Source organism: Apteryx mantelli, chromosome 8, assembly GCF_036417845.1.
Source record: "Apteryx mantelli isolate bAptMan1 chromosome 8, bAptMan1.hap1, whole genome shotgun sequence".
Lineage (NCBI taxonomy): Eukaryota > Metazoa > Chordata > Aves > Apterygiformes > Apterygidae > Apteryx > Apteryx mantelli.
The window spans coordinates 14,205,301-14,345,097 of NC_089985.1; the positions used below are offsets into that span (position 1 = coordinate 14,205,301).

At 49.3% G+C, this 139,797-nt stretch overlaps 3 protein-coding genes across 5 annotated transcripts; all 3 read left to right on the forward strand.

The window, feature by feature from the left end:
* The first annotated feature begins 3,527 nt into the window (after window positions 1-3,527).
* On the forward strand, window positions 3,528-98,408 carry MTA1 (metastasis associated 1). 3 transcript variants are annotated; one of them, XM_067300727.1, is made up of 20 exons: window positions 3,528-3,662; window positions 23,255-23,322; window positions 26,028-26,121; window positions 34,118-34,244; window positions 34,427-34,490; window positions 40,290-40,407; window positions 42,008-42,110; window positions 45,485-45,584; window positions 47,044-47,232; window positions 48,328-48,402; window positions 57,359-57,417; window positions 67,282-67,397; window positions 68,228-68,379; window positions 70,053-70,242; window positions 70,656-70,745; window positions 73,786-73,938; window positions 75,171-75,206; window positions 88,484-88,515; window positions 91,234-91,385; window positions 96,756-98,408. In XM_067300727.1, the coding sequence occupies exons 1-20, from the start codon at window positions 3,635-3,637 to the stop codon at window positions 96,892-96,894; spliced, it is 2,085 nt and encodes a 694-aa protein (XP_067156828.1). In that variant the 5' UTR covers window positions 3,528-3,634; the 3' UTR covers window positions 96,895-98,408. The 3 variants fall into 3 exon arrangements, with proteins under 3 accessions (XP_067156828.1, XP_067156829.1, XP_067156830.1); XM_067300728.1 differs by lacking the exon at window positions 88,484-88,515 and having other exon boundaries at window positions 96,756-96,832; XM_067300729.1 differs by lacking the exons at window positions 75,171-75,206; window positions 88,484-88,515 and having other exon boundaries at window positions 96,756-96,832.
* A 9,735-nt stretch (window positions 98,409-108,143) lies between these two features.
* CRIP2 (cysteine rich protein 2) lies at window positions 108,144-122,599 on the forward strand. Its single transcript, XM_067300730.1, has 8 exons — window positions 108,144-108,253; window positions 117,625-117,719; window positions 120,221-120,278; window positions 120,416-120,556; window positions 120,674-120,742; window positions 120,994-121,088; window positions 121,539-121,596; window positions 121,762-122,599. The coding sequence occupies exons 1-8, from the start codon at window positions 108,211-108,213 to the stop codon at window positions 121,827-121,829; spliced, it is 627 nt and encodes a 208-aa protein (XP_067156831.1). The 5' UTR covers window positions 108,144-108,210; the 3' UTR covers window positions 121,830-122,599.
* Window positions 122,600-131,500: 8,901 nt separating this feature from the next.
* On the forward strand, window positions 131,501-135,683 carry CRIP1 (cysteine rich protein 1). Its single transcript, XM_067300731.1, has 5 exons — window positions 131,501-131,611; window positions 134,263-134,357; window positions 134,482-134,539; window positions 134,971-135,018; window positions 135,343-135,683. The coding sequence occupies exons 1-4, from the start codon at window positions 131,572-131,574 to the stop codon at window positions 135,009-135,011; spliced, it is 234 nt and encodes a 77-aa protein (XP_067156832.1). The 5' UTR covers window positions 131,501-131,571; the 3' UTR covers window positions 135,012-135,018; window positions 135,343-135,683.
* The last annotated feature ends 4,114 nt before the right edge of the window (window positions 135,684-139,797 follow it).

Genomic DNA, 139,797 nt, shown 5'->3' on the forward strand with positions numbered 1-139,797 from the left:
TTTAACATATAAAAAAGAATTTAAGCAAAAAAATCATTCTTTTTTAATACATGTATTTTGGCAGGTGTCAAAACTTTGGGCAATCTTCTGTGACTGTTTGAGGCCCTCACAAAAACCAGGGTTGAGAGTGCAGGTGGTTGCCATGCTCAGCCCTGCTAACGTGTGACCGTGTGCTTGGTTAACTGCTTGTTCCGGGGCTGCAGAGAGTTTTATTGCACATATGTTTTGGCTGACGCAAAACTTCCCCAGCAGCAGGCCCCGGTGCTGCCGCGGGCAGTGCGGGACACGCAGTGCCCCCAGTCAGGCAGTTGGGGTACCAGTTGTGGGGTATTCCCAAACGCGTGGTGTGCCGAGGCGAGTGGCCACTCTCCCTGCAGGCACGCAGGGGGTACATGGCTACAGGCGGGTGGACGCAGTGTGCGTGCTGGGCTTGCGGGTGTGAGTGCCCCGCAGGTGCACGGCGTGTGTGAGGAGGGGGGTGTGCGGTGACGCCCGCCCAGGAGGAGGGCAGCTGTGTGCGTGTGCGTGTGTGTGAGGAGGGCTGTGTGTGTGAGGAGGGCTGTGTGTGCAAGCACAGGCGGTGTGTGTGGAGAAGGGTGCATGTGTGGGGTGTGTGCGAGGAGGAAAGGCGGTGTGCGTGTGTGAGGAGGGCCATGAGGACAGATGTGTGTGAGAACAGGTGAGGCGTGTGTGTGAGGACATCTATGGGAGGATGTGTGTATGTGTGAGGACAGGTGGTATGTGTGTGAGGGCAGGCAGAGTGTGTGTGAGGAGGGCTGTGAGGACAGGTGGCGTGTGTGTGAGGAGGGCTGTGAGGACAGGTGGTGTGTGTGTGAATACAAGTGGTGTGTGTGTGTCAGGAGAACTGAGAGGACAGGCAGTGTGTGTGTGAGGACAGGTGGTGTGTGTGTAGGGCTGTGAGGACAGGCGGGGTGTGTGTGTGTGTGCAGGGCCATGAGGACAGGCGGTATGTGTGAGGAGGGCTGTGAGGACAGGTGGTGTGTGTGCATGTGCAGGCCGTGAGGACAGGCGGTGTGTGTGAGGACAAGCACTGTGTGTGGGTGTGAGGAGGGCCATGAGGACAGGTGGTGTGTGTGTGTGTGCAGGGCCGTGAGGACAGGTGGTGTGTGTGAGGACAAGCAGTGTGTGTGTGCATGTGCAGGGCCATGAGGACAGGCAGTGTGTGTGAGGAGGGCTGTGAGGACAGGCGGTGTGTGTGAGGAGGGCTGTGAGGACAGGTGGTGTGTGTGTGTGTGTGCGTGCAGGGCCATGAGGACAGGCGGTGTGTGTGTGTGCAGGCCGTGAGGACAGGCGGTGTGTGTGAGGAGGGCTGTGAGGACAGGTGGTGTGTGTGTGTGTGTGCGTGCAGGGCCATGAGGACAGGCGGTGTGTGTGTGTGCAGGCCGTGAGGACAGGCGGTGTGTGTGAGGAGGGCCGTGAGGACAGGCGGTGTGTGTGAGGAGGGCTGTGAGGACAGGTGGTGTGTGTGTGTGTGTGCGTGCAGGGCCATGAGGACAGGCGGTGTGTGTGTGTGCAGGCCATGAGGACAGGCGGTGTGTGTGTGTGCAGGCCGTGAGGACAGGCGGTGTGTGTGAGGAGGGCTGTGAGGACAGGCGGTGTGTGTGAGGAGGGCTGTGAGGACAGGTGGGGTGTGTGTGCGTGTGCAGGCCGTGAGGACAGGCGGTGTGTGTGAGGAGGGCCGTGAGGACAGGCGGTGTGTGTGAGGAGGGCTGTGAGGACAGGTGGTGTGTGTGAGGAGGGCTGTGAGGACAGGTGGTGTGTGTGTGTGTGTGCGTGCAGGGCCATGAGGACAGGCGGTGTGTGTGTGTGCAGGCCGTGAGGACAGGCGGTGTGTGTGAGGAGGGCTGTGAGGACAGGCGGTGTGTGTGAGGAGGGCTGTGAGGACAGGTGGGGTGTGTGTGCGTGTGCAGGCCGTGAGGACAGGCGGTGTGTGTGAGGAGGGCCGTGAGGACAGGCGGTGTGTGTGAGGAGGGCTGTGAGGACAGGTGGTGTGTGTGTGTGTGTGCGTGCAGGGCCATGAGGACAGGCGGTGTGTGTGTGTGCAGGCCATGAGGACAGGCGGTGTGTGTGAGGAGGGCTGTGAGGACAGGTGGGGTGTGTGTGCGTGTGCAGGCCGTGAGGACAGGCGGTGTATGTGAGGAGGGCTGTGAGGACAGGTGGGGTGCGTGTGCATGTGCAGGGCCATGAGGACAGGCGGTGTGTGTGAGGAGGGCTGTGAGGACAGGTGGTGTGTGTGTGTGTGTGCAGGCTGTGAGGACAGGCGGTGTGTGTGAGGAGGGCTGTGAGGACAGGTGGTGTGTGTGTGCGTGTGCAGGCCGTGAGGACAGGCGGTGTGTGTGAGGAGGGCCGTGAGGACAGGCGGTGTGTGTGAGGAGGGCTGTGAGGACAGGTGGGGTGCGTGTGCATGTGCAGGGCCATGAGGACAGGCGGTGTGTGTGAGGACAGGCGGTGTGTGTGAGGAGGGCTGTGAGGACAGGCGGTGTGTGTGAGGAGGGCCGTGAGGACAGGTGGTGTGTGTGTGTGTGTGCAGGGCCATGAGGACAGGCGGTGTGTGTGTGTGCAGGCCATGAGGACAGGCGGTGTGTGTGTGTGCAGGCCGTGAGGACAGGTGGTGTGTGTGAGGAGGGCTGTGAGGACAGGCGGTGTGTGTGAGGAGGGCTGTGAGGACAGGTGGTGTGTGTGTGTGTGTGTGTGCAGGGCCATGAGGACAGGCGGTGTGTGTGTGTGCAGGCCGTGAGGACAGGTGGTGTGTGTGAGGAGGGCTGTGAGGACAGGTGGTGTGTGTGTGTGTGTGTGCGTGCAGGGCCATGAGGACAGGCGGTGTGTGTGTGTGCAGGCCGTGAGGACAGGCGGTGTGTGTGAGGAGGGCTGTGAGGACAGGCGGTGTGTGTGAGGAGGGCTGTGAGGACAGGTGGTGTGTGTGTGTGTGTGCGTGCAGGGCCATGAGGACAGGCGGTGTGTGTGTGTGCAGGCCGTGAGGACAGGCGGTGTGTGTGAGGAGGGCTGTGAGGACAGGCGGTGTGTGTGAGGAGGGCTGCGAGGACAGGTGGGGTGTGTGTGCGTGTGCAGGCCGTGAGGACAGCCGCGGGCACGTGTGACTGAGTGTGCGCTCCAGCGGCCGCCTGGGGGCCGGGGCCGGGGGCCGCGTGCAGGCGCGGGCCCCGCCACAGGCCCGGCGCTGCCACCGCCCGGAGGAGGCCGGCCCGGAGGAGGCTGGTGCCGCCGCCGCCCGGAGGAGGCCGGCCCGGCGCTGCCGCTGCCGCTGTCGCCGCCGCCGGCGGGCGGGCGCGGCGCTCGCCGCCGTCACATGGTGCGGGCTGGGCGGCGGGGCCCGCTGCTTCCCCCCCGCCGCCGCCGGGCCCCTCGGCGGGCCGCGCCGGGCCCGCCGCCCCCGGGCCTCGCCGTGCCCGCGCCGCCGGCCGCCGCCCCGCCCTCCGCTGCCGCCCTCCCTTCGGCGGCCGGGCGGCAGCCGGCGCGGCCCCTTTAATTCCCTCGCTCCCCTCCCCCGCCCGGCCGCTCCAGCCTCCATTTTCCAGCGGATCCGGCACCTGGAGGCGGCGGCGGCGGCGGGAGCGGCCCGCGCCCTGCACCGGCAGCGGTCCCCGTCCCGGGCATGGCCGCCAACATGTACCGGGTCGGAGGTAAGCGCCCCGCCGGGACCCCGGCCCCGCGCGGCCCGGGCGCCGCGGCGCCTCCCCTCCCTCCGCTCCGCTCCCTCCCTCCTCCCCGCGTGCGAGCGGCGCGTCAGGGGCCGCGGCGGGCCGCGGCGGCGGGGCAGGCCCGGCCCGGCCCGGCCCGGCCCGGGCGGGGCGGCGCGGCGGCGCGGGCGGGCTTCGGGGCGCCGGGAGGTGCGGGGCGCCGTGGGGTGGGTGCGGGGGTGGGTCTGGGGTGCGCTGGGCTGTGGGGGTGGGCAGGGCTGTGGGGCGGGTTTGGGCTGGGCTGTGGGGCTGGGCTGTGGGGCGAGTTTGGGATGCACTGTGGGGCAGCGAGGGGCTGGGTTCTGGGGCCCGTTGGGGGGGGGCCGGGTTGTGGGGTGGGTTCGGGATGGGGTGTTGGGCAGCGTGGGGTGGGTTTGGGATGGGATGTGGGGTGCGCCGGGGTGTGGGGCTGGGCTGTGGGGCTCGCTGGGGTGGCAGGAGTGTGGAGTGGGTTTGGGATGGGGTGTGGGGTGTGCTGGGCTGGGGTGCGGGGCAGTGCGGGGGTGGGCTCTGGGGGAAGTTTGGGGTGGGGTGTGTGGGGCGGGCTGAGGGGCAGCTTTGGGAGGAGCTGCTTGGGGAGGAAGGCTGTTGAGGCATGAGGCCGGGGGGTTTCTCGGTGGGGTGGAGACATAAGGCGGCTTTGGGGTGTGGGCTTTGGGGCTGGGGCAGTTTGGGGAGGCATTAGGTGGATGGGAAGGCTGATGTGGGGAGTGTGGGTGGCTCCGGGGTGGGGACAGGCTGAGGAGGAGGCAGGTGGGCACAGGGGTGTTGGAAGTGGGTGAGTGGGGTGAGGGTGGATTTGGGATGGAGGTGTGGGGAAGGGGATGGGATGGGGCACAGGGAGGTGGGGATGGGGTACGTGGGGTATGGGTGCATGGGACACATGCAATGGGTTGTGTGGACTGCAGTGTTGTGGGGGAGGATGTTATGGAGAGCAAGGGGGATTTAGGTGCGAAGCACTGTTGTGGGGGCGGTTTGGGGAAGCTTTGTGGGGGCAGTGGGGCTCGGAGACCACCTGTGAGGTGGGGGCAGGCACGAGATGGTGTGTTTGGTGTTGTGCAACATACAGGGTGTGGGGCAGAGGTGGGGACACGTGGGAGGGCTGGGGATGGAGAAAAGCCCTGCTGGGCTGTATGGGGCTGAGGATAACAGGGGCCTGCTTGGTGTGTGAGATGTGTGTGGGGAGTCAGGGTCTTGGACAGAGATGAGTAGAGGGCAGATCTGGGATGGCGGCATGGGCAGGAGGGGTGGCTTGGTGGGGCTGGAGCAACCTGTGAGAGCAAGACTGGAGACCATGGGGAAGCAGAGTTGGGATTGGGTTTGGGGCGGAACGAAGGGCTGAATGGCTGTTTCGACCAGGGTTATGTGAGGTTGTAAGGGTGGGGACGTACAGGGAGTTGCTGGGATAAGAGTGAGTGTAACGATAGGCAGAGACTGCTGGTAGACCAGGGCAGTCGCATGAAGCAAGTCCTGCTGATCTTGGCCTTCCCTTCCATTCGTGCTGTTTTATTGTACGCTTTCACATTAGTCTTCTGTTCAGAGCCTTGCACTCCTGTCTGATTGTCCTTTGTTTAAACTCACGTGAAGAGAAAGGAGAGGCAACAGGGTTTGGGATTGAATTTTATGGAATATAAACACTGAGGGTGGTCTGGCATGAATTTGTGCTCAGCCATTTTCCTTCATAAAAGCTGTTCTGTGGAACTTCCTTGTTCCTTGAACCATAGGATGTAAGGGAAGATATTTTTGTGGGGTTCCCTCCTTCTCAAAGTACCCTATTCTTCTGGAGTTCTGCAAAAGTGGAGTAAAGTAAACAAGGGGGAAATATAGTGAAGGTGGCCAAGCCATCCTGTCTGGCTGCTCTCCATCAACAACTACTTTTGGTTCTTTCCACTTTTCTGGTCTACCCTTACTTTGCACTGTGAAAAAATGTCACGTCTGTTGTCACATTTACACTTTTTTTTTTTTCCTCTGGTTGTGCTTGGTTTCATAAAGGGATAAGATATTCATCTTGGCTGTCCCAGCTTTGTTTCTTGGGTTGCTACAAGCTAGTTGTGTGTGTGTACCATTATCTTGGGTTAGAAATGCTGAGAGCAGAAAAATGAAAAGGAAAACAGGCTGTTGGAGTTTACAACTCAGTTCCTGGTGTGACTTGTAAAGGGAATTGTTTCCTGGGAATTGTTGTTTAATATTTAAGGTTACAGGTGCTAGTCTTGCGTTGAATGTCATCTCTAGTGTTTTGCATGACAAAACCTGGATTGTGCTCCCCATAAAGTCATGTAGGTGGGAAGGGACCTCTGGAAATCTCTAGTCCAACCACCTGCTAAAAGCCATCCAGTTAGAGCAGGGTGCTCGGGGCTGTGTCCAGTTGAGTTCTGAAGATCTCCAAGGATAGCAATGCCCCCTGTTCTCTGGGCCCTCTTCCAGTGTTAGACCACCCTCCTGGCAAGTTGTTTTCTTTTTATGTCTGGTTGAAATTTCTGGTTGGAACATATGTTTGTTGCCCCTCATCCCTGTGAACCTCTGAGAAGAGCCTGGCCCTGTCTGCTCTACATTGTAGATAGCAGTAACATCCATCCCTGCCTCCAAGCCTTTTCTTCCCCAGGCTGAACAAACCTGTCTCTCTCAGCCTCTATTTGTACATCCTGTGCTTCAGCCCCAACCACCTTGGTGGCCTCCACTGGAACTTGCTCCAGTATGTCACTGTCCTTATGCTGGGGAGCCCAAACTGGACCCAGCACTCCAGATGATCTCATAAGTGCTGAGCAGAGGGGCAGGATCTCTCTCCTTGCCCTGCTGACTGCACTCTCGCTAACGCAGCCCAAGATGCCACCAGCTTTGCTGCAAGGCTTCAATGCTGTCTCCTGGGCAACTTGTTTTTCTGGGTATTTTTCTACAAAGATGCTTTGTAGATGGCCTGTACCATTGCAAGGAGGTTTTCTATCTCAGATGCAGGGCTTTGCATTTGCCTTTGTAGAACTTTCTGAGGTTTCTGTTAACCCATTTTCTGGCTCGTTGAAACCTTCTTGAATAGCAGCCCTGCCCTCCAGTGTATGGACTGCTCCTCCCAAATCCACAAAATTTCTCAGAGTGCAGTCCAGCCCCTACACAGGTCGTTAATAAAAATACTAAACAAGATTTGCCCCTGTATTGATCTCTGAGGGATGCCGCTGACAAGCAGGTGAATGCTGTACTACTACTGATCATAAACCTTTGAGCCTGGGTGATCCAGCCAATTTTCCACCCACCTTACTGTCCAGTGATCCAGTCCATATCTCAGCAATTTGGTTTTAAGGATACTGTGGGGGACAAGCAAGGGCCTTGTCACAGTGTGTACCACATGCACTGCTCTGCCCTTATCCTCAGAGCCAGTCTTTTCATCATAGAGGGGAATCAGATTAGTTGGGCACAATTTGCTTTTGGTAAATCCCTTTTGGCTGTTCTCAGTCACTTTCTTGTCCTTCAAGAGCTTGGAAACGGTGACCAGGATTTGCTCCGTAACCTTTCCAGGTGGAGGGCAAGGCAGTTGGCTGATAGCCAGTTACTGTCCTCCATTATTGCCCATATGGGTAAAGTCTTGATTTGACATATCACCAAGATCAACATATGGACAGATACAGCCATTTCTGTATGACTGCTCTGTTCAGTGTGAGCCAAAGGAGCTGGGAGTACTGTGTTGTTTCTGACCCCTGATGTTGGTGGCTCTCGTCAGTGACTGTGCACATTGAAATTCTCTGTGTACTCCAGGGCAGGATTAAAACCTGAATGGGATTTGTGCATAGTCATTTCATATACTTCTCACTGGAAGACAAACGTTCAACAGACAGTCTGTTATCGTCCTTGTGGTTACTGAATTGTGTATATGGACTCCAGACCTAACAGCTGCCAAAAGCGTATTGTTCACTGTAGATCGATAATAATCCTCGAAGTGTGCTTTGATTTGGAATGGATAGTGATTACTTATAGCCTAGTCATGAAACTGTGTGAATTTTTGTTTTCAGAAACGAATAGCTGGATTACACTTTTCTAATAAAGGCTTCTTTTAAGCACATAGTTATCAATTTTGTTCTGTAGGACATGAAGTATCTTATTCCCTCTTAATGTTGATATACCATTGTTCATTTCTAGAGGAGCTTAGCAGCCTGCAGCATGGGGCCAAAAGTGGCGTGCAAGTCTTAACTCTGTGTTGTGTAGTAGAGCAGATATTGAGGAAGTTGGGAGCTGCTGCTTGAATGGTTGTAAGAGTCTGTGCCTAAGTTGAGGGGTGGCATCTAGTTGCTTACAGAAGGAGGTTCTCCTGTTTCCTGGTGAACTCCTACTGGTACACTTCTAATGGGGGGAGGAGGGGGGTTCAGTTGGCAATACAGGTTGGACCCTCTTCTTGTAGATTTGTGTGGTTCATGGGTGATCTGAAACATTTTAAATGTATAGGGAAGAGGCCAGGGTATCGCCCTCCAAAATGAAGTATGGAATCTTATTTGTTATCTGGAAGGAAATTATGTGCCTCTAATGTAGTAAAGTGAAGCTTTTCTTAACAGCTGCCCTGCAGCTCTGAAATGACAGGTAGCATGATGTAGGTGGGCTACTTTGCCTGGAAAGAGTCATGGTGGTTTGGCCTGCTGCTTTGTGGAGAGGCCTGGCTGTCTGCACAATCAAAGACTGTATGGGAATGTTGGATAAACACCAGATCTAAGAAACTTGGGATGTCTGAGCTGGGACTGAGGGCCTCCGATGAAAAAATGCATGTGGGAGAGAGATGTTCATTGTTTAGTGAGTGCCAGCTTCCCCTTTCAGGAGAGCGCTGTGTCAGCTTCCTGGAAGGGAACAGGTCATCTCGGTATCAAGAGACTTTCCAACAGCTATTCTGCCTCTGCCTTCTCGGGGAGGGTTTAACTGTAGTATGACAAGTATTTCTTTCTGTGGCTGTAACTGCTTGAGCCCCACTGCAGGTCTGAAACAAAGATTTTGGGGGGGGGAATTTCCCTGTGGTACTGATTTGAGGAACTCCAGAATTCTTCCATCTTTCCTCCTCCTTACCTTTTGTTTTTCCTGGCTTAGTTTTAATCTGTACCAGCTACCTGATCTGGTTCACTATGGGGACTGTGTGAACAACTGAATGGGCTCAGTGGGAGGGCTGGGAACAAGGGGATGAAGGAAAGAAAGGAAAGGAAGGATGGAGCCAACACTTTTTGCTGAGACAAATGTCAACTTATGCTTTTAGTTGAAAAGCTCTTTATACGTTTTTGAATTTTAAAAGTTATCCTCTTGTGTAGGAGTGTATTAGGCTACAAAATTAGCACTGCCTTTGAGTCTGTAGTAGATTTAAGGTGTGTTTAAATTGCACTGGAAGTTGTGATCACAGGACTGTCAGGTACATCTGTGCTAGCTTTATCTAACGTGTTAAAAGCAAGTGAAATCATGACCACACAGTAGCTCTATTCCAGTGTGCTGGAGACTGTAGCTGCACAACTTAATTGGTATTGTTATTCAGACTAGCTAGATTAGAACTGGTATTGGTGCCTGCCTGTGCCCAGTCATACTTCTGATTGCAATGCAGCCGTCCCCAAAGTTTTTAACAATGGCAGCGTGACATCATTTCTCTGTTATTATAAGGTGTTATTAATGCATCACTGAGGACCATGATTTGACCCGCCCCCATCCAATTACATACCACAGTGTGGAATCTAAACTCCTCTTGTGGCTTGTGACTCCTTACATCTATGTTACTGTCTGAGTGCTGCTAAGAGAGGAGTGAATTTGTTCTCTTGACATCACAGTGATGTCAATGAGAATTTTCTGTGCTTCTCCTGGTGAAGGACTGAAATACAGAGCTATTAAGAAAGCTTACACAGGAGCATGTTGATGAATCCAGATCTGGAGTATATTATTCAGATACTTTAACTACAAGAGCATGTGTTAACCCTCTATCATCTTTCTTTATTATCGGTGTGTATGCATATCAAGCTGCTGGAGAGGGTAATGGGAGTGCAGCTCCATCAGTATACTGTTTGGTTCTGTATTCTCTGTCAGAAGGTGAGTTGTGTGGGGTTTTTAAAAATTTTTTTTTATTAATTAACCTTTAGCTGAAGTTGAGTGTTTGAAAGTAACTTGAGCTGTGAGTGGATTTACTGGAGAAAGGGATTAAATAACTAGTAGAGATAACAGAAATGAGGGAGTTTATTCTTGCTACTTACTAATAGATTTCTACAGTCATTGGTTCTAGTAAATACATGCCAGCTTCTTGCTTATCACATTTCAGCAACAGCCAGCCATTGGCTTTCTTCATCTTTTCCTTTCATTGTTTCCCTTTACACAAGGATTTATATTCTTTTGTTTTACAGTTTTCCCCTCCCTACCCTGTATCGGACTGCTTCAGTGTCCATTAGCTTTTGTTTGTTGAGGAAATGTTGCATGGTCTGGAGCGTGGTGTCAGCCTGCTTAGGGGTGTTTGGGTGCTAGATTCTTAATGACTGTGTCAATACACTCTCCATGGGTTTGTAATAACTGTGGAGCTATATGCAGATCACACAACTGTGTAAAAGCCCTAAGTCTGCTTTTGCCAAAAGATGGAAACCTGGTTTCTCCTCTCCTTGCGCCCAGCAAGGTGTCTCACCTCCTACCTAGTCCAATTTCTCTTGCCCCCTCTTGACCAGACAGGTGTCACCAGCCTGTTAGGAAATTAGCACAGCAACACAGATAGTTTCCTGCTGTGTTGCTGAGTTTAAGCTGGTCCACGCTGGTGTGCGGGAGGCTGGAGGGGATGGCATGCAGGGAGGGATGGGGACCCTTTCTCCCTGCAGGGGCTGTAGGCAGGTGGGCAGCAGCAGCCTTGCGGGCGGCCTTGCCTGCTGGTTGCCTCTTTGGCACCCTTGGAGTCCGGGTGTTTTTGTTTCACTCTTTTGCCATTCAGTGATGATGAATAAAAGGCAACTTGATAAGAAAGTGTAGAGCAAGGGACTTGTTTAGTAATTGGGAGACTCTTAAGCCTCCCTGTTTAAGTTGGTGAAATTTTGAGTTGTGTGTGAATGTTAAAGAATTTTTGTTCCTTTCACTTGCATAGAGTGGTTTTCTCAAATAAAAACTTTATGTTTAAACATCCTAGTTTTAAATAAATAGAGTACTTAATCTCTCCTAGGACAGGAAGAGCGTAAGGTGGTTATTATTTCTAATTCAATTTCTAAACTACTTCTGAGTAGTTTAGGGTAGCTTGAAAGTGTGGGTATGAACTGCTGGAGGTACCTTGCTTTTGTTTCTGCACATCTTTTGACAACAAATAATCTATTAAGTAAATTTCACTTCTGCACCAATTGACAAGTTGTTATGTTGTATCTTACTGCTTTGCAAAAAAAAATATGTGTTTTTAATCACCAAATAGTTAACTTCAGCGATCTTGCCTGAGTTTCCTCTGAAGTCTAGATAATGGGAATAGTCAGGAAAGATGCTTTTGTAAGAAGATATTACAGTTCTAGGTTTTCAGTATCTCAGAGTTCACCATTGTATGTGTAATACACAAAGAAGCCTTGCTTCAAGCATTTTTTTAAAGTCCTATTTGATTCCTCCTCTCTTCTTTAACCTGTAAAGCCAAATTTGGTTTGTTAGGCTGTATGTTGTTAGCAAGAACTGATGAGTTTCTGCTGTAATTATTTAATACATAAGAAAGCATTTCAGTAGGAGAAAAACATCAAGGAATTTGTCACATAAAAGAAGAGTGTTTGGAGCGCTTTTCTAAAGGAACTTTGTTACACCACAGTTCAAAGGGGATTGGACCCTTGTACTTAGATGAATAATTTAATTTATTCCTAATTGCAGATGGCAAGTTTCTCATGTTGTCTAGTAGGATGTGTGATACAGCCTTTTCTGGAGGTTAATACCTTGCGAGGTCCTTCAGAATTGGTGTCGGATGTTCAAATGTGACAAAGTTTAAGCTTTGGAAAGAAAAAGATTGCCAGAAACATTTGTGTGTTTCACCAGTTTTCTTTAAATATGCAGTAAAGCTGAGGATGAATTTAAGGAAGAAAGCGTTCTTTTTAGAAGCTTCAGGAAATGCCATATCTCCTCCTTTGTGCCCCTCTTGTACTTCACATAAGCCAGTATTTTTCAGGAAGATTCATAGTCAATTGAATGCAATTTGATGCCTTGAGATGCACCAAAACCACTCATATATCAGTGTGAAATTTAGCCTGTAAAGAGAATAGCCTACATGCTTCTGATCTACTCATAGTTTGCTTCACAAAAGAGCCTAAAATTGCAGCTTGTCTTCCATGATAAAGTTTGCTGTTTGCTCATAAACACCGAAGATTAGATTCAACCTAATCCTCTCCAAAGAGAGGAGGCTCCTAAAGTGAGCTTTCTGATTGGTATCTTGGGTGGTCTACTGCCAGCGTGGGGACTTCTTCCCATGGATCTCCATTGCTTGTGGGATGTGAGAGTGAGTAGTAACCTGTGAGGTGTGAAGACTTCTTTGATTTGTTCTTTCCACAGTACTGAAAGGGAAAACTTAAGTCTTGAAGAATGAAGGTTTTTTTGTGCTCTTGTGCAAAACTGAACATCTCTTTGTCTGGTACATCATTCCTAACTAAACCTGTACTTCTGTTTGCTGAAATAAGTGATGGGCTTTTATAGGCAAAATGGATCACCTTTAAGGGCAGTAGCTATGAAGTTTTTAGGCTGTATAGTCTAGCCCAGAAACAAGCATGCAAACGTCTTGATTCTGCAGCTCCTTTGCTGTCTTGCTTTTCAGAAAGGGGGAGTGGTTTTGAGATAATTTTTACTTGACATTGATCAATGAAGTTAACTTGCTTTAAAGTGAGTTTGCAAGCTGAAAAGAAATTTAGGCTTCTCCACCCTTTTACACGTGTGTTATTGACAAGGTGGGTAGTTTTCCTAGTACCTGTGACTTCCCAATTCAGGTTCTGTCTGTTGCCAGATCACCAAATGTGATCTATATTGGCTGTGGCCCATGGTAACGTTTCTGTTGAATTAACTAGAGTACATCGTGTGCAACTTGGGGACTTCATGCTTTTATGCGAGACGTAGGAGGACAGACGATACTTGACCAAGCATAAAGTTAGTGTGGTGTGAACAGATGATTCTCAATTTAGCATCGAGTTTGTCATTACAGAGTTGAGTTGTCAACATCTTCTGAGCAAATTTGAACCAGCCAAGTGAGACAGTTTCTGTGGATGTTTCTTTTGGTTAGTGGTGTCAATTTAGGCAGCGCCTGCTCTCAGACACTTGTTACTGTCCTCACGTTGCTTCCTTAGTTGGGCTTACACAACTCGGCATGGCTGCACAGTGAAGCAGATCGGGGAACTGGTTTGGTTCTGAGACTTTTTTTTTTTTTGACCTGGATCGCTTCCTAATCAGGTTTACCATGTGCGTGCCTCCCTCCTTCCATCCAAGGAGAAGCTGTCACAGCTTGAGGGGGTGTTATGAGAAGGCGGGGGATGAATCAGCTTCTGGCACTGCTAAACTACGGCAAGGGCTTATACTGGATCTGTGCTTGACATGGTGAAGCCATGATGTTTTTGATCTGGCACTAATCCCCCAACTCCTGGACTCAGTATAGTCATACTGTGGCCTAGGCAGTTAATTCATGGTAGCTAACTGAAGTTGAACATACTTTTCAAAATAATATGTCTTCTTTTTTTCTCCTTTTCCTCATGGCTTAAGGTTGATACTAAACTTGGTAACTGAATACTTCAAAAGTTCTTGTTTTGCAACCTGTGGGAAACTTGCAGGGAACATCAGGTTGATTTCTTGTGATCTTCTGCAATACCTAAAAATCCATTAGTAAAGAGTGTTTTTCCTCTGTCCTTAGCAATGAGGCTCACAGTGGAATAGGTTTTCTTTACTACCAGAAAAGAAGATTGTTAGGGTGCAGTTTGAAGATACTGCCCCCCCCCCCCAAGGAAAAAAAAAGTTTAAAGAGTTTTTCCTCTGAGTTTTTCCATCTATTCAAATTACTGTGTGGCTCTTCTGTAAATTAGACTTTCCTGATCTTGCCTCCCAGCCCACCTGGTTTATGGTATCGCTCCACAAAGAGTTGTACTGGCACAACTGAAATTATGTGGGAATACAATTTTGCCACTGGAGAAAATGTTTGCATAGCTACATCCTTGGGAACTGAAGTGACAGGAAAAACTAAAACAGAACAGGCTTTGTGTCCAAAGGACTTTAAATCATGCTTAAATATCTGATGTAAAGCAGAGAAGAAAAGGATTGGTTCTCCAGGAATATTTAGCGTACTCTCGTCCTGCAGGAACCTGGAGGAGTTGACTCCTGTGAGCCTAAAGGGTCAGTGCCGCATGCAAATGTGTCTCGGTTATCGCTAGGATATTGGGAGTGGATTAATTGAAATGGGTTTCCTTGTACTGCCATATAATTGATTTTTAGGAGCAGAATTGCTTCTTAATCCTCAGGGTAGTACTCTGGAAGCTTAACTTTGTTTCCAGTGTTCTCGCAAATTCACTTTTCAAGCCTTGTTTGTACACATTCTTGCGATTTCACCTTTCAGCTGGCATCCCTAGCAGCAGTTATTTCAATGTGGCAGAGTCCTCTGCTGAGAACAGTGACCTGCAAGGTTCCTCCAACACCCTTAACTGCTGTTCTTCACTAGTACCGGCGGATTGCCGTCCTTCATTTTTTCCATGAGTCTTCTGCATGCTGAAGACAGCAAATTCTTCTGTGAGGAACAGAAATAACAGTGAATTTCTCTAAGATTTGCTTTCTTTGTTCCCTGAGGTGGTGGTTATTCAGCCCTCCCCCCCCTTCATAATCCTGTCCTTTTCCTGGGGCAGATGCAGCACCTGCCCTGTGCCTGGTCTGGGGCTGAGATCTCGGCTCCATTGCTACTGGGCAGAGTATCTGCCTTCTTCCCTGGTGGAGACGGTAAACTTCTGGGAACGTACTCGGTCACGCTGAATCAAATCACAAGTTATCTAGCTCAGTACCTGTCTCGAACAGCACTGACAGCAGAGCTGGTGGGAAGTGCGTCAGGAAGCACGCGTTTGTGATAATTCCCCCAAATCCTGTGGAGCCTCCAGTGATTTGTTTTAAAACTTAGTCTATTAATTGTTCCTGAAGTGGGAACTATTTCTTATCTTTGTCTGTCTTACCTTTCTCCATTTCTTTTGTAGTTTTAGTATCTCCCTTTTTAAGATAGGGAACAGTCATCAGAACTTAATTATCTTTGAGACTTCTGTCCCTGTGTGAAATGTTGGAAACTGAACAAAAGGTTCAGGTGTTAATAGGGAAGAACCAATGCATGGATAATGAAGTTGCATAAACCTTGTTTCATTAAGATTCAGGCAAAAAAAAAAAAAGTCATGAAGTAGCTGAAAAGGATTCCCCCCCCCCCCTTTGACAGGACAGAAAACAAAGAACCGAAAGCCTTTGCGAAGTCCCCAATCCCTTTATGTTTCAGAGTCAAAATTGGATCAGGCAACTGTCAGTTTGTGTAAGCAAGTTGTATGTCACTGGCTCAGTTGGCTTTTGCTCCAAAAATGTAGAGAATATCTTTTAGCTTGAGTAGAGATCTCTGTGGTGGATATTTGAGTTTTTGTTTGTAACTTTTACAGGTACTTCAGAGTGGTGTGTTTTTTTGTTTGATCTTTTTTTCTTTCTTTCTTTCCTTTTTTTTTGGTAATTTCTTTTACCAGGTGAGAAGGGCTTGCACTGATAAATGTTTATACCAGCTTTTCTTATAGGTCTGTGTATAATCCATAGTCCTGTTAAATGGATCTTGCCATGAATTGCCTCCACTTTAAGGTTATAGTTTAGGGAATATTGAACTTGGCTTCTTTTCTTTTTTGGAGGCAAGTCAGCAAAACTGATGTATGCTTTTCATCTCAAGACAACCAAGTTATTTTGGCTGTCCCTTTCTATATATAAGTTCTGTACATTTGGAAAAAAATGTAGTGTGAAACATTTTGTTCCCCAACTTGAATGTGTAGATAATCCTTGTTTCTTGAGCATTTTACAGTCTGGGAAAGAGATAGAAGCTTATTACTGCTTCTTGATGTTCATGGCTCTGATCACATTCTGCAGGGAAACCCACCTTTAGAAATAAGAGTTAAAACATTAGAAAAAGAATTGAGTTAACAAACTTTAGGAAATCGACCACCTGTTTGTTATAAGCATTCTGACTCTGTGACAAAGTGTGGATGAAGTGTTGATATTTGCACTGCTTATTAGCTTCTACTCATTTTCATACATATGCATGTTTCAGGGGACTTGGCCACAAGTACAAGGTTTTCTTACTTGTGCATGTATGAATTTGCCACTTTTGTTTTCCTTCCGACTGCTGGACTTTGCATTGCTTGGGGCTGGAATGGTATCTTGCTCTATGTTTTATTATTGAAAAACAGAATAGAAGTTAGTGTGAAATTCAGACCATGGACTCCTGTTGTGCTTTTTGTACATGTGAAACTGTACGTACTTTTGTATGCAATAATTTTGAGCAGTGCTTCTGCATGTGTATGTATGTAGATGTACGCTTGGAATTCGACTGTGGTAATAGAGGCTTTGGTTTGTTAAATGATACTCAGAGTTGTCCTTTTCTTACACGTATCATGACTCTGTTTTACAACATCAGCATTCTTTTAAGCCATGTTGCTTTTCCTGGGGAAGGGGAAAAAAAGTGAAGTTGAGCTGAACGTACGCCATGTCGTTGACTGCATATTTCTATAAATTCCTTTTTGTCCGAGAGGTGTTACAGTATGTTCCTTATACCTGAAATATTACAAGAACTAATAAAATCTAGAGAGCCTGTATGCATGTTCACCACTGAAGTCCTTGGCACACAGATGATATGATAATTTGTTTTTAATGTCTGCATTGTTGTCCTCCTTATGCATCCTTAAAGGCTCAAGATCACACAGGCACCCTTGTTAAACCACTTGAGGGTATGGAGACAGTGGGAAAGCAACTCTTCATTGATTGGAAGGGTTGGTCTTGTAGCAGAAACAAGCATTTTGCATAGTTAAAAGCCAGCATTGCAAATAAGATCAGCCCATACGCATAGTTTCTGTGTGCAGTTAACTAGACATAAATGCCGTTTTGGAAGGAGCGTGCTCACTAACTCCTTGTGAGGGCCACAGACGCCGAACCTGGAGTGCTGTGGGAGTTCACTGAGGAACCATGCTCTAGAAACTCCAAGCCAGAGACTATAACTACTGGAGTGAAGTAAACGATAGTAAAGGGAAGGGTAGAGATGCAACAGTTCCTTTAGAAGTGCTGGCTGGCTTCTCTTTGCAGAGCTGCAAGTACTTAAGGATAATTTGGCTGTGAATCACTCTGCTTGTTCATGGAGTCACCTGGCCCTCACTGAAGGTGAGGTGCCCTGAGATGTTTGCCTGACTGCCAGAGCCGGCTGCATCCTGTGGCCTTGCTGCTCCTTGTTGAGGGAAACCTTGTCCGTTGTTACCTGACTTTGAGCTATTTTGCTGCGTGATTAGAGACAAGGCAATCCATGTTGTGGATGGACGTTCACTCACTGAGTTGGGCTGTCATTGCTAATTCATATCTAGGAAGTTTATTGCAGGCTTAAGGCCGAAGGAAGTTTGCAGTGATTGGTTACTCTTGACCCCTGGTTGAAAACTAGACTCTCTGCTTTAGTGGTGAGACCTTGTCGCTTAATGTTTTGCTGTTTTGTTCAGTTTAAGCCTTTTGATTGAGACCAGGCAGCTAATCTCAGGAATGTTGTGTGAGCAGCAGATCCTTCTAACAAGCGTGCTCCCCTTTGGGACATGCGTCTCTCGGTTAAAGATTTCAGTCAAGGGTTGTGTGTCTTGAGCTCTGTTTATCCTCATCAGCCTTTTGACTTGGTCACTTAGGTCAGAAGAGCAAAACTAGCAGTTTACCTGGGACACCTCAACCTGTGCTTATTGAATTTAGTGATGATTTGCCCTCTGTATGGAATAGAGACTTCTGCAGGTGATACTGATGGCTTTTGCTATGCCCCTTCCAAATGACAATAGGTATTTAAGATAGTTGTATGCTTGGATTGTTGTTCCATTTCCACTATTTTCAGTGTAAGGATTTGAGTGGTACTAGTGGTGTGTTGCCAACAGCATGGCAAGCCGAGGAAGAAGCCAAGCCATGTGCATTCTGTGCATGCCGCAGCCACAAATACTGCTGTCTGGGAAATATGATTGAACTTGTGCTGACTGTATACCTTTGATACCTTTGTGGATCTGTGAGACAAATTAACTGTGAGTATCTGGTTCATGTATACTGCTGCCTGTATTGGACCTCATACTTCTCTTAGTAACAGAAACAACTGTTTCAGTTTTACATTCTGTGTAATGAAAATATTGTGCTCCTAAGGCTTTCTCTTTTGAAACTGAATCTATTCTGTAACTGAACATTTCATCAGATGACAGCTAATGTGAGTGATGGTGGTTTTTTTTTAAAAGCTAAAAGGCAATGGGACTTGGGCTCTGCCAAGTGGGACTGCTTGACTTCCAGACTAAAAGCAGCATAGTCTCTCTGGCCTCCTCTTCCAGGAAAACATAGACAAGGAGGGATTGTATGACCACAAATGTAAAGAGATGGACAGTTTCAGGACCAAACTGCTGAATAATTTGAAAATCGGCGCTTACCTAAAAATCTTTTTTTCAAAATTTAATTGGAAATCTAGACTACGAGGAGGCATATCTTTCCTGGTAAGATAAGTTGTAAAGTAAGCAGTTCATCATAAGTTTATGAGCTCTCTTGACGCTCATCTATAATTCAGGGCAGCAGCTTTGTGGATTGGGAAGAGGAGATAGTTGCAACCGTGAAGTCACTTCTATATCACACGTTTGGAAACACGCGCTGTACTGCGCAGCATGGCGAGTGTGCGAAGAGGAGGCGTCAGCCTCCTTAGTTTCCTGAGTACATGTGAAACAAGTGCAGTACGTATTCTGTGAGTGTTTCTGGAGGTAACGTAGGGAATATTCAGTGGGGTTGGTGCTCAAAAGATAGCTTGTAGTCTCAAAGGCAAATGTGAATTGGGAGGGATAAAAATACCTTTGGGCATTTTTGCAACTTGTTCACCTAATAATCTTATGGGCTTTTAGGTAGCTCAGACATGGCTAATCTTGTAAATATATGACTTAGACGGTGTTAGTTCTTTCTTTTGCTGAACCTCCCTCCTGATTTTCTTTTCCCTGGACTGATGGAGACTTAATCAACAGCTGACATGAAGACGGCAGAGGGGAAAGCAGTTTTGCAATAATGTCTTAAAAGCATGTGAGAGGAAAAAGAAAGTCTGTTTATTGCTAATTGAGAACAATTATTTTACTGCATTTGTGGAAAATTTCCACCTTTTGTGGTCCCTGGATTGTCATTCTAGTTTTTGGCTTCTGTACTGTTGTCTGACTGTCTATGTATGTTCTAGCAGTTCAGTACATGCATAATAGCATCTCTTGCCAGCAATCTTAGGGAAAAAAAAAATGGAGTGGAAAGGCTCTTCGGGTAGACTTATGTATGTGGGTACTTCTGCTGCTCTACAACAGCATGGGCAAGAGAAAGAAATACATCTTTTTTGTGGCAGAAGGTGGTGGCCTGCATGTTAGTCCTTACTGTCTTATCATATTGCCACACTCCTCAGTCCTTACTTCAGCCTGACCGTAGAAAATTCCGTGATGTGTAAGAGCGATACTGTTAACTATGATTTTCATGCAGAGCTATATGACCCATGGCTGATCAAGCAAGGGTTTGTGGGTGGGTGTAAGACACAAGCTGTTGTGAAGGTATGGGATTGAGACTCCAACGTTTGGGTGGTAAGGGGTGGGCTTCATGTGCTTATGGTGGTGGTAAGGAGGTGTGCCATGCTTGTGGAATGTAGAGGGAATTGGCTGGACCTGTTCTTCAGTCGCTAAGTAGGAAAGCCAATAAATAGGCAAGGACAGTCAGTTGGGTGTGTCTGAAGGGTCTGACTTAATTTTACTTGCTATCAGGCAAGTCTCTAGATCTTTTTTGTTTTTAGTGTACTCCTTCCTTCCTGTCCTGTGGTAGGAGTTGAACTGCATATATCTTCCTGTTATTTAGAGGCTTGTTAATTCTGTCTCTTTCCCCATTCTTCCTTTCAGACCAATGCACAGAGATTTTGGGCAGTTATGGGCATATAGGATGTCTCCCATTAATAGTAGGGATGTTGGGAGCCTATAGAGGATTCCTGTTATTGGATGTGCGTGTGTAGCAGTAGCTACTGTCTCACAAGCAGACTGTTTGGGAACAGTATTTGTTGGGTAGGCAGTATGAGAAGGATGCCTTTACCTGACATGGGAAGAAGCTGAGAGGAAGGGGAAGTATTGCTCAAGGAGAGAGGAGGTGTTTTGGGGTGCAAGAAGCAATGGAGAAGGTGTCTTACCTCCCTCAAACTCCGGTTTGTAGGAAGCCAGTCTTGATTGGCTTTGCTTATGGAACAACATAAGAGGAGTGCTGTTACCTGCTAAAGTATCAGTTTGAAGAGCGGTTTGTTGAACTTTAAATTTCCTTGTTGTATGTGTGGAGCAGTGAGTAACTTGAGTATTTTTCTGTGCAGGATAGCTTTTTAATTTTAGTTAGAAGTGTTTAAAGTCTATGAATGAATGTATGTAGGTTATTCCTCTCTGTTCTTCTCTCACATTCTATTTTGTGTGGTTTGCAGTGGACTCTGCATTTCATGTAGAGAGGAAAAGACCTGTTTCCTGGTAATTTGAGTAAGGAGAAATGGGTCTCTGTTGGTTGCATAGCTACTGGTGAAATGCTGAGCATGCCTGTGGGGCTTGTCTAAAACACAGATGAGATGTATGAATATATGCACACGTGTACACACAAAGGCTGTTAAAAATGATGTGAACTATAAAGACTTGCAATGGTTATCTCAAACCTATGGATTTAAGGTTGTATTTTCAAGTAGAAATTTGACATTCCTTTAGTCTTCACTTTTGAATTTTCAATCGTAGTGTTCACAAATGTAACTTTTTTTGCATTTGGCCTCAACCTGAAGTAAATGGTAGCGAGTTGTAATGTGTGTGTGTGTGGGGGGGGGAAGAACTCGTCCTTTCTTCAAGTCATGGAGCCTTGAAATTAAAGGCGAGCAGTCTCTCCATCTTCAGATATACTGATGCGCTTCAAGGTATCTTAAAGCAGATGAAGCCTCCATTTCCTCCTTTGCTGTGCTCGGTGTATGCACCCTTGTAGGACATACGTGCTTTTTCTACTATGAGAGCAAGGATTTCTTATTCTGGTTATTGATCAGTAAATGCTTTAATGTCTGTAATACCTATTCTGGAATTGCCAAAAACTTCTGTTTCCTTTTGTGTTTTCTAGTAGAGTTAGTCAAAGCAATATTGAAGTCATGGTTCCTGTTTAGCATGTTACACAAAGCTGGTGCTTTTGGATGGAGATCTAGGTTCTGATAACTTGGGTGTTTTAACCATTTCTGAAAACATTTTTTTTTTTCTTTCTCCAAACCAAATGTCAAATCTGAATTCCTTAGATGAGCTCATTATTAAGTTTAAAGCCTGAAGGGAAGTGATGTTTAAGAACCGACTTGCAGAGTTGGGAAGAAAGTTCTGGAGTTACTTGGAGCTGTGATTATGTATGTGAAGATAGTTGGTGTTCAGTCAGAAAGGTCTGGATGTCTACTCTTCACACAGAATGCAAAAAAAAAAAAAGTGTAGTATTTCTGTGCTTTGTTAGCCCGAGTTACACTGTGTATAGTTACGTAACCCAAGATGCGCATGCTTTGTACTGTTTGTATATTCACACTGCAGCCTCATCACTCATCGCTTCAACCATGTCCATGCTGAAACTTTTTTTTTTTAAAATGTCTTCACAACTTGGTGCTTTGACACTTTTTTGAAAGACAAAAGAAGAGTTTGGGAACCAGTTCTTAAAATTTCCACTTTTGGGATTGTACCCCTGGGATTTCTTGATTTGTGATCCCTCTCTTAAACCAGTGCGACCTTGTTGAACTGACACAAGAACAAGTCAGGTGTTGGTCGCTAGTGAGGGCTACAGTTCATGCTGCTTCATTGGCTCAGTGCTCACTACTCTGCTCTTGTGTCTGTCACTTAGCAAATAATTTGGTCTGTTAACTCCATGGAGACCTATGGATAACCTGGGCTGCAGGCAGCATCCTGAAAAAAATCCGTGCCTGGAGCTGGAGTATTGTTCCATGGGGAACTGGAAGGGTTGCAGTGAGCCTTGGGCTAAGAAGGAAGAAAGGTTAAGAGATGGGAGGGAATACCGCTCTCGTGTCTCTCCCCTCTCCACCCCTAAGTTAAGAGGGTACTCTTTAACCCGCATCATGCAGCTTTCCAGTAGCAGAGGCCCTCGGGGTGTCTCCACTCCCCTGGGCTGAGGAAGAGCGTAACAGTATCCCTGGTGCTGGCTGACCTTTTAACAACCATTCTAGAAAGATTAAAGCTAACGGCTAAAGTTGTTATCTTTATTTACTAAAGGCTAACACCACTAAACAGCCATTTAGCAGTGGAGCATCATGCTAATGTGTTCATTTAAAAAGATTTCCTGAGTTATGCCCTGGGGGCTATGGGTTTTGCACTCCAAATACCAATGAACTGGGAAATCTAAAGGGAAGTCGTCTTAAATTTACTGGCATGTCTTGGAAAGATTCATTTTTGCATCTGAGTGTAAGAGAAATCTAATGGTGAAGGACTGTGCAAGATCAGCATCCCAGGGGAGGAGCTGGAGTTGGCCCTCTTTTTGCCTCAGATAAGATTTAAAATTATTTGGGTTCCAGCGTATTTACTGGATGATAAAAGCCAAGTCCAGTCAAGACTCTGAGCTTCCGGTTCCTCATCTGTAAAAAGGAGTGTTTAAGCTTGGAGCTTAGTAATACCAAACTATCGTATAGTACTTCTTGGTGCATTTCTGGTGATTTTTTTCCAAAGGAGTTACTTTGGGTAAAGAACTACTTTTCTTCCTGTAATTTGAAGTGGTTATACTGCTTGAAAATAAAAACTTTATTGACCTGTGTTTGGCTTACCATAGAGTTTTGTTGAGGGTATTCTGGGATAATACAGGGATTTAAGGCACAGAAGACCAGGAAGCAGTGGAAAAGACAGAGAAAGAAAGAATGAGATTATTCATAGTCTAAGTAAATGGGCGTAGATTGGAGCTGAACTGGAGGGAGAAGGATAAGCATGTTACTGGTGAGGGGAAGCAGCTAAATTTTGTTATGAAAGAAAGGGAAGCAAGTAAGGAAAACAGTGTGATCGAAGTGAAATAATGTGATCAGAGGGAGGAGGAAGATCATCATATTGCCAGCCTGTATACTGAGAAAGCAAAGCAATAGAGCTCCATTTCTGAAAGTGAGTTTATGGCTTTCAGATTGCACTAATGCATGTTCCTTGTATCTTCGGCTAGCAAATAGTAGCCTAGAGTTTGTATTTCCTCACTTACAATCCTGAATTTAGTGGGGGCATTGGAAATACTGCTTGTGGCAAGAAATGAATTTGATATGGTGTCATTAATGGGTATACATGTGACATTATTTGATTTTTAGCAGTTCATATTTTAAAGTTTTTTTTTTTTTTTGTCAGATTATGTCTACTTCGAAAATTCTTCAAGTAACCCATATTTGATACGAAGAATAGAAGAACTCAATAAGGTAAACTACTATTTTTTCACCTCAAGTCTTTGGAGGCAATTGAATGTATGATCTGTTTGATTTGATTAAAATCAAAATGGTTCTTTAGCAGTTGTCTGGTAATTAGCAGCTTAAAAATACTTTTGTTGTGATAATGTTCTGGAACACTTTGAGAATTGCTAGATTGTTCTCACTTGGCATGAAAGGACAGTGTGTCAACTACAGGTCATTTGCAAGGTGATTATGGCCACCTGTAGGGCAAGATGTTTCTGCAGTTCTTCGATTTTGTGCCATGGTCATGTGATATGAAGATAAATATCAGTTTGACAAGAGGATGAAGTGCTTTGTAATTCGAACTTTCTTGGGGGAGACTCTCACTCAACAGAAAGATTTGGAACTATTATCTGCTTCTTCAGATTTTGTCTTTCCTAGTTGTCCTTTGGGCCAGTGTATTTTGGCTGCCAAATTTCCTTTTCATTGGCTCTGAAAAGGAAGCATGATATGTTACATGTGGGAATCCAGCTGAAGTCCTTGATGCAGAAATTTTATCTAAATGTGGAGGGAAGACTATTTTGAAGCCATTAACTGTGCCCTAAACATGCTATTTTCTGAAGTTGTATAGCAGCTTGTCTATTGCAGCCCCTAAAGAAGGAATGTAACACTGCTGTTTTGCATTTGAATTTAAATCAAGTGGCTAAAGGAGGGCTTTTTCCTTTGGCCAGCAGTCCTGGAAAAACACGATAAATTGATAGGTTTTTTATATTATTATTATTGATAAATTTTACTCTTCTGAATGATGACAGATAAACAATATGAAGACTACGGCACTCTTGTAACCCCCTCCTCTTAGTGCAGGTTTTCTGCAGAAATACTCTGTGCCTCTTCCATTGCGGAAATAGTAATGATCTCCTAAAATGGTTAGCTAGTGGCGAACTTGTCTACCTTGTCTCAGCATTAGAAGTTCAGAACTTGTCCTATGTATTAGGAAGCTGAGGATAAATGTGTATATTTTTTTCCCAGTGAAGGAGAACTGCCTTTCTTTTATTCCTTTGGATATCCTGTGCCTGAAGAGGGTTAAGGGGATCCATATCCAGGTGATATTAATAGCTGTAATTCATCAGTTAAAGGGTGCAGACTTGCTGGTTGCCTTCTAGGAAAGTTTCTTCTGCTCCTCCCCACCCAAGTTTGTAAAAAGAATGGTGCTTTCAGCCTGGGTGTCTCATCTTGCCTTTCCAGACTTCAGAGGTACATAGTGTAGATGTCTGTAGCCAAGCTAGTCATCCTAAACTCACTCTATCATCGATGGAGGAAGATAGGCTTGCTTGGGCTGTGATTTCTCTGACCATACTGTTTGAAATGGGTATTTCTGGTTGAGATAAATCATATCTTGAGTTGCTTTTTTTTTTTTCCCCCTCTTCTTTCATTGAGTGTAAATGGAGTCTAGACGATTAACTGAAATGGATAATTCTGCATTGTAGCTGTCTGCATTTAACAAGCTGACTTTTATATTTTGAGGAACCATAATACAAAGGTAAAAGTTCTGCATGATTTATCTGAGAAGGTTAGAAGACTTTTGTTAGAAATTCTACAGGCGCTGCACCAAAAACTGGTAGGCTACCAGTAAAAATATTTGTGTGTGTATATATTTATTATTTGTGTTAGGAAAACTCTCATTAAAATATGACATTAAGTTTTTCCTCCATATTTTATCAGCTAGAGTATATATCAGTGCTTTTTTTTATTTTTTCCTCTTCTCTCTCCTTGTGGACAGATTGCTGGTCCATCAATTTTTTGGAGGCTTCCTGGAAGGGCATTTATGTATCAGTGTTCTAGTTTATTAAACTGTGTGTCTTCATTCTGGTTTTCGAAGACTCTTCAATGGCAGGGTCCACTTTAAGTTACATTTCCATTATTTATTTTAGGGACAATTCACTGGCTGGGTCTGTTAAAAGCCAGTAGATGTACTTCCTCTAGGAATGGCATAAAGCCAGGTACAATTTGTCAGGTACTGTCTTACAAGAAACTCATCACCTATCTCATCTTAAGAGTTTTAAGGGGAAAAAAATACCCAAAATTCAGACCTCTTTGTACGTTGTCACTGGTGTAGAGTTGATTGCCTGCTGTAGCTTCATTATTTCTTCTTTTAGAATGATTCTCAAGTTGCTTATTGTTTATCTGGAAGAATATTGTCAGTGCTGTCAGAAAAGGGAAATGTTATCTATTTCTTTTGTAGAGATAGTAGTGACTAGGTTCTTTCTTGCTTTTTCTATTGTCCTTCTGAGTTTGGCAAACAAAGCTGAACCTAAGCCTGTATTTTGTTGTTATATTTCATGGTTATTTTTACTGGGATTTTAAAGATGCTTTTTGCATTCTGGTAAATGCAGGCATCCCCTGAAAAGTAGCAAAGTGGCCTGTTGATATGTTGTAACTGCAGGTAAGTGTTTTTTCTCACCCCTTGAAATATCTGTAACTGCTTAAAGTGATTATCCTGCAGAAAGAATTAGGAGCAAAGGACCAAGCTCAGTTTCCCTACCCTCGAAACCCTAGAGTGGATCACATTGGAGTTGGCATGTTAGCAAACGTCTGTGCAGTTGGAAGATGCTAGAAGATGATCCTGTATAGCCCGTGTGGCAAAATTGCTCATTATTTATGAAGCTTTCTAGTTCAGTATATACAGTTTAGGTTTTGATTTGTGCTCAATTCAATTTTTCTTTTTCCTGTTTCAGACTGCCAATGGAAATGTGGAAGCAAAGGTGGTTTGTTTCTACAGAAGAAGAGACATATCAAGTACACTTATTGTATTGGCAGACAAACATGCAAGTAAGCTTGTTTGTGTTCAAGTCACTTCTACACAAAATTTCCAAACTTGGGTAGAAATTTGATACTGCAATTGCAAGTACCAATATTATAAACTTAAAATGTCCTTTCCCTGTATCCATCTCCAATGAATTGCATTATTTGTTTGGCTGACCTTCCCCCCCCCCCCCCCCAATAAAAGCTATGTGAAAATGTGAAAAGTTAGATGGTTTGTGGTTTAGTTATCATGGTGGAGGGAACAGAAGTTTTCATTTAGGGCTGAATAAAGGTGTCGTCTTTTTTTTTCTTTTTAAAAAGTGAATTTTGTAGTTTTTGGGAGGAGCGTAAATAGCTTATTAGAAGTAATGTAAGAAAGGGGGGAATGCTCTTTTTGATTGGTAGAGAAAAATAAAAACCGTAAACTTTCCTTCCAAGTAAATCAAATAGCCTGAACATAGGAAGCCAACTTTAAACATCCAGTTCGGTTAACAGGAATTTTCTTTGAAAAACATTACTAATATTGAAATTTAAAGAGACATAGTTTTCCTCTGAACATGTTCAGTAAATAGATTTTAAAAACTAGTAAACTTTAGGACATCTTGGGGGTGTGTGTGTGTGTGTGTGTGTTCAGCTCGTTCTGTTAGAAGAAGAAGAATCTCTAGGCTTCAAACCAAATGGAGGTTTGAAAACCCTGACTGTCTTGAGTACTATTGTTACTTTATGTTTAAAAAAAGAGGAAAAAAGAAGGTCTTGAAACTGATCATAAAATTCAAAAGATTGTGCAATCTTACTTGGAGACTAAAGCCTACTCCTTCGCATGTATTCATTGTGTAACTAATTTCTCAGTTTTATTATTTTATAGAATGCTCTGTTACCTTTTGCTGTCACACTCCTCTGTCAAGCATATTGGAGACGTGTGAGATACCTAGTTGAGTGGAGATGGCTGTTTATTTTAAAACAAATGTGTTACAGTTCTCTTCAATTAGAGAACAGATTAAAAATACTAGAAAGGGTGTGCAAAAAAGTAGAAGTGTGCAAGTATAGATTAGATATTTGCCTGTGTAAATCTGTAAGGCAAGAATTTACAGAAACACTGAGGTAGTTCAAAAAAAGCACGTGAAACAGCTGAGAAGCTGCTGTAGATACGTGCATTCTAAATTCAATTAAAATGGTGTGAGCCTGGTGCATTAATTACCTCTCTAGAGGAATATCCATCTCCAGGAGGATAATTAGTGCAACTTTAACGTGATGTTGGGCACTTTATCTGGGATGCTTCCAGCCTGTTTGACTCTATTCTAATTGCTAGTGAGGATTAGATTGAGCTTCATTACACCTTCCTCTGCCAGCTTAGTGTCCCTCTCATCCCATCCTTGCGAGGTCATAGACATAGCACTAACAACAGTTACCAAAGCAGGTATGTTACAAAGGGAAAAAAATAAGCAGGTAGAGTTACTAAACTGACTTTGCTTGTTAATAATGAAGCATGGGAGACTTAAGAGTTTAGGTTGCTAAAATTTGGCAAAAAGCATGGATAGATAGTCATATCTATCCTTGTAATTAAAGGCTTTCCTGTAGGCACACAGATAAATGAAAGAGAAGCAATCAGATCTGCGTATATCAACATTTCAGTTTAGGTAAAAAAGCATCATTGTCTTTTAATATACTTCTCAGTATATGCATGCATAGGCTGTGATGCATATGTAATACCAATCTGCATAGTTGTGCTGCACAGAGATTAAATCAGATAGCTAGTTTTAACAATGAATGTAATGTCTTGCTGTGTTTTCAGCACTGTAATGCCACTGGGAAAAAATGCAGCAAAACTAGCTCCTTATTGATAATTTTGAATATTTTCTCTTGTAGTTTTTATGTCCAAGTCTCTCTATTGCATTAGTAAAAACTGTTCATTGGAAAGCAGTCATGTGGCACTGAGATGAGATTTGACTGTGCTGCAGGACTGTGGTAGCAGGTAAAGCTTTTTTGATATCTTGGTGCAGTAGTACTCATTTTATCCAAGAATACTGAAGCTTAATAGAAGCTTGACCATAAACAACGTGACTATTGATTACTTCATCTGTGTCTCACTTCAGTAGATTTATTAAATGAAGCAGGTAGGAATGACTCAAAGAAATGCAATGTTCAAGGCTGAAAAAATCTCTCTTTGAACCCAAGTAAATGTTCTCTGAACCTGAAAGGACTGATCTTTTTTTTTGTGATAGGATTTTTTTTTTTTCCTCCATGCAAACAAATAATTGTTCATTTTCATATCTGTTTGAAAGACAGGAAGATTCCTCTGTAGAACAATCCTATTAATAAAGCCACCAGAAAAAACTAGGGCTCTCTTTTAGTGTAAATTTCACTAGTAACTAATTTTTTTTTCCTTTATGTTTCCTTTTGGTGCAGAATAAAATTGCCACTAAATGACTTCCATTTGTTTAGATGGATGTGTGGTTGTGTGGCTTCTGTTCTCAAGGAGCGAGAAGAGAGCAAAAGTATGCTCATGGGTAGCAGTTAGTTCTTTACTTTGGAAAAAATCTACATCCTGCATGATATCCACAAAATTTAATTTCATCATATTAAGATTCTAGTAAAGATGCTCAACACTGTCACTGACTTTGAGTTCATTTCCATAAAGTCTCCTGTTGCCTCATTTCAATGCATTTGCAGTAGATGTACATATCTGCATCGCTGATCTTTTAACTGCCTTTGTTCAGCTGATTAATGGAGCTTTCTGACTGCAGACATTTCTGGATTCACACAGTCTTATGTCTAAGATGCCTTTATTTTAGACCTACTGTTGGGATCAGTGCAGTGAGATAAACAAATATTGGGCAAATACAGAAGAACATGAACATTATATATATATAAAATATATATATAAAAATAAAATCTATTTTACAATAAATGTTTCTCTCAAGGGAAGTGAAGAGATGTGATTATGAAATTTAATAAAAATAATAATTAAAAAAAGTTTTACTCTTTATATTGATATAACCCATCAGACATTAGAAACAGGAAAAACTTAGATATGGTGTGTTTTCTCATAACTCTTTATAAAGAAGAAAAATGAGCTGGAAGCTACCTATTCTGTAGTTGGAGACTGTAAATTAGTACCTGATGTATGCAACCTGATTCCTGGATTCGATCTGTGATCTTACTATTTTTATCACATGATATAAAGCTTGTCTGGGCCGTCTTATAAATCTTACGGCTGTATAATAGCTTCCATACACTGCTTGCACTTCTTATTCATAAGCCTATTGAATCACCTTGCAAATTATTCTAGGGAGTTTCTCCACCTGTTTCTGAAATGAACCTGCTTCACCAGGAGAAAACTCCTATTTAATGTGCTTACTCAAAGACTTTGTAATAGGTTAAGATAGAATATTCTATGCAAATGAAAGTGCAGGTAGAACTTGATGAAAGAGAAGAGCATTTTGACTTCTCTAGTTGACTCCTTAAACTGCTAATGGGTGCTGTGACTGTGTGTGTGTATATGTATGTATATATGCATATACCTACACGTATATATGCATATATACACACATACACTTTATATATATATATTTATATAGTCCCACTTTGGAAATCAGTGAGCAAGTAGTTGGTGGTAGCTGGAGTACCAAGTAGTTAGTGCCAGCTGGGCAGCAGGAGTAGCTTTTGACAGGTTTATGGTTAGCTTTCAGCAGCTGGTGTTTGGGTGCCAGGCGTATATGGCAACATGTCTATGTAAGTGCCAGAGCTTCTAAAAATAAATGTCTTGCAGCAGTAAGGTGTCATTACTCAATCAGTCCATGAGTTGCATGAGGCCTGTGTGTCTAAGCACTTTCAGGTCTATGAAGCTTGTTTTTTAAATAACACTAGTTGGTCGAATGCAGTTTGCCTGTAGCCTCATGAATGAGTTCTTAGCTGCTTTATTCCCACTTCCGTTTTCTCCCCGCACCACACGTGCTGATTTAAGAGGAGCTGTATTCACTAATCCATTAATGACCTTTTTGACTCTGTTACTGAGAGGATGAAACTGTGAGTTCCTCTTCTGGGGGTAGGGTGGCAAGGAAAGAACAGGTGAAGTGCCAGGAGTAGGGCCTGTTTGCTCTGTGTCCTGCCTGCAATAGTGGCCATGACTGGCTGCTCAGGAGGCTCACAGAAACTCTTGGAAGGGATTGTTACGAGATGTCTTGATCATGTGGCAAACTCCTTCTAAACTGTCCAAGTATAAGGATTTCAGTTTGTTAAAACTTCCACCCTATTTCTCGTACCTATGAATCAATGTCTAGCTTTTGGTAGAAAGACAATAAATGAGGCTAGGAGGCTTAATATAGACCATTAGAAATTAGGCATGGGAGAGGGAATCTGTTTTTATACTGTTAATTTTTTCAAATGCGTCATTTCTACAACGTCCTTCAGAGCTGTTGAATTGAACTGTTGAATTACCAAGAGTTTAAGCTTCCTTCACTACTGAAGGAACTGTTTTGCAGGTCAGTAGCACTGACTTTTGTGTTCCCCTGCTATTTTGACCTCATTTTTTTCACTTTTTAAGTGGTGGTGTTAGTGATACCATGCTAACGAAGTCTTCTGTTACTATAGACTTTGCTGTCTCTTAGGCTGTAGCTCTGGGTGAGCTCTCGAAACCTAACTCCTGTATCTTGTTTGCCTTGGCTCTTCTGAATTCTGCCCTGCAGTAGCTCGTGGGACCCAACACAGAGGCTGCAGGGAAAGGGCTGGTGCTCTCTACCTCTGAGGTTGTGGAGAGCCCAATCTGATCTGTATCAAATTGCTATTCTTTCTGGAGTCTAGCAAATATTGATGTTTAATTTGGCATCTCATATGCCCGGTCTTTCTGAATTACGACTTCTGCCCCCTGGGTTTCTCCTGCCAGTTCCATGTTTACTCTTTCTGATAATTTTTCCCCCTATATATTAGTTTTCATATGAGTCTCCCTGTTTGTGACCAACCTGCCTGTCTTTGTTTCCAACAGAACATCATCTCTGAGCTTTTTTTAAAGTGCTATTAAAAATAGTGCCATCAAATAATACTTAATCTAACACACTCCTTGCAGCAGTCCATTGGCTACTTCAGCACAGCTGATGTATTACTGTTTGTATTAAGACTAAATGTTTAGTCTTAAATCTGCATGAGCGCATCTATCAAGCAGAGAGATTAATTTTGAAGTAAGACTTTATGAGTGTATTAAATGATTTGTTTAAGTCCCAGTATACTGCATCTACTGCATTCCCTCGGCATGTATTCTGTAGTATGGTCATGAACGCAGGCAAACTTGTTTGAAAAGATATATATAAATATACGTGTGTGTGTGTGTGTGTGTGTGTGTGTATATATATATATATATATACACATATATATATATTTTTTTGGGGGGGGGGGAAGGCTATGGCCATTTATTTCTTGGGAACCACTGTTCTCTAGGATAAAGTCCACTTCATTGAGAAAGCTTGAATAATTGAGGTACGTGAGGGTGAGGCCGGGCGCGAGGGCCCGGCTGGCCTCAGGCGCCGCGCCAGGGCAGCGCCGGCGGGCAGAGCTCTGGGTGCCCCTGCTGCTGGTGCTGGCAGAGCTGGTCTGGCCGCACTGCAGCGAGGCGCGCAGGACCCTGTGCTGGATTCAATCCTCTGTTCTTGCTGTGTGCATTTGCTTTAGAAGGGGTTTGTCAGGTTCATTCTTTTGGTACTAAATCATGTCTGTGAAAAAAGAGGGAAGATACTTGTTTAGAGCTGCTTTGTTTTTTGTTTTTTTTTTTTCTCTTTTCTTCCTGCCGCTGGCTTTGGGAACTGTGGCAATATTATGTGTATGGAGCAAGGGGGTGTTCCTTGCTACCTGTAGAAACAGCTGTCTTTTGAAGTGGATTGTGCCTTTTTATTTTGAAAGGCTGCGCATAGCAGAGCTGGCATGAGAAGAAAATGTGTGCTTCCCACCTTCCTTGTTTTGTTACAAAAGCTAGATGTGTAAATAAAATACCGGTTGGAAGATGATCCTAGCTGATGGTGATGCAGTCCCTGAGACCACCTCAGTTTTGCTAGTTGGTTTCATTTTGTTTGTAGGTTTTATTGGCAAATAGTTGTTGATATGTTTAAAAAGAGGGTAATTTTTAAAAGCTTGAGGCTGTTAAATGTCCCAAAGGTATTAAGTATTTTAAGCTGCTGCTTACAGTCTCTCTCCTGCGTTACACAGTGCCCTGGCCTCGTTCTGTGAAAACCCGAAGTGCAGACGCAAACGCCTTTGCGTTTTTGTGTCCGTAGCTTTTCAAACAAGCTAGCTGGAAACTTGCTGACTTGTTTGTGGATTACTGCTGGTGTATTTATAGTGTAGGTCAGCAGCCGCAATATTAATTTTCAGCTAAAACAGAATTCACTTCAGTACGTAAACTGCAGAACCATGAAACTGGCACAAATGTAAATTCTGTGTCCTAGGAAAATATTAAAGTGTAAATGCATGCTGCTGTATGCTCAACAGCTTCTGTGGTATAATAGCTATTGTATGTTGCAGTCTGCTTTAATTACGCTCCTTTTTCTTTTGCTTTTGCTTTCTTGCTGGAGCTGCTTACCTGAGGCGCATATAAACCACAGGTCTACTTGCAGGACAGTAAAACAAAGTGATAAATAGTGTGGAACCTGAGGGCTGCGGGGTGGCTTTTTTGGTTGGTTGGTTGTTTTTCAGTCACCCCTTTTGGCATAATGGTGGCCTATTTAAAACTGAATGCATTTTAGCATTTTATAAAATGCAGATATATTTTTTGTTTACTTTCTTTTGGGATAACTTTTAGGATTATGGGTAACTAATCTTTAAGGGTACATTAATCACAGCTGTGCCTGTATCTAGAGAAAGGTTTCTTGGCAGCAACTGTTGAATTAAGCTGCAAGCATAAGCCTGGTCTTTGAGAGTATTGCTGAAATAAAATTAGAGTTTTACTATTCTTATACAGGACTCTATAGCTCACTCTGCTACAATCTGGGAAACTTTTCCATGGTTTTGGAAAATATAGTAACTGCCTTTACTTCTTAGGGAAGGGAAAAGTCAGGTGTTTTCTCTTGCAGTCCTTCATCATGGAGAAGCTTTGCTGCTTCCTTGGAGTATTTTGCCTACAACTGCTTTATCTGGTGTAATTGAGAGGATACTTGCTAATGAAAACAAAACATAAGGATAATTATTTCTTTCTAGAAGATGCCTAGAGATGTTTTGGATCAGTTGTGTATCAGTGTGGATGTGATTTCATATATTTACTTTGGCGTTTATTTAAAAAATGGTTGAATGGGGATAGCGTAGCTCAGTCGGAGATCACAGATCCTGCCCGCAGAACAGGGGAGGCTTTTGAAACGCAGCAGCCCTGCAGACACTCCTGCAGACGGTCAGATGCTTGTGGTCTGGTTGGTAGGGTTGGTTGCAAGGCAAGTTGGTTGCATTCCAGTTAATCTTGTGACTGGGATCTATGGGCTGTGGTTGCGATGGACAGAAGAAAATACACTAAATGAAAGAACTAACCTTTTCAGTCAGCGTTTCCTTCAAAAGCTGTTGAAGTCAGGATGGGACAGTCTGTGGCTGTGATTCTTTTCTGAAAGAAGAATAGGGTATAAGGTTGCTGATACCTGGCAAAGAGAAAAGACTTCACTTTTACTGCCTCATTTGTTGTGTGTCAGCTTCTCCCTGATGAAGCTGACAGTGCAGTGATGGTCTCTAAGAGCAGCTCTTTTTAGAGGAGTTTTGTTGGCAGCAAATTTTGGTGCAACTTGCAGCTTGGTTAGCTAGTGTGAGTTGTGTGTACATGGAAAGCTTTGATTCTGGTGGTGACCAATTAGAATTATTCACAGACATAATTTAAAGGCTATATACTAATTATCTAATTGTTCAGCTGACTGAAATATGAGGATTCAGATGAAGTTAGATTTCATCTGTGTATTGTGCCCATTTCTTATTTATCAATGGTTATGGAGCAGTGCATTCTGTTTGGCCAAGGATCAATACTTGCCCTGTGTTCTTGATGTTCAATTTGTCTCTTTATGACTAGGAGAAATGGAAGAAGAGATGGAAAATCCAGAAATGGTTGATTTACCAGAGAAGCAGAAGCATCAGCTGCGACATCGTGAATTGTTTCTCTCACGGCAGCTGGAATCTCTGCCAGCCACACACATTAGGTAATGGCTATTTTCCTCCAATGCTTTTTATTCAAAACCCAAATGCCATTATGGTTATTCAAGTATGCTTCAATGTAAGAATAAATTTTGTGCAAAACTTCTGTAGTACCATTTTGTGCATCACACAAACATTTAAGATGCATGTTTTTTTCCTAAAATGTGATTTCTTTCTTTTTTTTTAGAGGCAAATGCAGCGTTACTCTGTTAAATGAGACAGAATCCCTTAAATCATATCTGGAACGGGAGGTATGAACCCATTTTGTGAATTGTCAAGCTTGAACAGTTTATTTTGGCACAACTTAAGATTGGTGGGTTTTTGCAAGTCTTATAATTCAAAGGCTGCTCTTTTTTCATTTCTTAAGGGTAATGGGCATTGATAATGGGAAGCTTTAGGCTCAATACCATTTTCCTTCTGATGCATCTCTAGCAGGCAAGACTTGTTGTCTCCATCCTTGTGATAGTAAGCAGTCCCTTATGCTGTAGAGAGAACCCTACTTGCTCATGAGCCTGGCAGTCAAAGTTCAAGCAGAGGCTCATGCCCCCTGACAGGATAGGGTACGAGAGGGGGTAACCGTGGAAAAGGAAGCAAGCCAGTGTATTGCAATTCTGTATGTCTGTGTTCTCCTGAAATCTTAGAGGTTTATGCTAATATGGTTTAAGCTTGATCTCTCCTCAGATTTATGAGGAACTTCGTTACCCATTTTTGAGTTCACTGATTCATAAATAAAAACTGTTTAAAAAAAAAAAACAACAAAAAACCCACCAACTGTTCAGGCTTCAAAATCTGAAACAAGGAGTAGCATATGTATAGGTTTTTAAAGGACTCCAGAGTGTTTGCCGGTAGTTCTTCATATGCCACCACAGACATTTGGATCCTTGAAAAACTTCTTGTCAGCTAATTTCTGACATCTGCTGAAATTTTAGCAATCTGGCTCCTTAAAAGTACCTCAGGCTGAACAGTTGAAACTGAAATGACTTGAACTGTTAATCACTATTCAGACTTTAAATCTTGTTTTACTTTTTCAGGTGGTATTGTGATTTTAAACATTTTCAGCTGTAATCCTTTATTAATACATTTATGTACCTTTAATTGTGGTTAGGCCTCTGTGGGCTACTGCTGCTGGATTAGACAGTCTTGGAATTTGATTTAACAATCTGAGGGTTTTACTTTTGGAGATTAGTAGCAATATTTTTTCAAACTTTATGTTGAAGAATAATAACCAATTTTGGTATATTATTATTTGAATACATCTGCAAGCATTACATTTGTATCTGAAAATATTTAATTGTTATACAAGAGAGAAAATCTTGTAATTGAAAACAGTAGGGTAACGGTCATTAACTGGCCTTTAAGAAACAAGGAAAAAACAGGTCATTTTTGCAAAGTGCATACTGTAGTCTGCCTCATAGTTAGGCTTTTTAAATGCATTTTTAAACTTTCTTTAGTAGTTATTTAAACATAAGATTAAAATTAATCTGATGCTCTAGTTGAGGAGAACTTTAAACAAAGCATAGGGATTAAGTGGTCAGGCTTCTTTTTGGAATGTTAAACCAAAAACATGTCGAATCTGCTCAGGGCTGCCAAATGGTAGTGCGTCAAGCGGGGACTGTTGTATTCAGAAATGCTCATTACCAGCACAGGATACATCAGTTTGAAAGCAAAAGCTAATCACACTGAAATTAGTTTAGATTTTGCTAGTATGTAACTCTTGAGCAGTGTTCCTTCTCAGTAGCTCCCAAAACACTTTCATTATCACCAGTTTTACAGGTAGGTACATAGAGAAGGGAGCTGTCTTTCCTATGGTCATGCAACTGCTCAGTTGCAGATGTAGGGATGGAAAGATATCTCTCTTTTTCATCCTTTTGAACTCTCAGTATGCAAGCTGAGCGATGTGGGTTATTTTTAAACTGAGCAGGCACTTAGAGATTTCACAGAATGAGAGAGTTTCCTGAATGTCTCCTGTCACTTAACACAGTACTTCACTGTGGTGCAAACTAGCTTGGGACAGATGGTAAAGAAATTAAAAGCTCAAGAGCACAAATGTGCTTGGGTGGAGGGTAAAGAGACTAAGAAAAGGAGGTAGCTGTTGCCCAGTGAATTCATAGCGGTGGATGGTATTGTTCTGAACCCGTTATTAACTCTCCCTTGGCTTTTAAAGTGTGTTTTAACATGGCTTCTGTCGATAAAGTATAAGCAGTTCTAGGGAATCTATCGTTTGTTTTCTTGTACATCATGACCATTAAAAGTGGGTTTTCATCCCAAGGCTGTCTACCTTGAAGGACGTGAAATACTCAGGGGGGAGGAAGGGTTTGAAGAGGGGTGCAGCACTGACTGCTGTGCCTGGCAAAACTGGGGTTGTAGTAGGAAAAGTGAGGAATAGGAGGAAGAGAGGGGGGGAAAAAAAGGCAACTGGAAAACCTGAATTTCCAGTAGATACTAAATTCTCAGGGAGATCAAGAGAAGGGCAGGAGCATTAGATTTCCCTATTCTGCAGGAAGCTATTTATATGTCCCCATTTATTTTACTGCCCCGCTATGATATATGCAGGGGCTTGTGTGAAACTTGCCTGCTGGGTAGATGTCTGGCATTTCTGTTCCTTTTGGTACCCCCTAAAAATAAAATGCTACATAGTTAAAACATATTCCCCCTTCACCCCAAGTGACTTCATGAAAGTAAGGTTGCAAACTGTAATGAACTAACCACTAATTTTGTACTGTACTTTCACTTTGAGCCAATTTTTCTGCAGTTTCTTATTGGCTTTGGCTCTTGGCTATAGCTACTGGTAGTTAGGGGCTTGGGTAGGGAAGCTCTGAGCATATGTGTCTGTATAACACTTTGGAGAAGCAGAAAGTCATGGTTTAATTTTAACTTTTGGCAGGTCGTTTTGATTTTTTCCAAACATGTAGCATGTTTTCTGGGATCTGAAGTTAAAACAGAAAACTCTTCTTTTTCTTCACTGTTGCAATAGCAACATATACAATTTTGACAGCTAAAATGAGTTTGGAGGTTTTTGAAGAACCTTGCTATTTGTGAATATTGTTGCTCTTGTGAAACTCCTGAAAAATGTCATGTAGGATTCTCTTCACTTAGTGGTGATCAAAAGCTCCCTTGCCCTTTGGAGTATACCAGGAACTGCTCCGTTCCTTAGACTATAGTTTGCATTGACACTAAACTGACGTTTATTAATGTCTTCAGAAATCCAAGTCTGTCTCCATCAGCTGAATTTCATGTTGCTATGGAGGCAGATGGAAGTGCTCTTGTGTTCTAACTGGGGACCACAGTCTTTCTTTTACCCACATTTGGACCACAGTCTTTCTTTTACCCACACTTGAACCAAGACTAAACTGGACGAGATATAAAGAGATCATCTGAGACCAGTAGAGAAGGATGGGTTTTATTTTGTAGAAGACTATTCCCTTCCTTCCCCTGCGTTCCCTTGTTCCTGCCCCCAAAAAGGGGTGGGGAAGAACAGCAATCAGAAACATGTAGTCTGTTCGGATGTTTCATCACATGATTCTCATTGGCCTACTAAATACACAGTAATAATGTGTAAAGGAGATATAATAAGGCATCCGTCAGTCAGATATCATAGGAGGAAACCCCTGCACAATCAATAGTTTTCCCTGTCCAACAAAGACAGTGTTAAGAAACTGCCTGCAGAATCTGGCCTTCCTTGGAGCCCACAGTGTGAGTATACTACAGTGTTTGGTTTGTACGTTTGCTCGGCAATGTGCCTGAAAAGCATTACTGTTGCACTGCATATACTTTGTCCTACAGTTAGGTATTTTGGAGCTGGAACAAATAAAACACTCACTATATTTATAATGTGGAAGCGTGCAAGACAGACCCTCTTTCTACATTTTATTTATGCAACAATACATCCTCAAAATATTATAGTATCTTGAACTTTGTGTGTGTCAGGGAGCAAGAGACCCAGATTTCCTTACACAGCTATAATATAAATGAGCTTTCATCTACTCTGAAGCTCCCTTCTGTTGGTAGGTTGATGTAAATTGACCCTGGTGCCTGTGGGAGTTGGATCCAGTGCTGTCAAGAATGTCATTCATTTAGGATGAAACCCAGTGGTCCACCACCCCCCTCTAAGCCCTCAAGCTGATGTGACTGGGTGTTAGAACAGTATGTTGCCAAGCCTTAGTTATGACTTTTATCCTGTTATCATGATATAACGTGAGATTGTTCCTACCTTTAAAGTTACTGCTTTCACTCTGGGGAAATGAGATATGTTTTCTGCTGGAGGAGATCAGGGTAGATTTCTCTTTTGCCTCGTACTGTGCTCTATAGGTGACATCTTTTTACGCGGTACATTCTCAAGTAGCAAAGCAGGTTTGGCTGGCTTGCTGTTTTTTCCTTTCGTAGATGTTGATCTCCTCTGAAAAATGGTGACTTTATTAAATTGCAGCAGAAAGTATAGAGCTACTGTGTTTCAATTCTTCAGTTCTGTGATTGGATGCAAGATGTGTTAGACATTTCGGGAAAACCTGGGAGACTTTACCATTCTGGCATCAGCCTTAGATGAGTGTGTGCAATGAGCAGGGCTATGGAAGCAGAAGTAATATGTAGCTTTGAATGTCTAGCCCACAGAACTTTTGCCACATTATTGGAGAAACTAGCAGTGGTTCTTCCTTTTTCAGGCTTTGTGCGAGTGATTGGGAGACTTCCCCGCCTCCTCTTCGTGAAGATAAACAGGGCTTGAAATGATGCTGTTTTTATCTTAATTCTTGTTTCTTGCTGTTGACATGCAAATACAGGGGAAGGGAAAATGAGGCGAGCATGGAATGAGAGATACTAAGCAGGCCGCCTAGAGCCAGAAGCTTGAGATGTGAAAAACGGCACATCCTGCGTTTCTGCCCAGAAACGTTTCTTCTTCCCAGTGGTGGTGTTACTGTGAACAGAGGTTATGATAAGATGTGAAACAACAAACCTTGCAGAGTTCTCTTCCTGCCCCAGATCCCACACTGTTCTTTCATAGACTGCACATGGGCTCTGATGTGCCACTTAGTAACTATAGCCAAATACTTATCTGTGCAAAAAAGTTAATCACTTGTATCACGTAGTGAAGGAGTTACAATTGTGGTTGTTTTCTTTCACCACCGTGGCTGGTCATTCTTATTCTGGTATGAACTTTTATTTTACATACTTTCCCAGGTGACAGAAGCCAAACAGCCTTTTTAGCCTTTTTCCTCACTGACTGAGCCAAAGGCAACAAATTAATCTACTACCACCTGCAGCTAGTTGCTGCCACCACCAAATTTACTACCCCTCTTCCTCACCCAACAATGAGTAGGAGGACACATGGCAATTTAAGCTTAGATGGTGGTGGACAACAAGTTGGACATGAGTCTGTGGTGCATCCTCGCGAAGGTCAGCTGCATCTTAGTCTGCATTAGCAAGAGTATAGTCAGCAGGCTGAGGGAAGGGCTCCTGCCCCTTTATTCCTCACTTGTGAGGGCACGTCTGCAGTGCCGTTTCCCTTTTGGGTCGCCCAGCACACGATAAATGCTGTCACACTGAATTGAGTCCAGCATAGGCCACCAAGATTGTCTGGGGCATTATGTCTCACTGGGGCATTTTGTTGGTACAGCTATAACAATTTGTAGTTATCCTTTAATTTGTATCAGTGTTTCTGGGCAGATAAATCACTAGCATCTCTTTACTGCTATTTTGGTATATGGGAAAGTGCAATTGTATGTTCTAAAATAGCTGGTATTACTGAAAATTATCTTTTGGCCCTCTTGATCCAAGAGCCTTGTTTGTGCAAGAGGAGCTGTGCTCACTTTAACTGTAACGATTTTATATTAAGGGAACTGCTGTTTTTTGAGGGCAGCTGTTACACTGTCAATGTAAAAGAAAGTGACAGAATTTAACATTGGGTTTTAAAACTGGTGCTTTGTTTATTGTTTGTTCACCTGATATTTATCTATACAGGTAGCAAAACCAAACTTGGAAGCTTGCTAGTATGTCTGCAAAGCTTAAAATAAAAGTTAATAATACTGTTTACTTTCTTGTTCTTGTTTTATTTTTAGGATTTCTTCTTTTATTCACTAGTGTATGATCCTCAACAAAAGACCCTACTTGCTGATAAAGGAGAAATTCGAGTTGGAAACAGATACCAGGCAGACATAACAGACTTATTAAAAGAGGGTAATTTCCATGATTTATTTAAAATCGTCAAAAGGCCATGTTGTATATGGCCACTTCCACGTGTGCAGCTGGCATGGGTATGGGCCACGGAGGTTCCATCCCCAGGTCACGTGCAGAATGAGGGCCTGATTTGTTAGTGACTGAAACTGTTGCCCAGTGAAGGCAATTAGTTATCTATAAAACCAGTCTTGAAGTGGGCATTTGTCCAGATCATAAAAGTTATTGAAACAAATTGAATTAATTGGCTCTCTTAGAGCTTGCAGTCTTTTTATTAAGACATTTCAGAATTTCCATGGGAAGCACAAATTTCCATCATGTCTATAAAAGCCTTTTGTGTTTTTAATCAAGTATCACTTCCCTGTAAGGGCTCCTCCCAAATTATTACCAGTTAAATGCTGTCTCTCCTCATCAATTTGCCCATTACTGCTGGGTGCCTTTTTCCTAAGAGCCCTCTCCCCAGCCGTTAGTCTTGGCTGCCAGCCTAGACTTCTCACCTACAGAACAGGCAGGAGGAATAATTTGCTGGTCTGAACGTGCTGTGAGACCCTGGCCTGCCCCTGCTGTATCATAGAGCAGAAGGAGCATGAGGAGCCTGGCCTAAGGAACAGGGAGCTGAAGAGTAGCTTATTTTGGATTTGTCATTGCACTACCCTACAGATCCAGAAGTGTGTGTAAAACCTGAGAGGGATGGGGATACAAGTATCTACTTGCTCCATTCTGAGACCCAGGTGATGCACAGAGATATGTTCCTCTGTATCCTCTTCCCAAAACAGAAGGGATTGTGAACCACTTTGGAAAGACCTTCACCAAATTGTCTATGTGGGCAGAGATGTGAAAGTAAGAAAGCACTTCCATCTTTGCTTAGGAGCTTTGCTGATACTGTTGGCCTAATGTTAGAACAGGCAGATGGACTGGTCAGGACTTTTGTTTAATTTGCCTGTGAAGCTGGTATTTATTCAGCAACTCGGCTTGCCTCCGAAGTGAGGATGAACTAATTTGAAAGGCATTCTCTTCCTCAGCAGGCCAAGACTGGGCTTGGGAGAAGGATAATCTCCAGATGTTTTAAAGGGAGGAAAAAAAGAAAAAAGGCCTCAGTAGCTCCTGTATTTTTTCAGGGTATTTTGGTTTGTGTAGAGTCAGGAAAATAGAAGCAAAAGAGTCTGCCCTGAGCTCCCCCTTAGACAGTGTGCTGATGCAGTTCAACCAGCTACTCTTTGCCTGATCAGAGCAGCTGGAAATGTCTCTTTTTCTGGAAGTGCTGCAAGTTAGAGGGGAGAGAGAGAAACTGGGGAGAGGGGCTGATGAGAGACTGTCTTGTTCAGAGAAAGACATACTCTGTTTCCCATTATATGTGCCCTGTGAAACCAGTTCTTGAAGATCTGATTGATTCAGATGAGCTGGGCTGCTGTGTCTGTCCAGCTGCTAAGTACAGCTGATACTGCCGGAGGCAAATGGGTGAATGAAACTTTAACTTTTACTGCCTGTAAAGCAGGGAATCCGAGATGGTTTGGCAGTTGAGTTATTGTGAGATAGACAATTTAGAAAATACTTCTATTTTAAAACAGTCACACCAAACATTTCTAACTTGCTTTTCAACCAGGTGAGGATGATGGAAGAGATCAGTCGAAGCTTGAAACAAAAGTTTGGGAAGCCTTTAATCCGCTAGTAGACAAGCAGATAGACCAGTTCTTGGTGGTAGCACGGTAAGAGCATTTTCCCTCTTTGAATATATAAATTTTAATAACACTTCTTTTTCTAGCACTTATGTTCTTTGTGCTTTACTAATGTGAAAGCTAGTTTTGGTTGCTTGATTCATGTGCTCTGTTTTGAAATGATGGATGTTTTGCATGCTTTGCAGGGAGTTGCATGACTCGGAACAGCTATGCAGTTTTACGTTTCACAGTTAATAACTTTCATAAAGTAAAAGCAAATGGCATATAAACATTATCCCGTAATGGGTGAGGTTTTTCAAATACTTTGGACAATGTGCAGAAGACCAGTGAACTAAATTCTTGATGGTTCATTACTCTGCTCATTTTCTCCCTTTAAGTCAATGACATTTCAACATCCAATAATAATTTGCTAGATGAGATGTCTCATAAAACATTTTCTTGACGGAGTCTGGGTGTTTTCTAATGCCTAGATTCAAGTAGGTAGGCCCAATAAAGTAAAGCCTGCAAATCTGTAGAGATGCTAGATGCGAAAATGTATGGTGGGTTTTTTTGGTGTTTTTGCTGGCAGCCTGAAGCAATCTTTGTCCATCAATTTCTGCTTTTTAAAATGTTGTTGAACTTCTACACTGTTGTGCGTTTATATGAACAGAAGCATATACTAAATTTTAGGCTCCCATTGCAACCTGTGACTGAATAATTCTAACCGTCAAAGAAGAATGGTAATACTCTTCAAATTCATACTGCGTGTGTTAGGCAAGTTTGTAGGACTGTCTGGAAGTGTGGGAGGAAAGCAGTGTGAGAAGATGAATAATTGGGCCTACAGATGTGTTTAGTCAGTGGAGCAAGTTACCGTTGGATAGAGGTACAACAAGGGTGTGCAGAATTACAAGCTACTAGAAGTAGTGGGCTTGCTGGTCTTCGCAATTCTGCTCTTTGGCCATGGTATCTGATAGATGTGGGCCCTGACTGCAGAGCAGCTGTCTTCAGCCAAGGGCTTTAGCCCTGAAAAGCGGGAACTTAAATCTACTTGTCAGACACTGCTGAATTGGGCCTGGATTCATTTGGACATCTTGACTTTCCCTCTTGAGTCATCATGTTGAATTTTCTCTATGGCCCATTGTGGGGTGAGTTAACAGGATGCTCTCTAAAGAGGCAACACTAGAACTTATATGTAAGAATTTGTCTGGACAAATTGTTTTGATCAGGGTGCTCTACTTCTGATCAAAACTGTTGAATGATGCCACAAGAGCGCATTTATCAGAGCAGTAAATGCATTCAACAAGTTGAATGATATAAACTTGAGGGAAATATTGGAGGAAAAAAATGAATAGAGGAAAATGATGGAGGAGTGAAATGCAGCATTTTAAGGGCACAAGATGAGAAATGTGTGTGCCGTACAATTCTGAGTACAAGGAAATTGATTTTCTATGTAGTCTGAACATCAAACTTGCCATTATTATAAATTTTGGGCAATTTTGACCAGCTGATCTGTTTTGAGGAACTTTAAAAGGTTTGCATGGCTGCTTCATTGTTGTGTGAGTTCCAAAACAGGGAACCAAGAGTGAAACTTGGCTAGCTAAGTTAAAATAAAAATGTTAACTGTTGTCTAGATTGGAGAAAATCTGCTAGTTAAAATCACTTAGCACATTTTTGCATTTAGTTAAACAGGTCCTTTTTGTTGTCTGGGCTTTTTTTTTTTTTTTTTAAATTGACCTTAAAATATCCTTTGTGTTATGGCTACACCAGGGAATTGCCATCAAATTTCATGCTTGGAAGTTTCACTGTGCTGCTTGCACTGTATATTGCTGTTTCCCTTGACCTGCACCAACAGTAGAGTGAAACTTGCTGAACAAACTGATTCATGTACAACAGATTAATTCCACTTGATCAGATGAGCATAGGGAAATGGGTGAAAGTGGGGAGATGATCATCTCCACCAGCAAGGTGGAAAAAACAGATGAAGGAGTGATGGGGAGAGCTGGGAGTAACTCTCTAGCAAAGGATGTTCCTGCTTCTTATGGGTCCCTTCTTGACAAGGGTGCACTTTTCCAGGCACTTCTAATCAAGTGAAGTACAGGACACCACCAAAACACTGAGCACTTCCCTTATTTTGTCTTTTTTTTGTTGTTTGCTGGGTTAATTTTCAGTGGGGTTAATTCAAATTGCCTCTCAGCCACGCAGTACTCTGGTGTCGGTGATGGGAGGATCTAGCGGGAAGCAAGAGGGTGGAAGTGCCCCTGTGGATGGGGGTTTGCACGTGGGTCAGTTTAGAGTGACCGCGGAGCTGCTTCGTGATGGGGCGCGAGTAGACTTTTGGCAATGAAGCTGTTCTAGGTAGCTCTGGCTGTTCGCTGCTGCCTGCTTGGTGTGCTGCTACAGCTGCTTGTGGATTCATGCTGTAAACGGAGGCACTGAAAAGATTAGGATAAAGATTGCTGTTGTCCATAATCAGCAAAGTGGTCCGGTTTATAATTATATCCTACAGAAAGAAGTATCGGCTCAGCTGAAGCTGGGGAGGGTGAGCTGTGAGGCAGGGATGGGGTGAGTGGCCGGAAGCGTAGCTCACCGGGAACCTGGAAAGGGGTGCCTGGCTGAGAGCATGGGTAGGGGAAGCCTGAGAGACTTTTGGCCAAAAATATGTATTTGATGACAACTACTGCTTACATATTTTCTTTTCCTACTCTTGCACTGTTTGGTACTGGAGTTTGTTCCTCTTTGCACTGTGAACTAGTTTGGGGAAGTGATCTGGCTGAAAAAGTCTTTTTCTGTTGTAGTTGTTGAGGCAGGGCCGTTCTCTGTTGCGGGTCACTGAGAATTTCTGTAATGCCTCTCCCTTTCTTCCATACGAGCCTGGTGTAAATGCAGGCTGTATACTGTGCGTGTATATATTATTATAAAATATTATATTATGCTTTTAAAATAAAGAATTGTTTTAATTTGTCTGAAACTTTTAGCAAAATGATTGGATTGCTGCATTTCCTTCTGTCTGGCCTTGGCATCTGTCTTTGTACCTTTGGACAATCAAGCACTACTCTTGCTTTTGTGGAAAAGGTTTTGCCGTTCATAAAGCTTGATTATGATCAATTTCTGTTAAACCTTGTTTCAGAGAGCCTCTGAGAGGTAGGGGATAAGACAGCTCAAAACCACCCATTTGTGATTCTCGAGTCTTTCACCGTTTCCCCTCCTACGCCTAAGCCTATTTGGCCATATGAACTAAGTCAAGTAAAGCATTCATAATAACAAACCACATCTGAGGAAAATGGTCTCTGGCTCAGAACTAGAGCAAAACCATATAATCTTGTTACTGAGAAATGGAGTCTGCTAATCTCAAGAAGTGTTGGTTGGGTGTTTATGTTTATGCTTGCTTTGCATGCAAAGTTAATGCTCTGTTTAATTTCTTTCAGGTCTGTCGGTACATTTGCCCGAGCACTAGATTGCAGTAGTTCTGTCAGACAGCCAAGTTTGCACATGAGTGCTGCAGCAGCCTCTAGGGACATCACACTGGTAAGATTTTAAGAGGATCTTAAGTTTTTTGAAAGGAGGTGTAAAATATTCACCTCTGCAATAGCAGTTGGCAAAGGTAGAGGGGCAGATGGACTGTAATTGTGGCCTACTGTGGTCCAGATATTGTCTTTGTAAAGGAGTCCTTTATTTACATTTGAAGTAACTTTATCTGGCCTTGTGACTCCTCTGATCCATCATGTATATTTCTACCAGAATTTTTGATTTTATTAAAATGTTTTGACCACATGCTACTGAGCCCATCTCCTCCACGGGCTTAGTGGCTGTCTTGAAAAGAATGTGAATGATTATTTGCCTGTCTGCAATGTTGTAATGTCGGAATGCCGCTTCTCATCACTTCCCCAACGCCACGGACTGTCACTGGCACTCTTGGGCAAGATCGTCTGGGGAAAAAGCTTTCAGTCAGATAAGAAACTTAAGTTGAGCTGGTTCCTCTCTTTCATGAGCTTTGTTTTAAAGTACCTAAGGAGTGGTGATCGATATTGTTAATATTTTATAATCATAAATGATTATGAATAGACAGAGGAAAGGCAAAACTCTAACTTCTGTGCTAGAGAGAATTTAATGCAAATGTGAATAAAATTCTTGAAGTCTCTGGAGTACTGTTATCAAAGCCTTGCCTCCTAACTGGAGTAATGTGAAATCATATGTAGAGCAAATTCTAGGATAAAACACTGCAGGATAATTGTGCCCGTGCACAAAATTCTGGTATGATGAAAGGCAAACAACGTCCTAATTAAAACTACAGAAATCAAGAAATAGAGCCAGGCTTTCATTTACTAACACCATTTCTTCTCTCTCGCAGCATGTTGCTACCTCTTGCAAATCGCAAGTTGCAGACAGTTGTAGCTCAGCTTTCTGAGGAGTAATTGCTCCTGACAGTAATTCTTTGTTTCCTTCTTAGCTATGCTATGTGACCTGACTTAATTCCTTTTTGGGATTTGAGGCCTTTGTGGTTGTTTGTGTGTATATGCTGCTTTTATTAAATATTTGTTTTTGTATGAAAATCTAGTGGATTGTTTGACAAAAAAAAATGCATGGCTAAGTTTATTAGACAATATACCCTCAGATACCTATTCTGAGGCCCCGTCTGTGGATGAAACCTAACAGGGCTGCTTAGTCCTGCTGAGCCAGGGCTATATCATGTGCGTTTCCTTAACGGGTGTGCTACGCTGATGAAGTAGAATGAAGTAGATGAAGTAGAAACTATGGATATGTAGAGCCTCCTGTTCCAAAAATCCCACTATTGTTAGTGAATGTTAGACCTGTACACTGATAGTTACAGTGAGTCTGAGGTTGAACAAGCTTCTACTGACTTTGTGTAGATACAGAATACTTCACCCTCAAATCTCAGTACATGATTTTTGTTATGGTTGTTTCATTTCTCAGTGTTTTTTCCCCTGAATGTTTGTCCTTATGTTTGTTTTTTATTACCATGTAGTTCCACGCTATGGACACTTTGCACAAAAATGTCTATGACATTTCCAAGGCGATCTCTGCGCTTGTGCCACAGGGTGGGCCAGTGCTGTGCAGAGATGAGATGGAGGAGTGGTCTGCTTCAGAGGCAAACCTCTTTGAGGAAGCACTAGAAAAATATGGAAAAGATTTCACTGACATTCAGCAAGATTTTGTAAGTATGCAAAATGAGGGCCGCATGGTGCATGGTTCTGACCAGTGACAGAGCTGGCTTACAGCTTGTGTCTAAGCTACCTTGTTTTTCTTCAGTCTGAAGAAGAGGGCTCTGAACTGGAGCACGTGTCTTGTTGTAAACTGGGGAAAAGGAGATCTCATACTGATGACAGCCCTCTGTACAGTCAGAATTTCAAATCACAGATGATAACTTTCCCTTCAGAGATGTAAATTAAAAGTTGTCTGCTCCAGTACAACTGAGAGATGATTTAGGAAAGTGTTGTGACAGCCTAGCTGCCTTCAGATTAATTTGTGTCTGAAGGAGAGTAAGTACTGGGCCTTCTGAAACGTGAACATTCAGTCATTTTTATAATACTATTTCAGAAAGGGTCCTTGGAAAATTTAAAAAAATGAATCTTGAGGATCTAAGGGAAGTATCCCTGTAGTTTGGCCAAAGCTCCACCCTAGGTGCTCAGCCTGCAGATTGGATGGAGTGCTGTAAATAGAGCCAAATTTTGCTGTTTCACTGTTTGAGTCCTCTGCAACAGAACAAGCAGTTTCACTTTAGCTTGTCCCATGCTCTAATCTTTTAGACAGAGGGACTTGGAAGCAGCACAGGACTCTGGTCTTGATGAGATCTTCATGCAGAGAATAGAGTTGGCATGGCACAATTCTGTTATTTTTATTATTTTAAATGGTCTAACTCCATAAAAACCGAGCAAATCAGAACTGCGATGCTGTAGTTGTGGCTCTTGCTTGGGTCTTTGCCGCTCAAGCGGAGCGTCTGAGCCAGTGGGGCTTTCTTCCACATTGTGCCTCTCTTGAATGGTAGACAGTGGAGCCAATGCAGCATGAAAATTTACCTGTAACCTGCTCCGCTTCTACACTGAAGGCACCATCTTTTGAAAGGCCATTTAGTTTAACATAGGACCCATGAGCATCTAATGCTGTTAGAAGATTCAGACACTGTCCTTTTTTTGTTAGGAGGGTTAGTAGTAGCAAGACTCTGCTGCAGTCAGTCAGAGGAATCTTGCGATTTCCATGCGGCTGTGTGGTGCTCCCTGCAATGACTGTTACTTTTCCTTTCTGTCCCTAGCTCCCATGGAAGTCCTTAACAAGCATAATAGAATATTATTATATGTGGAAAACTACAGACAGATACGTTCAGCAGGTAAGAGATTCAAAATCACCTCTCACTCTAACAGAAGTTATTTTTTCTTACCTTGAATCCAAGCATTGTTGCTTTATCTCCTTCTTGGGCTTCAGCCTTTCCAATAGATGGATTTTTGTAAGGATTTGAAAGACCAGAAATCTGTCTCTTGTCACTAATCTCATAGGCCATCCTGCAGATATAAACATCTGGCATTGGGATTTGTGCTTTCTTTTCAAGCTTTTTGCTACTTCACTTGTTCGAAGCTTTCAAATGCCTGTTTTGGAATTCAGTAGTTTGAGGAAGAGAATACAATTAATCTCTGCATGTTACCGAGTTCAAGGTCAGCAGTAACTTCAGTTATGACTCTTTATTGGGGAGTGGGCAGTTGCTGTACCACAGACACCCATGGCTATTCCCCACCTTTGCCTGTCCCTGACTTTGATTGCAGACTGAGATGTGTGGAAGCTCCCCCATGTAAGCACTGTGAGTGAAGTATTTGTCTGGGAAGTGTTGATGGCTCAAATTCCCAGATTCATTATACTGGAGAATCAACTTTGACTAGTGTTTACAATCATTTTTGTCTCCTACTTGTATAAATACAAAGGCTGCTTGGTCCCTTAAATAATTAAGGCACAATGCAAGAAGCATGCAAAAGGTTGTAGAAAATCAGATGCTGAAAACTTCTTATAATAAGAAAATTAATTACAAAGAAGGGTGAAATGTATATTGGATTTTTCATGATAATTATCAGTATAAAGTTTATGCATCTATTTAAAGTGCTAGAAAAAGGGGAGTTATAAAAATAGCCTGTCTTAACTTGCTTCGTTGGAAATTCAGCCTGGGATAAAGACAGCTGCCTGGGGCATTGACCAATATTTGGCATGTGCCACATTTGGGCACAGAAGCCATTTTTACCATCCTCTTTCTGACTGGAACACTATTTAAATTACTGAGAGAGTCTCAGGACAAATCAGAAGTCTTACTGTGTAAATTCTCTGTAATATTTGTTTTTGTATTAAGTGGCTTTAATAGTTGCATCCTTGTGCCCATGTTTTCCCAAATTTCTTCTTTGATCAACCTTTTGCTTTGGAAAAAGAATTGAGCAGTAGGAATGTGGGACAGTGGTGGAAGCTGGCCTGGTGGGTAAAAAAGGCGTTGGAGAACTAGGCTATGATCTCTTCTTCCTCACTGAACTGTATGTGTGATTGATATAGTGCCTGCTGCTTTCCTGTGTGGTGACAGCTGGTTAGGGCACGATAGCTGGGTGCGCTGAGTCTGTGCTATGCGCAGTGTCTGCACTAAGAGGAATCCACTTATTTCTCCTTCCTTGCATCTTTTATCTAACATCTCTTCTTCACTCTTCTTTAACCATGAACATCCATCCAGCAATAGGGTAGGAACTGGAAAAAGTGAGGAAAGTTGTTTCATCTGCCAGTGAAAACTAGAATCTTAATAGTCTGTTGCATGAAAATGTCACCCCTGTGCAGTGAAAACAGCAGGCAGAATACAGCACTATCCTGCTCAGTAAATCCACGGTCCGTCCACAGCCGTGCAGTTCTGTTCTCTGCTCATCTCAAGGGATATAACAGAATGGGGAAAGGTACAGAAAACAGTGACAAGAGTGATGAAAGGTATGGGAATGCTAAATAAACAACTAAAATAGCCTTAGACTCTGCAGTGTGGAGAAGCGATGGATGTGGAGAGGGTATGGTAGGTACGAAATTGTGAGAGTGGTTTGGAGAAAGTGACTTGGGGGGGTGGTGCTTGTTCATTGTCCTTTCTGATTTAAGATCTAGGGACTGTGAAATGCAAGTGGCAGGTTCAGAATGTGGTGTTTATTTAGATTACATGTAATTAAGTTGTTGTACCACTTGCCGTGGCAAGTTGCAGATTCTAGTTTATTTGGATTAAAAAAAATGGACAAATTCATGAGAAGGGGGGGAAAAAAAATCTATGTAGACCTGTGTAGGTGCGGCTACTTTTTGTGCAGGTAGTCCCTAAGCCACTGGTTATTGCAAGGAAATGTTGCTCTATGCTCCCCCCATTTTTCTTTTCTTTTTTTCTTCTTTTCTTTTTTTTTAAGGAGGGAGGTAAAGGGGAGGGAGCAGTTTCTTTGCTGTTAACTCTTGGATACTGGGGCCCAGGTGCCTGCCTCCAGGCCCATGAGCAGAGGAAGGTGCTGAGAGGTAATGTTTGAAAGCATGCAGCAGTAAGGTCAAAGCCAGTGAAGTTCTCATGCTCTTTGTGTTTGTTAACGGTATTGACCAGCTCTTGAAACACTGCTTCCAGTCCCAGACAGCAGAGAAAACGTTAATATTTTGGGGAAGGGAAAACAACTGGAGAAATTGTCTCCATTAGGAAGTGGTTAAATTCTTTGGCTCTTTTCCACTTTCTTGAACTTTCTCATTACGTAGAAAAAACTGCAGAGAGGACAGTTGTATGAAACACTGATTATTTGTTCTTGCAGCATTTTGAAAAAAAAAAAAAAACCCTACAATTTGTCATACTTTTTTGCTGCATTCCTATGCAGTGTGTCTTAGGATCATGGTTATACTTTGTACCTTACACATGCTGCCTAGCAGTGTACCAGGGAGTGGGATTTAGGGAAAACTTGCAATTATTAAAGCCTCGACACTTAAGAGACAGTATGAATATAAGCTGAACAGGTAGAAATTGCAGTACAGAGATATCACATCAATTAAGTTTGAACAGAGCTGAAGACCTCATCTCAAATTCCCCGATCTTACAAGCAAGTAATACTATTAAACATTTATAAAATGCCAGGGAAAGAGATAGATATAGTTTATTTATATAACCCCACAAAGCATAGGAAGTGGTATTTGAACTAATGGTGTCTTGCATTTATGTTTTACTTGATATGTGCAAAGTCTTTGACAAAGCACATTCCCCACCAATTTTTTCAGTCTACTTCAAAGTATTTTGTCTGTGTAGATTCTTTCCTTAGTCAAATACCACAAACTGGTTCTGGGGCTAACAACATTTTTGTACGTGAGGTGTTGAAAATGTTCTAAGGATATGAAAAGCGTGTATCACGAGTTGTTTCACTTTCACTTGTCCTCCTTCTATGAGGATGATTAAATTTATATTCCAGCTCGGTAAGGCATTGTTAGTTTAAAAAAAAAATGCTGATAACATACTCATTCTTGCAGAGTCTTTTTGGCTGAATGTACTTAAAAACATCTATTTAACCTGTCTGTTTCCGAGAATTACACAACATAATAATGAAGCTTTTGTCACTAGCAAACTGCCTGTTTTGATGAAAGCCATTTAGCTGGGAACTGTTTACCTTCTGTATTTGCTTTGAGATTTTCTTGGAGCAAGAAAGGATTCTGGCTGTCATAATCCTAAAGCAGAATTCATCTGCTTCTTGCCATCAAAGAAGCTAAATTTTGAGTTGCCTTCAACAGAAGACCCCTTTTCAGAACTGAAGAGTAAGGGAAGTGCAACCAGATCTTCTGATTCTAGGAACTTACATCCTGTATAAGCTTGAAACTACAGTTCCAATAGTCAGAGTATTCTGAAAATAAACCTGATGCAGTATTCTTGTTGAAGCACTAGCATGCAGAAAGAGTTGTGCTTGTATGCCCATCAAAAAAAAAAAAAAGTTTTTATGCTCGGTATACCTAGGATGGGAAGGCTTAATACAGCACTTATCTGGCTAGGGCACTGTGATTGAGATAGATGCAAAATTGTCCTGTTTTGGAGGATGCACTTGGATCTCTTATCCAGTGATTTTTATTTGGCTTGAGTTACACCTTGCTTTTGAACGTTGCCAACATAGTTAGGAATTGTATAATTTCAAGAGAAGGACAAGCCCCCCCAGAGCAGAAGTGTTAGAGGGAAGGTTTCGCCCACTGCAATGTCAACACAGAATAATTTATGGCCTGATGTAGGCTCCTGAACTTCTGCTCAAAGTGATCCCAAGACTTGTCCGATAAGACACCCTTTCAGATTTGTCCTGAAGAAAAGAATGAGGGAGATCTGTTCCAAATTCAGTATCCCATGTCTCCTCTGAATGTGTCTTTTTCTTGAGACAGATTTTCCATGTGTATTCACTAGAGCCTGTATTTCTGAATCAGAAATGTTTGAAATAGCAACCACTAGAGTAACTTCTGTTTGGTGGCTTCCCCCAGTGATTTGAAAACTCTTAAAGATGTGATGTGATGTTCAGGCATGCCTACATTTTCATTCAAAGTTAAGGTTATGTTCTTAGGTAGTTGTGAATTCCAGGGTGTGTATGTGTGTGTGTTAAAGTTGTGCTGTTTTGCATACCAATGCGGGAAAGTCCTGAGGACTCTGAAACATAACACTCTCCAGTCATTGAGATAAACAGCTCGGGAGATGGCAGTGGCAAAAGATCATTTGAATTAGTCATACATTTTCTGAGAGTTGAAGGCTTTAATTTTACTTTTTGCATTTCATTTGTGCATGAGGAGCACGTAACCTCAAGAGGAAGATCAAATTTTAAAAAGAGAACAATGTAGAAACTTGTATTTTGTGGTGGAAGTGTCATTAGAAAAGTGCCGCATGACAAAAATAAAGTAGGAAGAAGCGACAGAAAATCATTTTTTAAGTTGTGCATATACCTGAAAAACGAACATAAAGGAGAAAATACTGGAGAAAGTCGAAGTGTCATTATATTTCAACTCCACAACTTAGAGGAGGGACGGCTGAGTAAATCTTGATATATAGATAACAGATGCATAGATAATCTTGGTTTTTAGATTCCTTTAATAAGGAAAGCTACCTTTCTCTATCTAGCCAAGATATCTTGTGTGATATCTTGATGAATTAACCTTCCTAAATACTGTGGGCTAGCAAAGCAGAAATAATATAAAATAAATGTTTTTCCACGTACATAGGACATTTCATCGCAAAACACCTCCTGTTAAGCCTACAGTAACATGGAAGCATGACAATTTTGGCAATCAAGAGTTTTGAAAAAGAATAAGCAGTGTGAAAGCTCTCTTCTAAATCCAGAAAGTTAGAGACTATTCTTCCCTAGCTTGAACCAATAAATGCTTAATATTTGAGGAATTGAGACCTCTCTGTGCTGTCTACCGGCCTATCCCTTGCGTTGTGGACCTTGAAATATCTCCTGCTTTCCTGGATTTCTTCCCTTATTTCCTCTTTATAAATGTTCACTCTTCAGAAAATGACCCCAAACACTTGCTCTGATACATCACATATTTTAAGACTCTTTCAAGCTCAGTGGGTAGAGTGAAAGTTGTTAAAGCTAGGGAGAGGATATATAGAGGACAGATATTTGCATCGTTGTCTGTACATTAATCCACTTGGTGCCGATGGGATAGGCAGGTTGGTAATATCTCTGTCTTATAGATGGGAAAAGTAAAATTAAGTGAATATGAGGAAATACTTTAGATACACGTGTATTAATAACTCACAAAGACAAAGATTTCGTTTATGCCAGACTTCTAGAAAAACTTACAAATGTTCAAGATTTTTTTTTTTTGTGGATGAGAACATTTAAAACTACATCAGACAACATTAAAAATTTAAGGCATTAAAATCCATTTGCTTCAGGCACAAATCAATTGCTAACTGGCAAGGAACTAGTGAGGCGCTTTCTCTGTAAAGGGATTATTCTGTTATTGTGCATTACTGCATCTCAGACACCTTTCTTTTGTACCTTCTGGTACCAGTCACTGTCAAAGAATAGGAAACTTGTCAAATCTGGTGTAGTGATTCCTCAGGGCCACAAATGTATAGTGTAAAACTGGCCTGTTCTTATCCAGTAGATCATGGTACCACTCTGAAAACCTTCACCTTCTTGGTTTACTAGTTTGTCTGTTTATACAGTATTCTTAAATATAGGTATATGCTGTCCGTGGCATTCTGCTGTGATCTCCAGGCACCTGTAAGAGAGGAAGGTATTGTGAAGTCCAGGTGACCTGTGGGAGTTGTTAGCTCAGAGTTTGCACAATGGTCATCAACCACAAAGAAAACTTGTGGTGTGAGGTTGATATTCATCATCAGTTTACTAAAGTGTTGCTTAATAGCCTAAATTAACCATGTCTCCAAGTGGATAATGGAGTGTTTCAGCTGCTGGTAATGCTTTGCACTTGCATGAAGCTTCTCCATTTTCAGATTTCCAAGAATGTCATAACATAATGAATCAAGATGGTCCCCTTGGGAGCTTTTGCCCAACAAACCTCCATCTCTCCCCACCCTGGCCAATCTAGTGGAAATGGGGGGGCAGGAGGGGAACAGTTCTCTGCCAGTGGAAGTTCCTTGAATTTCCTGCTTTGGTCTCAAGGAAAATAAGATTCTTGCACAAGGTTCCTCAAGGAATATTTTAAGGCCTTTATTGGTATCTGATGCTAGACTTCCGTGTTATTCCTGGACAAAGTGTGAATTCTGTGGCTGTTCATCTGCTGATGTAGCTGCTCATGATAGTCTGTGCTATTGGTTGCCTGTGGAAAGAAGACCTGTTTTTCAGTCCAGCATGAGGGTGGAACAGCCTGCAGTTCATGGCAGAAAGGCATCTGAGCATGTTTTGTTGAAGGTGTGTGGTGGTGTGTGTGTGTGTGTGGGGGGGGTAGTATCCCTTCTGGAAGGTAGAGAAGTGTTTCTGATGTTGCTGAAGAACCATTGTCACAGCACATTTTGAGACTGGCCATTGGATGCTTCGGTCACTTACGTGAAAGGACTTGAGCAGGATGTTCTGAAAACATTCAGTTTGGAAATTCTGGTTTGTATTCAGGGAGAGAACCTCTTTAGTTGCAAAATTGATTGCCAATAAAATGTGGATTTTTGATTCCTCTAAGTCTGTAGGCTTGATACAGATCATCTGTGCAAGTATTCATTTGAGGGTTTTTTGAGGACAATTTCAGGACAGCTGTCCTTGCATGAGACCAGGTTTAACAGAAGCGATCTGGGAAATTCACTTCTGCCAGCAGAAAGAAGTGGGTTTTTTTCCTTTTTTTTTCCTGCTTTGAAAGTCTGCTTTTGAGTGCAGCGCTCTGAAGGTGTGCCTGTAGTCTCTCAATAACTTTCAGAAGTTCTGATTGTTTTCTCAGACTTTGTTCTTTTGTCTGATAACTTAGTTATTTGATTTTTAAGATAGGTTGACTTTTTTTGTTGGAAAAGGTAAGGTGGGAATTCTTTAGGAGTATAGAGAGCTTTGGCTAGGAACTGTCATACTGTAAAATGGAAAACTTCTGCTCAGACTGTCCCTCTGCTCAGAGCAAGCTTTATGCTTACTGGAAACGTTTACTTCATTGTTTCTACATCTGTCCATCATGTCCCTGTAAAGGAAATTTTTATATTTGTCCAATTTTTGACACACTTTTTTCAGTTTTATGTTTTCTAGTGCTTCCTGTTTCTTTGCAGAGACTGATTTTGCTTTACAGTTATTTTTCTAGGCTGTGCCTTGAGGCTGCTGCACAAAAAGTGTTAAGTTAATCTGTTTGTCCAGAAAATGTGTAAAACGCTGAGCAAACAATCCCCTTCAAAATAGCAGCGCTTTCATGTTGCAGTTGATGCATCCAATCTGATAGCAATCAAACCCCTCCAGCTTTTATGCAGAAACTGGACTGTTGGTTTGCTTGGAGAACATTGTTGTGGCTTTATGAAGACTCCTGTTGCTGACAGAGGAATAGAAGAGCATGGGCCCTGCTGTGAGCAGGGGCTTGGACTAGAGCCTCCGGAGGTTCTTCCAGCCCTAAGTTATTCTGTGATTCAATTCATTTAGCTTATGTAATAAAAAGGAAGTTAGAACCTTAGAAATTCTCTTTCGCTTTCTAAAGAGCGTGAACACTTGAGTTGTTAAAGGAATTCTTGGCCAGTTAGTAAAGCTCATGCTAATTGACTACCTATGCCCCGTTCTGGTGGGCTATCAGCAAGTTTACAGCCGGAGGTGAACAAAAGAAAAGCACGATGCTGCTTGGGGTGAATTACTCTGTACTTCACACTGAAAGGATCCTTTCATCCATCTACTCCAGAAATGTGGGCAAAACTTTTAATGGCTGGTTTTACCAAAGTAAGGCCATGCAAAGGGAGAAACCGTGTGTACTTCTAAATGTGCATCCCTATACTTGGAAAGGCTGTTCTCTTTGTGCATGCTTTCCCTTAAACATACCTCTCATGTTCCTTAATACCTCCTGAGAAAGGTATTTTTCATTAGGAGCCTCTTGTTTTGTATGGTTAATTCCCCCTGCCCCGCTTTTCCCCTCTCTCGGTGTTCTTCTTTGCCACCCGTCCTCTGGGATTAGGGCATGTGTGTGGGGGGGTTATATCTCTTTTACCTTAAAGGGGGTAAACATTTAGTGCTTTTGTACCTAAAGCTTTTCACCTTTAGAAAGTGCAAATGTATAGATTGCCTATGGCTGATGTTTAGTTTGAAGTGATGACATACCATAAATAATAAACTTATCAGGTAATTCTGTATCAGTTTTGAGTTAAGCTCTTGGCCTTGTAAAGAAAACCTCCACTGTCAATTGGTTTTCAGTTAGTTACAAAAATGAGGACTGTCAGCAAAAAGTCTTCCTTGGGACTCTTTGAATTGGCTCAGCTCTTCAGGAAACGTGATGGAGAAGGTGTTTTTCTGTACCAGTTCTTATCTAATTGGTGCATGATATCAAGGAGAACAAACAGACTGATATGTCAGACCCGTCTCTGCAGAGGGGAAAAAAGGGTTATGGGTGAAACAATGCATGAATTTGTATTGGACTGCACGAGGATGAAAAGGTTGTCCCTATAAGGAGTAGTGTGTAATCTCTTTGACTTTTTGGGATGCTGTGTACATAGTCTTTTGATACCCATGATTATTTTCAGTGGTTATCTTGTTGGAAAAAAATTTTGTGGTAGCCACTCATTCCTGTTTATTACTGAGTGCTAAAGGTGCTTACAGGTGAATTACTTGACTCTCAAATAAAGTAGTCATTATCTTCTTTTTATTCTAATGTTTTTTTTTCTTTCTTTCTTTTTAAAGAAACGATTGAAAGCAGCAGAAGCAGAAAGCAAACTAAAACAAGTGTATATACCCAACTAGTAAGTATCTTTTTTGTGTTACTTTGTTTCCTGTTTCATTGTGGAAGGTCGGGTGTTGCAGTTGCCATGGCCTTGGCAGTATTACATAGTTGCTTTAATTGTCCCCCAAAAAAAAGAAAAAAAAAAAGAGAGAAACAGTAGAACAAACGTCAGAATTATTAAATTACATTACCAATATAATTAACTTTCTGCTGATGTTTAAATAAGCTTGAATTCCTTTTTATTTAACTGAATTAATGCTAACGACCCAGATGCTAATGAACAGCTAGGAGCGTTGCAAAAGAAAACACGATAGCTCTGGTACTTCAAAGCTGGCTGGAACACAGCAGCACCCGTCTTGGTATGCTTACACGTCTGCTTACAAGTATGCAAAAGACAGAGCTGTTCCTTCATACTAACTTTCTACTTCTGGAGTAGAGGGTATTTCCTCCACTGACAGTGGAGGACTTTCCCTTCGGGGCTTTCCCGGTTATGATTGTGTGTGTGTGTTTCTTTTTTTTTTTTCCCCTTATTTATTTTCATCAATGGATCACCTGTAGGTGGTTGTTTCCTAATGTGTTACATATTTTTAATTCTTAGTAAAAGGTGTTTCTTCCCCTGTGTTCTGTCCTTCAGCATGGCAAAACCCAGTCAGCAGTTGTCATGACATGGAAATCAAATCTCCACCTGCCCTTCTGCTTTTTGAGTTTCACTCCCCGACATATTCTCATGTGTATTACCCTCAATAATTCCTGTACTCTTATGTTACCTCCTTTCAAATATTTATGAACTTCTACCATGTGTTCTGTTAATTAAGGCAAAACTAAAATTTACATATTTAGCTTGCAAGACAATCCCCCCCTACCCCCCCGCCCTTTTGAAATGTGTCAGTATCTGGTAAATTTAACAAAAATCAAGTGTAATATTCAGAATGAAGGCAAACAGGTTTTTTTGTCACGCTATTTTTCAACAGTATTGCTTTTTATGGATGCTGTTACTGTGCAGGGGGAGACTGGACGACATCAAATTAAACATGAATTCACAATGTGATAGGCCTGTAAAGCAAAAGCCAATGAAATTTAGCCTGCAGATACAAAAGGATATTATAGAAGAGAGAGCCTGGTAGGCTTGCTCTTGCTCTAGGATTATAATGGATGTAGGGCTTCATATTTGAAAGGTTATAGAGCTCATTTGATAATGACTGTCTGGAGTGGTATCTTATCCCTCAACCCTGTATCTCAGCAAGATAATTCCTGTTGCTATCTAGAGAATGTAATCAAATCAGCATCTTCCCTCTGTACTTCAGAGAAGACTTCTGTCTCTTCCCATGTGCTTGCTATTGTTGTCTCTGCCTTTGATTTCTAGTCCCGGTAACTTTTAAGAATAATAGGCAAAACAATAGAAGCAGCCTTCGAAGGTTATTTTTCATCTCATGTGCATATTGTACTGTGGAAAAAATAACAGCTCTAGGTAAAGCTCCATAGCTGATAGTTTTAAACCTGACAGTGTGCCTCAAATTTATAGTAAGGGGAACCAAAGCATGGAGAAGCCAGGTGACTTGTGCGGGGGCATGCAGGTGATTGACTTGAGAGCCTCAGGTCCTAAACCAACATCCTAGCTCTTAGACAAACATTCCTGTTCTCCTTCGGAGAAGAGCCCATGGTTTTGGGACAGTCATCTGCAGCAGATACAGTGGAACCCAGCATTTGTATGCGTGGGTTTGTGGAGTATCCCTGAGGATGAAAAGCACTAATAGGCTTTCCTGGTGAAAGGAAAAGGTATAAAATAAGCTGAATCCTGTATTCAGGGAATAGTGAAAAATCTCTTAATTATTTTCTGGAGCAGTTTCTGTTTCAGTGGGAGTGGTTTTAAATAAAGAAGTAGCACTATCCTGAATGTACAAAGAGATTTGTGTTCTTTTCACTTCATCCTGTCATCCACCAGGGCGAATGCAGGTTTTGGAGAACTTTCTAGCTGCAGATGTAGTCTGTCTCCTTCTCCTTCTAGTATTTACCCAAATGCATTCTTCAACCTGTTGTTTAAGTCATGTTCTGTTTTTACTAATCTTCTGGGCATCATACTTCCCAGTTACTTGCTTCTTTTTGATAATGACCTGGTTGTTCAGCTGGTGCTTTTGGGGATTAGGACATTTGCAAATCATGAAAGTTGAGATGTGCAATTTTGCATGGCTTTTCTTTCTTTTTCTTTGATCTAAATATCAGAATGGGTAAGAACAGCAAGGGACGAAAGAAGTGTTCTGTATGATCCCCAGTTTCCAAAATGTGTTGATGTAAAATGTAAATTGTAAACTGAAATCTGTAAATGTAAATTAATACATTCTACTTACAATATTTTATCTGAGAATCTCAAAGCACTTTTCACAAGCTGCAAATGCTGTCTTGTAAACCTGTGTAAAGTAGGGAAATATTACTTACCTCCTCCTTTTTTTTTTTTTTTTTACTTTTAATTAAACTAATAGGGAAACTGGAGAAATAGGTCAAAGTTTTGGATGACTACAAGGGGAGACTGTTTTCGAGTTGAAGATAATTCCCGTACATGTTTCTTTTTGCCTGAGGAACAAGACTTTTCCTTTCCTGTTTAATTGTACAGAGGTCCATTATAGCATGGAAGCTCATTAGAAGTGTAATCCTTTTCTTTCTTCTTTTTGTAGCTGTGATAGAACAGCAACCTTCATCCTTTTGTTGGAGAAAACTTTCCATTTTCAAAAAGCACTGTTCAGCAGTCCTGTTCTGTTCTTAGATGTCGATACTTACACTACCTGGGACTGTTGGGATGAGAACTCACCTCTCCACTGCCTGCATAAGGAATTCAGACACTTGAATTAGATGCTTAAGGGTAGATGGCATAAATGTTCCTTACAAAGGATTAAAAATTGTTCTATTTTAAGGTGTTGTTTCTTAATTGCTCTGTTGCATCTATTACCACTGTGGTTACCTGAATAACCGGAATCATACATTGATGTTATTAAACTTAGTGTTTTTAAAGCTACTAAAACAAAATTTAGCACTGTACTGTGGATCAAATGCCAGTAGTGAGTCATGTAGTGAAAGGATTTCAGTGTTCTGCATGGTTCAGGATTATCTTCACATTGGTTTTTTTTTGTTTTTTGGGGGGGAGGGGGCAGGGTTTCAGTCCATGATGGTTGGCTTCCAGGGCCTTCTTTCTGCGTGTGCCTTTTCATCTTAATCTCTTTAGTTGAGACTGATCTCCTGCATAATATAGCCCAGAAATCTGTGCTTCATGATCCCTGCATCTAGCATAATCGAGTACTCCATTGCAATTGAAATTCGCTTAAAAGGCTTCCGATCTTGAATTAAGAACGGGAAATGATAGTTTACCACACCATCAGTATTCTCACTACCTTATTTGCATCTTTTACTTCATTAATTGCCTAATGATTCATGCAGTTATTCATCTAATTCTCTTGTTAATAACTCTAGCAGGCTTTGAAATCAAACAAGTTTAATTAACAAATCATCAACAGTCAAGAACTGTTTGCTTGTGATGTGATTGTGATGACAAGAGTAGCTGCCTAAATTCTTCTTTAACTACAATTGTGGAACTTGTTTCTTGCCCCAAAGCAAAAAGTGTTTCTGGTGCTTGCTGCTGCAGCTACGTTAATTTGTGTTCCAAAATCCTGATGTGAAATTACTGTTGCAGCTACACCGTGGTCGTCCCGGTGATCAGCATTCACCCATGCATCACTTTCATTTGTTTGCAATATCAGTTTCATAAGGGTGGATTGAGAGGACAACGGAGTCTGGCTGTTGCCGTTCCTACACATGATCTTAGCATTTTGGATGTGCATATCAATGCATGCAGTCTTGTTCTCAACTAATTGTATACAACCACATGCATCTGGGCTTCTGGGCGTGCTGCTCAAATACAGAACCTCTTTGTGTTTCATTGAAATGTGCTTTACTGATGGATTTCAGACTCCTTTACTGCTGGTTTTCAGAGGATAAATCAATACATAGAAGGGCAGCAACATGCCTGAGGTCAAGTTGTAGGACCTGGAGCGGAGCCTTAGTTTTCTGTACTTCAGTCTGTTGAGCAGCACTGCTTGTAATAGTGTGCATCTGGGAGGGTCATTTGTTTCAGAGAATCTTGGTAATGTTTGCCCATGGAGATTGCTGGTGAATCTTTGGCAAAGGCTGTCCTGCGGCAGCTACTGTAGCGACATCCTAAGAGCAAAACGCTAGGTATCACGAATGTACCCCGCTTCAACTTGCCCTTTGTTAAATTGTGTCGGCAGATCTCCTGCCGTCTGTGGCGTCTGCACCTCATGCCATTCTGCTAATAACCCTGAAACACTTTAATCCTTGTAGGAGCCAGGCAAATTAATAAGCAAAATGAGAAAACCTAATCAGGCTTGCTAATCTAAATGCCCTTACTGTTTTCTCTTCTCTACTTTTTTAGGGCTGCTCAGTGTACTGAAAGAACAAACTATTTATAGTGTTTGCATACCAGTAAGCCTCCTAAGCTATTTCTTCCACGCTGAGCTTTACAGGGAGGAGCAACATCTGAATGCTATCTGAAATTTTTCTTGGACTGGGCAAATGCTCTTACCTCTTTGTGTGATATGTGTGTGGTCTTTTTAGGTCATTTATAGCAGAATCTGTTCTGTCTCTATGAAAATGGTGGTTTACCAAACTCTATATCTCAGTGCCTGATCAGACATTTTCAAATGAAGAGAAAGAGGGTCTTCTAGCTTCCAATGCAGGTTAAGCTTTCAAATTGAGTTTGATTTTGTTCTGAAGCTGCACAGCCCAGTTTTCTTCCGAATTCAGTCACATGGGACTCCTTTGCTTTCAGTGGTCATTTCCGAGAATTTGAAACCTAATATTGATGCTACATTAGAAAGAAAGTAATTTGGCCATTTCTCCACAGTGCTGTTCTTGCAATGCTAACCAGAGTGAGGAGTAATGAATACTCTGGGTCACTGAAATCAGCACGACTCCTGTGTCAGTGTGCGATGGATGTGTAAGAAGGTGCATTTTCAGAAAGCTACTTTATAGAGGCCATTTTAAGATATTTCTGCTTGAATATGTGGACTCCAAATCATGGGTTTATTAGTTGGAAGTAAAAGGAATAAGCCCACTGCCTTCAGTCTTCAGTTAGGAGATTGGGGGTGAAACACACCTGGATGTAGAATTTTGGCTCAGAAGTTACACCACGGGCCGCCTGCTTTTTGTTTCTTTTGTAAGCCAAGCTCCTAACAGCAACTTGGAGTCCTTGTTTGTTTGTTTGTTTGTTTTTTCTTTCATCTCTCAAATTTCTTGTGCGACTTGCCCCATCTTCCTCCATCCCCCAGAAGCCCTGTCCCTGCAGTAGGGGTTCTCTGTGCCTCCTGTTCCCTCCCATGCTAAATTTCTCTTGAATACCTCCTTCTCCCCTTCAGACACTTATTTTTCTTTGCAAAGGTTTTGTGCTCTTCCGTTCTGCTCTTCCTCTGCTAGAGATTTGTTTGCCCTTCTGATTTCAGCTCTTGCCAATAGCTTTCTTTCTGAGTCAACATTTTAACAGAGTATAGGGAGGAGCTGAGATGGTTCAAATATTATTATACTAGAATGTACTAATGACAGTGGTTGATGGATTTCCTGCACTGCAGATGTTAAGCTTTCAGACTTTGTCCAATTGGCAGAAGTCTAAGTGCTTTCTAGCAGAATTGCAGATCATGGTTTAAAGACTTGTCAGAAGGCTCATATTCATTAATTTTTTTTTCTGGATGTGTTGGAAGTTATCTGCTTGCTTTTCTCCCTTTCTTCTTCTCTTTCCCTCTTCCCGAGAACTTGTGAGCCACGGTTGAAAACTGCTGTTACTGATTGTAGACTGCGCAGCAGCAAAGAGCTAATACTTCTAAACCAATTTTCCAGTTTTCTCCCTAGCTGCTAGGACTCCCCCTTTTTGCTAGAGCCTTCAATGTCTTTGTGGAATTGATCATATGAGCTTTTCCTAAGTTTTATGTCATGAAAAAATATCTGCGTGATGGGAATGTCAGATTTTTGAATTATTGTTTTTCATAATCAGCTATGACAATGGCTACAGAGTCCTATGAACTGTAATAAAAGAATCCTAAAAAACTTCTATTCTGAGAAGGTGACACAGACAGTGTGGAGTAGGGAAGTGTCACCTTTCTCATGGGCCTTGGGAAAGGAAGCTTGGTGAGATGAGATGACTCAACTCCTGGATGCCCGTGGCTTTGGGCAGAGCTGGAACTAGAGCTCAGGTCTTAGCTGAAACATGGTCTCCTGAGAGTGATCTCTGGTGTGCTAAGAGTGCTGAATCCCTCAGGCTCTGCTTGTAGAGACTCACTGAACTGGAGTTTGACTCTTGTCCCGTTGAGCTGTATGGATTCTTGGCTTGTTAGGATCTCATCCTGCCATTTGAGGACTTTCTTGTAAACACAATGCTGTTTTATGTATTTATGGGGCAATAAGAGGTTGCCATTTACTTGAAAGAGATTGCTTAGTATCTCCTCGAGTTACTTAGAATTTCTAAGTTTCAAAGGCCTCTTATGTACCAAACTTCCACAATTTAATCAATAGCAAGAATGTATTGAGCTGTGCCTAGGGGTGGATGAAGAGCGAGTCGAGAGCTTATGGGTAAGGATCAAAGGGCAGGCTAGCATGGGTGACACTGTTGTGGGTGTTTACTACAGGCCACCTGATCAGGATGAGGAAGTCGATGAGGCCTTCTACAGACAGCTGGAAGTAGCCTCACGATCCCAGGCCCTGGTTCTTATGGGGGACTTCAACCACCCTGATATCTGCTGGAAAGACAACACAGCTAGGCACAAACAGTCCTGGAGGTTCCTGCAGAGCATTGGTGACAACTTCTTGACACAGGTGGTGGAGGAGCCAACAAGGAGAGGTGTGCTGCTGGACCTCGTACTAACAAACAAAGAAGGACTGGTGGAAGATGTGAAGGTCGGGGGCTGCCTTGGCTGCAGTGACCATGAGATGGTGGAGTTCAGGATCCTGCGAGGAGGCAGCAGGGCACCAAGCAGGATCGCAACCCTGGACTTCAGGAGAGCAAACTTTGGCCTCTTCAGGGACCTACTTGGAGGAATCTCATGGGTGAGGGCCCTAGAAGGAAGGAGTGTTCAAGAGAGCTGGTTAATATTCAAACATCACTTCCTCCAGGCTCAAGAGCGGTGCATCCCTATGAGTAGGAAGTCAAGCAAAGGAGGCAGGAGACCTGCATGGATGAGCAAGGAGCTCCTGGCAAAACTCAACCAGAAGAAGGAAGTATACAGAAAGTGGAAAGGGGGACAGGCCACTTGGGAGGAATATAGGAACGTTGTCAGAGTATGCAGGGATGCGACGAGGAAGGCTAAGGCCCGTTTGGAATTAAATCTGGCTAGAGATGTCAAGGACAGCAAGAAGGGCTTCTTCAAATACATCAGCAGCAAGAGGAAGACTAGGGAAAATGTGGGCCCTTTGCTGAATGGGGTGGGTGCCCTGGTGACGAAGGATGCAGAGAAGGCAGAGTTACTGAATGCCTTCTTTGCTTCAGTCTTTACTGCTCAGGCCAGCCCTCAGGAACCCCAGATCCTGGAGGCAAGAGAGAAAGTCTGGAGAGAGGAAGACTTTCCCTTGGTGGAGGAGGAGTGGGTTAGAGATCATTTAAGCAAACTTGACACCCACAAATCCATGGGCCCTGATGGGATGAACCCACGAGTGCTGAGGGAGCTGGCGGACATTATTGCTAAGCCACTCTCCATCATCTTTGAAAGGTCATGGAGGACAGGAGAGGTGCCCGAGGACTGGAAGAAAGCCAATGTCACCCCAGTCTTCAAAAAGGGCAAGAAGGAGGACCCAGGGAACTACAGGCCAGTCAGCCTCACCTCCATCCCTGGAAAGGTGATGGAGCAGCTCATCCTGGAAGCCATCTCCAAGCATGTGGAGGAAAAGAAGGTGATCAGGAGTAGTCAGCATGGCTTCACCAAGGGGAAATCATGCCTAACCAATCTGATAGCCTTCTATGATGGAATGACTGGCTGGGTAGATGAGGGGAGAGCAGTGGATGTTGTCTACCTAGACTTCAGCAAGGCTTTTGACACTGTCTCCCATAGCATCCTCATAGGGAAGCTCAGGAAGTGTGGGTTAGATGAGTGGACAGTGAGGTGGATTGAGAACTGGCTGAATGGCAGAGCTCAGAGAGTTGTGATCAGTGGTGCAAAGTCTAGTTGGAGGCCTGTAGCTAGCAGTGTCCCCCAGGGGTCAGTACTGGGTCCAGTCTTGTTCAACTTCTTCATCAATGACCTGGATGAAGGGACAGAGTGCACCCTCAGCAAGTTTGCTGACGATACAAAACTGGGAGGAGTGGCTGATACACCAGAGGGCTGTGCTGCCATTCAAAGAGACCTGGACAGGCTGGAGAGCTGGGCAGAGAGGAACCTCATGAAGTTCAACAAAGGGAAATGCAGGGTCCTGCACCTGGGGAGGAATAACCCCATGCACCAGTACAGGCTGGGGGTTGACCTGCTGCAAAGCAGCTCTGCGGAGAAGGACCTGGGAGTGCTGGTGGACACCAAGTTAAGCATGAGGCAGCAATGTGCCCTTGTGGCCAAGAAGGCCAATGGTCTCCTGGGGTGCATCAGGAGGAGTGTTGCCAGCAGGTCGAGGGAGGTGATTCTCCCCCTCTACTCAGCCCTGGTGAGGCCACATCTGGAGTACTGCATCCAGTTCTGGGCTCCCCAGTACAAGAGGGATGTGGCACTACTGGAGCAAGTCCAGCGAAGGGCTACAAAGATGATTAGGGGACTGGAGCATCTCTCTTATGAGGAAAGGCTGAGAGAGCTGGGCCTGTTTAGCTTGGAGAAGAGAAGGCTGAGAGGAGATCTTATCAACGTGTGCAAATATCTGAAGGGAGGGTGTCGAGAGGATGGGACCAGACTCTTTTCAGTGGTGCCGAGCGACAGGACGCGAGGCAATGGGCACAAACTGAAACACAGACACTTCCATCTGAACATGAGGAAAAACTTTTTCACTGTGAGGGTGACAGAGCACTGGAACAGGTTGCCCCGAGAGGTGGTGGAGTCTCCTTCTCTGGAGATATTCAAAACGCGCCTGGATGCAATCCTGTGCAATGTGCTCTAGGTGACCCTGCTTGAGCAGGGGGGTTGGACTAGATGATCTCCAGAGGTCCCTTCCAACCTCAGCGATTCTGTGATTCTGTGAATGCACCCACTGGGTCACAAGCTTTTATCTGGTGACTGGCAAGGTCCAGACTCTTCAGCCTTTTCTGCTGCATGACTGGGCCTGTTGAGTAAGTGCAGCAGGCAAACATCTGTGTGCATATGCTGGATCAAAGATTTTGCTTGATGCGTTGGCTGTGCTTGCCGGAACTGTGACCGCATGAGGCAAGCCTTTGCAGTAAGATAATGTGGAAATATTTGGGACTGTAATCTAGGGTAGCCTTTCCCTGAGCAAGGAAGGGGTTGGCCTTTCCCTGCCTACCTTTTCTGCCCCTTTATCCCTTCTTTTTGAAGATTTATGTGAAATGTCCCTCATATTGTGGGACAGAGTTGTCAGTAGATATGATCCTTTTGTCACCTAGATTAGAGTGTCTGGATTATAGTTGAGATACCTACCTGATCTCTGTGGCTTATTGTTTTTTAAATGGTTTTGGATTCCTGAAAATAGCATCTAATAATATGGACATCAGAAAATGTACTCGTGGAAGTCAGATTCCTGGTAAGTAAGGCTTCTTATTTTGGAAGCAATAGGATGAAAGAAATTGAAATCTTAAATTTCAACCTTTTGGGCCTTTTATTTATTTATTTATTTATTTTTAAGTCACATAGGAAACTGCATGCCTCAATTAATGTTTGTCCTCCTTTTTGCTTTGTGTTTTAAGTAACAAGCCAAACCCCAACCAGATCAATGTAAATAATGTCAAACCAGGAGTGGTAAATGGTACTGGAGTGCAGGCACAGAACACGGGAGCAGGACGGGCCTGTGAAAGCTGTTATAGTAAGTGACACGCCAATATAGCGGTTGTGCATAGAGAGTACAAGTACTGTATTGCAAACAGTAAAGTAAAAACTTTGTCATGGTGGGAGGGTGGGAGAAAAGGCTTTCGGGGGGACCACAGAATTTGATATAGCAGCATTTAAGTAAAGCTTTCTGGAGTGATTGATGTTATGTTGGTAAATATAATTGCAAAGTACTTGGGTGGGGGGAGGCTAGTAAATGTCCTGCATAATTGCAGGTGGCTATTGATTGAAGACTTTAAATGACTGAGGTGTGAACTTGACAATTTTTTTCACAACTTTTGTGTAGAGTGTAAAATATACATATTTGTACTTGATCTGCTGTCTCATATTAGTATACTGAGTTCTAATGCTTGTCCTCTTCCTTAATGGAGAGCCTTTAGCTATGCTGGAATGTGGGATTGTATGAGGAATCAAGTCAAAAACTTATTTTACCTTCTTTAGATGTAAAATTAATGTATGGGGAGTTTCTGAAGAGAATCCCCTCCCCCTCCATGCTGCAGAGAAATTGTTGTCTATCGGTCTTGCAAAATGAGAGCTTTTAGTTTCATTGGCATGAAATTTTTGCATCCTACTGCTTGTTTTCACTGTTCATATTTTAAAGTGTTTTTATATGTGTAACTAATTTTGCTGAAATCGCAAACATCTTTTACAGTGGTGATGACAAGGAAGGCCATCATCAGGTTTTTGAGTTTGAGCTTTGCACTGTCTTTGTGTGGGTTTTCTTTCTGTGATAGTTCTAAAGAGAATAAGCTCTAAAAAGTGATCCTGTTTAAGGATATATATAATTTTCACCTTTGTTATCTCTAGCCACACAGTCTTACCAGTGGTATTCTTGGGGTCCCCCTAACATGCAGTGTCGCCTCTGTGCATCCTGTTGGACGTACTGGAAGAAATACGGTGGCTTGAAAATGCCAACACGGTTAGATGGAGAGAGACCAGGACCAAACCGCAATAATTTGGTAGGTATCATGAAAGTAGACTGTTCAGTACTCTTGTCTAGGAGGTTAGGTGCACTATCATATATAATTAATTGTTCACTGTTCTTTAAAAATTTAACAAAACAAAAAGAACAGCTTCAACTGCCGTTGTTGTCCTTGGGTTTGATATTTCATAACCTGGTACGGATCTAGACCTGCAAAATTTGGCACACTAGCTTTGGCTGTATGTAATTTGTTGCCCAGTACTGCCCAGAGAAAAACCATTCTTTGTTTAGCAAACTATCCATCAAATACTTGGGATAATTTAATAAAGATGGGAAAAGCTGGAAAAACAGCCAATGTTTCTGGGTATTCCGATTACGCAGTCTTAGCTGTAGAGAGAAGAGGACTGATTTTCTATAAAGAAATTCATTATTTCCTGCAAGCTGTTCCCTTCCCCAAGGCACATTCAAAATTAGGTATCTCAAATAGCTAGTAGCTTTGAGAGTTCCCTTATCTTGTTTCTCTACTTCATCCTATTTTTTAAATTAATCCTTCTCTTTTGTGTAGGTCTTCAGTAAGCATTGTATGACTTCCTCTCCTTCCCCCTTTTCCCCCACTTAATTTAAGAAAACTCTCAAAATTTTTCTGAATTTGAAAGTCCAGTCTTGGAGCATCATCTGTTGGGCTGGTTGGAAAGCGCAGCTGCCTTACATGTGCAGAAGGCTACAGCACACTGACTTTTGCTCTTAGAGTCTTTCCCTCCTCTCTCCCCATCTTTGCTTTCTCTTTCTTTCCTTTAGCCACTCTCCTTTCCAGGCTTCTGTTTGCCCTCTGGAGCTACTTAATTGTGGAGTTAACTGCCAGCTTTTATCAGCCCTATAACTCTTGTTTGTTACTTAAAAATTGTGCTCTGTGGCCTGAGAAGGGGAAACCTTGTTGTCCCTAAACTGAAATTTCCTCCCATTTCCCACTCATGGGTGTGTTTTGAGATACCAAGATACTACTTCACTGTCTGGCCTAGCTGCTTTTCATGAAAAAGATACTGCTTTTGCTTTTTCTAGTAGATAAATGTCTTTCAGTATTATTCTTCATTATGTACAGTGATTATTCGACAGCTCTATGCATTATTCATTGAGCTCAAAGTAAGAATTAATAGGAACTTCTGTTTTGAAGCAAAAACTTTCTTGCATGCTGAAACAGTTTGCTTTGGGAAGTTGTGATGTATATTTTGGCCATACATCTGCTTTCTCATTTCCCTCTCCTTCCTGCAAATGCTTTGTTGTAAGCAGTTTGCATTATGTATCCAGAGCAACTCTAAGCACCCAAAGTTTGAGAGTCTTTCTGTTGACTCTGGTTAGCACTAAATCATGCGATAGCATCAGCGAACTTCATTAGGTCTGGCTTTCGGATCTCTGCTTTAAGGTTTTGGGACAGCACAGAAACAAATACTTCTCTGTGAAGAGAAAAGGAGAAAATGAGCCTTCATTTTTATCCTTTGAGATATTTTGGAAGAAAATGCCAAATGTTGATGGGTAAGATTTGGGGAATGGGGAAGACCTGTGCTGAAAGTATTTTCATCTGTGATACTGTTTCTGTTCTTATATCTGTGAATCATTAGTTGAAAATGATTTTATATGATATTATCTCGGTTCCAAAAAGTTGCTTTTTAATTATTTTTGTTAGAAATTGTGTTTATTTTTCTTTCTATTTAGAGTCCTCATGGTGTGCCAGTACGAAACAGTGGGAGCCCCAAGTTTGCTATGAAGACACGACAAGCTTTCTATCTCCATACAACCAAACTGACAAGAATTGCAAGACGTTTATGTCGAGATATTTTGCGCCCTTGGCACGCTGCAAGACATCCCTACCTGCCTATTAACAGCGCGGCAATCAAAGCAGAATGTGAGTGGTGGTGCAGCTGGGCTCCTCCTCGCAAAGCAAAGGAAAAGAAGTATCTGAGATTCCTTTCCTATGAAGTTTGAGTTGTATCTTCTGGAGACACTCTCTTGCTCATAACTGATGGTCAAACAATAATTAGCTATACTTGTAGAGTACTCTAACTGATCACAGGCTGCAGGCTGTTATTTTCAAATCACACTAAAAATTCATGAGTTGTTGTTTGTTTTAAAGTATCCCTTGTTTGCTTAAAACACTTAGCATTCTACTGCATTTGCGTTGTACTGCCAAGACATGCTTGCAATCTGTAAATACTCCTTTTGATAGGAAAGCTCTTTAAGAAGAGTTAATTTAGTCATTTAGTCTTGCTATAATATCTAAATGTCTTTACCTTCTAATTCTTTTTCTTTGTTTTACAGGCACAGCACGTTTACCAGAGGCATCAGAAAACCCGTTGCTATTAAAGCAAGTGGTTCGAAAGCCTTTAGAAGCAGTACTCCGTTATTTAGGTACTGAAAACAAACAAACCAAACAAAAAACCTACTCGCTAAGTCTACCAACCATTTTTTTTTCCATTTTGTTTTGGATTTAGATGCAGGTGCTGTATTAAAAAAAAAAAAAAAAAAAAAAAAGAAAGATTCCATTCCCAAAATTTTTCTAGATCTCTGTGAGTGTGGTAGGGGTTTTTTTGTTTTGTTTTTTTAAATCTACTACTGTGAAATACAGGGAGAGGTCAAAATCGCTTCCTCCATTTCCCATGAACTTCTCTTTTCTACTTTTCATACTTAATTTGACAGACTTAGTGGCTCAGCAGTGCACTGTGTGCTTGCTGACCTGTATCAGAAACCTTTTCAAAGGAGGGGAGGAACAATCCACTTTTGTCTCTGTGTGTGACAAGTGGACAAGTGATCCTCTTCTGATGAAGATATGAATGTAATCTTTAGGGAACAATTGGCCAGTTTATGGTTTCAATTCTGGGTCTATCTGGAGGCAATTTCTACAGTCGGGTCCTCCAAGAAGCCTCTCGGGTTTAGGAGAGCACTGTGTCCCACATATCTTAAATCAAGTGGTGGCTGTTTCTGTATTGGAGCTAGACCAGGGGCCTGTACTTCTGTTGTTCTTCACTTTTGTCTTTGTTTGTTTGTTTGTTTTTTGTTTAACCATTTTCTTGAGGACTTGGGCCTCTTGTCAGCTGAACTATAAAGGTCCTGAGTACCTCTGTCCGGGACCTAGGTGTAAGGTCTAGGTGCTCAAAGAGGACAGATGATGCGCCCGCTCTTGAGTTCAGATTGGTTCTGTGTCCCTCTGGGAATGTAATTATACAGTAACTTGCAGCACGATACTAATTAGATAGCTGCTACTTGTTTTACTGAAAGGAAAAAGTCTCATGAGTGGGCTGTAAAATAAAGTATTGAAATTGAGTTGGATACATTAATAGATGCATCTTAAATATGGTGCAGGATGCCTGCATGAAGGTCCCCTCACTTGATCAGGATGTAACATAGTAGCAGAGTACAATCATGACCTATTTGATCTTTATTAACAATAATGCTTACTGTACTGTATTCTTACGCTATGAAAGTAGGAAAATATTTTGATGATATTTTGATGGAAAGTGTGGGCAAGGCCTTATATACCTTGCATCACTCCAAAATAACCCCCTTTAAACCCATTCCTTCAATATCTTCCTTTTGTTACTGTTTTTGTAGATAACCTGAACTTTGTGTTCAGCCACTTTCTTAAGTCTCGTATGGGCTAATTATATTCAGCTGCAGTTTGTGGCCAGGTGAAACTGGTTTCTGCTGAAGCAGTTCATTAACTTCTGATTTTTTTTTGTTAAACTGATTTAAAGTGAATGAGGGCAACACACTGCTTCTAATTGAATAGGTGAGGGCCATGGTGATTTTTAAAACTTCTGTATTTTTATGTGGTGGCTTCTGCTGGTGCTGGCTTGCATCGTTCAGACTTGCCAACAAGCTTAAAAAAATGGATTTAAGTGCCTTAAAAGTCTTCTAGCGCAGTCACCTCGGCCGGAGACAGATCTGTTACTGTGGATTGAGTTAGAGAAGGTTAAGGAATTACAGTCTCCAAGGTCAATGTAGCCCATCTTGTAACCTTGCTATGGAGAATGTAAGCACCATAACTTTTCAGTGTAAAATCATCTGGTTCAGCAGTGAGTTATATTCCAGCTCTCCTGACTTTGCACTTTGTGGTGAAAGAGAGCTAGCATGAACACTTTCTTGGCTCGGATATTGAGGTAGCAGGTTTCCAGTAAATAGTCAGTAAAACTGCAGATGTCTATAGTGGTAAAAGAAATATTTATAGGACTAGAAATGAATGCAAAATAAACTATAATTTTCTTTGGTGCTGCTGATTTGTTACAGAGATACCCTGAAGACGTGGTCCTAGGCTGTCAGAGCAGAGTCTAAGATGAGTCTAACCACAGAAAGCTAGCTTGAAGAGTGGTACTTTAAACGCTTCCTTTTTAACAAGGAAATTGATTGCCTTTTTACCCTGATAAGAAACACTGGAGTTAAGATTGCGTTTGTCTGAACACTTATTTTGATGAAATATTTTAAGGTTCAGCATGTATTACATATTATTTGCTGCTTCTGTGTTGAGTGTTGTACTTAAAGTACTGTGTACTAATGAGATATCCAAAGGCTTCCCAATCTGTAGTGCATAGTGCAACCAAATCCAATAAAAGGAGAAGTTTTGCTGTTGGATAAAATCCTGCTTTTAATGGTTGCACAGAATGTATTGGTAGATTTTTTTGAAATTCTAGCTGAGAGCAAATTCAGTAGTGCTGTGTCAGGCTCTCTGGCTACTAAGCTGGGAGAAGGGAGTGGAGGGTGGCTGATGGAGTGGAGAGAAAGCAGATGAATTTTTGGAGGAGTCATGCTCTGTGCTCTTAGAGTTAAATGTTACCCTATGGTTAGGGCTGAGAAGGAGCCGCTCATTTTAACTTCCCATTTCCTGTTGCTTGTAACTTTTTCAATATATATATTTTTTTCATCACGCAGCCTGTGGTTGATCTATGCCTCAGCCAGAAGGTTGAATTCAGACTCAGGGTTCAAAACAACGCCATAAGGAACACATACTTGCTTGGCCAATTTAGAAATTTTATTTTTACAGACCTTGAAAAATTTGCCAAGTTGATTTCCGTAGAGTTTAGGGATGTTGCATGACTGTATGAAGATGACTTTTAATACAGAAAAGCCCAGAAACTATTCCAAATGACTGGAGAATAGAATTTTGGAAATAAAGTACTTTTTTTCTTAACTCTTATTTTAGAATAATGATATGTTACAGCAAATGCTATGATGTTGTTTTAAACATCTTTAGTGTGGTAAATTCCTGAATATGTGTAGCTTTATATAAGTAGCAGTCTTCAGTCAAAATTAGGGTCAAATTCAGAAATGAGAGTTCAGAAATAGTTTGCATGTAAGGGGAGGTGAGGTATACTTTGTCACCTTGAAAGTTTGCAGGTTGTTTTCAGACTTATAATTCCAGTATGTTCACTAACAAAATCCTGCTCTTTCTCAACAGAGTCTCATCCGTGTCCTCCAAAACCAGATCCTGCAAAGAGTTTGTCCAGTTCTCTCAACAATCTGACGCCTGCTAAGTTTACACCTGTCATTAATAATGGGTCCCCGACTATCCTGGGAAAAAGAAGTTATGAACAACACAACGGAATGGATGGTAAATATTTTTCTGCAAAATGTATATTGTCTGTATAGGCTCTCCTATCTTTTTATTATACAAGGAGGTTGTTTAAAACTATGTAGGCCCTAATATAAATTCAGAGTTTTTTGTTCTCAAGATTTTTAATTTTTTCCTCTCGCAAGTTTTGCATGTCCCATTTCTATTTTTGGCTGTGCACGTGATGTGTACTGTCTGGGTGGTGCATGGACATGGACTAGTGCTAGTGAAACTCTGGCTTGACCAACCTTGCAAATCCAGCGATAAAATATATAAACTTCCTTTCAATTTTTAAATGAGTTATATGAAGAAAAATTTAGAAGCTATTTCCAATGATGTTTCGCTTTCCTTTCGAGGCTTTCTGCTTTTAAACTTGTGGGTAGTAGCTGTGCAGTTCCCAGGTGGCTTTGCAACCTGTGGATCTCCTGGGTTTCAGCAAAGCTACCAGAGGCTGTGTGCCACTGAGAAAGGCAGCTACTGCTTAGCTGAGGGAGGCAGAAGTGCCGGATGTGGCATGTCACAAACCTGCTCCTGCCTTGCTCAAAAAGATCACTTGCTTTTGTTGCCCTATCACGAGAACCTCGGGCAGTGGAGGCTGGGCTTTATCCCTTCAAGGACCAAAGGCAATGGGAGAGGTGTCTGAAGGGGGGGACAGAAGCAAGGTGTTCCAGGCCCGGGCTCCAAGGCTCTGTTCTGAAGAGCTGCTCTTGCCTCAGAGTGCCAGAGAAGAAGAAATTGCAATCCATTTCTCAGATGAGGATAAAAGGATCTATTCAAGTGGTCTTAACAGGAATTAAACCACAATTTTTTAAGGAGAGTATAGCTCTCTGTAGCAGAGGAATGGAACCATTATTTTAACAGTGACTGTGGGTGGGGAGGGAAATACAATCTCTGTCCTCCCAGGAGTGAACAAAAGCTGAATTACATTATCTTACAGACTTTTTCTTGGAGGGAAAACACATTCTGTCCTGCTGTGTCTTATTCCTGTAGACTTATACTGTCATACTGGAGTAAAATCACAGTGATTTTTTTTTTTTTTTTTGTACAGCTGAACAGAATCTTCCTCAGTTTTTACCTTTAATTTTAACTTTATATGTGGCTTGTCTGAAATATAGTTATAAACATTTGATATCTTATTGTTTGTGTTGTAACATTAAGAACTTTTTAAACTGCTGCTGTTCAGGTTGCTGATGTGATGTTTTTCTCTTTTCTGTTCACCTGTGCTCTGTCAGGCAACATGAAGAAGCGCCTGTTGATGCCTAGCAGGGGTAAGACCTTGAAGCTGTGCTCAGCTTATGCTAGGAGAGTGATTTTTTTTTTTTTTTCTAGTTTCATCTGCTGGCTTGTCTGTGCTTTGTGGCTAATGATTCTGTGTGCACATTCTGTGTTGATGTCTACATGTTCTTTGGGTAACCATTCCACCTGTGGTTATGCTGATCACCTTCCAGGCTTTTCATGTGCAGACAAGTTGTACAACCGTATTAATGCAAAGAAGGGATATTATGTTCAGAGTTGATTAGTAAATTCTCACCTTCACACAGCAGTTTTCTAGCAGTTTTGTAAAACTACTGAAACGTGAGATGGGTGGTTTGAACCTAGATATTGTTTCGCTGTTTAATTTAAAAAAAAAAAAAAATCAAAGTTTTTATATGTTCTAAACTAATTTAAATCTACAAAATTTGACCAAAAGAAATAGGAGACAGTATTCATGTCAAGTCTCGGGTTCAAGCCTCTATTTTCTATTGGGTCAGGTCTTAAAGTGTGGGACTGTCTGCACTTTTTCTACCTGCAATAGAAATCAATGGCTTTAAACTTCCACAGGGGAAAAAAAAAAATCTGTTTTGACAAAAGAGTAGTCCTGGGAAATTTTGGTTTGGGATAATGCAGAAAGCGTGTCCATCAGAAATGCATGTAATGTTGCTTTGCCAAATCCAGTAAAACAGTCCATTTGTGAATAGTTAGGATATAAAAATGTCAATAGGAGACAGGCAAGCACAATAACTTAGGTTTATGTGTTAACATTAAATGACCCACACTGCATGCCCTGATGTGTTAAGCTTTGTGTTTAACAGCTGAGGCAGTGGCTGGCTATTATCTATATTTACATGCATGCATATATAAATGCATGCAGAGAGTACAATAACGATGAGGACAGCGCTCTTGCTCTCTTGGCATATATACTTTGATATTGTGTTGCTGAGTTTTTAATGTAATTTTTAACTTTCTTGTTTTGGGAAAGATAACAAAATTCTTCTGACTCCTCTATTTAGTCAGTGTGGCTTCCTCAGAAGCTTTGCCCAATATTAAGGGAAATGGCTGCAGAGTAGCTCTCTGAATTTCCACAGCTCCTAATAAGTACATGCGTACGGTCATGCCTGCTGTTCCCTGCTGAATGTCCTCATCAGCAAGGGGCCTGCTGAGTCACCCAGCACATTACACAGTCCTGAAGCTATAAAATGTTGTGGCCCAAAGGAGAGAAGTGGAAGAACTGACCCCTTCCCCCAGGCTCTCTCTGTGTAAAGTGCTGGATTTGGTAACCTGAAAACATGTGCTTTTGGAGGTGGAGGATTTCCGTTGTAATGGCAGTGTTTTAAAATGTCTGCTTGCTGGTGTACATATTTTATTAGATACATTTCAGTGATAACTGCTGCTGGAGCAGTTTGCAAAAAGATGAGGTTAGTGAAGTACCTGTTCAGGCTGCTCAGAATATGTGGTTTTCTGCAGTGTATGTGAAGCTGTGCAGGGGCAGGCTCTCACTGAGTGCCTACTGCTTATCTACTGCTGGTTCTTAACCAGCCACGGAAATGCTCGGAGCATTATCTGGTCCTGTAACTGTTAAGTAGCTCTATATGGTTCAGTCCCAAACTCGTTTGCCTCCTTGGACATTGAGTGTTAATTGGATGTTCTTGTGAGTATTTGGTGGCTGAGTTTTAGTTGCGAGTGGGAAGTGTTTGTGATGCTGCAATTGCTACCTCTGGAATATTTTCTGATTCTGGGTTGCTGGAAGCCTCACCAGGATGGAGCAGGAGGGGAACCACCTGCAAGGAAACAAGGTTGAAAGAATTTGGATCATGATGTGCTGGGCATGAGGAAACAGATGGTGGATGTTTGGTGGAGCTATTCCTGGCCTGGAGCCGGTTCGTGTCAGTGTGACTTAGAGCACAGGTTCCCGTAGCCTGGCACATGAGGCTGGTGTTTGAGCCCAAGCTGGTAAGGCTTGCTGTCTCTGGGCATGTATAGCTAATGTCTGTTTTCTGTGCTGTGCCAGAATTGGGAATGTGGTGTTGAGGCTCCTCTATGTCTCTGGATGGAGTCACATAGACTTATTAGTTTGGGGCGGCTGCTGGTGGGAAGGGAGAGGAGGAGGTGAAAGGACAGGAAGAGCCCATGTCGGAGTCGCTGCGGAGAAGACGTGAACAGCAGCCAGAATGATGAAGCTTGGCTACCAGAATTTAGGAGCCAGGGAGTTAGAGCAGAGTAAAAGTGTTGAAATGAACCCATTTGTCCAGAAGTGACTGGTTTTTGGATTGTATCAGTCCTAAAATACAGGAAAAAGACGAATGAGAGTGAAATCGAAGTATTATAAATATCAGTTTGCCCAAACAAATCAGATTCTTCTTTATAAACATAGGTACATATACAGAATTACTATAGATACTAGTGAGAAAGGGTTTTTTCCCCTTAATGATGCACCATAATGGTATACCGGCTGGTTTAGGCCTTTGTATTGTACGATTGTACTAACAAGAAAAGCTTATGTTACAAATGCTCTACTACGGCATAGAGGGACTAAAATTCTCTCTGCACAAATTCAGTTCCAAATGAAAGGCTTGTTGTCCACCTGCATTGAAATAGTTTTCAGCAATATGTTTACTTACTGTGAAACTGTATGAAAGATCCAGGTTTTTTTCTCTCTCCTGCTGACGTGCTGTGTTGGTGGCACCTGTAAGACACATGGTTTGGATAGTTTACTGTGTCAGTCTCTGAAATGTCCTGGTGGGCAGCTGGTAGTACGGTGGGCTTTAGTTGAAGTGTCTCTGCTGAAAGCTGGTGGTGAAAGTCCTTTGGTGCTGGGCTGTTACTTCCAAAGTTGTGGGGGAAAGTATCTCAGCTGCTGGAAATCATGGCTGCTTGCTGAGCAGATGGTGTATGTTGAGTTTGTAAGAACTGGCTAAAAGGAGAGCCTTAAAGCACTGTGAAAGCCAGAGACTGTTTTGCAAGGAATAAGCCTGATATTAGCTAGTATTTTTGCTTAGTGTAAAGTATGTACATCCATGTTTATACACAGATATTGGTGGCCAGGTTTCTAAGGCATTTAAACTCCATAGAACCTACCTTCGTTTAGACTATCCAACATTACTGAAAATCAAACCATTCATGTAGGTTTTTTGCATGCTTTTTCAGGCACCACCGTTAGAAGATTTTCCTCTGAGGCTTTTCCACCCCTTGGTAGTTAGGTTGATGGGTGGTTAGAATTCAGCCCTCAGAAAAGTTAATTAATGAAATGCCTTGAACGTTCTTGGATAAATGGGAATATAGTTCCTAAATGATTAGTTGTGCCAAAATAATACCTAAGGGTGGAGGGGATGGAGAAAGGAGACCTTCTAGGCTAGGTTCATATATGGGTTGTTCAGCTTGAACTCTCTGTGAAAAGAGGTAGTAATGGGAACAAAGGAAAAGGGAAATCTTGGTGGTGGGAGATCAAGAAGGAAAAGGAAAGGCTCCTGTTGTTGCTGCAGCCCGAGCTAGCAAAACTAATTATGGAAAGGTTGGACATTGCTGAACTTAGGAGTACTTTAGAATTTTCCTTTGGAATTTAGTTTGCTTTTATCTCTTGCTACAATAACTCTTTAATTTTTCCTTTTCTGAATCATCTGTGTTTGTCTAACCCTAGAGAGAGGAATTTTGTCAAGCTTTGAATATGATTTGTCTGGCCAGACACCCAGAGTTTAGACTTATACTTGAATCCTAAGAACAGGAAAACATACTTCATCTCATCTCCTCATCTCTCTTCTCTCCCCCTGCTCCATTGTATAAGAAAGGTTCGTTCTTCTGCGTTTTTGTTACTTCTCCTTTAAATCTTATTGGAGGCATCATTAGGCATGCAGTGGCCTTCCTAGCTGTTCTTCAGCTTTAGGCTAGCATGGAAAAAATCCTGCAGATTACTGATTTTGGAACATTAAAAGTACATGGAGTCTCAGAAGCTGTAGAATGCAGTAAGCTGTTAAAAATGTATTAGTCTATTCCTTTTTTTTTTTTCTTTCTTCTCCTCATTAATGTTCTGGAGCCTGCCTGACAATATTCAGTGGAGAGGATGTTTTATGTTCTGGACCCTGGTTACTTTTGTCCACACAGCTATCCAACATGGGGTCTATGTGATACTCATTTTGTGCAAATTCCTACGGGGTGGGTGGAGGGAGGGAGCACTGTTAGACTTTGTTCTCTCTTGCACCACGTTAGCTTTCATCTGATTGAATTTGTTTTTCAGGGTCATCACATGCACTATAAAAATTGGCAGAAAGAAAGAGAGCATGAATGAGTAGCTGGAATAAAAGGAAGGCTTTTCCCAGCAGCAAACTTAATGCTGAAATAAAGTGGTAGTGGATCATGCTCCAAGTAATATGTTAAAAAATTAGGGAGGGTTCATAGAAGAGCCATGAAAATGGTGAAGGGACTGGAAAACGCACCTTATAATGGAAAATGTTTTTATCAAAGAGGAAATTGTAGATGTTTGTCACTACTGACAGGAGCAGCAGAAGCGTGATAATAAAGGGCTTTTTAGTCTAGCCAGGAGTGGAATAATAAGCTGTTGTAGCCAGAAGGTACAGTAAAAAAACTTAGGCTAGAAAAAAGCTGCAAATTTTTGAATGAGGTTAGTTAACTGTTGAAATACCTTGCTTCCACTGCTGGGAATTTCTTAAACAAAATGGAATGATGATCTAATTTAATGTGTTCTGGTTCATTATTTCTTACCTCCTCTTGAGGAAATATGAATGAACTCCTAGAACTGGAGGCATTATAGCTTCATCAGCCTAGCGTAGCATTAGATTTAATTATCAAGAGATGAGTGTGAAAGTGGAAACACTGCTCTTGATCAAAGACAGCTATTGAGGTGGAACTACAGGGAAGTCCTTTAGCATCAGCTGTGTAGGAAGCCAGACTTATTTCAAAGGTCTCTTCTGGTTACTTGGACCTTACATAAAATTTGATTGTTGCTTTGCACTTACCTGGTTGCATTAACCGCATTACAATTCTTCCTTTATCAGCGGTGGCACCGGCTGCCTTTCCAAAGTCAAGGATAACCATCCAAAGAAAGTTTGTCCATCCAGGAATGACTTTAACCAAAAGGGAATGCTGTTAGGACATGACTCAGACCTGTTTTCTCTAGAGCTGGCTGTATCTAGTTAGATCACCAAAATCAGTAGATGCACAGTAGTTGAGCAGATGGCCGTATCTTCTGTGTATTTGTATTAGGCCTGCGATTCCTGTGTGTGAGAGAACCTGTAAGAGTGTCTCCTGGGCAGGATCAAGTTATATGGAACAGCAGGGGCAGATCTGGTCCCTGAGCAATGGCAGAATATAAAATTGAGAACAGCAAATTAAAAAACATCTCTGAATGGGATGTGTCCAAGGCATTGGCCAGTGACCCCAATGTTTTACAGTCTTTCTAGAGGTGATGAAAGCAGCTGGCAAATCAAGAGGGCATAAAAGGTGTAAGGGTGGCCAGCAGGGACATCATTTCCTGAAAAGCATGCAAAACCTGAGGAGAGAAGTAGAAAAATAAGGTGAGCATATGCCGAGAAAGTTAATGGTATAAATAGCTGCAAAGTGAACCTCCAGGAGACAGAGAGCTTCCTGTTCTTCTTTGAAGGTGAGACTGTGGTCTGTCCAGTGGAAACAGGTTGCACTCAAGAGTGCTAGTAGCAAACATGCTGGTGTAGTGATTATGCGGTTTTGCAGTACTTGAGATAAACTATATTGGATACAGGGTAAACAGAGGCAGCACTAGGGGAAGCTTTGAAAGGGTATGTACGAAGGTGAAAGTGGTAATGGTGAATCAGTGCTCTGTCAGGTGGCAGAGGAGTTTGAAATCATTTTTTTGTAAAAATGAATGGATTAATAAAGACTGTTCAGCCATGCAGAGCAGAGCTTGAAGTGGGGAGACAGGTTTTAAAATAAATAAATAAAATCAGCTTGTAGTATTGCCTTTCCCATGCTCATGAGTTGACCCCAGATCTGAAAATCAGTGTGTGCTACATCTGCTTTCAGGACTGGTTAAGAACACAGTAAAGAAGTGCTCTGAACCCCAGAGGAACTCGGGTTCCCTTTGGTCAAAAATAAAGCAAACATTGAGTAGAACATAGCGTAATCCTATTTTAGGGCAAGTTTCTCAAGCATCATGATTGCTTATCAGTTCTTGTTACTTAGATACTAGAAGAAAAGAGCCTCTGTTTGATTTTACTGGCATGGGATAAAATGAAATCTCTGCAGTCAGTGTTGCTGGGACTGCAGACAGATGCCGTATCTGTACCCAGAGTAGCTGTTGTGAACCACTAAACAGCATGCCTAGTTAACTAGTGGAGCTGAGTAGAGTTAACTCTTTGGTTTTGTGGCGAAAAGAACAAGGGAGAAAAGTAAGCATGGGGGTTCGCTGTATTTTTTTTAACCCTATTTAAAAGTTGAGAAAAAAATTCTCTTGTTTCAATTTAGATTGTCTCTTTTAAGTGCTGTTTCAGAAGATCAGTGTGACTTAGAAATTATCGTGGAGGAGCATCTGTACAAAATATTTTTGTTTGATAGTTTTGAAACACTTCACAATTTTTTTTTTTGAAAACTTCTTCCCTCTGAAACTTTTTAGATGAATTCCATTGATTTAAATTTTCTTGCCAAGCTTCGTTTGCCACACTGTTTCTTTAAAAGTGTCTAATTATTGAGTTTGTGCAAATGATAGCTCCACGGGACTGGGAGATCTCCTTTCTTTCTTAGACTTGATTTTTGAAAAGCTGCTATGCCCAAAGTGAAGCTGCTTTGAGGCTTAGATCTCCACCTGAGGACTAGACTGCAACTCGGTCGTGTAATCACATAACGAATAAGAAAGCATCAGGCCAAGCCACAGTTGCAGCCTGTGCACATGCAGGGGTTACTTCCTAGATACGCTCTTTTAATGAGTACTGCAGTGCTGCAGCTTCCTTGCTTTAGATTACATGCCAAAAGTACAGATTATTTCTGAGAAGTTTTACTTAGCATTTTATATGCAGTTGAGTGAAAATGTTTTCACTCACCTTCAGCTTAGCCGTTATACTTTGGTTAGTTCTTTTTGGTATTATGGAGAAAGATCTGGAAACAAGGTCAGGAAGAGATGGGCTTCACAATCTGCAGATCAACTTAGGAAAAGTATTTGACTTTTGAGGGATGGCACAGCCTAGGATGTGTGTGGTGACTGGCGAGAGTAGAGTGCATATCCTAGGGCAGTATTAAATGTGAGAGGAAGTGGGTGGGTAAGTTTTTAGGGGCAGAACTGCAAATGACCTTGAAGATGCAAATCCTGAACTCAAACATAAAGGGCGTCTACACATGTGATACCTATATGCAAGTGGAATACTCCCAGTTCTAAGACCAGCGAATGATTCGGTTGTGTCTAGCTCCCATAGTTTGGAACAACAAATCCTAAAGAAGTGAGGTGCATGGTTTTATTGCCTCCCCAATGTCTCACCGCCAGACGAAGGTGAACAGTAGTGATTCACTCAACGCTGAGATAGATAGTAGCTCTTCAATCTGAACATACCTACCACAGGGCAGCTACTGCCTTCTGGGCTCATGACAGTTGGATGTTACTGCCTAGAATGTATTAGTAGGGTCATTTGAAGTGCTCCTAGCACATGATCCTGCTTTGCATGAAGAAGACCTCATCTGTGAGATACTGTGAAGCAAACTAATGTCATCTGGTAGACTGAGCATTTCAGGAACTACTATCCAAATCCAACAAGGCTAATGTGGGAGGGTTAGTGGAAGGAGGTGGGTAAAGAACCGCTGCTTACTCAGACAAATCAAAAACTCTTCTTTGTGGAATCTCATGTTTGGAGTTACTGTTTGTTTAATGTTGTCTCAGGTTTATTCATCCAACAGAGAAATGTGATCACCCTGTGTTTCATTACAACCAAAACAGTCTGTGTTTCTGTATCTGTTGCATGGAGCTGGGCTACTGTATTCTGAACTATGTTAACCTTTCCTTTTTTTTTTTTTTTTTAATTAAAAAAAAGTCTTAAATTTTTTTTCCTTTTTCTTTGCCAATCTTGGTAGGAACTTACTTAGGTAAGTAAATTGCAATTTTAACATTGTTTTTATGTACAACAGAATTTTAAGAAAATGTTAGTCCAGGTGGTGTTTGATACAGTTTATGCTCTGTTCTGCTTGTTGCACTTGCATTCCTGAAAGTTTATACTCTACTCGTTGATTGTTAGAAGGTGGACACTCAATCTGCTTACAGCTGTAACACACTCTTGGCAGTTTAAGAAAGAGAGAGGTACTAAACAATTTTTATAAGCTTGCAAAAAGTGTATGTGTTTATATGTCAACACCTGCAGACTACTTGAAGTGAACCAGTAATTTGGAGATGAAATCCTTGTTCATCAAGTCTTGTTCATGCATGCATATTGGGCTTTTTTTATAGGTCACTCAAAATGCGGTACTATTGATATCTTTGTTACTGCTGGGAAGGATGGAATCCCAGGAGGAGGATTTCTTTTGAAAAAGGAAAATGTATATAAAGAGTGTGTGGCTTTTGAAATCAGAGCCATGTATTTTAGTGTAGCTTATATTTAAAACCTGTCAGTTGTTAGAATATTTGCTAAATTCTGTGTTCATTGCGATTGAAGATGTGCTTATGAATGTTGTTGCGTATTGCGTGTTTTGCATGATACTTCTCTTTAGTGAAGAGAAGTAAAACCAAAACAGCCTCTGTGACTAATTGCTTGTTGTCCTGATTGATTAAAAAAGATGAATTAGGTTCATATGAGATAAAGGAGCCATAGTTTTGTGCATAGGGGATATGCCAATGACTGGGGCTAATAAATTTTAGCAACTGTAAATTAAACAACTCCAAGGTACATTCAGAGGCTGGAAGCTGAGCTGCTGCTCCTCCTTGGTACTAGGGTCAGCTCTGCTCCTCCTTGATACTAGGGTCAACTCTGCACAGGCTTCTTGTGCCAAACTATGAAATGGCCTGTAAATATACAGGCAATGGTATGGATGTTCAAGCATGGAAGGGCATTGGTATATTTGTACCCTAGTAGGAAAGTGGCAATGCTTGGTGCTGCTTCTGCAGCTTCTTGATGCTTGTTGTAGTAACTTCCCGCAAACTTCCCCGTGCTCCAGTCTGTTTGGATAGGATACTGCTGAGAGTTTGGGCTCTCCTGCTTCTGGCAATGGCAGTTGTGTATTGTGGGAGCTGGAGAAAAAGGGAGTAACTTTTGAATGGGACCTCTGAGCAGGCAAGGTTGTCTTGCTGGGCTCGCTGCAAGTAGGTTTGAATCAGTAAAAAGCACGCACATCCGTGTCTCAGTCTTCTAATGGGCTCGGATATGTTGGTTTTCTGCCCGACCTGGAAGCTGGATCCCCTGTTCCACTCAAGTGTCACTGGATGCCAGCAGTTCCCCCCCCCCCCCCCCCACTGTGGTCTTGGTGCATTATGCTCGTTGCTGCCCAAAATTCAGATTTGAGTATTCTCTCACTTTTTAAATAAATCTGAGAATGCAAGATCCAAATGATAGGAGATTTACATGCAAAGAAACAGACTGGTTGGTTGAGAGCTTCTCCCCCTGCCCCATCCTAGAAATATTAAACAAAGCTGCAAAGTAACAGTAGTAACAGACTTGCATTTGCTGTCTATGATGGTCTCCCACTATTTATTTATTTCTTTGGTGAAAGTATATTCCTCTGCAGCTTTGATACTTCAAGAATGGTGGGGTCATTAAGCCATAGTAACCTGCTTTGACTGTTTTTTTGAGCTAAGATCTCATCTGTAATTGTGCATATGCTTGAACAAGTTCGGAGGCCTTCGTCAAGAGTCGAGGCATGCTTGGAGGGTCTCACATAATATCTCTAATGTGATTAGTTGTTTTCTTGCTATTTCAGTAACAATGGGGAATCATTGGTGGTGAAGGAGAATCTAGGCTTATCTTCAGATGTATGTTTAATTTACCTTGTCTTCATTTTATCGTCTGGAACTTCCTCTTTATTTAAATGTGTAGAGGAGACTTTGGCAGGAGGAATTGAAAGGTAGCAGATTTTCTAGGGCCTTGGTTTTTTTTTTTTTTTTTTTTTTTTTTAATTCGGTAGTACAGAAAAAAACCCTCTAATCTTCAGTTTTTGGAAAATATTTCAATTTCTTGGCTGCCAAAGACTAGAAAACCTGGTTAGATTCACTGGGGACTGTTACTCTTTGTGATTTTAAGGATTTGGTCAATCCCGAAACTGTCCCCCCCCCCCTTCCTTCACTTGAAGGAAGTTAATGTTGCTTCTGACACAGAAGTCTGATTTCAAGCAGTTGGACTTTACACATCATTGAAAAGAATATCTGCACTTACTTCCCTGTGGCTTCTTAGACATCCTTCAGTAAAATAATATTAAAAAAGTCTTCTCCTGGTCTAGTACTGGAGCTGTAGAGAAGCTGCCAGAGCCCTGATGGATTTTACTCCTGGTTTATACTCATATGCTCTCTTACTTCTTTAACCTGCCTGTGGATGTGTGTGAGAAATCTTTCAAGCCTTGAACTGTGAAAATGGAGCAAGCACATCACAAAGGACTAAGTTTCATGTGCTGGGTTGTCTGTCTATGCCACTCCTTACCCTGAAACTCGGGACTGATTTAGTTCTTGGAGATGCCTGTCTCATAGACCTCCTCTCTTGCACAGGAGCCACCACAAGCTCTTGGGCAAGAATCCATTGCTTCCAGTATGGATGCATCCTGTTGACTTGACAGCAAGTCTGAAATGGGTTACAGATGTTATGCTCTCTCTGCTTCTCCTAGGTGGCCATTGCTGATAAAAAGTATTCATTCAATAACAGTGTTTCAGTCGCACATAGATGCAGTGTAATGATTTTTATTGCAAAGTAGAAGTAGTCTTTCAAGTGTCCATTTCTGTATTTACTCTTTCATACTGCAGTTATCAAAGTGTGACTGAGGGAAAACTCTCAGGTATTTAAGGATTAATTTGCTAATCAATACCTTATTAATGTGATAGCAAGGATAGAAATTGTATTGAAAACTGTAACTTTGTTTTGTGTCCTACTTTATTACAGCTCAGATTGACGTGGGTCGCTTTATCCTAGAGGTAATAGTTTGTTGGAGAGATGTGCCCACATTTTAGCCGGCTGTTTTCTTTGCTGTTCGAGGACTCTGAAGCTCTGAGACTCAGTTGGGAGCAGTTCTGCTCAGCCTTCCTTCAGTTTTGTGTCAGTCTCAACATTTCTTGTCACCATGGAAGATTTGGGGTTAATCCTGGTGCATAGGAATAGCGCTGTCTGCTATACATCCAGCAATAATCTTCTCGGCAGCAGCAGCCACATATCAGCTGCTCCTGTAGGCTAGACTTTTCTGGCGTCAGGCATGTTCTTAGTATAAGAAAAGAGCTAATCCTGAGTGTGGTTAAAATAAAATATCTGGCTTCTCTCCAGGGACTAGCATCAGTTGATTTGCATCTCTCAGAGCTCCTGTGAATGAGGGAAATGTTATCTTTCTGTTAGGGGGGGAAGAAAAGTGCTAGAGCTTAGCTCTTTGGACTGAAGTCAACAGACTGAGGTTGCATCCTGCTGCCTGTGCTGTTTCCAAGCATTGTGGAGCTCTCTGTCCATCCATCTCAAACAGCTGTTTGCAGCTGTGTTTTGAACATGATTGCTGCTCCTATGTAGAAAGGGATAATTATCTGGAGCTTATGTTGCCTTTGTCAGCCTCCAAAGGTTGGTTACTGGTGGTCTTACTTGGTGTCTGGTACATCTGTTCTACAGATTTGATGCAAATCTTTTGGCAACTCTTTTTTCATCTGTGTGGATGCTGAGGCACTAAAACACTGCAAAAAGTGAAGCTATGTCTGTCTGAAGTAGCTAACAACATACCTCCCTACCGAAATGGGAAATAAACTTTATATCAGCTGTTGATTTTTAGTGTGATATCATGATGCTCAATGCTCAGAAAAAGTCCCCCATTTCCCCCCTTTACCTTTCCCAATACGTTACAGTGCCATGTGTTTCCTGACGTACTTGCTGAGTACGTTGTGTTCAGTTTTACCAAGGAGAATTTCAAGGAATCTGTTGGAGTACAGCCACAAATGTAAAAGTCGATTTTTGCTGGCTTCTTAAAAAGCTTTGCTGTTTCGTTACAGCTTAACTGGCTAAACAATGGGAAATTTCAAATGTCAAACCAAATGGATAGAGTTTGGGAAACTTGCTATAAATGTGAAAGCAGAATTAATAGTGATAACTACTTCTGCAGCCGGTGACAGCATTTCCTGATGCCTATAGTACCTGTTTGCTTTGTTGTACCGAACTTTCTGATTCGGGGCCAGAAAGGGCCGAAAGAGGCTTTGGTGCCTTGATGTTGATGAAAGTGTTTTCTGGGAGCTTGCATCCTAGAAAACTAAAAAGTGGTAACAAAGGTTTGGTAGGACTTCTAGTCCCTTCTCTGCCATACCTTGCTGCCTTAAAGCAGTACTTCATTCTCTTACATCCCAGGACTTTTGTGTGTCCTCTAAGGTCTCATGTATATAAGGTACAGTTCAGTACATGCACTAGATCCACACCTAAAACATGGACTTCTGGCAGTGTGATAGGGGATATGGTAGAACAGCAAATGGCAATCTAGTAAAATCAAGCCTTTGTGCTTGGGGCTTTACGGTGCTGCTTATGTTAGTGGAGTACGACTTTGGGTGACGGTTTCTGCGCTCTGTGCCTGGCAGAGCTAAGCTAATGGCAGCATTTACGTGTGGTACGTTCAGAGCAGTTTAGCAGATATAATCTGTTTGCTAACAGTTCATAGGTAACATCTGAGTTGAAGAGTTCCCTGGGGATCCAAGGATGATAGGAAAGATTTTTGTGTGTTGCTGTCTTGACAGTATGATAACTTCTTTCGTCTTCTCCTAGATTTCAGTAAATTCCTCAAAAACTAAAACAAAACAAAACAAAAAAAACCCCAACCAACAAAAAAACCCCCGAATTTTTTCCAAAGAATTGAGGAAAATTTTAGATATGAAAGAGGAAGTGTACTTTTAGTGGTAGTTTGAAGAAAGGTATGAATGAATGGAGAAAAGAATGAGTGAATGGAACTTTTTTTTTTTTTTTTAATTTGCAGGCCCTGCTCTTCAAAATATGTTGTTAAGGAAGCTGTTTTCTTAGTTACTTTTCAAGGAGGGGAGAAGTTAGTTTGGTAGAAAACTCTTGTTTCAACAAAGCAACCCAGTTGCAAACATAGCTGCGTGTGTTTTGATTTTGTACTTTTTCTGTCTTGGAAAAGCAATGGTCTTACCAGCTCTATTCTCTTTCCTGTTTGTTAGGTCTGCCTAACCACGGACAAACCAGACAAATGGTAAGAGAATGTTCATTTAACCAAAACAAGGAAAAGCAAAAGAAGAATGATTAACCCTCTCTAGATAGAATACCCCATTAAACCATAGTATTTCACTTCTGTCTTTGCTGTTTACAGCTGGTCATACTTCCTGATTCTCATTGGAAAATTAAAAAAAAAAAAAATCTTTGGGCATATGGAAGGTCCAACTGCTTAAATAAAATTGAAACCCCAAATCAATGTATGTAATTGAGATTCTGTTTTGAATGGAACACTTTGTTTCTGCTCATACAGAAAATGAGTGGCTGTTTATAGCAAAGTCCTGGGATGTGTTTCTAGGTGGAATGTGTTTCACTGAAGGAGGAAGGCTTAAATGATGGAAGGGTTTGTTTGGCAAACAGTTCCTTTATTTTTATTTTATTTTATTTTTTTAGGAAGTTGGTGTGCAAGTTGTCTGCTGAGAATGCTTGTTTTTTCTGAGTAAAAATGATTCCTAGCCTTTCATCCATTATGCTGAGAGTTTTATCAAAGGACAGAAGCAAATAGCCAGTCTGATTGATACTTCTCTGGCAAAATGCTTTCTCATGAAATTTCTGTGTGCGTGAAGGGGCCAGCGCAAAGGCTGTGCATTGCTTCCCCCCTTTACCGATGGCTTTTGGGGGACCTTGACGTTATGTCTCCCCACTCATGGGAGAGAACTTCAAGCTTAAATTTTTGCCCCAAAGCATCTCCTCCTGGTGTTGGTAGAGTGGAGTTTGCCTCATTAGGTGAACTGCCACCATGTATTAGTGTCAGTAGAGTCGCTCTGACATGGGTAAATCTGCAGCAGGTATGAATGGTGGTTACTGAATAATGATCACAAGTATTATTAAATCTAAGAACGCTTTTGGATAGTGTGTAATATCACGTGGGTAGGATATAACTGGAGCATGCTAGTCTGCCTGTAATAATGAAGCATTCATCCGGCTTGTTACTTGAGCATCTGATATGAAGTGGTAAATTGTATTCCTCACTGAATTCGGTTTTACTTCTTGTCACTGAGGAGACTGGCTACTTGTTTGTGTCTGCTGTATAAACCAACTCAGTGCAGTGGGAGAAATCTGTGATGACCTAACGTTTTCAGCTACAAGGGTGAAAACCCTGAACTGTCTTGATTTCTGGTTGCGTGATAAAGTGTTCTACTGAACTGAAAATTAAAGGTCCATGTTTCAGGATGTGCCACTGGAAACATATTGCTCTGTGCAGGTAGAGAAAAGGCAAGCTCCAAGCACATGGGGTACCTTTATATATTTCCAAAAATTTTCTCTGGAGTTGTTCTCCTGTATATGTAGAAAGAGGGGAGAAAATACCCTTCTCAGCACTGATGAGGAGGATTTTCTTGGATAAAACTGGAGGGGGGGGGGAAGCCAAACCTTTTATTCTAAACCTTGTTCCTGACAAATCTCAAATGTGAAAGCTATTCTTGAAGAATTCCAGTGGTTTGCTGTGGTGCCGAAATTGTCTTGTATAACATGGAGCTGGACAACTAAGAAATTAAAATGTCTATTGCACTGCTTTAAAGAGCTTAGGATTTTAAAAGGTGGGATTTTGTTTGCTTGGCTCTAAAGCTCTTATTTTTCTCCAAGAAGCAGATCTGTCTAGTTGATTAAGGCTGGTCAAAAGCAAGTCATCAGTCATTTTACTGCACCCTGGCGTTTAAGGGCTGAGTAGCTCATGTCCCACCTTCCCTTTGGAGGTGGTTGTCCCAGGCCAGACATCCTCTTACCTGGTGCTCTGCCCCTATTTTGGGGACAGAACGGGAAGTCTTGGTGCATTTGGGGAGATGGTCTGATCTGGGAGAATGTACCAGAATTATTCTATTGGGGCATTTTTTTGACCAGCTTTAATTTATGCATATCAAATTTTCTAGGCCCTCATTCTTCACCTTTCCTGATTGTTTCTGATTTCTGTGGGATTTCTCAATGTGCTAATCATCAGGAAGAGGGGCAGCAGAACTGGACTCCAAATGATCAAGGACAGCTGCATTTGAGAAGCTTTGCTCCCTTGCATCTGCACCTCTCTTATTAAGAGCCTGTACTTTTTCAGTTGAGTGGAAGGGGCTATTGTGGGTCTGGAAAACAAGCCATGTTGCTTTGCAAAGCAAGTGTATTACATATGGGAGATCTCTGTTGTTAAATGCTGCAAGGATTTTATGATGAAAGCTGTTAAGCTTCTAGTTCTAGGGTTTTTTTCAAAAACATTTAATTATATACTATACTCATTAACCTTCCTAGAACAAAAAGGATATAGGTAAGTTTGACATCCCAGAATAACTTTAACTTCTGAGTTTTATATCTCATTTGTTGTGTAGCTAGATTTCTTTCCCTGAAATCAGTGGAGTTACTCTAGATTTATGGTAGTAGCTGAAATCTAAGTCTTATACTCAATCTTTCAAGCCTGATGTCATCTTTTAGACACAAGCAACAGATTATTGGTGATACCTTCCATTTATTATTCATCCTGTTGTTGGAGTATTGCAGTCCTATTGTATATCGAAGGTGCCTAACTTCTAGTGCTTGTGGCCCATTGCTTTTTTGTGAATTCTGCATTCAGTCACGGTCAAGAGGGGACATGTTTACCAGAAACTCTCAACATCTAATATGAAAACTTTAATCCTCCTTTCCTTTGTTTGAGTGCTTATCACATGCTACTGCAGGTTTGTTACAGTCCATAATTGTACTATTTTATGTATCACGTTAGGGACCAAGCCGAAACTTGCTGCTCAATGGGAAATCATACCCAACAAAAGTCCGATTAATTCGTGGTGGATCCATGCCTCCAGTGAAAAGGAGGAGGATGAACTGGATTGATGCACCAGATGATGTTTTTTACATGGCCACTGAAGAAACCAGGTAGGACGCTTGATCTTTTCAGAGGGTTTAAGGGAGGTGTTCTGTTTTCTGTTTCTTGTGGGTGCTGCAGCTGATCTTGTGGTTAGTTGGCGATCTCTTTAGCAGACCTTTTGCTACATATTGAATGCAGAATCCACTTCAGCTGTTTAGTTGAACAAAGGCTGTGATATACCTAATTCTGTCTGATGTGCCTAATCATGCACCTGCATTTCAGAGCAAGCAGATTCTTTTTCTGCCTGAACCATTCCTGTAGGAGATGGGCAATGAGGGGAGGAGGACTGAAAAGGGGAGTTCACCTTGCTTCAGACCCATAAATGCCTTTGGAGGTCCCATCTCAGTAACAGAATAGAGGCATTCTGGCTCATGGATAATGCTGAGGCACAGAGCTTCCTGTGCATGGGGTTATGCTTGCTATTAAAGCCTGGCTTAGTTTGCATCCAAAACTGTGTTAATAGAATACTGAAAGCTGCTGACTTACGCCTGGAGACAGCAATGCATGTTCCAGTCCTGTAGTGCTCCTCCCTTGTGCAAACGAGATCAGATTCTTTAAGCCAGAATAAGGTTTTGAGACTGTGCGCACCCTGGATGCCCTCTTGCATGCTGAAGTCTGTTGCATTACTTCTCAGATTGTCTCTCCATGAATCTAGCTGAGAAATGAAATATGGCAAGTGGCACATAAGGTTGAGTTGCCTCTTATTTTTTTGGTGTTTCCCCCACCAGTAGTGTCCAGATTAAGCCCTGCAGTGTCAATATTCCTTTTTCTACACTGCTGCTTATGCTAGTCTTTCTTGTTACTTTGCCCACAGAATAAAAATAATAAGGGAAGAAATTTTCTTTGCCTGAGTTTCAGTTTAAACTCCATATACAGGCTGCGGACAATGCAGTAGAAGCTATGTGGCCTGATTCCTAAAGCAAGGCTTCTGTGGCTGTGTTCCTGGTACTGTATTATTCCCAGAAAGGGAGGACTACTCTTAGGTATGGTGAGAAAGGTAGAGACCTTTTCTTGTGCTCTTTCCTCCCAAGGACCTGACGCCTCTCTCCTGGGTAACCTTGAGGAAGGTCAGAGCGAAGTCTCAGGCTGTCTCTTTGGCTGTCTCTGCAAGCAGAGGTGCCTTCTAGCTTCCTTGTCTGCATCTGAAGGCTGGAGTTACCAGCTGCTGTCGATATCGGTGCCCTGACAGGCAAAGAGCCAGAGTACTGGTCCTTTCCTCCAGTATCTGGCAAATGGAGACTTGGGAATTATTGGACACCTGACTCCTGACAAGTAACCAAGGAGGATGTGAGTTTTGATTACTCAGTCCCAGTTATTATTATTACTAAATTTGAACTGAGTAGTAGTCAGTCCCGGCATCCTCAACCTCTTTCTTAGTGTCCAGAGCATTTCGAGTGTCAGGTGACTATTCTGCAGGCCCGGTGCCAAAGGTCTCCTTTGTAGATAGACTGAGAGTGGTAATGTTAGAGTTACTAACAACTGATCCATTGGACTATCAGATAAACAAGGCATTGCTGATAAGAGGGGGCTGTGTGTAGGAAAACCCCTAGTTAGAACTCGGAATAAACATACAATTATTTCCCTGTCAGACCTGTTCCTGTGGATGCCTCTAACACAGCTGTGTTTCATGTCTGTCTCCCTGTCAAGAAGCAACGTAATCTCTTCTAGCTGAGTCAGCTGGGACAGCTTTGGGAAGGAAATAAGGAAGAGCATTTACTTCAAAGGGAAGAATTGATCTTCAGTGTAAACATGTACACCTCAGTTACAACTGCCTGGCACCTCTTTCATATGAAGGCATATTCTGGCACTTAAAGGACACAATAGTGACTAGATGTCTCTGAAAGCAATGCCACAGAAAGTTCGTAAGCCCTGGGCATCTTGCACCTTCCATCTCTGTGAGGTTGCCATGCGTATGAATGAAGAGCTGCTTGTTCCTTCAAGGGCCGGCTATAAATGCCAGGATGAATTCCAGTGAGTTCCAAACAAGCTGATGGAAGTTGCAGGTGGCCTCCATAAAATTTGAGTCCTTTTGGCCTGTAGCACCAGGTTTGCCTTAATGAAATGCTCTTCAGGAAAGACAACATGCAGTGCTTACCAAATCCATGCTCAGAAAGGAGGGCTGAAGAAATCTCTTAGCATAAGGCCTGGATGTGTAACTCGGATGAATAAGTAGATTGTTAGACCTAAGGTTACTAATGTGATCTCTTAAGTCCCTTACCAGTGTAACCTTGTTCGTTTGGCAGCACAGATGATGCACGCTGTGCTATTTCCTTCTGCCCTCTGCACCTGATCTTTTCAAAGTATCTTCACTTTCTCCCTTTCTAATCTTTCTGTGAGGTGCTGTGAAAGCAAAAAGTGGGATTCTTTCTATGATTGAACGTAGAGTGAGAGAAATACTTAATTTTCAAGGGAAACAATTTCTTTTATTCCTGTTGCTCTCATGTTCTGGGAGAGAGGTACTGGGATCCTGTTACAGACTTTCAGCTCTGACAAATTCACGTGCCATTTCGAAGACAGGGTGTTCAGTCTCTTAGCTCAGTCCTTAGATGCTCAAAGCTTATTTCATAATCCTGAATCTACAAAACACTTGTTGACATATTTATCATCCAGCCCTCAAGAAATACTGCGGATTCCTGGTAGAAATGTCTCGGCCCCACCACAAGGTCTTGCTCTTTGATCTCTACAGAACAGTGAGAATATTCATCAAGTGCAGTATTGGTCATGAGAACAACTTACTGTAGGGGCAGAGAATCGCCTGCTCTTACAGCCCACTGACCAAGGCGGGAAAGATCACTTCCACAGCAGCCACATTTCAAACGCAGAAATCGTAGTGCGGTGATAGACATCAGCTCCATAAGACCTTATCTCCTCCATTTTTAAAAAAAGAACGGGCTCCTTTGTCTGACAGCCTTGCTGCTGAGCTGACTGATGAGCGCTGAAAAGAGATGTTTGGCAGTCCGCTGAAAAGCAGGGAGGCCTGAGTGATGTAGCATTGTAAGCGGCACGGGTTTTCTGTTGGGCATTTCACCTCTAACTTTTCCCTGAACCATCTGCTGCATTCCAGTGTCAAGAATGTAAGGCTTGTTTGTGAGCTCTGAAACAATCTGAGCTTTGTCTCGGCTCCGTAGCAATCAATCTAACAGCGATATCTGCGTATCATCCTCCGGCTGAGGGTCAGGCTGTGTTTTCAGTCACAGAATGCAGGTTTTCCTAAGGTTTTGCCTCCCCCCTACCCCGCTTTGGGTAGAACTGTTGAGAATGGTACTAGAAAACTGGGTAGCTTTGAGGGAATGATTTCAAATGTTGGCAGATTGAAAGGAATAAGACTTTGAATTCAAGCTTCACGGTAAGGAGCTTGGGGAGCTCAGTATTTGTAATTTATGCAGAGGAAGGCGGAGGGTGACCTGATCAGAATCTAGAACTACTGAGAGACTTGCTTCTGATGGCAGGTGTCTTACGGTGCTGTGTGCGCTACATGAAAGGAGTCCACTGGCTAAAAGTAGCTCAGTTTCACCTAAATGAGTCTTGGAAAAATCATCATTTCACGATATCTCCCCCCACCCCATATCAGCTTTAGAAGTTGGAGAAATGGGGACACTGAACAAACAAGAAGTGTGTCTATATTTGTGTTTAACCTCTATGCAGCAGAGGTTAACCCTTGTTCTGTTTTGTGGGCAAAAAAAGCACATGAAGAGATGAACAAATCTGACCAGAGCTGGTTCAAAATCTTCAAGTGAAGTCACTGTTAATTTCTCGCTGATTCTGGTGGGGAGGGTAAATTTTAGGGGAAAAAGTAGAATTCCATTGAAGAACGTGTTGTCTTTTGAGGAGAAAAGTGGCCCCAACGGTGCTGAGTGACCAAAACTGCTTTCAAGCCTTGCTTTTAATTCCTCTGGGGCCCACGTTATAAAACGTGAACGTTGCCTTTGGGGGATAGATGGCAGTGTTCGTGGAATGTAAAACTGATGCGGCAGCCCTTCCGCTGGCCCAGAATCCGCGCTCTCACAGCAAGTCAAACAACCTTTAAGGTAGGAGAAGCGGTCCTTCCTCACCAAACCCTCCTTGTTGGCCAAGTTCCCAAGCTGATGGTAGTGTTCAGATCACTGTATTTAGTAGGTTCTGGTGAACTATTCCTCTGTGAGAATGTATATATAACTTTCCTTTCTAATCTCTACATGCCTTTGGCCACCACAACATCCTACAGACATGAATTCCTCATTTTAATTATAAACTGTGGGGTGTTTTCTAAAGTACTTATTTTAGCTCTAAACCTGATATTGATGGAAAGCAGTGAGTAATCATTCTCTATTGACCCTTTCTACTTTATTTTGCTAAAATGTTAAACCTTGAGCCTGTCCCCCCCCTTTATTTAAGCTGAAGAGTCTGTTTACTTTCTCTCCTCTTGGAAGTCTGTTTCCTGCCTCTGATAAGACTTGTTTCCCCCCTTCTAGCATATAGGGAAACTCTTAACAAATGCGAGATGTGAATTCATCTCCGATTTCTAGGTTGGGCCCATACAGCATGGGAGGAAGTACAGAGTGTGAGAGGGAATTTCTGGAGAAAGATTGATGTGCTTGTGTTATTTGTGCATGGGCCCTCTGTACCCTGCTCTCCCCTGAGGTTTTAATCTGTTAGCCTATTTGAGCTGCGTTTTTTGGGGGGCCTACACCATCCATCATGTCCCTGCAAATCTGTGAAAGTAAGAGCGGGGAGGCACCCTGTTAGTGCACCCAACGTGGGGGGGAAGCTCCAGTATTGGAGCCGTCGTAGGGCTCCCCTGTGGGAGTTTGGCCTTGCAGCATAACTCCGTGGAAGACTAAGTGCTGCTGGCTTTGCTGCTCGTGCTCTGACATCTGTTTGGAAGAAGCAGCTGTGTGCACCTGCTCGGGAACGGGAATGTCAGAGCGAGCCCTGCGAGAGATGGATTAATGAGCACAGAAGTGACCAAAGTTGCTAGAAGAGATTTGTTTGCAGCTTGGCTTTGCGAACTCCCGCAAAGCTATCTGCAGTGTGTCACACACGTTTGCACACATCAAAATAAACTTCTAGTGATAGGGAAACTGATTATTGTAACTATTTCACATGTTATTATATTTACAACGTTGGGCCTGACCCTGCAAAGCTGGGTGAGAATGCCTTCCGCTGTGCAGAGGAACGATTCTGCAACAGAGGATGCAATTTCATCTTCCCTGGTGGGTTTGTATAGCAGCAAACAAGTTCCCAGGGGGAAACACTGCTGAAGTAAACAGCACCAGCCCCCTTGTTAGTGAGCAGCCTCTCCATGTGCAGGCCTGGTTTTGCTTGGAGAAATGGAGAAATCTTAAATGCGTAAGCGTTTGCTCTCTGTAATCAGTTCCTTTCTTCTCCCCTCTCTACAGGAAAATCCGCAAGCTTCTTTCCTCTTCCGAAGCCAAGCGAGCCGCCAGACGCCCTTACAAGCCTATTATCCTCCGGCCAATGCAGGCAGTGCAGCTACGCCAGCCCATGAATGATGAACCCATAATCATCGAGGATTAACACACACTGAGCAGCTCTCTCCGAATGATGGTGGATCTGCCTGAAAGAATCTCTCCTCCAGCGTATACTTGAGTTTCTATGGCTACAGCGTTGAACTAACTGTTGAAGAGAGGGAACTTTTGAGGAACTGTTTTGCATCTTTTAAACCCTTAAAAGGAACTCAGCCCTGCTCTGAGCCTCTGACCACAGACTGCTCTCTCTCTCTCGCGCGTGCTCTCTCCTTCTCTCTTCTTTTTTTTTCTTTTTTTTTATTTTTGGTAGCCTATTTTCCCCTTTGCTTCTACCCCTTTTGTAGACAGGGGAGGGAAAGTAAGTTTAACTTATTAAGAGAATGTGGACTAGTACTTTTTAGCTTTGTTTCCTCTTCTGATGTATGAAGAGCTAGAACCCTTCATTTTGTGACTGAGCTCTCGTTGCAAAGCCGTTTTTACAAGGCTGTGTTGTAAGGTTTTTTTTTTAATTTTGTGGACGGTGCCATTTTTTATTTCATTTATATTATTTCTTTTGTAGATAAATTTCCAACCTTTAACTGATATTTGGAAATAAGAGCTGAAAGCCAGCCCCAGGTTCAGCCAGTTTTCTTTGGTCCTGTCCCTTATGTTTTTTGGATCATTTTGCACAGCCAGTTGTGCTCCTGCACAAGACAGAAACAACTCAGGCTGAGAAAGGAGGGAGCTAAGAACTGAAGAACCTTGCAGAACATTACACTAACATTGTGTGCAGTGGAGGCCAGGCTACCAGAATTAGGTGCCCTTATTCTAGTCAATCCCTGGGAGATCTGGCTTGTAGCATTTCTCTCAGTAACCAGCAGTTTGTGTGCTGCCTTCTCTCTGACATCTGGAATCCTACGTGCTGTTGTACCACCGAGACCCAGCAGTAGGCCCAGCAGTCCGGCAAGTGTAATGAATTGCTTTGCTCTGGCTCCAAGAGTCAAGTACACCAATGCCCAGGGACATTTTGCTTAGAATTCTGAACCTGTTTGTGCGACAGTGTTTTTGGACACATCTCTCCCAGGACAAAACCTGGTTTCTCTTAAATTGCGTTCTTGTACGTTTCCCATTTTGAAGGGAATTTAAATTACAGCTGGGTTTTAATTTGAACACATTGTGTCTGAAATTAAGTGGTTTTTTTCCTCCCTTGACATTTCTTGTGTTTGAGGTTTTTTGCATCTCTTGAACTTACTATGTATTTGCAAGTCTGTATAATTTCTTTTTCATATGTCTTCTCATTGCAGTGCATTTGCTGAATGCCCTGCTCTGTTTTGAAAGGATGTAAACTATCATTTGCAACTTGTGCTGATCTGTACATGTACCTGCCTCAAGCAGACACAGCATGTAATAACCCCCAAGTCATTCCATATGTGTCAGCAGTGAGATGAGCCAAAGTTGTATTTGGGTTATCACAGTCCAACCGTGATTCTGTGCAGCTCTGCCAACCCACTGGGTTAGACGGAAAGGAATCCCCACAAAATGAAAGCAATTCAGTTAACTTTACTTAATAAACCTGGAAAGTGAGCTTTTGTGAAACATCTGCTTTTTGTCTGTTCTGAAATAGTCATCAAGCCCCTTGCTCGGGGTGCCATCTGGCTTGTGCATGCGCGTCTGCGCCTGTTCCTTTACCTCCACAAGTTGTTTGGCTTTGAAGTGCTTGTGTAATTGTGGTGCTTCCCTGCACTGCCTGCGCCGTTATGTTGCACAGAGCGAGAGCCGTTCGCGGTTTGATTCCACTGATAGGCAGTTTAAATATTTCTGACGCTTCAGAATCCGACTCCCTCCCTCCTTCATTTAAACACTGCCGCAGATGCAGCGCTGAAGCTCTGAATGAGCCTTTTGTCTGCGGAGGCTCATACATCTTGCTGATCGGTGCCGTGAAATGTGGCAGGGTGAAATCCCTGTGGATTACTCTCAGAAGATGTTGACATTTAAGCGCATCATTTCTATGTTCACTCCCTACCGGGATAAGCAAAGTGGGTTCAACGGTTGTTCTCGTTTGCTGCTTCGGAGTGGTAGGACTTGCTCTGTGGCTGTTAATAGCTGTGCAACTTAGCAGATAAGTTTATCCTGTATTGCTTCTCCTATTTTCCTATCCGTAATTTAAAAGCAAGAGGGGGCAGCTGTACCTGAAGGAGATGCTGTCTGCGAAGGGACCAGGCCTGCTAGCCTGGAAGCCGGCAGGCTGTGTGCAAGCATGGTGCAGGACTGAAGTCCGCAGGTAGTTTTTCCTTTGCCTCCATCAATTTGTAGAATTAGCCCTCCGTACGTGAGGAGCATTGCTGACTGTGGGAAGGTTTTGTGGCTTGTGATTCTCCTCTGTGAGGGGAAGGTCCCACAGTGACTTCTCCCTGTTGCAGAATGAAATCGGAGGAGATTGCTTTGAAGGTGTCTTTGTATCTGAATCAGCCTTAGCCCATCTGCAGTGGTGCTTGGAGCTGATGCCTTGGCTGTAGCAGAGGGCTGTACTCTACCACATCCACTCTGACAGCAGTGGAGGTTCAGGGAGCTCGAAAATCCCTGCATGCTGGAAGTGATGCACTTTGGTTGTCAACAGGTGAACTATTGCCTGGACAGGGTGTTCAAACCACGCAAAGTGGCTTAGAGTGACCACTGGGGGGTGCCAGCTCTGCAGTTTCAAACAACTTGAAAGCTTTCTCAGAGTAACTCCCGAGATTGCTTTGGAAATGAGTCCAGGCAGCTCTAGAAAACATCCTGTGCTGCCCTGGCTTTGAAGGATCCCTTACATGTTCTTTAATATGGATGCAGTTTTTTTGGTGTATTGTAACAGACTTCATTCTCTTGTGTTTCACTGTCATATATTTGGAAAGAAGATTTGGAAGGTATCTTTAGATAAACCAAAGAAATATCCTGTGTCTCAAGAGGTGCAGAGATTCATAACTGGTAGGTCCCATCACTGACCTATCCAGTTCTGAGCCATCGCTCTCTTTAGCCAGCTGCTATCACTAGCTCTGCCCCATAGCACCATCTCTTCCTTCTGCTGAAAACCATATTCTCTTGCTGATGTGCTGTGCATGCTGTCGTTGCAGGGGTTGCCTTTGATTTGTTTCTGCTGTAGAGCCTTGTAAAAGGGTACGTACAGCTGGGACAGTGATTTGCTTCCAGTGTCCCCTCCACACATCCTGCTTCCACCTCCAAAAGAGCCCTGGAGGTTGTAGGGGGCAAATTGTAAAGGGAAACTCTGTCAGATGGGGATTGCAGTCTAAGAGATCGCTGCTTGTGTTCGAGAGTGGAGATGCGTCCTCTCCTCTTGGGCACATTAGCTGGCATGCTGTGGAGCCCGCGGCTTGGGACTGCGCAGTGACCAAAGCAGCAGTTTCCTGCTGTATATTTCTCCAGTCCATAGTAAGAGTTTTGCCACGTGCATTTGGATAATTTCCTGTAGAAGCGTGTCCCTGGCATCCTCCTCCTTTACCTGCTGTTCTTCTGCATAGCAGGGAAGCAGACATGGGCTCACCTCCTCCCACTCGGATAGGGCTGTACTCCAGGCCCCATCCTGGGCGAGCTCTCATGGGGGTGGAGGGCACCAGCCTCTGGACTTGTGGCAATGCTTCTGATTTTATGGGCTTAAAAGTAGCAGGGAGCTGATCAAAAAAGTCTTTGGGGAAGGGGGTGGGGGGAAGAATTCAAATGTTCCCATAATACTTCAAGACAAAACACTTTTGTTACAGAATTTTTTTTTTCCACTTAACTTTGGGGTTTTTTTATGTGTGCTTTTGCATTTTACTAGCTTCTCAGTAGCAGCTTCATGCAAGCTGTGCTTCTGACACAGTAACATGACAGCAGTATGCTCTCTATAACAACATGCACTATTGAAATAGTGTGGAAAAATGCAAATATGACCAAAACTAGCAATTCTGAAATTCAGACTCCTGTTGTGGGAGGTGGACTTTATAACCCTACAGCAATGTCCCAGTTAAGCAAAATATGTTTTGAGATTTCCATTCCAAAGGAAACTTGGAGCCTGTGCCAGCTCTGCTCCAGCTCTGGGTCCTTGGTGCAGATGTTACACAAGTCAGACCTTGGGAAGCCTCAGTCTTTCTTCGGAGGGCTGGTTTGCGTACTGATGGAGCCGCTTTCCACCACCGAGTGGGAACTGTGGAGGAGGAAAGTTCAATTAACCTGCTGGAGTGACAGCAGGGGGGGAAGCGCTGTGCTGATGTGGAATCTTCTGCCTGGAGCATAGTGGTATTGGAGGTGTGCAATGCTGTGAGATTGAAAAGAAGACAATAAACTATTTTAGCAAATTTTATGATTGGGAGGAGAAGGAAGAAGAGTGTTGCAGAATCCAGTTTTCATAACGGTGTTGTGTTTTTTGTTTAAACCTTTGCCCTCTTGATGGATTAAAACACCTTTAACATGGAATGAGCATTGACAGTAGTGTTAAAGGGGGAAACGAGAGACCTCTGCAGCCAGGCGAGCTGCGGTGTGACAGTCCGCTCTAGCTGGGTTGTTGCAAGCTCTGTCTGTGTGCATCTTTTCTGTAAATGTGCTCATTAGTCAGCTGCTGCTTTCCCAGCTGCCTGGCTCACCTGGGTGCAGCCTGTGAAAGCCGGCAGTGATGGGAGGCTGTCGTGATCCCTGCCGCGGGGTTATGAATGTGTACTGAGAGCTGGGCTCCTAACCCACGTCCCCAAGGGAGGATGCTGAGCCCTGACGCCCAAGGAGGGGATGCACTTCTCCCTGCCCTGTTCCTTCCCGCGATGTGCGTGCAAGGGGGCTCGTCCCAGGCAGCCACCTTGGAAAACTGGTAAAAGATGGAGCTTCTGCTGATTGCTTCATCTGGTGCAGGCCCAAGGGAGGGAGGTGGAGGCTGCTGCAAGAACAGACAGGCAGTAAATTGGGAGGATGCTGCCCAGGGTTGGTCTGTCCCCTTTCTCCTCCTCCACTAGCTCCAGGCAGACCCCTTTCTGTAACGCCTTTGCCTGTGTGTTTGTTCCTAGGTCCAAAATGCTACTTGTAGCCATCTCAGGCCGTGGACCAGGGTGCACGTTGTGGGTGCTGTACTGCTCTGAGGAGCCAGACTACCTTTGAGAAGAAAGGATGGGCTAAAGGAAAACAAAGACAAATACTGCTTGTTTCTAAAGGGAGTAGTTAAAAGAAAATCTGGTAAATCTATGTGGAAAAATAGGGAAATGAAAGGGAGGGGGAGGAAGGAAAGTGGACAATGCAGGGCAAAGCCAGAGCCGGAAGCTGGAAGAGGTAATAGGGAAAGAGGAGGGGAAGATGGATGGTGGCCACTACCTCTGCTTTCTCCTCTGCATCCCGCTCATGGAGCAGGAGCGCTGCCACATGTGCAGGAAAGCTGCTGCCTCCACCTTCCCCAGGCCCCCAGCAGCAGCCTGTGCCGCTTTCGGGCTGCGGGCAGCCCTGCGTGGAGGGGGCCGTGGCGGCTGCCCTGGGGGTCCCTTCGCAGCTTCCTTGCAGGGCTCTGCTGGGGGCGAGCCTCCTCTTGCACCGCCCGCCTGCAGCACGCCGGATTGCTAAGGAGCCTGCCAAGGAGCGGGGATGGTGCAGGCCCCGTCACCCCGCCAGCCGGCCCCGAGGCGGCTCCTGCGTGCCTCCATCAGTGCTCAGAAAGCTGCCTGCGAGCCGAGCTCTGATAGAGCTCGGTGCAGGGCACTGGAGGTGCTTTTCCACCCCCTTCTCCCTTCCAAAGTCATAGCGTACATTATTATTCCTCCTTTCATACGGTAAAAGGGCACCTCGTGCTGGGAAGGAGCAAGCGGCAGAAGGGGAAGCTGCGCGCGTTACCAGCTCCGCTGCGCGCGGCAGCTCCAGCGCGCCGGGAGGAAGCGCAGCTTCACGGGCGAGGACGGCTGCTTTGGCAGGGCCCTCGCCGGGCTGCTGGAGGGGGCGGAGAGGGTTTCCCACTGGTGCCGGAGGAGCAGGCGCCCCGCTCCCGCGCTCGCTGCCCGTGGTGTGTGCTGGAGGCAGCTGGCGAGCGCCCCGCTGAGCACGTTTAGCATTTCTACGTGCCTGCATGCGGGGGCTTTGGAGCCAGGCTTGCGCTGCAGTTTGGATGGATTTGACCCCCATGAGCAGGGTCTGTGCCGGGGCTGCCCCCGGCCCTTTGCCGCACTGGCCTGGGGAGCCCCTCTCCCCCTCTCCCCCTCTCCCCCTCTCCCCCTCTCCCCCTCTCCCCCTCTCCCCCTCTCCCCCTCTCCCCCTCTCCCCCTCTCCCCCTCTCCCCCTCTCCCCCTCTCCCCCTCTCCCCCTCTCCCCGCCTGGAAGAAAGTCAAGTGGGGACAGGGCTGAAGTGTAGTTGACTCCTGCCCTGGGCTCTGCGATTTTAGTTGCCTGCATTCCTGGAGCAAACATTCATACCATAAATTCAGCATCCTTCTGCAGATGCCTTGCTCCCCTCCGGCCTGGAGCAGGGCTCTCCGCCTGGATCTCGCGCTTTGCGGGATGCTGGCAGCAGCGCAGCAAGCAGATTCACGGGCCCTTGCAGGAAGGCTTCAGCCGGGCTGTTCTCGGTCGGAGGTTTTCCATCCGAGCGGAGGGAGCAGGCTTGTTCCCCTGCCGCCTTTCCTTGGTAAAACTGCCCAGTTAGTGGATATAGGAGGGATGAGCGGGTGGTGCTGCCAGCTCGGTGCAGGGTGGTTTTCTCTGCAGGTTTCTGAATAGGCAGGGCTTTGAAAAGTTGATTTTGCGGCCCCCCCCGAGGGGTGTCACATCCTGCCAGGCGCGTGGGGCCATGCTGGGCACGTTTGCGCATTCATTTCCCTGCATCCTGGGAAGATGCCCGTAACGTCCGTCGGGGAGCGGGGTCAAATGCGTGCTAACGGCTGCTGCTTCCTCTCGTGCTGCCGAGGAGAAGACGGAGCCGCAAGGGCGCTTCGCTCCGCAGAGACGTCGCGGCGATCCGAAATCGCGTTGCACCACCGCCGGCCTGAACTCTGGCCACAGCGCGTCCGGGAGGGGAGCTGGGCGGAAAGGGAGAGTTTAATAAAAAACAGTCCTGCTGCACGGGCCAAAAGCTGAACTTTGCCACCGAGACCGGGCTTGGAGCCCAGCCCGTCGCCGGTGGACAGGGGCAGAGCGCCTCGGTGCGCGCAGGACACGGGGCGAAGGGGACAGTGGCGGCGGGGCGGGCGGGAGCCCCGCGGGCAGAGGGAGCACCCGGCCGGCTCCGTGGCACCGGCAGCGCGGGGCTTTAGGGGGCCTCCCCCCTCCCCGGGCTTGCATTGGTTTCGGGGCCGTTCCTGCTGGGATCGGCGTGGATTTGGCCTCGCGAGCGATGCCGAGGTTCGCCGGATGCTGCTCTTGTGCAGCCGTGCCGGGAGGCTGGGGACGGGTTGCGTGTGGCTCCTGAGGAGCGCTGGCCTCGCTCCGAAGGGCTCGCGGGCCCGGAGCCCCCGCTGCTCCCAGCACATGCTGCTCCCTCGCTGATTCGCGCTTTACTCGGAGGACGGAAAATGAACCCACGTCCTTTAACCTACCCCTGGGTTAAAGCCGGGACCGTTTGGGAGAAAGGACGCGGTGGAGCCGGGGTGGAGGGCGCGAAGGCTCCTATCTGCCTCGCCCGATAACGGCCGGGCTCCGCTGCCTTTAAAGGAGAGGAGCCGCAAGTGGATTTTTGGCGCTGCAGATAGCCGGTGCCGCGGCGAGGCGGTGACGCGCCAGCCCGTGGCAAGTGCCGCCTGATGAGACCCAGCGGCTGCCGCCGCGCTCTTGCTCTGGTCTGCTCCCTCGTCCCCGCGGCGTTTTGGGGGCCGGGCCGGGCCGCTGTCCTTCGGGCGAACCCAGCAAGCAATGCGTTGTGAGCTTTTGTTCTTTTATTTAACCTTTTTTATTATTGCTAAATATTTTTCCCCCCAGTCTCGCCTTGTAGCAAGGCCAGACGCTTCTAGATGCCAAAAAATGTGAGACAAATACAACCAGAAACGGGGAGAGGGGAAGGTTTCCCAGCCCTGCTTCCCCTGCGCAAGCCGCTCGGTCTGCAGGGTGGGAGCTTTTTTGGCATTTGCATCTAAAGGAAGAAAAAAGAGCAGTGGGGAGTCAAAGCACGGGGGGGAGGGCTGAGCCAAGCGGAGCAGCCTGGGGACCGGCATTACTTCTTTATTTCCCGCCTTTCCCCCGGCTTCCCCGTGAAGCTCGTTGGTAAGAAGGTGATGGTGGGGGAAACTGAGGCACGCCGCAGGCAGGGAAGTGGGACGTGGCGCCGCATGGGCTCCACTCGTGCCCCGGTGCTTCTGCCTGTGCCGAGGGTCGGAGGCTCCCAGAATCCCGGGGCAGCCACTGCCCCAGAGGCGCCGGCATGCCGTGCAGCGGGGTAGTTACAGGGGCAGCAGGTCAACAGGGAGCAAATATTAACGCTCCGAGCGGCGGTCGTGGTGCAGCGCGCGGTGCCAGCTGGCGGGACAGCTTAGGAAATCCCGGGGCTGCGCTGTGCACCGTTGCAGGAAAACGGGTCAGCGGCTCCGCGCGCCCCGCCGGGACGAGGGCTGGGGGCCGGTGCCTTTGGTGGGGGGCCACCCCAGGCATGATGCCTGCGGCTCCGCTCCCACCCTGGGAAGCTCCCTTGCATTCCCCGGGCTGCCGAAACGCAGCATCCGCAGCCGTTGCCAAGGAAACCCACGCTTCCCGCTCAGCCGGAGGAAAGGGGTGCCCGCTGTCCCACGCCCGGAGGGATGGGAGCCGTCGCCTCCGAGCAGCGCTCGCCTCTCCGGGGCTCGGGCCAGCCCTGCCCTCGCCTCGGGGCTGGCAAAGCCTAAACCGGGGCAGATTAAGGCACGACGAGCTAAAGCCGCTTTGCTCCCGAGCGAGCATATCCGCTTGGGATTTAGCACGCTTGCAGGCACGGATTCGCACCTGCAGGTGATTTGTCTTAATCCCCCCCGAGCCTCTGTGCATGCAAAGCCCTGGGTGGGCGGGCAGGTGGCTTGCTGGACGCGGCGGCTGCCGGCGCTGCAGCCGCCGGGGCGCCTCTCGGCGGGGCTGGGAGCGCTTTCTGCGCGAGGGGCGGCGTTGCCCGCTGCGCGGTTTCCCCTCCTCGGGCGTGTGTTGCGCCGGGGCCCCCCGAGCCTGGGTGCCGGAGAGGCTCGCGGTGCCGGCGGCCACCTGCCCCGCGCAGGCTCGCGCCCCGGCCCCGGCAGGGCCACAAAGCTGCGCTTTGTTGCGGCGGCAGCTGGGCCGGCGCGGCCCGAGTGACGGGGACGCCTGGCCTCCCGCAGCCCTTCGCCCGCGCGGGGCCGGGGCCCCTGGGCAGCATGCCCCCACTGCGAGCGCTGCCCCGGACGCCTGGGCCCATCACCCGGCTCTGCCCCGCGCCCGCAGCTCGGGCAGCTCCGGCGCTGCCGGCGGCGCAGCAAGGAGGAATTATATAACAGCGGCCGCGGGGGCAGCCGGGCCGCGCGCTGATGAATAATGCAGCGGCCTCGCTCACGCCAACGGCAGATTTCCTGTTTACCCACACGCCGGCCCCGGGAGCGGCGGCACGGGGCCCGGCCGTGCCTGCCGGAGGGGCTGCTGCCGGCCCGGGGCTCGGCGCGCCGCCCGGCACACGTGCTGCGGTGGGCACGGCCGGGCGCGCGGGGCCCCGGCCGTGGGAGCGTCCCTTCGCCTCGGCTGCAGCCAGGGGAATTTTTGACATGGGGGTTTCCATGGCAACAAAGCAAAATGGTGCAGGGAAGCGCGAGCCGCCCGGCGTTGCAGCGAGATGCTTCTGCTGTGGGAACGGGGTTATTGCAGGATGGGAAAGGGCCGAGACCGGCGCCTGCCACGCACAAAACTAGTGCCCTGGGCCGGGCCTCGTGCCGGGAGCCTGTGCTGAGCGGCGCCCGGTCCTCCCCCTCGCCCGCCTGCCCTTGGCGCTATCTCTGCTCCGGCAGGGCCTCTCTCCCTCGTCCCCCCACCAAGGTCTCCCGTATCAGGCCTGTCGTCCCGGCTACTTAATCTGGGTTTCTCAGTTATCCCATCCGGAAAAAATGTGTCTAAGAATACCTTGCACATGCCCGGCACTTGGCCGGAGCGCCGGGCTGCTGCGGGCGGCCCCTGCCCCTCCGCTGGCCTCGGCTCCGCATCCTTCTCCCGCGGTGGCCTGGCGCCCGCGGGGGACAGAGGTGGAGGGGCTGCTGGGCAACCGCGGCTGGCGGCAAGCGCAGCCCGTGTTCGGGGCCGGTTCCCGCTGCTGCGGCTGCTGCGCGCTCGCAGAGAAGCAGCGACAGCGGTGCGTAACGCTCCCGCGACGGGTTCCCACGAACAATGATGGTGATGACTCAGCCCTGCAACTTGCATCCTCCCCAGCTTGCAGCTGGACGGGAGAAACGCGGCTTGCCCAGACCGAGGCCTCAGGCGTCCAGGGAACTCCCGCGGGAGCCGGGCGCCTTCCCACCGCAGCTGCCCGCTGCAGGCCCGCAGCTCCCTGCCCACGGTGCGTGTGCCGGGGCCGGGGGTGTTTGGTGATGTCTGCCCGTGCGGAGCTGGGGCTTTCTCCGAGCCTGCAGCTCTAAGGCCACTGCAACCTGCCGCGCGCCCCACTGAGGCCGCACAGCCCATCCCGTCGCCTCGCCCCATGGCACAGGGCCGTGCGCTACCCCGAAAGCAGGCTGGGAGAGCGCTCCGGTGCCAGCTCCCGGACTGGCCTGGGCTCTGGGGCTGGGGGCTGTGGTGGAGGCACCTGCAGGCCTTGTGGGTTAGCACCAGCCCACAAGGATGCGGGGCTCGCGCAGCGGCAGGTGGGGTGATGCTCACGTACGCACCGGGGAGGACTGGGCCCAGACTTACCGACAGCAAGCTGGTAAAAACCGCCAAGTCATTTTGCCAAATTTCAACCTCTTTTTCTAAAAGAGCGAAGAGGGACTGTAAGGACTGCAACTGCGTGGGCTTCCAGGGACGGGGAGCAGGGTAGGGAAGGGTTCGAGCAGGAGGCACCGCCCCTGCCCTTCCCTGCCGGCGCGGGCAGGCGCGCTCGCCCCGCTCCGAGCGCCGCAGCGCAGGTGGGACCGGCGCGGACGCGCGCAGGCGGCGCGCTTTGACCGCCCCGGCTGCCCCCGCCCGCGGGGCCCGGGCGGCGGGGCCGCGCCGCGCACCTGCCGCCGGGCCGAGCCGAGCCGAGCCGAGCCAAGCCGGGCCGAGCCGAGCCGAGCCGAGCCAAGCCGGGCCGAGCCGAGCCGGGCCGGGCCGAGCCGAGCCGGGCCGAGCCGGGCCGACGCTCCGCGGCTGCCCCGCCCCCCCGGGCGGCGGCGCGGCCAATGGGCGGCGGCCGGGCGGGGCGGAGCGGGGCGCGCGGCTCGGCGCGGCTCGGCGCGGCTCGGCTCGGCTCGGCTCTGCACGGCTCCGCTGCGCACCGCTCCCCGCCATGGCATCCAAGTGCCCCAAGTGCGACAAGACCGTGTATTTCGGTGAGCGCCTCCGCCGCGCCCCCGGGCGCCCCTTCCCCGCGCCCGGCTCGTCCTCGTCCCCCGGCCTCGGGATTCCCTTCGCCGAGCCAGGGCGTTTCCCCTTTCCCCATTCCCGGGGCGCATCCCCGCCTCCCCCTTCCCCGAGCCCGCGTGTGTCCCCGGGTCCCCCTTCCCCGAGCCGGGGTGTATTCCCGGGCCCCCTTTCCAGCAGCTGGGGCACACCCTCGGGTCCCCCTTCCCAAAGCCAGGTGCATTCCCGGATCCTCTTTCCTCGAGCCGGGGTGTATTCCCGGCTCCCCCTTCCCAAAGCCGGGTGCATCCCCGGTTCCCCCTTCCCCGAGCCGGGGCGTATTCCCGGGTCCCCCTTCCCAAACCTGGGTGCATCCCCGGGTCTCCCTCTCTGTCCCGGGTCCCCCTTCCCCGAGCCGGGGGGATTCCCGGGCCCCCCCTCTGCCCCTGGTCGCAGCTCCCCACCTGCGCATACCCCGGCGTGGGCACCCCGGACACCCCCCGCTCCCGATGCGGGGGCCACTGGACGTGCAGCCCAGCCCCTGGAGCCCCTGCCTCCTCCTCGGTCACCGCTCGCGGTGGCTGGGACCCCCCTCTGCTCGGCCACCGCCGCAGCGTGGTGCGCCGCTCCCCTGGGCCGAGCTGGGGGATGCTGCCGGGGGCCCTGGGGCAGGTGACACTGGGGGCGCAGGTGGCAGCGGGGGCTCGGGCACCCTCGTCCGCTCCCCAGGGTGAAGCGGGAGGCAAGGGGTCCTGCTCAGGGTGCATGCCTGCAGCCCGTCCTGGCACAGAGGTCTGGTGCGAGGTGTCCCACGCTCGGGGCTGGGGGGCTCATGTCCCCCTGCACCTGCTGGCCTGGGTGTGGGGGAATCTGGGCCGTCTAACGTGGACTGGGTGTCTGGGCTGGGACATGCTGCTTTCGGGGGGAACAGGCAGCTTTCGTGAGCCATGGGGCAGCTCTTGGTGGGGAGGAGCAGAAGGGGGCAGGTGCAAACAAAATCCCCCCTCCGTCGTTTTGTTCCCGTTCCCTGCCAGCCTCGTGCCTCAGGCGTGCCTTTCACCCCGCGTCTTGCCTCTTGCCCATCCCGCGCGGGGTGTTCCCAGGTGGGCGAGCTAATGAACACTTCGGGGTTTTACAGTACTTTTTCAAAGGCAGCGTCTAAGCTGGGAGGTCCGTCTCGACGTGCCCGGCTGGGTTTGGGCAGCAGCGAGCCCCTGCGGGTCTCCGAGCGCCCTGGGTGGTGCTGTGGCTGGTCAGGGTCTCCGGGGGTCTCATGCTGGGCATCCTGGGGTTAGCACCCTCTCTCAGCGGCTGGGAGGGAAGCGGGAGCTCATCTCCTGACTTGGTGGAGCCTGCCTCAGCCCATGTGCCCGGTGCACACGGAGATCCGGAGGCCGGGAGCCTTCCTCTCCGAGGTGTGGCTGCGCGAGCGCAGGCTCAGGGTGGCTTTGGAGGGAAATTTGGCATGGGCTGAGCCGCTTTCTGCAATGACCAGCTGGCCCGGCCTGGTGCTGCCCGCTTGCTCCCCTGTGCTGGAGCGGCCGTGCCGAGTCCCGTCTCCCTCCCGCGCTCCACTGCGATTTAGCAAGGTGTGCACCCTGGGGTCTGGCTTCCCGAGCCCCCACGGCCTCGGCTGGTTTGTTTGGTAGAGAAATACCGACGGGTCCTGATTGTGCCCGAGTGTTTGAGGCATTGGGAGCTTTCATTCCTCTCCGGCCATCTCCAAGTAAACACAGAGAAATAGGAATTTGCTGTCTTCCTCCTTTAAATAAATCTATTTGTGTGGGGGTGGGAATGGCTCAGCCTCTTGGATGTGCTTCCTTGCGTGAATCTTTTCCTTTTTAAGCAGAAAGCTGCATGTCTGTCGAGCCTGCTGGGCACTGGTCTGGGGTCAGAGTCGCTCCTCGCGCTCGGGGGATGAGCCGGCCCGGCCGGGGGAGCCGGGTGGAGGAGAGCCCGGAGGCGGCTGCCAGCAGGCACTGGGGAGCCAGCGTGCCCCATCGCACCCCTCCGCGGTCGGGCCACTCGGTCGCCGTTGTGCCCCCGGGAGGGGACGGGGGATGAGTCAGAACCGGAGCAGGCCAGAAGCTGCTCCTTGGCCGGTGTCGAAACACAATGGAGCGCGTCCCTGCTGACGTCTTCGGCTTCGCTTTGAGGAACCGCCCGCGCTCCAGAAGAATAAACCCGAGCCGGCCTATTTAATGCGTACGAATCGAACAAAAGCTCTCAGTGGCCTTTCCTGCCGGCCGGGAAGCGGCTCCCCAGGCAGCCCTGGTGGGGCTGGCGCGGGAGAGGCGAGGCTGGGAGCTGCTGGGGGGTTATCCAGGGGGTTATCCGGGCTTTCCCAGGGAAGGGGTCGCGGGCGGCGGTGGCAGCCCCGCGCCCGGCACAGCGGGCTGGGTGCGCGCCCGAGCTCCTCGGCCGGCCCGAGGCTCCGCGGGGAGGGAGCGATTCATAAAGCCCTGCTTGTTCGGGAGCGCTGCTCGCTTCTGCTGAATGAGTGCTGGCAGCGGTGGCTTCGTGAATGCCTGGGATTGTAACCGTGGAGCGTGCGCGAGAAACGCCGCCGCGTCCTGTTCCCGGCCCTGGGCAGTCCTCCTGGAAGATGCCTAAGGGCTGGCTGAGCGAACGAGCAAAACTAACAGTAATTGGTACCGATGGAAAACTAATTTCCAGCCTGCCTGTTGCTTCATGCTCCCTGGAAAAATCCAGCAGACTCCTCCCTGTGCAGGCAGAAGGATGTGGGCGTTTCCTGAGCTACAGAATGAGCTTTTTTTCTTTAAAAAGCACAGGAAAATATAAAAATAGTTTGGAGCTTTTTCCCGCCCCCCCCCTTAAAGCACATTGAGCTCTAACATTGTTTCCAGTAGCAGCTGGGTCGCTCGGGCTAACTCTTCTCGCAGGGTCTGACTGCTCACGTGAATATTTAACTGCGGGAATAGCTGCCTGGCTGGAGCTCTGCGGGCTGGTTTCCCTTCCCGCGCTGGCAGGTGGCGGCGGTTTTGGGTTATCTGTTCTGGCAGGAAGCGCCCACAAGCCCAGAGCCGCCTGAAGCCAACCAGCCGAAGGTTTCCTGAGCTCCCTTTTGTGTTGCTAGCCCTAAACGAGCTTTGCAGGGTCCCCGGCCCTGCGCAGCCCCTTCCGCCCCCCGCCCTGCGAGCAGCGGGGGCATCGCGGCGGCCGGAGGTTTTCTGTTTTCCTCGGCCGTGATTCTCGCCGAGTCCCAAGCAAAATACGGACGCTGGCCCCCGAGATGTTGCAAGCTCCATCTTCGCTGCTGCTGTGCGGGAGGGTGCAGCTGGGGTGGGGGGCGTCGGAGGGGGGACAAGGACGGGGCACGGGGAGGGGGCCGAGCCTGCGGCGGTGCCCGATCTCGCCGTCGCGCTTGTGCCCCCGAGGCACGGGGCTGAGATGGGGGAGCGGAGGGCTGGGGGGGCTCTCCCGCACAGCACCGCGCGGGCGGCTCTGCCAGCAGAAATTCAAGCTGCAGAAGCCGCTCTGCGATTAATAAGTAACCACTGTCCTTAGATGAGGGCGCTCGTCGCTCCCCGCGAGCGGCTGGGCCGGGCGGCGGAGCCGGGCGGCTTTATTTTGCCCGCGCGTTACAGCCTCTCCCAACAAAGGGAGCCGCGTTCGCTCCTTGAGCGCGGCCCGGGCAGCCGCGAGGACGCCGGCGCAGCCTCTGATTGCCAGCGCAGACGCTGCCTGCGCTCCTTACGTAATTGCCTGCTCCGATGTCTCAGCGCGGCCGCTCTCGGGGCGTGCGCGGGCCTTGCAAAATGGTAACTAAGGATGCACCAGTTTCTTGCTCCCAACGCAGGGCCCTGGCAGGGAAGGGCTGCGTCTGTGGGAAGCTGACAGACGGGGTGATTAACATTAGATTTTCCCTCGGGAAAATACTGTGAGCGGTAGAAAATGCTCCGTGGGAGGATGGGACAGGAAGGTGTGAGGTGTCTGCCCCTTGCGCAGGAGAAGTGTGGGTGCCTACCTTGCCCTAGTACTTTGCTGGGGTGCACGCACGGCGCTGCTGGCGTGCCGCACGTGCGGCTGCCTGCCTTGCAGCGAGCTGCGGCGGGACGCACGGATGCTCGCGGACCTGCCCGCGGGAGGTGGGAGCCCCATGCCAGGGCGCCTGCCCTTGCAGTCCGGGTGCCTCTCCCTGCAGCGCCTGCGCGCCGGGGGCCAGCCCTGCTCCCAGCGCTGCGGGGCAGGCGCGGGGCTGGCAGGCAGCTCTCTGCGAGCCCGCTGGGCGTCTCGCTTGTGGTGCTCCGCGCCCGCATCCCGAAGGGTCCCGTCCGGCCCAGCTCAGTGGAGAGGTGGCCGCCCTGCTGGGCAGGGAAACCCTGGCCGGAGGGTGACGAGAGGGTTAGAGGCGACGGGGCTGAGCCTCCGTGCTGCATCAGCCCAAGCGAGGGGTAATGGAAAATGCATCGCAGGGTTGCAGTCAAATGCGGAGGCTGGGGTGTGCGCCCTGGTGCTGCTTTCAGCTGAGCTGGTGCAAGCGGCGGTGCCGTGGTGCCCGTGCCGTGGGGCATGGCTCCGGCCTGCAGCGGGGCAGCCCCGTGCGTGCTGAGGACACCGAACCGCCTGGGGGGCACGACTGGGAGGTGGGTCCCGGCACGCGGGCTGGGAGCGATCTTGCTCCGGCGCTGCAGCTCGCGGGGAGCTGCGGGAAGTGTCTCCCGCTGCCCCGGCTCCTCTCCTCCGCGCAGAGGCGAGAGCTCCTGCCCTTCCCAGGCCGCTTTCTCTGTCCGCCCCGGGGCACAAGGAAGCGGCCTCACTGGGGAACAACCGCGTCTGTCCCGCTCTCACAGTGGCTGCCTGTTGTCGCAGCCGCGCCGCCGGGCAGGGCTGTTTCGCCTTCCTGCCGCTGCGCCTGGCGGGGTGCCTGGGCACGGGGCGCTCGGCTGCGCTATCTCCGGCCGCCCCCTCCTGCAGCAAAGCCCGGCCCGGCGGGTCTCCGTCTTACAGCACGGCCGCGGTGGAGCTGCCTGGCCTCGGAGCCAGCGAGCGCGTCCCGTGCGAGCGCCGCTTGATGAAGTGCAGCAGCCCCGTGCAAAATGACGTGGGAATTTGCTAGAGGCTCCCCTGGCCTCGTGAACCGGAGCGGGAAGGCTTAAGGCTGGTGCCCAGGAAAGTGCCTGAAGTGGGGGAAGTTTTGGAGGCGGAGGTGCAGGGAGCAGCGGGTGGAAAGGAGCCACGCAGTGCGTTAGGGCTGCCGGTTGGAAAGCAAACAACGCTCGAGCACGGGGCCGAGCTGGCGTCGGCCGCTCGGGCGTGCAGGGGTGAGCGGCCGCCCGGCAGCGCGGGGCGAAGCACGGGCTGCCGGCCCAGGAGGAGACCCTGGGCAGAGTGGGGGTCTCGCTGCTCCCGCGCGGCGGCTCTGTCCCCCGTCCTGCCGCCAGCGCCCAAGCAGACGAGGCTCCCGGCTGCCCAGGCTCTCGGCTTTGCTCTCAGCCTTTTGCCAGGCTCCTCTTTCCAGCCTCGTCCCTCTTTCCTTGTGCCTGCAGCTGCTTTGAAGTGCGTCTGCGCCCCTCTCCTCCAGGGGTGCGGGATTTGGCACCTCGTCGCTGAACGGGGCCGAGGGCGGCGTGCGGGTGTCGGAGCGTTCAGCCTCCGCTGAATAAGCCTCCGGCTGCGAAAGCGGAGGTGACGTCAGGCAGCGGCAATGCCTGCGCGAGGGCCCCAGCCTGGCGTAACGCGGCACCTGGGCGCCGGCAGGGGGGACGCTTGTGCCCCGTTCCCATCCGAAAAGCTGTGCACCCCCGGCAGCGCCTCGTGGGAGGCGCCGCTTTGCCCGGGCACGGCGGGTAATTAGAGGATGAGCCGTGCTGTCTCCGGGGTGGAGACGCTCAGCGCCTCTCCCGCGTGCGTCGGGCTCCGCCGCCCCCGCGGTGCTTCCCTGGCTGCGGCCTCTGCTGTCAGCCGGCTCCGGCGGCCTCCCTCCGCGGCACGTGGCTCCTTCCCAGCATGGCGCGTTTCGCCCGGGGTTTACCCCCGCCGGGGCAGCCGCCCGCGGGCGCGGGTCCCCCGTGACGTGGGGGCTGCTGTGGTCGGAGGGCGCCTCCGTGCTCCTGCCGGCCGGCAGCGTTCCGTGCGCGGGACGTGCAGCCGTGTGTCCAGGCAGCCCCGCTGCTCCTCCCGCCCTGGGGAAGCCAGCCGGAAAATCGGATTAGGGGAAACTAGACACCACGTCTCCAAGTGATCCCGGGCGCTGAACCGCCTTGAGCTGCCCTCCGCTCCCTGGCTTGGCTCCCGCTGCCTCCCCTCACAGGCAGGACACCCTCATGTCCCCCCAGCCAGCTCTGCCGCCCGGCTCCGGCAGCTCCCCGGCACGGCGAGGCCGGGCGCAGAGGCTTTCCCCGGCACGCGGAGTGGGGCCGGGCAGCGGCGGGAGGGCTGGCAGGACGGGGAGGCTGCAGGGAGCCCCGGTGGGTGTCGAGGCCGGGGACCCGGGAGAGCCCGGGCAGGGGCACACGGGCGCTGAGCGCCGTGCACGGCGAGGAGCGCGCTTTCGGGTTTTGCTGGCATTGCCCCTGTTTCGGTGGGGCAGGAGGGGATAAAGGGGAGGCCGCGGGGGCCGGCCGCGGCGGAGGGCCGGGGCCGCGGGCTGCTCTGCCAGGGCTGGCGTGGCCGCAGAGCAGACGTGGCTCGGTGACAGGAAATCTGGACGCGGGCGTTTTCTCTCCGCGGTGATTTATAGGGCAGCGCAAACACGAGCGGGACGCCGGTGCCCTGGAAATGGGCTGGGGCGGCTCCCAGCTGTTTCCGCCGCTCGGCGCGAACAATGCAGCCTGGGAAGCGGTGCCGGCGGCGGCGGCGGCTGGCGGCCCGGCCGTGCCGTCCCCGGGGAGCCGCCGTGCGCAGCGGGCGGATGTCCCCCAGCGGCTCGGCGTTCCCACCGAGGGCAGGGGGCTGCCCCCGCGCATCCCTGTGCCCTGGGAGCGGGACGCTGCGCCCGGCCCCCGTTGGGGCTGCGGGTGCCCGCGAGGTCCCTTTTGGCCAGGGATGCAATAGCCGGGGTGCGGGAGGGGTTTCCGGCTCCCTGTTTGCTCGGAGTGGCCGGAGAGGGGCCGTCCTGGGTGCTGCGGTGCCCGCCGGCACACCGGGGGTGTTCGTGCGCCGGCGTCGGCACGGATGGGCCAGCTCCCGGCCCTGCCGCAGCGGCTGCCAGCGCTGCCGCCGTGCCAAGGCGCTGGGACGTGTCTGCTCCGCTTGGTGAATAGCCCGGCCGCCTGAAATATTACCGAGGCGGTCACCTAATCCCGCCGTGCTCCTGCAGCCGGGGAGGCGCGGTGGCGGGGGCAGGAAGGAGCCGGCGGGGGCCGCGGCCGGCTGTAATTGCGATGGCCCCTGCAAAACATCCGCCGGGAGCTTCCTCCTCTGCCCCCGCGGGGGTGGCGGCGGCGGCGGGCGCGCGGGGGGCGACGCCGCTGAGACTCATCGTGGCCCGGCTGCGCAGGCGCTGCGGCAGAGCCTGGCTGCTCTTTGGCCCCGCGCCTCTGGCTCGGCTTTCAGCCGTTCACGCTCCATTTCCCTCCGTCGCAGGCACCTGTCAGTGCCGGGGAGGCTGCGGAGCTGCAGTCTCCGGCCGCCGTGGAGCGGCTCGGTCCTGCAGGGCTCCGGGGCGGCTGCAGCAGCGCGGTGCGCTCGCCGCCGGCTGCAAGGCCAAAGCCACCCGTGCTGGGGGCGGCAGGGGCTTGCGCGGGCTTTGCCACCACCGCGCGCTCCAGAAAGCGCCCGGCCGGCGCAGGCGAGGGGGGAGCATCCCTTTCACGCGCTGGCTCTCGTGACCTGCGTGCGCTCCTGAACCCGGGGTCCAGCAGCTTCCCGTCGGCGGGAGCAGCCTGCTGCCGCGGCCGGGGATTTATCTGCCACGGCCGCTGCACCGCAGAGCGGCTGCGCGCGGGCCCTGCTGTTCCAGTCGCCCTGGTGCCTTTTAGCCACGGTCCGGAGCCGCTTCCAGCGGAGGTCGTGCCCCGAAAACCTTCCTCCGCGCTTGCTGTGCCCAATTTTTTGGGCAGCGATGGCAGTTGTTTCGGCTTATCGTGGCACCGCGGCGCAGCTGTTTGCCGCAGGTGGAGGGTGGCTCCCGCGGCCAGACCTGCCCTCGGGGACCTCCCGGCCCCCAGCCCGACCCGGCGCGACCCGGGGGCCTTTGCCTGGCTGAAGCCCTCGGGGTGGAAAGGGCTGGAAAATGCAGCGCCGCGAGGGAGGCGTTTGCGTAGAGCAGGGCCGTGTTTCAGTCGTGCTGTTTTATTTGCCTTTTAAATATTTTATTTGGCTCTTACGATTTTGTTTTATGGTGGGTTTAATGGAGCGGTGCCGTTTTCCAGCTGTCTCTGCGGGCGTGCGAGAGCCAGGGAGGGGGAAAGGGAATCAGCCGCAAATGCAGGGCGGGATGGGACATCCCTGGACCTGCAGGGCTGGGCGAGGGTCGGCGCCCCGCGGCGCTCCGGCCCCCGGGACGGCCGGAGGAGGGCTCTGCCCAGGTAACTGGTCCCCAAGGATTTGCCTCCGTGAACTGGCCTGCTGCCTCCCTGGCCCCGATTTTGGCCCCCGCGGTGCCCTGCAGCGGGCCGCCCCAGCCGGGGCATCTCTCGGTGCTTCCCGCGGGGCCACGCTCCCGCTCGGCGCCCAGCTCCTCCCGCAGAGGAGCCGGAGGCAGCTCGGAGGGAGGAATAAAGATGAATAAGAGCCCTTGGGGAAAAGCCCGCTGGAAGGAGCCTGCCCGGCTGGATGTGCGCGGAGGGATGACTAAACGGGTGGGGCTGGGGTGGGCATGGTAACACAAAATATTTGAATCAGAGAAAGGTCATTTAGGGTAGTGTGGCGGGTAAAAATAGCCACAGGGAGTAGAAAGGAAAATGCTACTGTTGCTGGACTGCTGTTTCGCAGACGCCCTCTTGGAAACGGCAGGGCCGGGGCTGCGGGGCGGCTGGCGGCGAGACCGCTTCCCGCGGGCGGCAGGTGCGGGCGGCCGGGGTGCGGGTCCCCCGCGCCGCTCCGAGGGGCGCAGGGTCGTGGGAGGCTGTGACCTGGGAGCAAGAGGGTGTTGCACACTGCGGGCCCTTCCCAGATACGTCCCTGTGAAGGAAAAGCAGGAGCAGCTTTTGGAAAGGGCCCGGTGAAAGTGCTCAGAGAGCTTGGGGGCTGTGGCAAAGCAGTCCCCGCGGCGCGGCTGGCTTGCAAAGGGAAATGGGGAGTCCGCGTGCCCATGGGGCCCGGCGATCCCCCTTGGTGGCACCCCGTTGTGCCCAGACCCGACTTCCGAGCCGGTGGCGGCAGCGGGCGGGCGGGCGCCCCGCTGCGGGTCTGCGCCGCGCCGGCGGCTCACCTCGCTCTTGGTGTTTCCTTGCAGCTGAGAAGGTGTCCTCGCTGGGCAAGGACTGGCACAAGTTCTGCCTCAAGTGTGAGCGCTGCAACAAGACCCTGACGCCCGGCGGGCACGCCGAGGTAAGAGCCGGCGCGGAGGGAGGCGCCGCGGAGCCGGGAGCGCAGCGCTGCCTGCGGGGCCGGCGCGGCGTTGGCGCCCCGCGGGCAGCTCGCGCTCGGCACGTCCCGGCGCGCGGCGCCGCCGGCGAGGCAGCCTCCTCGGGGCGTCCCCGGCGCTTCAAGGAGCGCCAAGATCCGGCGCCGAAGCGTGGCTGCAAACGCCGAAAAGCAGGAAATTGCGGGTTGCCGTGGTGACGCGAGCTTGGCACTGCTGCTGCCTGCATGTTTTCACTGTGTGTTTAGCAGCGCAAACAGTCACGTATTAAGTTACTCCTTTAGCAAGAAAACAGGATTAAACCCTGCCCATCTGTGCTGCGAGCCGGGAGGGAGCCGCGCGAGGCCGAGCCGGAGCCGCCTGCCCGGCGCGGGGGGGCTGCGGGACGGGCCGCGTCCAGCCTGCGCAGACCCCGGGGGCCTCCGCGGGGCTCGGTGCGCGCCCGCAGCAGCCCTGGGGGCGCGGGGCCGGCGCTCGAGGGCGCCCGGCGCGGGGGGAGCCGGTGCCCCGCCGGGGCCGCGCCAGCCCAGCCGGCGCGCGGAGCCCGCGGCAACTGTTCCGCTAATGTGACTTCGCGCCGCGACGCCTCGCGCCCCGGGTTTTGCACCGTGCCTTTCATGCCACCGTGTCACCAGCTCTTTAGCGCGTTTGTGGCACGCGCCACAGCTGAGCGGGCGGCAGCGCCTGGGGCAGGGACAGCCGTGCCGGCGGCGGGCGGCCCCGCGGGGCGAGCGGCGGGAGTCTCGCCTCGCCTCGCCTCGCCTCGCCTTGCGTGGGGGCCTTTCGGGGGGCTCCGTGCTCCGGGCCGGTTCAGCCCGGGGGACTTTGCTGCATCTCCATATAAGGCTGGATTTTGCTCCCGGGGCGGGTGGCAGCCAAGCCCCCCTTGGCAGCACGGAGAGCCGGATCGGGCCCTTCCCTGCCCTTCCGCGCTCCTGCAAAGCCAGCTTGCCTGGCAGGGTTGCGGAGGTGTCGCAGGGAGACCGGCTAAATGTTTATCCTCTCTTGCAGCGTGGTAACGCTCTGAGCATGCCGATATTTATGCCTTGCCCTAGTTTGCAGCTGCCTGCTCCCAGCCAGCTGCCGGTGTGCTCGCCCAGCCTTTCCCAAGCCCCTGTGTGCCGCTCCCCACACCGCTTTCCACGAGGGGCGGCGGGAGCAAGGGCTGCAGGAGGGGAAGGGAAGGGAAGGGAAGGGACTGCGCTCGCCTCTTCTGCACGGCCGCCTCCCTCGCCGGCAGCTGGAGAGGGCTCCTCTCGCCGAGATGCTGGATGGAGCCGCGCGGGCGGCACGGGAGCTTCCCGCACTGCCTCGGCTCCGCGTGGGGCTGCGAAGCCGAGCTGCCCAGCATGGGACTGTCCCCCAACCCCGGGGCGCGCAGGCAGCGTTTTTGCCCCCTGCCCCCAGGCGACCCCCTCCTGCGGGGCGGCTCGGGGCCGGTTCCCGCGCCGAGGCCGCACTGGGGGTTGCACGGGGGCAGAGACACGTGCCTTGTGGGTTTTCTGTGCCCAGCCCTGTGGGGTGCAGCCCAGGCCTCGGGCTGGGGGCCAGAGCCCACAAACGCTCTTTCTTTCCTCTTGGACTTGGTTCCCGCTGCCCCGTGAGAAACCGCTGCTGGGATCAGGAGCGCTGTTATCTCGGGCCCGCCGGCGGCCGCGCCGTCCCCCTCGCCGGCAGCTCTGATCGGCGCCAGCTCCCCCGGCCCGCGCCCTGCCGCGGGGGAGAAGGGCCCCGGCGCTTATCGCCCGCTCGCTGCCAAGGATTGGCCCTGGCCGATAGCGGGCACCGACGGCGACCCGGCCGGGACGGGCGCCCGCGCAGGGCTCTGATCCCGGGCCAAGGCGAGGGGCACGGCGGAAAGGCAGCAGCAAGAGAGCTCAGCCGCAGCCCTCTCTCCGCCTTGCCCGAGGCTTTTGGGTCCAAGGAGCTGCCCCGGGACAGGGGCAGGAGCTGGGGGGACGGGGGGACGCCAGCGTGCCCGCAGCCCGCCACCTCCCCTGCCCGGCTGCGCCCAGCGGGCTGTGACGGCACTCGACTCCCGCTCCCGGCCGGGCCTGTCTCCCGCCTGTGCGGGGGCTTTAAGCACCACGTTTTTAAAAACGTGGCCTTTTTTCTGTATAAAGTGCCTGCCTTCAGGCTGGGGAATAAGTGCTCCTCTAAAAGAAATGCCCCCATCTCACCGCGATGCCCTGTGCCTCCAATAACAGCCTAACTGTGCAGTCAGCACAGAAGTGAAGTTCAGCCCGCAGGCTGCTTCAAACGCAAAATCATGGGTTACCGGATCCTCGGGTTGCACTGCCGAGTTTGGGCTGGGAGAAGCCTTTTAGCTGAGCTAACCCGGGGTGCCGGCGGTCCCTCGCTTCCCGGCAGCGAGCAGTTTTGGGGCCGGGCTTTGCTCTGCGCGCGCGCGGAGCGGGAGAGGGGCTCCGGCCGCTCTCAGCGTCCCGCCGCCCTCCTCTCTCCGCAGCACGACGGGAAGCCCTTCTGCCACAAGCCCTGCTACGCCACGCTCTTCGGGCCCAAAGGTAGGTGGCTGCTCGCCCTGCCCCTGCGCCGCGGCGGCCCGGCCCGGCCCGGGGGCGCGTGGGGCGGGAGGGCTGGCGGGGGACGGAGACCCCGCACGGCCCCCGGGACACCGCCGCCTCGCTCTGCCCCGCTGCAGGGGTGAACATCGGCGGCGCCGGGTCCTACATCTACGAGAAGCCGCAGATCGAGGGGCAGACGGCTCCGGGCCCCATCGAGCACGCCGCGAAGGTGGAGGAGAGGAAGGCGAACGCTGCGCCGCCCAAGGGACCCAGCAAAGGTGAGGCCGGGGCGGGCTTGGCGCCGGGGCGCTCAGCCCCGTCCCGGTGCGCCGGCGGCGCGCGGCTCTCCCGGCCGGGGGCGCGCTGCCCCGCGCTTAGGGCCTCTCTCCTTCCAGCCTCCAGCGTCACCACCTTCACCGGGGAGCCCAACATGTGCCCGCGCTGCGGCAAGAGGGTCTACTTCGGTAAGGGCGCGAGCGGGACGCGGCCCCGCGGGAGGAGGCCGCGGCTCCGCCAGCCCGGCCTGGGAGCGCGAGGCAGCAGAGCGGCGGGGAAGAGCTGCGGGGATGCGCGGGGACGCGTTTGCTCGGGGGCGTCTTGCGCGCAGAGGGGACGTGCCCGTGCTGGTGGCCGGTGGGCATCCTGCGCGGTCCAGGGGGCTCACGTCCCTGCGGACCGGCGTGCGGAGGAGTGACCCCCCCCCATCCCTCCCTAGCGGAGAAGGTGACCTCGCTGGGGAAGGACTGGCACCGTCCCTGCCTACGCTGCGAGCGCTGCAGCAAGACTCTGACCCCGGGGAGCCACGCGGAGGTAAGGACGTCCGCACCCCCGTGTTGCAGCTCGCTCCGGCTCAGGCAGCAGCCTGCTGCCGGGCGCCTGCTCCCGGTCTCCCTGCGGGCTTCTCCTGCCTTCCCCGAGCTCCCAAAGCTGCAGAGGGGCCGGGCTGGTGCTGATGCCAGCCGGCATCCCGCGGGCGAGCAGCCGCGAGAGGGCAGGGCAGGCCCAGCCCGGCAGGAGCGGCTCAGGGCTGCCCGGGGATGGGCGCGGGGTGCACGGAGGGGTGAGGGTGTTTGCAGGGGAGGCCCCCGGGCTGTGCCAGCGTGCACGCCTGCAACGGGTCCTGGGGCCTGTCCTGCCCCCCTGCCCGGGGGGAGCTGATCCCCAGCCTGCGGGGGGGGCCCCACGGTGGGTCTGGGGGTGAGGGGCCCCCCTGCCGCTGCACATGCCCCTGTGCCCCGGTGACGTATTTCTCTTGCACAGCACGACGGACAGCCGTACTGCCACAAGCCTTGCTACGGGATCCTCTTCGGGCCCAAGGGTGAGTGCTGGGCACTCGTGGGGCTGGGGGTGCAGGGGTGGGGGCACGTGCCCTGCCTCGACTGCTGCCCGCCGCGTCCCCGGAGTGCACCGCGTCCCTGCGGGGCAGGCAGGCAGGGCGCCGTGCCACCTGCAAACGCGTTGCCCCGCGCGCCTCTCGTTGCAGGCGTGAACACCGGCGCCGTGGGCAGCTACATCTACGACAAAGACCCCGAGGCGAAGAACCAGCCCTAGAGGGCGGCCGGCCGGCCGGCCCCCCGCTCTGTGCCCCCACTGACCCGCTGCTCGTGGAAGGAGCTGGAGCCGACCTGCGCCAGGCTGGCCACGGAGCTGGGCGCCCTGCTGTCTCTGCGCCGGGCAGGGCCCCCCTGCCCTGCCCTGCCCTGCCCTGCCCTGCCCTGCCCCCCCCCCCCCGGATTATATGGCATAGTCTCTAATATAAGCTTCAGTGTTTAAAGGCAAAGGTGGAAGGTGTCTCTGGTGGTCCCCGACGTGCTCTGCCCTCGCCGGTGCCCGGCAGCATGCCGCCTGCCCCCGCGGCCCCCACGCGCACGCCCCGCGGCCTCCGCCGGCCCCTGGGGGTCGGTGCTTCGCCCCCGCCGGCCGTCCCACGAGGAGGAGCGTGCCCCTGCCGGCGGGCAGCCCTTGTCTGTGCCAGCCGCGGGCACGGGGCTGCTCCGCGGGCAGAGCGCGTCGGGTGCGCGCCGGCACCTTGGCTCGGCGCGATGCCTGCCCGCGGCCGGAGCCCGCTCCCCGCGCGAGTTGTTGTTTTGGGTTTTTTTTTTTTTTTGTTGTTGTCGTTTATTTATAAGCAGATGTAAATGTGCTCCCAGCTTTGGAGAGTGACACGTGCATCTGCCCCATCCGCCCCCCCCGAGGCCCCGCTGCCCACGAGGCCGAGGAGGAGCAGCGTGCGGCCCCCCAGCGCCCGCCCCGTGCTGCCTCCCGGCCCGCCGCAGGGCCGGCTCTTTCGGTATCGGCTGACAATAAAGGTTTTGAGAGACGCCTGGTGTGGCTCGGCCGGGGGTGGCGGGGGGGGAGACGTGTGCAGCTGGGGTTTATTGCGCCCCGCGGCGTTGCAGCTGTTGAGTTTACCGGAGCAGCCGTGGCTCCCGTGCAGGCGGTGCAGCGGGCTCCGCGGCTGCTCCCTCCCCGTCCCTGGCTGCAGCGGCGCTCTGCGCGGGAGGGCAGCACGGCCAGCGAGCTGGGCGTCCCCTCAACCCGGAGCCCCCTTGGCCGCCCTGCTCCGCTGGGGAGAGCGGGAACCCCCCCAAAAGGCCGTGCATCCTTGCGGCACCTTGGTGGCTTTGCATGTGGGAGTATTTGAGTGCCAGGCGGCAGCGCGGAGCAGGCTGGGGCTGCTGCTCCCCCCTTGCTGGCAGCAGCGCGCTGCCTCCCCGGCGGTTCCCAGGCCCGGGAAGCGGATGCGCGTGTTTGTGTTTCGGCCGAGTTTCCATGGAGACTTGACCCCTCAGGGCCGCGCCGCTCCGACAGAGCGGTGTTGCGGGGCCAGGTCCTCCCCGGCCACGGCAGCAGGCTGGCCGCGGCGGCAGGGCGCAGCGCCGGAGGTGCCTCCGTCCGCGGAGACGGGCGATGGCAGCGCGTGATGGGTGCGGGGCAGCCGCGGGCCCCATCCCTGGGGGCCTGAGGGGCCAAGCTCGCCGGCTGGTCTCTGTGCGCCCGCATCCCCGCGCGCCCGCATCCCCTCGCCCCTGCGTTCGTCCCCGCGCTGACGGGGGCTGCGTCCGTGCAGGCTGCAGTGGCTCTGCCCTGGGTTTACTCGGGCATAGCGAGTCGGGCTCTGTCATTTTGTGAGTTTATGAGCACGTGGCTTCTCCAGGCTGCTCTGTGCGGCCTGCGACAGGGCATTTTGCGCGGTCGCCAGTGGTGTCCCGTGGACGCAGGCTGAGGGCTGGGTGCTCGTGCACGGTCCCTCCCAGCCGGCCGTGGCGTCTCTCCTGCACCGCTCTGCCCTGCTCCATGGGGCGCACTTGCAGAATGAGGGGCTCCCTCAGATTAAGGCCTGTTATGCCATTTAGCAGCGGTGCTGGCATCATCCACCATCACCCCAGGGGCCCCTGTGTCCTGGCCCGGGTGGTGCCGGCGAGGGCACTGCCCGCCCTCGGGCACCGCGACGGAGCAGGGAGGCATGGGCCCCGTCGCTGCGCCGAGGGCTTGCAGCTACAGCCACAGCTGGCACAGATCGAGCTCTGCCTGCTCTCAGGGTGATCCTCGTTTGCCATCGTTAATTAGCAAGCTTAATATGCTGGCCTTTAGCAACCTGCTGCGGCAGGGACTTGTGCAGATTGGCTACACGGGGTGACGCTTCCCATCGCGCGCCTGAGCCTGTGGCCCCCTCACCGCCCGGGCCGTGCAGGCTTCACGCGTCTCTGCTGCTGCGGGCATCGGCCCCGCCAGCACGGCGAGCTGGGGAGGGGGCTGAGTGCGCCTCTGGCCAGGATGTCACTGCAGGGGGGGCCCGCAGGCCGCCTGCCCCGCGGGAGCCTGGCCTGGGGGTGAGCCCTGAGCCCGTCCCGTCCCATCCCATCCTCTGGCTGGATGCACAGGGCTGTGAAGTCGGTAGCTGGTGTGCTCTGCTCCCTGGGCCGGTCCCTTTTTGGGGGTGGCACCCTGAGAAGGGGGACTGAGCCCGGGGCAGGTGCTCGTGCAGCCGCCGAGCTCCCGTGCCTGGTAGCCGGCATCGGGGGCTGCAGGAGATCCTGCTCTAGGAGGGGATGGCCCAACGGCTGGGTAATTCAGCGGGCTGTGGGTGCGAGAGGCTGGCGAGGCACAGCTGGGAAGGTACGGGGGGGTGTCCTGCTGCCAAGCGCTCCAGCCCTTGCTGCTCCCTCCAGCTCAGTGACCCTCGATTTGGGTCGCATTCTTGTATTTATTTTGGGGAAACCTACGTGAGCTGAAAATGCCCCCTTATTGCCAAAAGGGGCTTGGAAAACAGTCTTCCCCTCGGGGATGTCAAGTATGTTATTTTTTTCAGCTGTGACTTGCAAGCAGGATAAGGAAGTTGGCGAGATCTGGTGATTGCAGACATGCTCTCCAGGGTACCGAGGAAAAAACATCAGAGAACAGAGCACATGCAGACTTGCCTGGAAATCCTCCAAGCCCTGCGAACTTGTCCCATGCAATTTTCCTTGCTCTCTGTAAGGCAGCTTTTGCTGGGAGACGCGAGAGCTCGGCAGGGAGCTGTAGGCCGCGGTTGCTTTGCCCTTGCAGAGCTGCCAGGCTGGCAGCCCCAGCCAGCGCGGTGGCTCCCGAGCGGCAGGAGGAGCAGGATCGTCACCTGGTGGCGTTGCTCGACGCGGAGCTGGAGCTCAGGAGCTGCCAGGAGCGGCGGCTGGGCTGCAGGGCACCACCCGAGCGCCTGAAACCCCCCTGCGATGGGTCCCTGGGTGCCTGCGGGAGGCACCGGCGGCACCGCGGCGCCTCCAGCCCAGCCTCCGCTCGGAGCAGGTCCGTCCCAGAGCCCTTGTAAACGAGCATTGCGCTGGAGCATCCCTCGCCCCGCTTCCCGCAGGCGGGTAGCCGGCGTGCCTGGTGGCGAAGAGCACCCGGCGGGGCCGGGGAAGCACCGCCGGCAGCTGCGGCGCCTGCTTGTGTCTGGCATTGCTCGCTGTTTTTGTTAGTGACCCGGAAAAGGGAGTGATGAGCATACAAATGTTGTTCCCAGACGGTCCCGGAGGGGGGAACAGCAGGCTGGAAACACAGGGAACAACAGGGAGGGACTCGGGGAGGTCAGGAGCGACGAGCGGAGACTCGTCCCGGCGACATCTAGTCCATCCAGGGAAGGCGGGTGCGCAGGGGAGGCTTCGAGGGGAGCCAGAAGCGCGAGGAGGGGTGACGGCGCGCTAACGAGCGGCGCGGGGATGAGGGCGCTGCAGCTGGAGAGAGCACAGCGGAGTCATTGCTTGGGCTGCAGCGGTGCAGCTGGGCAGAAAAGCAAGACAGATTTAAAGCATTTGCTGGGAATTCAGTAAATAGGAGCCAAAAGGGATGAAGTGCTGGAAGATGTGGTTTAAGAGGGGCTATTAAAAGCAGCCCAGTAAGTAGAGCTTGCTTCCCCGATGGCCGGGAAGCGGCTCCGACACTCCCTGAAGTCTATGGCACAGCTCTCCTTGGCTTGGCGGGGCTTTGGCTCAGCCCCAGGGGGAAGTTAAACTAATGGGTGTAAATACTGGGGAGGGTGTAGGAGAGCAGGCAGGGATGAAGGAGGAGGAGTGGCATGAAACCAGGCACAGGAGTATTCGGGCCGTAAATCCTCCCGCCAGTGCAACGCGTGGGGCTGCAGGGGCTCTGCCGTTGAACCTCCCCCGGGGCTGTAGGGAACCGCCAGGCTCCGCATGGCCTTTACTTTGCTGCTGGATTTCCAGGCGGAGCAGCCGGGAGCACCCTGGGGCTCGGGGGGCTCCCGCAGCGCCCCGGGGCTGGCAGCTGTGCGGCCTCGGGGGACACCTGTGCCGGTGGGACCGGGACGGGGTCTGCGCGGTGCTAGCGGGGAAAGGAAGGCGTGCTGCCAGCAACGCGGGCCCAGCGCGGGGCAAACGGGCCCTGGGGCGGCTGCGTGCCGGCTCGCGCCTGCGGGTCCCGTGCGGCTGGCGGGCGACGCCGCAGGGCGGCAGGCGGCTTCCCAAAGCGGCGCCGTTGGGGCGCCGCTTCCGCGGGGAGCCGGCCGCGGCGGGAGGCGAGCGCGGCGCCTGGCTGTCCCGTGGCCGTGTCCGCAGAGCTCAGCACGTGCCGCGGAGAGGAGCCCTTAGCCTTTCCCGGGGAGGGAAGTGACGGCTCGGAGACTGGCAGGAAGTTTAACCCCGCTCACGTCTCGGTATCTGGCACCTCCTTCTGCCTGGTGAGAGAAAAACACTTCTGTCAGTAACATTGCTCCAGCGACAGTGATTACGCGAGCTACGCGGTGCCCCCGCCAAGGCGAGACGTGCATCATCCCCGGGGATGAGAGCCCCTCTCCCCGGCGGGTCTCTGGCCAGGAACGCGCGCGCGGGGGCGTGCGTGCAGTGAGCCAAGCACAAATCCCCTCGGCGTTTGCAGAAACGAAGCCCTTTGCTCCGTGCCCTGAGCCAGGGCAGCCCCCTGCGCAGCCGGGGGGCACCGAGCCCCCGAGCGAGGCGCGCGGCCTTGCTGCCCTGCGGAGCCGGGAGCTGGACCCGGGGCTCCGGCAACACCACGTGTTTGCTGTTGCTCAAGCAGCGTAACATTTACAGTGCGACCGTAACCCACACCCTGGCTCACGGGGTTCGGAGACGAGCGGACAAGCGGCTCCTGCCGGCATTCGGCAGCCTGGCCCAGACTTGCAGAGCCTCCGCGGTTCCTGGCCCAAACGGCTGCGCATCGGCTCACGGCCGGCAAGGGCTGGACTCTGCACCGCGCGCAGGGCAGGGAGCGCAAGCGCCTCTGCAGCGGGGCAGGGAGCGCGCTTGCAGCCCGTCATCTTTAGTAAGACGCAGCCCGGAGCTTTTCCTCGGGGTGCGGTTTGGCTTGGCGGCCCCTCCACGCTGCCGTTTTCGCGTACGGCTCGCAGTGGGGTTGCCTGCGCGTGAACCTGGCGTGGCTGAAACGCTGCTGCCCGCGGGGCCGCCCGCGCCGCAGCACCCCGCCTGCCTGCCTGCCTGCACCACACGCCGTGGCGCTGTGGCGGGCCTGCCACGGACCGCGCGGCTGGCGGCTCCCCCAGCCTTTGCCGGGCCTTTTTAAGCCGCCCTGTAGTTTTCCTGTCAAATTAGAGTCACGTGCTCAGCTGGAAAGACACATTTTGCAGCAGAGCGTCTGGGTTGAGCGGGTCCGCGCTTTCCACGAGCGCAAGTTGAACTCCAGCTGAGGGGAGAGGAATTTGCAGAAGCTGCAGTTGTGTGACTGCCTGGAAAATCCCAGTGCTGCCTCCGGCCCGGCACCTCTCATTAACTCCCCAAAAGCCGAGAGCGGCGGCGACGGCTTGCAGCGCTTCCAGGGTTTTCCTCAGTCACTTTTTCCACAGGGAGGGGACCTAGGACAGCTCAGGAGGATCCTTGGCTGGGGAGGGAATCGAAGGAGGAGCCCTGCCGGCTTTGGGTGCTTCCCCCCGGGGCGGGGGCACGCGGGGCACCCTCGGCAGGCGGGGAACGCGGCGGAGGCGCGCGGGTACCGGCTGCCTCGGGGCCCCGCGGTTCGGCTGCCAGCGCGGGCAGAGGCAGCGGTCCTGGGTGCTGCCGGCCGCTGCTCGGTGCCTTTCCGTTGCGTTACCTGCCCCGCACAGGGGAACGGCTGCTTTTCTTTGCCGGGTTAAACAGCCAAAGCTGCTTTTCTTTGCCGGGTTAAACAGCCAAAGCCAAACTAACCCCAACTGGCTTTGGTTGCCTGCCCTGCGTGCTGAGACGCCCCTGACTTTTACAGCGATTATTCTTGTCACCGCCAGGGGCCAAGCTGCCCGCGGGGGTGTTTCTGCGGGCAGCGCGCCCTCGATCCCGGCAATCCACACGGCTCCGGCATGCCGGGAGCTCTCTTCTCGCAGCCCTGCTCCGAGAGCTCGGGAAACTCCTTGCAGGCCTCCCAGCCCAGCGAGTCCTCGGGGGCTGCGAGAGCCTCAGCAAAACGCCCTCCAGATCGGCCGGGGCGGCCGCTGCCCTCGCGTGCCAGCCCTGGTGCGCTAGAGCGCCCGCGACTGCGCCCGGGCCGTGACGCCGACGCGGAGCAGCCCGAGCAAACGAGCGGGACGGCCCAGGCTTTTCCGAGCGCCGTTGCGGTGCCGCCGGGGAGTGTCGGCGCCAGATGCACCGGGATGGGGCCTCACCCGCAGATCTGTATCAGAGGGCTCAGACAGCCGAGGCACGCTATGTGCGGGTGGCTCAGTCAGCTGGAGCAAGGTCTCCAGATAAGATAAGCCTGCGGGTTGCTGAGGAGGCTGTTCTCGGCCGGCGTTGGCGGGGTTATTGCCCCGGCAGGGTGTGAGCCCGGCTACGGAGCAGCGCTGGGTGGGACGGCGGCTCGGACCCGGGTTTGCTGGGACGGCTCTCTGGGCTGGAGCGTCTGCCGCCCCTGCCCCGCGCTCTCCTTGCTCCCCGCGGCCCCTCTCTGCCCAGCACCAGTTTCCCCACTGCCTTTCGGCTGAATTCAGTTTGGGTTGTGAGAGGTCACGTTCACACGGGGGCTAAAGCCGAGGTTGGGCTCAGCCAGCACTGCTGCAGAAGGAGGGTGTTAAGGGTACAAAACACTGCGTGGCTGGAGAGGGGAGAAATGAAAGCCCGTGCTGTTTGGTGCAAGGGCACTGGTTGTTTTGCGTCCGCAACAGCTCCTGTGCACAGTCCTGCTGCACCTCGGTGATGCTGGAAGATACAGCTGCTGGGGCGAGCAACGTCCTGCCTGCTGCAGAAAGAAAGGATGTTTCTGCAACATCTTCCTTAAGTTATGATTGCCTCTCTCCCTTGGGAAAGGCATGTGCCCTGTGCCGGGACTGCCTGTGTCCATGCACAGTCTGGCACAGCGCTGCAGGACGTGTCCCGCTGCAGTGGGAAGAGCCAGCCGCAGCTCCTTGCCGCTCCGCTCCCGAGCGGCTCATGGGTCTTTATGGCACCCGGGGGGGCCCTGAACCGCAGCAGAAGCAGCGACCAGGTCACCCAAAATGTGGGCGGCTGGGCGAGTTTCCAGCCCGCAGCGCTGGCTGGGTTGCGGGCCGGCGGGGCCTGGGTTTATTGGCCTGCCGCAGCACGCTGATGGGTTTCACACGCCGGCATTAGGAGTGTTTATGAACTCGCTCCCCGTAAAAGGGGTAAAAGGCCACGTCCCGCAGGCCCCCTTGGCGCAGTCTCCTCCCCGGCTGCAGCCGTGGCGGCGGGGCCCGTCACGAAACATGGTGCTGCTGCACCGCACGCGCCCCGACCGACGGGACGGGTGCGGGGTGCCGCAGGGAGATGCGTTTCTGCTGCCCTCCGAGCACGACGCGCGCACGGACGCGGGTGCAGGGCTCAGGCGGGTGTTTCAGCCTGGGTATGTTCGCCCTGACGCTTGCTTGCCGCAGTCCAGGTGGAGCTGCGCATCGCACCGTGTGCTGGTGATGGGCTTTGACTCATCTGCTTGTAAAGCGAGAGGCGTAGCCCAGGGCGCATGCATCCCCCACGGCAGGCTGCGACTGGCTTTGCTAAATCAGCCGAAAAGGGGCCTGTGGGGGGGAGGCAGTGGGGCCGGGCAAGGCTGAGCCCCGGGGCTCTGCTCCTGCCAGGCTGCTGGCGGCGACGCCTGGGCTTTGCTGGCCTCTCCAGAGAGGGTTACGGTCCGAGCGGTGCTGGGAGCGTCCTGCCATGGGGGCCTGGGCCAGGCGCCGAGCGGTCCGTGGGGGCCAGCCGCGGGGCCGTGCCAGGCCTGAGGAGACATGAGAGAGGCCAGTCTTTGCCTGCCTGCCGGCACAAAACCTCCCTTAAAAGGGAGCAGAGCCGGGGACAGCTGTCCCTGCTGGGAGTCGCCTGGCGCCGTGCTCAGCCATGCTCACCCGGTGAGAGCGGGGGCACCCGCTGTCCCCGAATTTCCTCAGTGCAAGCTGCACTCACCGTGGTGCGGGCAGGGGGTCCCAGCGCGGGCGGGCGGCCGGGGCCGGGGTGCTGCCCTCGCTGCACCACGCCGGCGGTGCTCGCCAGCCCGAGCTGCATTTGCTGTAGGGCAGGATGAGCCTGGGACCGAGCAGAGCAGTGGGGCCTGGCATGAGGATGGGGGCTCCCACCTGGAGGAGAGGTTAGGGCACAAAGCAATCCCAGCTGAGCCGGGAACTTCCTCCTCCTCCAGGGACTGCTTGCCACCTTGCATCCTCCAGCCACAGGCCATGGTCGGCTCCGGCAGCAAAAGGGCCCCATTTTCCGCAGGCACGGAGCGATAGATGCCCTGCATTTCTGGAGGCAGACACCAAGCGTCCTGCCGCTGGCTTCACAAGCCCTCGTGACCTTTCCAGCCCAGCAACGTGCCCTGGGGATGATTATTTCATACAAAACAGACCTTTGGATAGGCTTTTTATTTCCTTCACTGCCAGACGCAAAGGAACAACCACCCTCCTCCGCCCCAGCTCCGTGACGCCTCCTTGGGGCTGAGTCCAAAAGGAAAAGCAAGTCCTCGCTGCTAGCAAAACAACAACAGTCAGCCATACCGCTGGGCAGGCTGTTGGCAGCACGCTGAGCCGTGTCCCGCACCCACGCCGTTCCTGGGGTGCTGGAGGGTGGGGGGCTGCAGCCCTGCAGCCTCTCCTGCTTTGTCTCATACCCCAGACTTCCCGTGGGCTGGAGGGCCCTGAGCAGGCACTGACCGGGGGCCAACTTTCATACTCCCTCGGGAAGAAACCCACTGCTGTTCAGAGGGGGCAATGCCCTGGGAAGCTGTATCTGGCGGTTGGTTAATTGGCAGATGCCAATCACACCTCCAGCCCCACCCTGAGCTGGGCTTCGGGCACTGCCACAGCCCAAGCCTGGGCAGGGAGCCAGGGTGCAGGGGTTGCAGGGGTGTAGAGTGCACTGTGTGCAAGGGTGTGGGGTGCAGGGTGCACGGAGTGCAGTGGGTGTATGGCTGCAAAAGCTGCAGGTGGTGCAGGGGTGTAAGGGAACAGGGGCCGCAGGGGTGCAATGGGTGCTGGATGCAAAGGGGGCAGGGGTGCAAAGGGTGCGGGGGGGGGTTAGGGATGCAGGATTCAAGGGATGCTGGGGTGCAAGGGGTGTAAGACACAGGGGGTGCAGGATGCAAGGGATGTAGAGGTGCAGGGGTGCAGGATGCAGAGGGCGCAGGGGTGCAGGCTGCAAGGGGTGCAGGCTGCAAGGGTGGGGGGCAGCGGTGCAGGCCCCCGCGCGGGAGGCGCGCAGGCTGCGCGGGGCGGGTGCCGCGGCCGCGGGCGGGGCGCGCAGCGGGGCGGGGCGGGGCGGGCGCGCAGTGACTCCGGCGGGGCCGGCGCGGAGCTTCCCAGAGCAGCCGCGAGCCGAGCCGAGCCGCGCCGAGCCGCGCCGCCACCATGCCCAAGTGCCCCCGCTGCCAGAAGGAGGTCTACTTCGGTAAGGGTCCCTTGGCCCCCCGGGCCGCGCCGCCCCGCGTCGTGTGACCCGCGCTGTGGTCCCTGCTGCCCCGGTGCTGGGCACCCCGGCGCTGCGGTTCCTGGGGCGCCCCGATGCTGGGCACCCCGGCGCTGCAATTCTTCGGGGCGCCCCAGTGTTGCGTGCCCTGGTGTGCAACAGCCAGGGCGCCCTGGCTGGGTGGCTCCCTAAATCCACCCAGGGAGAAGGCACCTTCCCGCAGGTGGGTGCACCAAGGCTGCTGCCGGAGCCTCAGCCCTGGTGCCCCTCAGCGTCGCCCACCGCCCTGTGCTCGGGCAGCCCTATGGGGCACCGCTCCGGACCCCAGGCCTGGCTGGCACAGCCCGCTGCTCTGGGGACATCGCCGGGCATCGCCCCAAAGGCGAACTGTGCCCTCGAGCACGCTCCTGGGTCCGGGGGTTGCCCGCGTTGTCCTGCGTGGTGTAGCATGGTGAGCTGACAGCCCCTCGGGGAGCTGTGGCCGTGCTGTTTTGAACGGCACAGCAGGCGAGCTGCGTGTGCTGGTTCGGCCTGCCCGCCGGGCTCGGGACGGCTGTGCTCCCCAGAATTGGGGCCCAAATCTCCAGGGACCTGCCAGTCCTGGTGCTGTGGTCCCGCTCCCTTGCCATGCGGGTGCTTTGGGGGTTTGAGTCACTCGTCCTGCCAGCAGCATCTGCTGAAGCGGCTGAGCTTCGCTGCCGAGCTTCCCTGCTTGCCTGGTCCAGCTGAATTGGAGGGGGTTTGCTGGGAGCCCCTATACACGCTCCCTGCTTTCTAATTTCCTGGAGACTGCGAGGGATCTGTGAGCCTCAGTGCAGGCACTGACTTCTGCTTTCGCTGCCCGATTTCTGCTCTGCTCGTGGGTGTGCCCTGTTTTTACCCTCGCTTTGCGGAGGAAATCGGGGGCGCGAGCACAGGGGCTGAGGGGCTGGTGCCGGAGGCTGCGCTGCTGGCAGCCGTGTCCCTTCCCGACGCCCACGCTGGGGGAATCCGCTGGGGAGCCCTGGCCGGGGTGGGCTGGAGGTCTGGCGCGGAGGAAACCCCTCTGCCTGGTCAACGTCGGCTTTGGCTACGCTTGACCTGGGAGGATCCACTTGCAATGCTGATCCCGACAAGCAGTGCGAATTGGGAACAGGGGACGTGGCTCGCGCTTGGCCCGCTGTGCCGGCCCCGCCAGGCTCCCGCGGGGCGAGGGTTTGCCCTGCCGGCAGGCGTGGCTGCAGCGGCGCCGGGATCGGGATCGAGGAGGTCCCTTCGGCCAAGGAGGGACTCGCCCCTGCTCCGGTGGCTCTTACAAAATCAGCGCTGGTAGGGCAGAAGGCGAGGAGGGCTCGAAAGCGGCAGGCGAGCAGCGGCCGCGCTGTTTCTGTGCGTGGAGATGAGGTGCGCTGGGACAGGAAGCAGGGCAAGCCCGGCTCCGGCGGGCCTCGGGGTCTTCTGTGCCCCGCTGCCCTCCTCGCGGCGCCTGGGGGCCACGTCCCTCTGTAAAGAGAGGGAGCGCGGAGGAGACGGCGGGGCCCGCCGAGAGGCGCCCGGGGCAGGGCGGGCTCCCGCGGGCTCGTTCCCGCCGGGGCTTTCCGGGGGGAGGACGTTGCCGCCCCGCGCGCCTCGCCAGCTGCGCTCGCAGGGCTGCAGACGCAGCCGGCGCTTCGTGCCGCGGAGGGACAGCGCCGGGGTGGCGTCTGCCCCCGCTCCCACCTCTGCGGGCGCCGTCTGCTCCTTGAATAAGCTGCTGTGGGCACATTTGGCCCCCAAAGAACAGGCGCCTGGGGGGTGCCTGCTGCCAAGGGCCGGGCCGGGAAGCGGGGCGCTCTGTCCCCTCGCTTGTCCCCCCTCGCCAGGCGTGGGAAGAGCGCTTGGACCTGGCGCTGAGCGGGTTCCTGTGGAAAACTCTGCTTCATCGCTTAATGAATCCCTGGGAGCGCAGCTGCTGATAGCAAGGGCTCACACGTCTGCGGAAAGTCCCCCCTCTGCGCCACAATTCCGAGCCATCCTGTTTTATCCCCCCCTGCGTAAACACGCTCCGGCCTGAGCAAACAGGTGCGTTGTTGGCGCCGTGGCCGCCCGAGCCCGGGCCAGCCCCGCTGCGGTTTGCTACGGCGCGCGCACGACCAGGGCTGCCGCCATGCGCGGCAGCTGGAGGAGCCTGGTTTGTGCTCCTGGGTGGGAAGCAGCGACAGCTTTGCCCCCCTGCTCCTCGTCGGCTCGGCGCCCGCCCCCTGCGCCCCTGCCGACTTGGGCGAAACGTGGGGCCGGGGGGCTCCGGCGGGCCGGGGCGAAGGCGTTCCTGGCAGGTGGGCGCTGGTCTCCAAGCCTTCCCCAAAGGCTGGTGGCGGCTCCCTGTGCGGCGCAGCTGCCTCTCGCGCGGATGCGGCCCCCTCTCTGCCCCAGCGCTCTGAGCTCTTGCGTGCTGGCACCTGGGTGTGCACGGCGACATGTGCGCACAGCGAGCCCTTGGGTTTGAAACTTGGTCCTCTGTCCCAGACAAGCGGACCTGAGAAGATACTGGTGTGCAAAAAACCCCTCTGTCCTCCCAAGGGTTGGTACCAGGGAGGCCAACTTGCCAAAAGTGACTCGCCTGCCTGGTGGGTGGCCCGAAGCAGCATCGCTAACCCCTCTCCTTCTCGTGGCAGCCGAGAAGGTGACTTCTCTGGGGAAAGACTGGCACCGACCCTGCTTGAGATGCGAGAAATGTAACAAGACCCTGACGTCCGGCGGCCACGCGGAGGTAAGGTTTGCCGTCAGGATGGCCCTTGCCCGGCCGCGGGGCTGGCCCGGCCTCGCTGCGCGCCTCCAGCTGCAGGAGCGGGGAGGCGCCTGGGGCTTATTCTCTCTCTCTCTCTGTCCCGCAGCATGACGGCAAGCCGTACTGCAACCACCCCTGCTACTCTGCCTTGTTCGGGCCCAAAGGTGAGGTGGTTTCAGCCGGCGTTGGGGGGGGGGCGGTTCTGGGCTCCCGTTTTCCCCAAGGCTGGGGCGACTGCCCCCAACAGCCGCCTGTTGCAGCGCGGTGCTCGGCGGCCCTGCTGCAGCTCCCGGGGATGGCACGCGGCTCGACCGCGAGCCGAGGCAGCGACCGCCGGGATGAGCCAGCCCGCAAAGGCCCCCTCTCCGTTTCGGCAGGATGCCCTGCCTGAGGGTGCAACGGCTGCTGCTGGCCGCTCTGGGCTCCTCTGACTCCTTCCCCGCGGGACGGGGCCTGGGCGCCCAAAGGTGCTGCCACTCCCTGCCTCCCATTTATCTTTTCCTGGAGGAAACCTTGCTGCTGCGTTTGCACCCAGTCACTCCCAAAGTCCTGGGCGTTTGCAGGCAGCGCTGACCCCGCTCTGCCTCTCTTGCAGGGTTCGGCCGGGGAGGAGCCGAGAGCCACACGTTCAAGTAAACTCCAGGTTGGTGCCTCCCTCTGGAGCTCCCCTCCTGCCTCCGGGCCGGCGGGGAAGTCCCGCATGCTGCTGCGTCTCTCCAAGCTCGGCGGTGGCTTCCAGCCCTCGTGCCTGTGCTGGGGCGCCAGCCCCATGCGACTGCTGCCGTCTGCTTAGCTCCGGCAGCGGACACCAAGGGCTTTGGCTTTGAGGCCTGTTGGCAAAGACGGGGTCTCCCCCGAAGCGCCGAGCTGTCCCTGGGATGTCTCCGCTCGCGGCCCAGCCCCACTGCGGCTCCTCCGCTGTTGTCCCGGCATGACTTCATCTGCCCTCTCTTCCATCCCTCTCCAGGTGTGACGGCCGGCGTTCCCAGTGCAGCCCGAAGACGGCACAAATGCACCACAACGGACAGGCATTTTAATCCACTCTGTAGTAGACTAGCACCTTAAAAGCAATAAGTTACCTAGGGATGGAGCTGGTGCGGAGAGGGGCTCCGCTCCTCCGGACGGAGTGCCGCAGGGGTGGGGAGTTTGGACGCGCCGTCGGGTAGGAAACTTGGCCGGTGTCACCGAAGGCCGCCGGGAGAGGAGCCCGCACCCTTCCAGCCACAACCCAGCCCCGCTTCTGGCACCCGGCTCTCGCGGCAGGGCCTGCACTTGTATTCTCGACCTGTAATAAACCGAAAGACGCTTCCCCGCGTGGCGGCTGTGCTCTGTGTGACGGGGTCCTGCGGGACGCGCTCGCCGGCGGCGGCGGCCGGGCAGGGCTGCTGGTGCTGGTGCGTCCTCCGTGAGGGGCTCTGCTGGCACTCGTGGCTCTACGGCGGGTGGGAGCAGACCGGGGAGGGCAGCTCTGCCGGGCACGGCATGGGGCTGCTGCCCCGAGGCCTCGCCAGTCCTCCAACCCGAGCTCAGGTGCGGGTGCCCTGGGCTGGGACAGTCTCTTATTGACTGTCGCATCAGGAAAACCTCAGTTACTTCAGCTTTCACGAGTCCGTTGGAAAGGCTCAGCCAGCCCGTGGCTCGCTGGCGTGGCAGCCCAGGAGGCAGCGAGCTTCCTTCCCCAGGGAAAGCGAAGGCACGGTATTGCAAAGCGCGGGCCGGCTCGCAGGCTCTGCCCTGTCCTGTTTGCAACCGCTCGCCCTGCTGGAAAAATATGACTGACAGGTGTAAAAGGTGTCAGTTGGAGGGATGTTCATAATGCGGCTTCTTAAGCATACCTTTTCCCAACCTGAACCACCCAATTTACATATTCTTAGGTATTTCACAACCCACGTTGGATACTTTTATCTACAATTTACACGTGCGTTTCTTTAGAAACTGCTCCACGTCTTACTGGGGCGCTGGCCTTAGTAGGATTTGGCCCCAGATCCTCAGGGGTCAGAGGTACCTGACTAATGCCAAAATCTTTGGTGTCGTGGGCAGCCTGATCTGATAAGCATCTTAAAACCGCCTGTGTGCTTAATGTCAACAGCCTCCGCACCCATTAAGCACACTTCAGCCCGACAAATTCAAACAGCCAGAGCTGCCCCGCCTGCCACCCACTTAGCCGGACGAAAGCTCGTGGCTGTATAAAGGCAAATCAGGGCTATTTCTGTCCCGTCACCCACGAACCTCCCTGCTGGTGAGGTCTCTCGGGGCCCCGTGCCTTCCCGCTCCCGCTGTGCCACCACCAGCAGCCTTCCCAGGCTCGCCAGCGTGTGCGGCGCCGTCCTGGAGACGTGGGCCCTGTCGGCGCTGAGTGCTCTGCCCCTCCGCGCCGGGCACCCAGTAAGCACAGCTGGTGCCCAGCCTGCTCTGGGAGTCGGGAACTTGGCTCTCCTCTGCAAACTGGGCTTCAAAGCGAGCTAGTGATACAGTCCCAGAGGCCTCGAGCATGCCAATGAGATAGTTTGCCCTTGATGTTAAAAATAATAGTGAGTACAAGCCTCATCACCCTCTGGGCTTGCATAAGCGTGCCCCTGGGAAAGGGATCTGTGAATTGGTCTCCTGGTCTTCCCAAACAAGGCTCCAAACCAGAACTTTTTAGACCAGCTTTCCAGGAGCAGATAATTACAGGGGCAAGAGCCTAAACCCACAGGGACTACTAGGGAACCAGATAACGTTTTGGCAAAATCAAAAGTTGCCTGGAGAGAAGCTCGGGGCAGCCCAGCTCTAAATAAAAGCACTTTCAGTGGGTAGTGGCAGCACCTGGGGCAGGACGTAGTGCACTCTGCCTTCATCAGAGCATCCTCAAAGCCCCTGTCAACAGGGCAAGGAAGCTGCAACCTCCCACACTTTGAGCTCTGCCACCACATCCTCCTTCTGGGGTGAGCTGCGAGTGCTGTGCTGACGAAAGCAGCCTGCTTTCCTCCACAGGGGTCTTGAATGAATCTTAACGGGCTGCTTTATGATCGTTTAGCTCCAACACATTGTAATGAAGGCAGGCTTGACCTTGCTTAGCAGTCTGCTGTGTTCTCCTGTCTGCCAGGGCTGTCTCCTGCCCTGACACTGGGGTGGAGGGCACCCTGGTCCCTTCCTACCCACAGCCCTATTGGTTTCATGGGAGTAAGTGCAGTTTGCTTCAAAGTGGTGGACCTGGCACAAGATGATGGGGGAATTGCCCTGGAAGGAGTCTGTTGGCCATGTGGAAAATGGTATAGAAAACACAACTGGATGAGACCTCGAGCAGCTTGCTGGAGTTGGGAAGCCGGCCCTGCCTGGGGCAGGCCTTGGACTAGAGACCACCAGAGCTGCTTCCCAGCCCAGGACTTCCTGTGGGCTGATGGAGGTACCTGACTTCTTCCTGTTCTTGCAGGTTTTGGTGCAGTGTGGCTGTCTTGCAGTAGCTGTAACTGGGTCCTCCCTTGGTCTCCGAGGCTGGTCCTACGTCCATGGGGCCCCACACTGTCAGTCACCACCCTGCTGCTGAGTTTTTCCATTGGCTCCTCACGGGCTGCTGAGACTGTGACTTGCCTTGGGCGTTGCTACGTATGTGTGACGCTCGGGGTGGCTCTCCTTGCTCTCAGCACCGCGAGAGACATAGGAACTGAGCTGTGCAAGGTCTGTGCAGCCACAGGAAACGTGCAATGAAGCTAAACCCAAGCTGCAGCTGCCTCACCCCAGCCTCTGCCTGGGGGTGGGTGGAAACTGGAGATGCCTCAAGCAGGCTCTGGGGATGAGCCTTTGGGTTTCGGTTCCCTCTGCCCCCTACAGAAAGCCCTGCCAGCCTCTCGCTCGCCTCCTCCTCTTGCCGTCCTGCAGCAGACACTCCCGCTGAGATGGCGCTTAGCCGCCGCGCTCGCTGTCGGGACACTCCCCTCCGCGTGCTTTGCTCGCTCGAGTAATGCCCTTGGGCCTGCTCCGGAGGGGAGAGTCCCGCCTCGATGCTGCAAGGTTGGGCAGTTCAGGCTTGGGTCACATCCGGACGGAGCCTCGGTCAAAGAAAACACATGATAAATTGATTTAAAACTTGCTTCGGTGTTTGGAGAGGAAGAAGACACAGCTGTATTGCATTTGGATGGGAGACCTGCGCCTGAGCCAGGCCCTCTCCTCCGTGCTGCCCCGATGCTGGGAGGACGGGGCGAGCCGGGGAGACGGGCTGTCAGCAGACACAGTCTTTTCTCCATTAAACAGTAAATCTCCCCAGCCTGGAGCGCGAGCTGCACAGACACGTGGCAGCGTGGTTTCCAGAGCCGCTCATCCGTGATGCTCCCAGCTCCGGCGCGGCAGGTGGAGGCCCTGGGGTCTCCCAGAGCCCCCGCTGGGGAGCTGGAGGCTGGCAGGGATGGTCCTCGTCCTCCCGGCACTGCGGTGCCCTGGCCGTGCTGCTCCTGCCACAGGGGTGCGGAGGAGAGCAGGATACTGGGGGCAATCCCAGCAATTCCTGTGGAGCACTGGCGGGATGCTGGCTCGGCGTGTCCCACTGGCTGCTCTCGTGGCCGAAAGGAGCCCTTGGGAGGAGACCAGCTCCCAGGCCATGCCCACGGGGATATTGCTGCCGCTGCAGACCCGGGTCCCGGCACGGCCCCGAGGCACCTGTGCGGAGAGCCACGGGTGGTGGACGACTTCCAGCAGGCTCGTGCCTGGTGCGAAGGCCCCCTGCTTTGCGGCAGCCTTAAACACCGCGGTTGCTAGCCCCGGAGGAAGGGGCTGTCCTCCCTTTGCCATTATTCGGAAGCTTGGGCTGAGATCAGTGAAGCTTGCGGCTTGCTGAAAGTTGGTTGCTATAAACACTTCATCATTGTGACACAAAAACAAACAAAACCCCCGTTCCTCTGGCTGCTGAGTGTGGGTTAGCCCGAAAGCACCGGGCAGGGAAGCAGAAGAGGTTTTGGCAAAGGGCGAGAAACAGGAGGGGCTCAGAACCCCCCCAGCGTTGTTGCTTTCTGCACAGAAGGAAAAAGGAGTCAAGGACAGAAGGGCGGGGGGTACTTTCAGCCCGGCCAATTCCACAGGCAGCTGATTTATGAGAAGTGCGTTGTGTTTCTCCAGCCTCTGGCAGATGGGCTGTGTTTGGAGGCAGAATCCAAGCAGAAGGCAGGAAAGACCCGTTTGGGCCATCTGGCCAGATCCTGCATCTCCTGGTCTTCGCAGTGCCTGTTTTGGGTTAACGTCCGCCCTACCTGAGCTGGGGAGATGTGTCCCTAACCCGCAGCGGGCAAGGGCGACTGCTCAGGCTGGAGGCCTTAAAGCAGTTCGCTGCTCTCAGCGTTGCACGTTAGCCGATGGAGCTGGATGCAGCGTGTGCAGGGGGACGTGTCCTGCAAGTGTGGCCCACAGGAGAGGGCTGATGCTCAGGTGCGGGTTAAAGTGGGGTGGGAAACCT

Coding starts and splice junctions, on each gene's coding strand:
- MTA1 (XM_067300727.1), top strand. CDS start 3,635: ATGGCCGCCAACATGTACCGGGTCGGAG. Junction 57,418..67,281: donor CAAGTGTATATACCCAACTA/GTAAGTATCTTT, acceptor TTGTGTTTTAAG/TAACAAGCCAAACCCCAACC. Junction 88,516..91,233: donor ACGGACAAACCAGACAAATG/GTAAGAGAATGT, acceptor GTATCACGTTAG/GGACCAAGCCGAAACTTGCT.
- CRIP2 (XM_067300730.1), top strand. CDS start 108,211: ATGGCATCCAAGTGCCCCAAGTGCGACAAGACCGTGTATTTCG. Junction 108,254..117,624: donor CGACAAGACCGTGTATTTCG/GTGAGCGCCTCC, acceptor GTTTCCTTGCAG/CTGAGAAGGTGTCCTCGCTG. Junction 120,279..120,415: donor CACGCTCTTCGGGCCCAAAG/GTAGGTGGCTGC, acceptor GCCCCGCTGCAG/GGGTGAACATCGGCGGCGCC.
- CRIP1 (XM_067300731.1), top strand. CDS start 131,572: ATGCCCAAGTGCCCCCGCTGCCAGAAGGAGGTCTACTTCG. Junction 131,612..134,262: donor CCAGAAGGAGGTCTACTTCG/GTAAGGGTCCCT, acceptor TTCTCGTGGCAG/CCGAGAAGGTGACTTCTCTG. Junction 134,358..134,481: donor CGTCCGGCGGCCACGCGGAG/GTAAGGTTTGCC, acceptor TCTGTCCCGCAG/CATGACGGCAAGCCGTACTG.